This window comes from Mesocricetus auratus, unplaced genomic scaffold (genome assembly GCF_017639785.1).
Source record: "Mesocricetus auratus isolate SY011 unplaced genomic scaffold, BCM_Maur_2.0 Super-Scaffold_100013, whole genome shotgun sequence".
NCBI lineage: Eukaryota > Metazoa > Chordata > Mammalia > Rodentia > Cricetidae > Mesocricetus > Mesocricetus auratus.
This window is the reverse complement of record NW_024429196.1, coordinates 62,382,977-62,527,155: the sequence shown is the minus strand read 5'-3', so window position 1 is coordinate 62,527,155 and position 144,179 is coordinate 62,382,977. Positions and strand designations below refer to the sequence as shown.

Below are 144,179 nucleotides of genomic sequence, written 5' to 3'. Positions count from 1 at the left end.
TATGGTGTGTTTGGTGGCACTGATAGGATTATTAAGGTAGGTTGTTTGCAACTAGATTTTCTCTGTTTTGAGGATTGAAAGATAACATCGCTATATAGGCAGAGAATCATGGATTGCAGTGATAAAATAAAATGTAGTAACAGGTTAACCAGATACTGCTGAGGCCAACCATGGTCAGTGATTGTCTGTAAGGTAATTATAGGCATGGTCTGTATGGGAGTTGAGCAGGCCAGTGTACATTTATCTATGTGAAGTTTAGCTCTCTGTTGAGTCTTGCTTTCCAATCCAGACTTCACAGTATGACTTAGTCTGCCTTGGGCACCCTGATGATTTAGGAAGGTTTAGGAGTCAGTAAAAACATTAGTGTCTGACTGTTTGTGCTTGGCATCTCATTGGCAAACGATTGATGCTCTATAAACACATAGTGACCAGGTGATTCCTTGGCAGAGCATTTTTTTGGGGGTGGAAGAGGAGCCACCCTTCCAGTCTGCTGTGCTCTGTCTGGGCTAGGCTTTCTGGAGAAGCACGTCCTTGGGGGGTATCAGGCACTCTCTTCATCTTCTTCTACTGGGTTCAACAAAAAAACATTAAACTGCACTCAAGGTCTAAACAGATAATTCTCAAAAGAAGAAACTCAAATAGCTGAGACACACTTAAAGAAATGTTCAACATCTTCAATCATTGACATTTCTTCTCACACCAGTCAGATGGCAGCTCATGCTGGCAAAGATGCAGAGTAAGGGGAACACTCATTCATCGATGGTAGGAGTGAAAACTTGTACAGCCACTATGGAAATCAGTGTGACAGTTCCTCAGGAAGATGGGAGTCAATCTACCTCAAGATCCAGCTATACCACTCTTGAGCACATAGCAAAGGATGCTTCATCTTGCCACAGAGACATTTGCTCTGCCATGTTCATTGCTGTTCTATTACAATAGTCAGAAGTTGGAAACAACCTAGATGTCCCTCGATAGAGGAATGGATAAAGAAAATGTGGCACATTTATTTACACAATGGAATATTACACATTTGTTTAAAAAAGATGAAAGCAGGTAAATGTATGGAACTAGAAAAAAGATAATCCAGAGTGAGATAACCCAGACTCAGAAAGTCAAATATGGTATATATTCACATTTATGTGGATATTAGATGTTAAATCAACAGAAAAAAAAAGCTACAATTCATAGAATCACAGAGGTTAGGTCTAGAGTAAGGCACTAGAGGGGGCAAATCAATCTCCCTAGGAAAGGTAAGTAAAATAGATAGTTATGAATGGACACAGAGAGGGAACAACTGGAACAGGAAGATTAAGTGGGGAGGGGAAGGGAATATGGGGAAAGACAGCTAAGATTAAGGGCTATTTGACAGGTGTATGGAAACGTAATACAGTAGAAACATCCATATATATATATATGCATATATATATGTAGGCAATCTAAATGAAATCTCCAAAGCAATTGAGGAGACAGAGTCCCAACTGGCCATTTATTGTCACCAAATGAAATTTCCAGTACCAGGATGGGTTATACCTAATTGAGTTATTGGCAAAAGGGAATCCCCAAACAAAGCAGGCTGTTGCCAAGACTATAGGCTGCTCTCCACTATAGGTCCTACTGAAGACAACATTTATCCAAATCATTAAACACAGAAAGGTTGAGCTTGTGCCTACCTAAAACCTTCACCACTACAGGCTAGTGACAGCACTGACAGCTACTGATAGCACTCTGTATGCTACCAAGTGTGAAAAATAAACACCAGCCCAGCTATAGCCCCTCTGTCCTAGTTCAATGTTGGCACCAAGCTTATAGGAGTAACCAACCAGTATCTGATTTGACTTAACGCCCATTGCACAAGACAACACCCATTCCCAATGCTGCTTGGGTGACCAAAAACCTGACACTAGATAGTCCAGGGACCTAGGGCAAAACCAAATACTGCTGTTCTACTAAAAGAACATAGCAATAAAATGACTCCTAGTGACATTCTGCTACACTCATAGATCAATAATCTTGTTCAGCCATCATCAGAGAAGCTTCCTCCTGCAGCAGACGGGAACAAATACAAAAGCTCAAACCTAAACAATATGCAGAGATTGAGAGACCTTGGAACACTCAGCCTTAAAAAGGATGTCTTCATTAAACATGTTCCCTCAGGACTCAGGGAAGTCCAGTGGAAGATGAGGCAGAAAGAGTGGGAGAGCCAGAGGGGATGGAGGACATCAAGGAAACAGGGTCTTCTGAACACAGCAGGACTGAGCAGTGTAAACTCAGAGACTGAGGCAGCCGGCACAAGGCTTGCATGGCGGTTCAACAGACTGGGTCCTAGCGCTGAAAAAAGTGGACACATGCCCCCATTCCCAACCCAGAAACAGTCTCCAATTGATAATCACTTGTACATGAAATTTAGTGAGACTGTGAAAACAAACTATCTTAAGAGTAGGCCGCCTGCCCAGCAGTAGATGGCCAACAGAAAATTAATTCAGTGGCATCTTGAAGTTTCTTTGACTAACAATGTTATGTCAGGGATTTTTTTCTGTGTATGCATGTATGTATGTATGTATGTATGTATGTATGAATGTATGTAGAATATATATCATATATGTAATTTTGTCTTTTATTGCTTATTTACTTTGCCTTTTCTCTCTCTCTTTTTTTACCCTACAGTTTCTTTGCATGTATAGTACAGCTTCCAGTTTTGTCTCTCTATGGGATCCCTGCGTGTCCTAAGGGGTGGATCTCTGCATCTATGCCTGTTTCCATTGCCTTCTATTAGGCTCTTTTGCTTCTGTTTGTTTGGTCTGTTCTATTCTGATATTTGTTGTTTTGTGTTATCATATTATATTTTATTATTATCCCTTATAAGGCTGTTTGTTTTCTAATGAGAGACAGAAAGGGGATCTGGATAAAAGCAGAGGTGGAGAGGAATTGGGAGTGGGCAGAGGGAAGGACAACTGTAGTCAGGATAAATTATGTGAGGGAAAGACTCTGTTTTCAATAGAATAAAATAAAATCTTAAAGTGCACAGGAGTGTGTATCTAGGTTATATATAAATGCACCGTCACTTTGACACGAGCGACTTAAGTATTGAAGGACTGTGCTGATGTGCAGTGTCTACAGGACACATACAGTCATCTCCTCAGGCAAGAACGGACAACTGAATTTTACCATTAATATTCATGTATAGAACCCTCTTAGTAATCAGCCACAAGTAAAGGACTTATTGTGAAAAGCTATACATTCCCCCAGAGACTTAGTTTTGCTAATGAGATTGGGCACTGAAGGTCACACTCCTTCCTGGGGTAACACACCCCCACTAGATGGTTATTGAAGCATGCATGCATGCCTGTTTCCCTTGATCCAACTCGGACAACCCTGAAGGACCATGCCCTGGGAGCACCTGAGGCCAGGTGGTGACTTCATAGTTATCCCAACATCTCCCTCTGGGATTCTACATTTCAGTCTGTCTCCAGGAAAGCTAGTCTATAAAGCTTTGTCTTCACTTTTAAAATATATTTTAATCAAATATAATTTTGTCATGATTAAAATGAAATAAAGAGAAACCTTAGCCTGAGCTTAACAAAACCTAACATGTTCACACCAAGGCACCCTCAGCTTTACAAGGAACTAACGTTCAAGTAAGCAAGTTGTAAAATGGTTTTTATAAATTGAGCCTTAACATAAAAACTGAGCTTAGACAGTGTCCCTGGCTTGACCGCAAGGGACCAAGTGACTTATTAATCTCCATCATGGGTTCTTTCAACTTTTTACCATTTGGATTAAATGCCAACAGCCCATTGTCTGATTTGTTAAACATTGTTAAACCATGTTGCCAACTTTCCTGGAAAAGAACTGTTTTGTCAGCAATTCAAGCATGAATACTGGAATCTGAAAATGAAGAAAAAAAGCTGCAATATGCTCCTGGGATTTATCCCTCCAAAGGAAAATATTCCCAGTGTATACACGATCCTCCACAGCTTGCTGACCAGCCATCCACAGCCAGAGGTGTATTCACAACCAGATGTGTTCTATTTAGGGCTGGAATCATCTTGAATAATTGAGCTTTGGAAAAACTGACTTTGGATCAATATTTATCTGAGTCAATGGATTCTCAGCCACACCTACACCCAGGCTGAGAACTCTGGGAAACCATTAGAGCACTATGTAGATATTTAAGCATGTTGCAAAAAAGTGTGAACTCTGAGAAAACTTTATATGAAGAAACCATGACAGGAAAGAGGCTAACTTAGTTCGGGGACATTCCTAAGATATCCCCCAGTTATAGGTCTGCTGATTCAGCAGGGATGGTGAAACCAAAGAAAGATCCAGGTCTTAAAATGGAGTCCAGGAGAGATCTCGGAGAAAACTTTGTGGTCAAACTAATGAGTACTGGAAATTTTTTATGAAAATGGGACCTAGCAGTCACTTTTGAGAATTTTCTCAGGCTGAATAACAGAAAATGTTAGTTGAATAAGAGCAAATGGATAAGAAGCATGTCTGTGATGGAGACAGGAAGAACCAGGCAAGGGGCCTGGTCAGAGATAGGGAAATCCTTCAGGCCCTGAGTGCAAGCAAGCAGGCACTCTCTATGTGTCCATGTGCAGGAGGAAGGCAAGGAGAGAGCTGTATGATTTACCAGAAGCCCACAGCTCTTCTCTTCCTTACACGTGCTCTATACCAATCTCTTCACTAGTGTTAGCACTCTCTCTCTCTCTCTCTCTCTCTATATATATATATATATATATATATATATATATATATAGATTACTTCTAACTCTGTCCATAAATGTCAGGAGACAAAGGACACAGAATCTTGTGCATTGAATCACACTCTCTCATTTCCTTCAAACTGATATGTGGAAGCCCTACCCTCAAAACCTCAGAACATGACTATGTTTGGAGGTCTTTAGGGATATAGATAGGGCTATCATGCCACAGGGATGGATTCTAACACAATAGAGTTAGGAGGAAGTTTGCAGACACACGTACAGAGAGAAGGTCAAGTGAAGACATGGATAAATCAGCCATCTTCACGCCAATTATGTCTCAGAAGAAGCAAAGCCAATCAATACCTTCATCTGTGACTACTAACTTCTAAAACTAAAGAAATATGTTCCTATTATTTAAACCTCCTAGCCCACTATATTTTGGTATAAGAACTTGTGTCACAGTATCCCAGAATGGCTAACCATAAACCTGCCAGGTAAAATTGGAAGAGACTGTGTCTATCCCCCACCTCAGGACCTAGTTCCATGTCTAGCCTATGGTATACTAAGTGTTTGTGGACTAAGAGAATGTCCCAGGATGCACCTATTAACACTTCTCACATGACCTCACTCTGGTAGAGAGGCTCATTGGATAGCTATGAATTTCTCTGGGTTCCGAGATGCTGTAAATGTACAGCACTCATCTTCTATAGATGATTACAAGTCACCAAGAATAAGGGAGGTGGGAAAAAAGCACTTTGCATTGTTTTATTCATCCCCCAGCACAGCTGTATGAAGCAGGTTAACCCTTAATAGCTATCTCTTTTTAGTAATTGTGACATTGTGCTATGGGCTGCTTCCACCAAGAACATGTTTAGTAGTTCTAGCTCCCACAGGATTGCTTTCTTTCTGTCTTTTTTTGCTCTGGCATTGACCCTATTCCATTTCTCTCTTATTACATAGATCAGTGGTACTTGCATCATCAGGGTTCTCCAGAGGAGCTGAGATAATAGATCATGTGTAATTAGAAGAAAGGATTTATCGGGATCCTGAGAGCCAGGAGAATCCATAACTACTCAACCCTCAAATCTAGAAGCCACAGAGTAAGAGGGGGCAATGATACTGTCCCATTCCAAGACTGGAAGCCTGGAAGTATGTCCTCTGGAGAGTTGCTGGTGTGAATCCACCTGCAAAGGTTGAAGAAGCCGGAATGTGATCTCCAAGTCCACGATGGAAGCAAAATGTAATGTACCCACTCCAAAACAGCTGGGCATATATGATGCATCAATTTCTTCCTTCTAACTTTTGTTCCACATTGGTCCCCAGCCTATAGCACGATGGGCTGTATGGTGCTCACATTTAGTGTACTCTTCCTCACTCAATTTGCCAACCCTGGTGCCATTTGTCCCTAGATAGACCTTAACAGACACACCCAGAAGTGCATTCTTCACCAATTTCTCAGGGACTTCTCAATCCAGCCAATTGATGACCAAGATCAGATATCATAGTACGTGGATGAGCCATGGCTTATTGCTCAGCACATAAATGAACCCAAGACTATGGTACCAGTTTTCACAAAAAGAAAGAGTTTTCTTGTCTGTACACTGACTCAGAAATAGGATTGCTCACATCTGTCTCCAGATAAACCTATAGTGAAATCACTTCAGTATCCAGGTGAGTTGAAGTCACCTTATCAGCTCCCACATACATTATTCAGGTCCACCCTACAGCTATTGGTGCTGCTGCTGCTGCTTGCTTTCTTGCTTGGAATCTAGGTCTCCAAGCCCTGGACACTTGGACCCACTGGGTTCTAAAGGTCATTATAGATCAGCTCCCAGGCTTCTCTGCCTGAGTCCTGAATACCAATGTGCCCAAGGCAGCAGTTTCAAAGACACAGAAGTTGCCATTTTATGGCCGGATTTCAGTTGCCTCCTTCTATGTCTCAGAATCAAAGTCTTGGGGTCACACTTAAATCTCCCATATGCTTGAGTCCCTATATCAGTGCACCTCCTTCCCACATGATTCCCCCTACCCATTCATCTTTGGGTCCTCACCAGTCCAGCAAGGTCCTAACCTTTCCACCCCATTGGCTGATATATTCTAACCAGGAAGCCTTTCTGGGGGTCCTGGGTCAAGAAAAAAGGAGACCTGTCTTTGTCGTTTTATACCTGAAAGCCATGAATGAGAAGTCTACAGAAGAAGCAAGAGTGAAACTTGTAAAAAGCCATGTTAGCCTGTGGTCATTGCTATCGGCTCTTCCAAAGTCAGAAACCCTAGCTGCAGCTTCTATTATTAAAAGTGCAGTCAACCAGCCCTTTGTGCCTTCAGGTTCCACATCCTCAAACCCAATGAACCATAGATCAAATGCTCCCCTCCAAAAGCGCTGCGCCTCCAGGCCTTTACCTAGATGTGCAAGGCTTCCAGATACATCTCCAGAACCTACAAAAATAATTTACAATTATAATTGCACACACACAGACACATCATCTGTTATGATTCCCTAAATAACAGTTATAACAATGATTTGCATATCACTCATGTAATAGTAAGTAGTATAAATGGACATTATTTTAAATGCCATTTACAGAGGATGTATATGCAGGATCTAATCAAATGCTGTGCCATTTTCCATAAGAGACTTGAGCATCTATGGACTTGATATCCACAGGAATCTTGAACCCATCCCCCTGAAGATACTGAAGGACATATATATACACTACCAGATTCACCTTAGGTAGTTGGATAGGAGAAAGCAGCTTCTAGACCTGTGGATTGTGACCCCTTTGGAGTGGAGGGGGGTCAAATGATCCTTTTACAGGGGTCACATAAGGCCATCAGAAAACACAGACATTTACATTATGATTTATAATAGTAGCAAAATTACAGTTATGAAGTAGCAATGAAAATAATTTTATGGTTGGGGAATCACTACAACATGAGGAACTGTATTAAAGGGTCACAGCATTAGGAAACTTCTAGAACATACCAGAGTTCATATGCAAGCTGATCAAATGATCTTTGCTGCTGGTTTATTTTAGAAAGGATTGTTTTAAGACAGGCTGGGGGTGGGTGGTAGCATGTGCAGGCCAGAGGATATGGAGAGAAAACACTGTTCCCAGGGACACAAAGGAACAGCCAAGAACTATAATTCTAACCTTTACCCTCCATGGTTCAGTGGCTTGTGGGCTGGAAGAAAGAAAGTGACACCTGTGATTTAGTCCATATGCGACGTTTGACCTCCCCAGCTTCATGCTTCAACAGGCTCAGTGTGGGGCTGAGGCCAGCAGAGCTGTGCAGGAAGCACTGGGGTGCAGAGCTCTTCTGGGAGAAGAAGCAATCCGTATGTTCATCTCTGACGCTAATTACAAAAAGCCTAACCACTCCTTCAGGCTGTTTGGTGGTAGATTTTCTGCTTATGTTAATTTTTACAACCAATTAGTCTGTTTGGTTTGGTTAGTCATGGAAGGATGGTTTCCTGAACAACACTGGCACAAATCAAAACACCATTTGCTGCCCTGAGATTGTCGTGGAACACCATACCCAGGCCCAGTTCAGAGAAGCCTCTGTGACTGAGGGAGCCTGTAATGGACAGAGGCTGAATCCATCTCTAGACCCAGGGTTTTCATGATTGAAGTGGAAAGATAATGCAGAATGAACAGAGAACTTGTGGAAAGCAGCAATGGCTTCCTTGATAATTGTTATTAAGTCCATGTAGAGACAGGCTTGGTTTGTTCACCAGGACCCTAGACTTCTAGACTTAGTCCTGTACTCTGCCTCTGCCCCAACTCTACCCCAATGCAAATTGAATGCCCTGACCTAGGAAAGTCCCACCTTTGAATCCCAAGAACTAAGATATTGGAGAAACACCAAATGATGGCTTCAAGGTAGACTGGATTACAAAGAGTTGGGTACAGAACTCTTCAGATTGGGATCTGTTCAGTTTCCTTGTCTAATTTCTCTTCCAATTTAATTCATAAATTAAAATCTGTGACTTTAAGGTATGTCATTTTAAGCATAGTTAGCTATAAATGCTAACATATCATTTTTCTAATTACTCATTTTAACTAATTTTGTTAATACCCACATAAAATATGCGTTGAAGCCAATGGGACTCAGCCAATTGACTCTTTAGAGAAAAAAATTCATAGTTTGTAACATTTGCATATTTTCATGGCATCAGTGGCCATGTGCAACCACATGCCACTAAGAAGGGATTGGGAAAGACACACACAGTCAACATGGGTGGGCTTGTACACACCACTAGTAGGGTACAAACTAAGCAATGTCAAGATCAGTTGAAACTCGTGCTTGAATTCTTCATCTTTTGTTTTGTTTTGTTTTGTTTTGTTTTGTTTTGTTTGTTTGTTTGCTTGTTTCTATCCTCCCTATTTGGTTGTGGCAGAATCACTGGCAACGCACAGACAAAATTTGAAATTGAACTTTCACTGGTACAGAAAGTGAAGAGTTGAAATTCCTGGAAGCCAGGGTGGACTCAGCCAGGTTAAAGGAAAATGGGAAGACCCAGGCCTTTGCCTTCTCCCCATCACTGTGTATAGCTTCACATCACGATGGCCGGAGGAGTTTGTGCTGACGGCAGCCCATTCCCACCAAACCCTTATTGAGCTATCTACCAGGAACCAAGCTCAGCCCACAGTTCACGACAGGTATTCAATAAATGTTAATCAAATATGAATGCACTCGCTAATAGGGTCTGAGATGCCACCATTAAGACAATCTACGGTTTCTGTTCAGATCTAAGCAAACAGATCCAACAGACCATTGGCCCATTAAGTGGGAAAGGACAGTGGTGAGTGATGCCACAGAAAACAGGACAAGCACTGTCCTCCCCCGTGATGGGTGCTCTCCCACAGCTGGCGCCACAGGGTGAGATCAAGTTTGCCAACAGCAGAAGAGTTCCTGGAAGGCTGTATGTACTTTCTTCAGGCAATGTAACTCCAGTTATTAAAAGCTACACTCAGGAAACACCATCACCTGTCCTGACAAGTAGTGGTCCCTGAGTGCCCATTTAGCCTAGAAGGTGTGCAAAGGACCTATTATACTATACAATTCAGTCTGCCCTTCTCCTCCTCCTCCTCCTCCTCCTCCTCCTCCTCCTCCTCCTCCTCCTCCTCCTCCTCCTCCTCCTCCTTCTCCTTCTCCTTCCTCTTCTTTTTTCCGAGACAATGTTTCTCTGTATTGCTTTGGAGCCTGTCCTGGAACTCGCTCCTCGCTCTATAGACCAGGCTGGCCTCGAGCTCACAGAGATCCGCCTGCCTCTGCCTCCCGAGTGCTGGGATTAAAAGTGTGCATCACCAATGCCTAGTTAGTTTCTTCATTTTTAAAACAAAGACAGTATTGACTGTTCTGCTGCCTTGTGCCTATTATATTCTATACCACATATAAGGGCCAGAAACTTACCCTAGAACATGGGATTTCAGGAGTTGACAGAGGCAGTGATGACCACTGTATTTGCTGCTTCCACATTGCTTCATGCTGACTCCACGCTAGTCGGAGCACGTCTGGAAGTTCCATCAAAAGTACTGTCCTGCCTTCATTCCTCTGAAGGGGCTGGGCATCATTCTTGGTAGGAATCTAAGTATCTCTACCTTCTACCTTCAGGCACCAAGTAAAATCCCCCTTATCTGGTGGGATATACCGAAGGGCCACAGCTTCAGTATTCTTGTATTTCAGGCTGAGATGCGTAGAAGATGTCTACATCCTCATCTCTGGAACCTGTGAGTTTGTTATGTCACACAACCAAAGGGACTTTGTTCAGGTGACTCCGTCAAGACACTTTAGATTTTTGAAACTGCCCCAATGTAGCCCAGTGCTAACACTAGAGTCCTTACAAGACATGGGCAGAAAGGTCAGAACCAGAAAAGGGGATGTGCAAGACCTCTCCTACATCAGCCTTTAGAGCAGTGGTTCATAACTTTCCTGATGCTGTGACCCTTTCATACAGTTCCTCATGTTGTGGTGACCTCCAACCATAACATTATTTCATTGCTAACTCAAAACTGTAATTTTGCTACTGTTATGAATTGTAATATAGATATCTGATATGCAGGATGTCTGACATGTGACCACCAAAGGGATTGTGACTCACAGGTTGAGATCTGCTGTTCTAGAGGCACTAGCCTTGCTAACACCTGGGCTTTAGTGCATTGAAACCAGTTCTAGACATATGGTCTGCAGAACAAAAGGTTTTAAACCACTAAGTCATTTGTCACAGCGATAGGAAATGAGTACAAAAGCAAACAATGAAACCTGGGTTCTGGGTCCAGAAAGGGACCAATCCTCTTCTAAATTCCTTATATGACAAGGAAGAATATATTTTCCTTGGCCTTTGACTGTGTCACTTCTTCAGATGATGTTTTTCAGGGCAGGAAAGTAGCGAATATCAACAAGGCTTTAGATCTTCTAAGACCACCTGTAGCTTTGGTCAGTGGGCATACAAGGCAGAAGGCAGGAAAGGGGAGGTTATACACACAACACACTTGGAAGCTGCTGGTGCTCCTATCTCGGGAGAGGACTGTGAGCTCTTGATATTGTTTTGTTTGCAGAAAACCCCAGTGAAATCCCATAAGTAGAGCTAAGACGTTAAGTAGAGAGTTTTCCAAATATCAAAGAAAAATAAAAAAACAAAGACTTCGAATGTATTATGGGTAAATTGTCCAAGAAGAAATAAAAGCCACAGCTTAGGCTGCATGAAGAATCTATTCTATTCGTTTGTCTTGTTTTTTGAGGCAAGGTGTTGTTCCTATGCGGCCACAGCTGGTCTGGAACTTGCTATGTAGACTAGGCTGGCTTTGATCTCACAGAGATCCATCTTCCTCTGTCTCCCCACTTTAGGAGGAGTGTGAGAGCCCCTTTTGACCTCACTGGGAACACATCCCGAATCCCTCTGCTCTCTGCCAGCCTAGCCACCATGTTTGAACTATATTTGTTACTCCAGCATATCCTACTGTTCTGGAGCTGGCAGACAGAAGGGAAGAAAACTGAGAGGAGGCTACAGGGGGCAGGCCATCTGGATGACACCCTGAGTTTCCATTTGGTTTATGCTCTCTTACTTTGCAGCCGTCCCTCAGCTCCCTTTCTTTAAGTAAAATGCTTTTCAGAGAGACCAGTTAACAGGCTTATGGTGGGAGGCCTTTCAGAAGGGTGCATTGAGTGCCATTCATCATACTAGCTTGGAAAGCTTATATAGAGAGAACTAAGAGCAAGCTCAGAATGTGTATGTACAGATATAAATTCAAATATACAAGCATAAGGATATTTAAGATAAAATACAAAACCATCAGCTAACTGGTAATTTTGTGAGTGGGGCCAGAAACTGTCTAGGAGATTTAGACTTATGTTTCTATGCTTAGTCTTACATTTTTTAAGTGTAGTGTTAAGGATCCTTTTTCCTCTTTTGTAAATTGTCTCAGCTTATTTTTTTCTCCAAAATATTTCTAAAAAAAATAAAAAAGAAATCTGAGGCTGGGGCTACAGTTCAGTCAGTACAGTGATTGCCTAACATGAACACAGCCTTGGGTTCCATTCCAAGCACCATATAAACTAAATGTGATGGCGCACAATTATAATCCCAGTACTTGAGAGGTAGGAGCAAAAGTTCAGAGTCATTCTTTGCTATACAGAGATCAAGGCAAGTTTGGGCTATATGAAGACCTGTCTCAAAAAAAAAAAAAAAACAGCCAGTTGGAGGTGGCACACACCTTTAATTCCAGCACTTAGGAGGCAGAGAAAGGCAGATCTCTGTGAGTTTGAGGCCAGCCTGGTCTATAGAACAAATTTTAGGACAGTCTCCACAGTTACAGAGAAACCCTGTGTCAAAAAACAAACAAAAAATAAATAAGGAAAGAAAGAAAAGAAGAAATTAAACTTTCCTACTGACTTCTGGAAAATATTAGTAATAGATCATGAAGTAGAAAAAATCTGATTGTACCCCCAGATTTTGGTAATTTGACTTCTGTCTTCTAGTAAACCCTCTGCTGTATATCCAGGGCAGCCTGGCTTCTTTTCAATGTTCTTCTCTAGGACTGAAGTCTGTATGAACAAATCATTCTGTTACCTTGTTGAATATAGGTTCTTGTTTTTACATCAAAGGTGACTAGTCTCTCACAAACTTTCACCGAATGGTCCATGGCCCAGAACTCCTTGGACCAGGGGTGTAAAGTCATGAGTCAGCATTTCTGCATTAGCCAGTGTTCCATCACTGAAACAAAATGGCTAACGTTGTCAAATTGAAAAGCAGGAAGGATTAATTTTGACCCAGAGCTTCAAATCCACGATCATTTGGGCATGTCGCCTCTGTGCTGTAGAGAGGCCGTATGTGACTGCTAGGAGCAAGTGGTGGAGAAAGCTGCTCACCTGTGGTGGCTGGAAGGACAGTGAGAAGAAGAACAGGTGACCCAGGTCCAGCATCCTCTTCAAGGTCATTCACTAACAACCTAACACCCTTCTGTGACTCTCCACCCCATAAAGGTTCAAGTACCTTCCTACAGCACTATGGGCTGCAGACTCAGTCTTCAAAACATGGAAATTCTCCGGGACAGTGAAGATCCAAACTTAGCGCTGCCTGGGTAAGAACCAAACTCCACAATGATGTGAACTTCCCACCAGTAAGTCAGAAGTCTCTCAAAGCTATGTACAAGGTCACATGGTTAACTCTGACACCAGGAGGGTGCATGATCCCAGGGCCTCCAAGACTGCAGGTAACTCCACTCTGAGCCCCAAGAAGTGTTCCTTCAAGCAAAGACTATCTAGATTTCAATACCAAATTCCTGCTTCTTCAGATGCTTTTCCCCATATATGGAAAGGCTTCCCTGGGGATCTCCCCAGGGAGCTTACACAGGCTCTTGTTGTGGTCACTGCTGTTATCACTGACATTACAGAAATGGTTGTGATGCCAGTCAGTTGGAATGTTTGTCCCAAATGCCAGGATATTCGTGTCTTTACAATTACACTTCAACAAAACCTCTGGTATTCAAAAGCAGCACATGGATTTAAAAAAAACAAAAAACTAAATACTAGATCAGCCAGAGCCAGAGCCCAAGGGCACTTCCCACCCTGAACGGTACATGCCAAAACCAACCAAACCACTTGCTTGTGTTTTCCTGTTTGATTACTGGCATGCAAACAATACAAGCACCACAGTCCATGCTGCAGACTTGGTATCACCCTCAACCAAGACAAAGGATCAAAACAGGCTTTGTTCTGGGACTCTCTGTTCTGTGGCCAGGGAGTGCTTTTGTGGGTTTTGTACTTGCTGAACCTGTGAGTGCCTACGAGGTTCCCTTAAGTTCCCAGCAGACTTATTCCTGTAACCAACTCTCGAATAAGGACCTACCCCTCCACGATGCTTTCTCTGACATAGCTTCCTTGTGGTTCTAGCTTTTAAAAGGCATTGTTCACTGTCAGGCAGAGGACACAGGGGTAAGTCTTGACCTCCACATGGCTCTGGGTGTCCTACGAGTTTTTTAGGGCCAAGCAGAGAGGTTCTGTTTCACAGAATCAATTTGTAAGAGATTGAGGAAATAATCAGGTACAATTCCTCTGATTCTCAATTGAGAACCATGTAGCCAAGAAGAGTGAAATAATCGAGATTATTCATCCAGTTTCTAGCAGAGCCAGAGCCAAACTCCTGGCCTTCTGACTCTCCTAGACCATGGAGACAAGGGCTGAGAGGAACCCATACCCCATGCCATACAGAGAAAGTAGAATTTGAAAGTATCTCTCCAGGCTGGAGGTCTGTGGTTAAGAGCACTGCAGACGACACCAATTCAGTTCCTACCGTCCACACAGAGGCTTGCAACTGTCTGTACCCTGGTTCCATGAGATCTGAAGCCTTTATTTATGTGTATGAGTGTTTATCATGTGTGTATGTGTGTGTGTATATGTGCGTGCGTGTGTGTGCGCACACGTGTGCTTGTGTGTGGTGTCTACAGAACTAGAGTTATGAATGGTTGTCAGTCACCACGTGGATTCTGGAAAATTAACCCAGGTCCTCTACAAGCACAGCAAATGCTCTTGACCATTGAGCTATCCACAACTTTTGTTAAAGTATCACTTGAAGTCTGTTCTATCCACAGTGCATTGAATACCACCAAAACAGTAACTCTGAGAATGTGACCCAGCTAAACAGTCTCTCTACTAGTTACTTTTCTACTGCAGGGATAAAGCACTGTAACCAAGGCAACGTATAGGAGAAAACGTTTGTTTGGCCTGTGGTTCCAGAGGGGTAGCAGTCCATCACAGCAGGAAAGCATGGCAGCAGATAGCATTCAAGGTGGTTGGAGCAGAAGCTGAAGTTCACATTTTGAAATGCAAGCACAAAGTCAAGAGTCAAAACTGCGTGTCCCGCAAGGCATTAAATCCTAAAAGCCTGCCCCTGGTGGCAAGGCCACACCTCCTAAGTCCCAAACAACAAAACAAACTGTGGACCAAATGCCCAAACTATGGGAGATATTTCTCATTCAAATTACTACAGTATCTATTCAAATAATAATGGAATAGCAAGAAAACAACAACAGCAACCAAAAAACACCACATTGGATTCAAGAGGTGAACATTGCATCTAAGACCAGATGTGTGCTTGCATGATTCAGTATTTCCTTGGTCATGCTTTCCTAATCCATAACATAGTATTGGCAAGAGGTTCTTGCCTGCCTCACAGGACCATTGGGATGGTAACTGGGATAAGACTTTATTCCAACAGCTATTGTGTAAGTGAGTGTGCTGTCTACACACCTAGGGTTGCTTTCTGTTCACAGATGAACACAATGGTAACAAATGAATACAAATAGTACAGATGTGCCTGATCTTTCAAAAGAACACACATTGAACATACACATTCGCACTCACATTTTATCCTTAACGTAAATTTACAAACAAACGGATTCAGAATAGTGTTCACCTACAAAACCATTGTTTAAACCAACATCATTTTATAAATATGACATTTTACAAATGTACACACATATACAAAAGGCAGATTATGAGATTTATCAAAACCTCATACGTTTCCTATGTTAGCTGGTCAAAACTGATCTTGTGTTAAATAAATTTTCATTTACCTATATTAGCACTTTATAACCACGTGTAAGACTTCTATCCTAGGATAGAAGACTAAATACATATACCTTGGGTTTGAGCATGTGTTGAGCCACATTATTTGTTTATGTAATTGTCATGTGTGCACCAGTGGGGTTTTGCTGGGGAGCAGGCAATATGTGTCTGTTTCCTAGATAACTTGAATGAGCAGGAAATGAACAACTATGTCAGTCATGAAAGACTAGGTGGATGCTAAGGTCTAAAGCTGGTCTTTAACAAGCTCCACTGGTTTTCTTTCCAGGCCTCCTGATCAACTGTAAGTTCCTTTCTGCTGTCCTGTAGCATCTGCAGAATTCTCAATTTCCTGCACTTCTATATAGTACTAGAAGCTTTGTAGCTGATAGTGCCCGGATTGATACGTCCTAGCCATTCAGTCTGGATCTCTAAGAGTGCTTCTAATTGGGTCTCTCTGAAGTATTGTCTGTGCTATGGAGTCTCTCTAATCTAACAGGCATCTTTTGTCTTTTAGTGTTTGACTAAGGCAATAGGTGTTGATAATACTAGGTCTACACTTGCAACTCTCTTCCTTAGGGCTGTTTTTCTTTTTCTTCTCCAGGTCATCATAGCCAGGAGCAGTACAAGTTAGAAATGACAGAGGATTAACGCCTCCAGGAATAACTTCCCACCAGGCATAGACAAATGTTCTGGCTTCCTTGCTCTTCCCTGGGTTGACTATGAGATAACACTGCCTCCTAGGAGTAGCAGGAGGAATGAGCAGTGAACTAACTGCTTTCTCAGTACACTGGTGACTGCCTTCCTCATCTTCCTCAGTTTGCTCTCTACCCTACTGTTTGGTGTTTGCAAGGATCATCTTCAAAATTTGATTCTGAATCTCAAGGTGTGAGTCAGGAAAACTCCAAATACAACCACCTGAAGGAAACCCAAATAAATGTCAAGTGAACACCAGTAGATGAGCTGCCCCCAACTGTACCAGGTTTTTTTTTTCTTTTAGGCCACCAACTAGAACCCAAATCGTAACACATAGACTTATTATTAGTTATGAATGCTCGGCCTACCTTAGGCTTGTTTATGGCTACCTCTTTTAAATTAACCTGTTTCTTTTATCTACCTTTTGCCCCGGGGCTTTTACTTTTCCTTCCTTCTGTATGTCTTACTTTCACTGCTTCAATGTCTGCTGGAAGGCAGTCACCTGGCTTCCGGCCCCAGACGTCTCCCTTATTCTCTCCTCCACCTTCTCCTTCTCTCACCTTTCTTCTCTCCCCTCTCCCCACCTCTAGATTTCTCCTCCTGTTTATTCTCTCTACCTGCCAGCCCTACCTATCTTTCCTCCTGCCTAGCCATTGACCTTAGGCAGGCAAGGTGAAACAGATGCAACACATCTTTACATAATTTAAAAATGCAATGTAAACAAAAGCAACACACCTTCACACAGCTACATATTCTGCAGCATAAACAAACATATCTCTGCCTAATTAAAATAATATTCCACAAGATCCAACCATGCCAAGAGTGATCTTGTGTTTCTACAAAAACTTGGATTTATCACTAGCAGAGCTAATTATATATTTTGTGGTACTCAAAGCAAGATGAAAACTAATCAAAAGCAAAAAGAAATGATTGCTGAAGATGCCTTAGCATGAAGCACCTTCATTTCTTTTGCAACCTGTCAACTTGTCAAAGTATTTTTTGTATTAAATCAATTTGTTGACTTATATTATATCAGCATATATTAATTATATAGGATAATGGGTTTCACTGTGACATTTTCATACATGAATATAATGTATTTCAATCATATTTACCTCTGAATCTTTTACTTTGCTACTTAATGTCATTCTAAGGAAATTAAATCTAAAAATGTCTAGGATGAGTTTTACTACTGACCTTTATGATGTGAAATGTTTGTTTAAAAATGGAAATACAAGGTATTTAACATGTATGCAGTCACTGGAATTGTTCATAACTCATATCTTGTGCTTCCTGCATACACACACATATGCACAATAATAAACGCTAAGGGCTGAAGATAAACTGCACTCTTAGTTATTCAGCCTTGCCCTGTTAATATGTATCTTCAGATTGCCTAGGCCAGGGAAGTAAAATTAGGCAGAAATAATAAATGGGGTGACCAGTTGTTTGTGTTTATTAGGATGTCATGGTCTTTATTCTTCATCCAAGACAAGTTCTGGCATAAATGGAACAAGGTCCCACCTCACAAAGTCAATCTCCCTCCTCCCTCACTCAACTGAAGATATACTTCTATCGTATTTTCTTTCAGTAGAATTCTGTGCTCGTGGGACATCACAAATTCCAGATGTGAGCCAGCATCAAGGACCAGTAGATGCATTTCTTGTCATGACTCAGCTCACCTGTGGCCTATGTCTTAGCAGTTTTCAAGACAGACAAAACTATTAAAAGATTTCACGATGGCAACCACTGAGTATGAAACCAGACTGGGAACTCTTGCGAGTGAAGACCCTTGTTAATGTCACACACCAGTGACACTGGCTTTAACGAGAAAGAGAAGTCAGAGCACCTTGAACATCCTAAAGCAAGAATCATGATTCTACAAGGCATTCAATGTCTTGGTCCCTGGAACCCTGAAAGGGTGAACATCTTAAGCATGATAATTACAAAGGTATTATTGTTAAAAGTTATCATTCTAACCATTGGATCATAAAAGAACTCCTTAGAGTTCTTTCTTACATTCAAGCAGTCTGTCCCGACGATGATTATGATGTTGATAATGACAATGACAATAATGATGACAGTGCTGATGTTTTTTTTCAACGTGATACAAGCTAGGGTCACCAGGAAGAAGGAACTTCAGTTTAGGGAATGCTTCATTAGATTGTCCGGTAGGCAAATCTGGAGTGGTTGTGGTATTCTAGATAAATGATTCATGATGGGAGGGCCCAGATTACTGTGGGTGAAGCCACCACTGGAAAGGAGGTCCTGGGGCTCTATAAGAAAGATGCTGAGCCAGTCATGGGGGGCAAGGCAGTAAGCAGCATCCTCCCTGGTCTCTGTCTCTGTCTGCTTTCAGGCTCTTGCCCCGGATTCCCTGGATGATGGACCCTAACCTGTCAGCTGACGTTAACCCACCCCTTACCACATGTTAGCCATGGTGTTTTGTCATAATCAAGTTAAGACAAGGGGTATTTGGAGGTGGAGAATAAATTTAAAGGATATGCCTGGCCTTACCTCAGGTCTCCCCTGTCCTTACGGGTAACACTTTAAAACGTGAAAAGAAAAGAAAAGAATCATATTGCTTTAAAACATATTTGGGTAAGCAAAATTCCTTTTAGATGAATTCTGCTGCTATTTTTCTTTTACAAGCTGCTGGCTTTGAAGATATATTAGTAATTTTTATACCTGAACACACCTATGATCTCTCTGTTTCTGTCTTTCTGTCTCTGTCTATCTCTGTCTCTCTGTCTCTCTGTCTGTCTGTCTGTCTGTCTGTCTCTCTCTCTCTCTCTCTCTCACACACACACACACACACACACACACACTTGATGTCCTCTCATGCTAGTGGAAAACCCAGTGCCTCTCAGCCCGCAGCAGTCACCAGGGCTGCAGCTTGTAGAACTGGCTGGCTTCCACTGTGTGCCCTGCCCCTGCCTTGGCCTCTGTTTCACATGTTGCTGAACACCTGCTGGTTCCTGTGTCAGGAAAGTGCCCTAGGAAGAGCATTCTGCCTTTCCTGAACAAGACTTCCAGTGTGTGCGTGCGTGCGTGTGTGTATGTGTGTGTGTCTTCCTAGAAACCAGGGCTGCTTCCAGCCAGGCGCCACAGCAGGCCTTCCTGGGCAGGAGGTCATTTCAATAAGGATCATTGGAGCTTAGTATGCAGAGAAGAGAAGGTCATTCCCAGACAGGAAGTGGGAAAGACGCCCTGAATGAGCCTTGCTGGGCAAGCGACGCCAAGGGGACAGAGAATGTGGGCCAGTACCCTAGGAAGTTATTCATGAGCCTGCACTGTTTGATAAACAGGGAACCAAAGCCTTTGCTAAACAACTAAACTCACAATGTGCCAAATTCCAGAAACTCCACAAACAATGACTGGACATTCCTTGTCTCTTATTTGCTTATTTGTGCACTAAAACCTTTCAAAGAAAACAGAAGCCCAGCTCTGACTTGGGCTTCAGATTGGGAGTGAAGTATGTGACCGTGTCCTGCTCCAACAGCCTTCCTCCTTCAAGAGGGTATGTCTTCCCTCTGGGTATCAGCCCCTTCCCAGGAGCCCTCGGGACCAGATAAGGTCAGTGTGCACCGGTTTGAAGCCTGATTAGACTAGCAGGTCAAAGATGAGAGACTTCCATGGTTCATGTTACCAAGAGATGTAATTGGGTCGCATTAGGAGGGAGTCTCAAAACTTGTCACACAACTACCTGACTTGAATGAGATATTAAAATGTCTGAGGGCACATACTTCTTTTTAGAAATTTTATTTAAATTATGATATATATGTACATGCATAAAACAGGTAATGACGTATCTAATTACATAATAAATAACTTTTATTGTATACATAAATATCTGAGTATTAATATACAATACTGAGATGATGGATGTGTGTTTACACATGGGGATGGGACGAATATATATATATATATAAATGAATATATTTTCTTCATTTGCCGATGACTGGTAAGGCCAATTCTTCATGAGTATTACAGACCCCTCATTTGTTAATTTGTTAGCCTTCTCCCTGCTTCATTAAGGCTACGCTGGAAGCTTACATTGCAGTACTCCCACTGCCATCCTAAGTGCCCACTACACTCTGTGTTCCTGCTCTCGTTTTCAGTGCCACTCATCATTTTCAAGGCACTTGCGCTGTATTAGCTCATTATTGTGCATAATCTAAGGCACTGCCTCCCCCTTCTCCTCTGTGAGGTAAGTTTGTAACCCGATGGCTGATTGTAATCAGCAAGATGAGTTGCGGATTACGGAACATTTCGGGGCATTAGTGAGCTATACCTTTGGCTGTGTTTGTGACAGTGCTTCTAGCTGAGGACTCCATCTAAATGTGGGTGACAGTGTGCCATGGGCTGGGTGGGGTCCAGACTGAACAAACAGAAGAACCAAACTTGAACCATCTACAACAAAATATAGACAGGGGCCTCTTGTGTAAGCTCAGGGGCTTCCCCCTCAGACGTTTCTGAAGTAATTCTCTGAAAGAACCTAAGTCCATGATGCCAGCTGCAAAGACACCTCCATAGAGCCTGGCTGCCTTTTCTTGAGCACCTAAATTTCTCTCTGGCTATTCTTTTGTGGGCAGGAGTTCCCATCTCTCTAACCTCCTGATAATGCTTGCCACACACTGGTATGAAAAAGATTTCAATCACACTAGGATGGAGGAGAAAGAGATAAGGGCCCCAAGCCACACAGGTGGCCTAGAAAAAGCTAGAATGGATCGGTTTCACTCACACCTCCACGGGCTCCCATCGAAACCACTATGTTCTGGAGATCATCTAGGAGCACACGTGTTCAGATGTCACTCGCAACACACGGCTCCTCTTGTAGTTCCCTCCACAGACTGGGAGGGGGACAAAGAAGCCTTGGGTAGCCAGAGCTGCATTTGAGACACCTTTCATTTTGAAAATGAACTTTAAGCAGATGCAGGTGGCTGTGACAAGTGTTGATCTCACCCAACTCTGCCACGCGGAATATGACATCCTGGGTTGGAGTCTATAGCATCCTTTGTTTGGAAAGCTAACAGGCCAGCCCAAAGACCTTCCAAACAGACATAATGGCTTAATTATTACTTTAATCAGAAGGTCAATGCTTCTAAAGGGCAGCTTCCTTCCCCCACGGTTTTCCACACCCCCTGGCTTTATCCACAGCTGCCCCTTTCTTCCCATAGTTCATTGGCCTCTAGGTTACAAAAGGGAGAATGGCCAGCTGGATCTCCAACCTGCTCTGTGCCCTGTAAACAAGATGTACCCTGATTAACCGAGGTGCCTGCAGGAGCCAGTGAGGGAGAGGAAGCCCAACACAGATTCAGAGGCGGTTGACTCACAGGTTAACTACCCATTAAAGTGGAATCTAAAACAAGAAATAACCTTTCGCCAGCACGGTTTGTATTAGCTGCTTGTGCAAAGGAAGAGATACTGCACAAGATAAAACTGCTCACGGCTAATGGGTGGGTTGGACTGCCTTGATTGGCTCTTAGCAAGCTTGCCAAAATGTCAGGAGGACTTAGGGAGAACACCTGATTGAAAGAAGACACTTAAGTGTGCAGCGAATACCCCAGACCATGTCTTAGGGGCACACCCCCCTCCCATCCCTCCCGCAGTCTTCGTGTTGAAAAGGTCGGGTGGCTTATCCCAATGCAATTCCCCACTCCCATCTTGCCCCAGCAATACTGCGTCACACAATTAAATTAAAAGCAGTTCTTTGGATAGAAAAAAAAAGATGCCAGGTTTAAATGCCTCATTAGTAATGGGGCCTTTTCAGTGATCTGAGAGACAAAAACAGGGAAAGAAAAATCACTGTAGGTCAGAGAGTCAACCATGCTAAGCCCGGGTGAGTTTTACAAATTGCTCTAATTAGGATGCCCCCAAGAACCTGGGTGGCACTGGCTGCCCGCCTCTCTGCCCAACGACTTCTTCCCATTCCCCAAATGGACTTATGAGCTTCAGTTTTTCCAGCTCGACTCCCAGTTTTCCTGGGAGGTTTGGTTGGGTTTTCTCTGGAGACTGTTTCTGAGAGTCTGTCCCTGTTTCCCTAGCCCAATAGCCCCAGAAGCTAACTTCAGCCTCTACACAAGACAGCCATCTTGTTCTCACCGGAGCCTCCTGCTGACGTGGCATCCTTCCTCCTTTATACTCTTTCTGTATACCTATCTCGAAGAAGGGAGCACCTAAGAAACAAGAATCAGCTACAGAGTCCATCCTTCACAGCCCAGGCTACTTGTGTCGATCCTACTAGACACTCGCCTCTGAAAACAACAACAGTAAAACCCCAGATACAACACCAGGTATCACAGAAAACAAACTAGCTATCCCCCATATCAGTATCAGGTACCTGAGCCAGGCAGGAGGAAACTCCTAAGAGATGTATTTTTTTCCTTTGTTCTAGAACAAATAGTACTCATGAGTACTCAAGCTTGAGTTGGGGAAAAGGAGTGCACTAGGAGAGACAAAACAGGTAGTGTTATAGCTCTGTTTTCTTCCCTTCCCAGAGTTCTCAGGGTGTCCCTGTTCCCCACCCTGGGCCAGCCAGGTCAAGGGCAGGACTGGCAATCAAGCCGACTCCTGACTGGAATGCTCAATGGCGACTCCTGTTTTGTTCAGCTACAGGGTTCCCTAGGGGCTGGGCCAACATATTCCAAATGAAACCTCCCCAGTTGGTTCGAAGCCTCCATGTGACATTCTTTTGTCCTCCCTCACCCCTTCCAAGGCCCTAAAATCAGGTGGTGCCTTGCATTGTAAAATATGCACCATGGAAGGTTCTGAGAACGATAAATTGATTGCTTTTTAGCCTCAAAGGCAGAAAGGGATTCAAAACTATTATATTCTTCCAGGTAGCCGTTTACATTTGTGTGATAGGAAATTTCAAAGCCAGGCGAGCTCTGCAGGGAGCATGCAGAGAAAGGAAGGCAAGGAATGCTGCCTCCAGCTGTGGTGACAAAGATCAACAGACACACAAAGTGCCCATGCCAAGTCCTGCCCTCTCTTCTCTCTGTCTCTGTTCCCCTCCTGACTTGGACCCATCCCGGGGCGGGGCCAGGGCCGGGGCCATTGCTCTCTCCAGGAAATTCAGTGTCTTGCCCCAAATGCAAACCTTCATGGCCACCCCATGGAAAAGCACTTGCCTCGTCGATGTGGCCTGTCTCTTACCACGGATGGGGTAATGCTTCAAAGCCACTCACTATCTGCCACATTGAGAGCTTGCTGAGTTTACATAGATGCCCTTCCAACTACTCACAATGTTGGCTGTCCCTTGACCCTTTGCGGATCATTTGGCCAGTCCCTGCTTCAATACCAGAGGGCAACTTCTTGGTAGCCTTGTTACATGTCCCTCTCAGTTCACACTTGCCATCTTTATCAGCTGCTGGACTCTGACCCAGCTCTCCAGAGCTGGGCCTTTGTCTACATGTCTCCCTGAACACTGGCCAGACAGGGACAACCCAAGACTTCAGCAACTCAAGTCTGCGATACTGTTACCAGCCCATAGGACACCAGGAATGGCCAGGCACAGGAGGAACCTGAGATACTGTCAGAAGGAGAAAATGCAACAAAACAAAACAAAAACACCCAAACTATGAGCCCTCTAGTGGCAAAGACAGACATACTAAGGAAGAGTAGACTGCAATATTACAATATGTGTGATTAAAAGGGGAGACTTTGGCAGCACCATGAAGGAAGCCATGGTTTCTGTTGGGAGGGGAGAGGACAGAAGTATGGGCATGGTTTGTTTCCCTGGGCTCATATGGCTGGGATAATGAGAAGGAGATTCTTACCGAATGAACCAACACAAGAGTCCTTTGGGATATCTGTCTCCCTGGTCCATGGCTACTGGCTCAGAACCTTACCTCTTCTGCCCTGTTACAGATAGGGGCCATCTAGGAGCAATGATTCCCAAGCTATTGACAGAGTTTCTTTGGGCAACCAACTCACAAAAAATAAAATAAAACAAACAAACAAAATGGTTTAGTATATAGCTTAGGCTTGTCTCACTAGCACTTATAACTTAAATTAACCCATGTATACTAATCTACTTTTTTTCCTTGTGGCTTTTTTCCTCTCTTCCATCTTGCACCTCCTTTGGCATCTCTCCCTCACTTAGATTCATCGCCTCTTCCTCTCTTTCTCTTCCCGGAAGCCCTTTCAAACCTCTTCCTGCCTAGCTAATTGCCATTCAGCTCTTTATTAAATCAGTCAGAAGGCTCCTTGGCAAAGACACATCTTCACAGTGTACAAAAATTTATTCCACAACACCAGGCAGATTTGATATTCTGTGTCAAACAAGCATCAAGGAATAGGAAATAGTCTATGGGGGTGGATCCCCTGTGAGCAACTGTCATAGTTACACTGTGGATCCCATTTTAGCAGCCCCACTTCCAAGGGTGCAGCCTGGAGAGGAGGGCATCAAGGAGATTCACAGGACAGGAGTGGGATCCTACATGATAAATTAGTACTAGAATGCCAATGCCTGGCTATTGTTAAGGGGATTCTTGGCTTTGCTGAATGGGAATGTCTTGTTTTTGTTATATGTAATGAAGACACAGAAGTAATTACAGGATTTTAAAAGAATACGGAGATCTGAAAAGGAGAGCATGTATTAGGATGATTGCTGGAATGATGTGGGATGTCCTTTATGTATGCTGAGAATATGTGTTCTTTTATTGGTTGATGAATAAAGCTGTTTTGGCCTATGGTAGGGCAGAATATAGCTAGGTGGGAAATCCAAACAGAGATGGAGAGAAAGAAGGTGGAGTCAGGGAAACACTATGTAGTCGCTGAAGGAGTAAGATGTCAGAACATTACCTGTGAACCATGGACACAGGGTAATACACAGATTAATAAAAATGGGTTAATTTAATTGTGAGAACTAGCAGTAATATATTATTATTAAGCCTCTGAATATTTATTTGGGAACTGGCAGACAAGGGAGAACCCTTCATTTACACTAAAATAAAACAAAAGTAAAATGTATCAGCAGGGGTTAGAAACAGTAGAACCTTTCCACACTGTTGAGAATGAGTGTGGTTTAACTGTTGTGGAAAAGAGTCTAGCTACTGCTACCAGCTCACAGGATAGTCACTTACGGAATTCCCTGCCTCTCTTTGGTAACATAGCAAAACTGCTTCTATCTGGCTTCTAATACTCTAGTATATCTACCCCACATTGCTTTAGGCTAGATTCTCTAGTGAAACAGAATTAGATAGATATATATGTAGATAGATAGACAGACAGACAGACAGACATGTAGATAGATGATAGTTAAGTAGATGATAAAGTATAGATGATGTAGATATCAATATAATAAAAGGGACTGTTTGATTGGCTTACACCATAGGGACTAGATTATCTAACAATGGCCATCTGCATGCGGGAGAGGCAAAGAACCCAATAGCATTACAGCCCAGGAAGCTGGCTGGCTGGCTCACTAGTTCCAATCTAGCACTGAAAGCCTGGATGTTCCTAGAGAGTCTCCATTCGCCTTGAAAGGCTGAAGAAAATGGAGTGTGATGTGAGTAAGCTATGGCTCCAGCAGGGGTCTATGTACAGAAAAAAGTGAAGTCAGAGGTGAACACACTCATCTTCCCTTGAACTTCTTTCATCTGCCCGCAACCCTAGAAGCTGTTGCCCATATTGAGGGCAGGTCTTTCCCTCCCAGCCTCTGTTTCACAATCGGGCCTCAATAAATACTCCACATGCCACACAGGAATACATCATGTCCCGAGTATCTCTCAGTGACGTCAACTTGACAGCCATGACCAACCATTCATAGCTTCTAGCCATGAATCTCTTAGGGGTCACAATCCTGAACATGGCTGGAGCCAGCTTCAATGAAAGGGACAGTAGGGATGGATGTGCTCGAGGCCAGAGACTTAACAACTAAGACTATTTGATCCACTGTTAAAAATGTGCCTTCAAAATCAAAACAGGAAGAAATGAATGGCCGATCGGTGAACTTTGACAGCTGTTATTCCACAGTATGCTTGTATTTGGTGTATTCAATCCTTATTTGCTGATCATCCCTCAGTCATGCTTGCAGATGAACAGGAGAGTGATGTCAGCTATTGTGGTCATTTGTTGTGTAGATTGGCCTCACCTATGCTTATTTCTAAGAAAACAGCAAATAGCAGCTATGACAAGGAATGAAGGTCATGAAAGGTCACTGGAAAACAGTCATTTTGGAAAATGAAAAAAGCAAAGCCACAAAACTACATCCTTATAATATAAACTTCCAGGCCACGGAATCCTTAGGTTCTTGGGATTTTAGGGTGGGAGGGAGAAGAAGTAGAGCTGAGAAGTCTACAAAAAAGGGGAGGTAGAGAGACTGCAAACCAAACCAAACCGAACCCCATAATGTTATTGGGAGTTGACTTGATGCAAGAGAGACAGTACAGAATTTTCAAAACAAACTTATTATCAATACATTTTGCAGAACGCAGTTTGCCAACAATTCAGAATTATTGTGGCAAAGCAATTCACCCAAGTGCGACAGAATAAGGCTAGAGGGGAAGCGGAAGTGGGGTGAAACGGAACAGGAAAAGAGGGCTGGAGAGGGAGACATGGTGAGACGAGAGAAGGGAGGAAGGAGAAAGGAAAGGGAGGGAAGACGTCATGGGAATCCAGAAGAGCAGAGCCCGCGCCCCACTCCGGTGGAAGGACACTGCTGGCACCCCATTCCCACAGTGTGCAGCGCAAGCTTGAATGTCTCAGCCTCTGGCTTGCCCCCACCTCTTTGCTCGGCTAGTAACAGAGCATTCTTTTGATAATTTTTCCTTTTAGATAATACTCTCACTAAAAGGTCAGTCAGCTAAAAATACCCTGGCTCGGATTTTCCGTGTGCTTTTCTGCATGATTTCTCTGCTTTCAGTCTCGCCTCAGAGAAATGACTGAAGTATTTTCCACCCACAGGGAGTCATTTTCCAGGCAGCGGTGCCAAGGTTTGTCTTCTCAGTTTTCTTCCTCCATTTCATCCACTTTGCTCTCACCAGTCAGTGTCACGAGACACAAAAGAAAAACTTTATTGCACAAGAAAGTCAAAACATTCCTCTGGTTTTGAAGACCCAGCGAAAGCCAAGGCTCCTGTTAGCAATTCCCCTGCAGCAGCAAAGAGTATTGACTAATGCACTTTTGCATGCGCACAATTAAAACACTCTATCTTTGGAGTGGGGTCCCCAGTTGCAGTGAAGAAGTGAGGTTCCTCAAGGCACCATACTGCCTGCAGGTTGGCACGGCAGCATTCTGTCGACCATAGCAAGTACGTTGATGGCCACCCCCCAAAAGATACCTGGGATTCCTATTTGTGGACTCACTTATCTGGGCTAAGACAGAGGCTGCTCCTCACTGGAATCTTCTAAGATGCCCCTTCCTCTATTTCTTTGGAAGACATACATCTGCTCGTGGTCACATAACTTGCCTTGGTCAGATTTGCATTACCCTAACGAATCCCTGAGATAAATCACCTTCATGACAGGAAAGCTTTGTTTGGGCTCACCGTTTCAGTTTCAGAGGTTTCAGGCAGTGGTCTGTTGGCCCTGTTGCTTTGGGCCTGTGATGACACCTTGTGGCATGACGGGAGCCTATGGCAGAGGGGGCTGCTCACCTACTGGCAGTCAGGAAGCAGTGATAGCAAGAGACCTGGGTCTCGAATGCCCTGCACGGGTAAACTCAGTGACCTAACTTCCACCTAGCAGGCTACCTTAAAGTCCCAGTACCTCCAGTAGTACCATAGACAGGAGGCCAAACATTCAACATGTGGGCATGGGGCGGGGGACGCGGGGAAGACACCCCAGAAGAAACTTTATCACAGCCTAGAGCAACTTGCTTTCTATATTCTTGTAACAATTGCTCCACTTAACATGACTTGGAAATCACTTCCTGCTTAAGCAGGAAAGACTCCTATGCCAAGGAGGCCTGCACACACAGAGCCATTAAGCCCTGGAGGCTTATTGTTTCAGTAGCCCAGTCCTGCGTACCCAGGCATGAGGGAGTGCAGCAGCACATACTCTCAGAGACAAGGAATAGTAAAATGTCAAATTCCTTCCGTCTCCAAGTACAACCTGCCATTCTTTCCCAGCGGGAGCAGAGTCCCCTCTGCCTCTTTCCTCCCTTTCCTCCTCCCTCCTTCTCTACCTGCTTCTCTCACTCCCTTTTTTCTTTTGGCATTAACTTTTTAAAGTGTATTTGTTTGCACACCGGATTCTCCATGGCACATTCCTTTTGGTGTTACTGTTTATTATTTCCAGGCCTTGATCAGTCTTAGCTTTGTGAAAATAAGACAATGAACCTACTAGGTATCATTGTATTATCAAAATATCATCACACACACACACACACACACACACACACACACACACCAAACTTACTCTGATACCTGTTGAAGTAAGGAAGATCACTGCAGTAGAACTGTCACAACAGAGGGCAGATATTGGACTCAGTCCCAAACATATAAAGAATGGTGAATGGAAAACCACTGAAAGGAGACTTCAGAGCAGGGCATTCTTGCTGATCTGCCTTAACAGGCCCCTCTGCTAAGCCTGGGCTGGGAAAGGCCAAAGCTAAGAATAGTGAGTGAGAAGTTTCTTTTTGTAGCAGTCAGATACCATTATAGCAAACCACAGTTGGTCAAAACGCAGAGAACAACTGATCCATGGTGTGCCCAAGGGATACATCTATAACACTACTCCTGTACTCAAGACTCAGTAAACACAGCAGGAGAGGAGGTGGGGATGTTGTAAGCATCACAAGAACCAGGAAATCTACTATGAGATTGTGTCTCCTAGAAAATGACAGGGAAGCTACACCCATGGTACTTCAATAATATGACTGCCTAAATAAGATTGAACAAATACAACACTAATAGACACACCGCCACAGCCCCTACCCATAGACAAAGAACTCCAGGCAACTAAAAGATGCTAAGAGCAGGAGATGTAGTCTTCCCTAAAGAGGAACCTGCTAATTAGATGTCCAGTACCAAGCTGTCAGCCCTGAAATCATGTACATGTGTGCAACACTAAACAGACTCTGCACTTACACATTTAATGTATATGTAAGACCGTTTAAGAAGAGAAGGCCAGGGAGTGAGGGTCAAAGAAGGGAGGGGTGCCAGGATGAAGAGGTGAATGTATCACTGAGGTTCTGACCTTCTCCAGGGGAAGGGTCAACTTGGGAATCTCCAGGTCTTGAAAGGGAGCCCTTTCTCTGTTAGTGGGAAAGCAACTTTGTGCAGCCATTATGGAAGACAGCATTATGGGTCCTCAAGAAACTAGAAAGAGAATTATCATATAATCCAGCTATCCCATGGCAGGGAAGAAGATACCTAAGGAAATAAGAGTGGTACCTTATAATCTTTGCCCCTGTATTTCATGAATACTATCTGGGAAGAAGAGGAAGAGAAGAAGAAATCTGATGACATTTGCAGCAACATGGATGAACCTAGAGGACGTTATGTGAAGTGAAATAAACCACACATAGAAACGTTAACACAACATGATCTACTGATATGTATCTGTAGAAAGAACACTTAGATACACAGACAGAAGAGTGCTATAGGACTGGGGTGTGTGGCATAATGCTGGGAAGATGTTGGTGAAAGGATAAGGAATGCAATTATACAGGAGAGTAAGGCCAAGAAATCTACTGAGTGACCAGATGACAATTGGCAGTAATGTACTGAGCACTTGGGAAAAAGTAGATTTTAAATATTCCCATCACAAATAAATATGAAATATCACTTATGCTAGTTGGCATGATTTTACCATCGCATGATGTAAATATGAAAAAGCATCATGCTGTATAACTGAAATACACATCATTTCTACTTGCCATTTTTCTATGGAAATGATGGATGATTAAGGGACATATGGGTAGATATATGTGTGTGTGTGTATATGTGAATCTGAAAATAAGCTACACACGTGAGTCTTCTTTACCTCTGAACACACCAGAGTTTGCTTGAGAATAAGGTTACCCTTGTATTCAAGTGCGATATAGTTGTCAAGTTCAGACAATGACATGACTGACACTATAATCCACACTCTATAACATAGTCACAGGGCTGGGATGATGACTCAGTCAGTAAAGTGCTTGCCTTGCAAGCACAGGACCTGAAGTCAATCCCCACCCCCACATAAGTCAGGTGTGGTGGCATGTATGTGTGATCCCAGCACCAACCTTGTGTATGATGTGTATCTGTGTGCATGTATGATAGGAACAGAACAAGTAAAATAAGCATATCATAAACATATTGGTGGAAACATTAAGTGAGCAGCTTCAGCAAAACGGGGAAAGCTCAGCTATAGGCCTCAGATGCTATCTGGTAATACTCTTACCTTTTTTGGTTGGTGGAAACTAAGGTTTTATTAATACATTCCAAAAGTGGTTTTGTTTTTTTTATCTGTTAGTCAGAAGATGTTAGGTCAGTCCCAGGGTGTGGTGAGCAAGGAAAGACTATGTAGGGGCCTGAAGATAAGCCAAGATTATTGTAATTGGGATCTGGACCTACAACATTCCAACCTCTCCACAATCACTTAAGTTTTGATGAGTTACTCAGTCTTGTAGAAGGGTGGGTGGGAGATGCAGTGTCTTCCTGGGAACCTTTGTCACAGTATGCAGGCACGGGGGTGCCACAGAACATGTGTGAAGATCAGAGGACAAACTTGGGCCAGGCCTTACCTCTGTCTTGTTAATTGACATAAGGTCTGTATATGTCAGGCTAGCTGACCCAGGAGCTTCCGGGGACTCTCCTGTCTCCACCTCCCACCTCACTGGGGTGTAATCTACTCAAGTCTTCATCATACTTGCATAGCAAGAGATTTACTCACTGAGCCATCTCCCCAGGCCCTCACATTCAGTTTCATTTCCCTTTGTTCTGTGGCACTGGGAAAGATGTCCTATAGGGCAGGTGTCACTTTGCTCATCACTGTGACCTAACTGTCGATGGAAACGCCTAGGGGGAGAAAAGACTTACTTTGGCTTATAGTTTCAGAAGTTTCATTCCATTATCATGTGGTCCCATGAGCTGGGGCAGAGCATTCAGGCACAGAAGTGTATATAGGGGCTGTTCCTTGACTTTGGAGGCCAGGACAAAGGGAGGGTGACAGGAAGGAACTAGGGAGAATATGCCCCAAAGTCCCATCTCACTATTCTAGTGGCCTACTTCCAGTTGAGCTTCACCTCCTGTGCTGGTTTGAATAGGAATGGCCCCCACAGACTCATGTGTTTGAATGCTTGGCTCATAGGGAGTGACACTATTAGGGGGTGTGGCCTTTTTGAAGTAGGTGTGGCCTTGTTGGAGGAAGTACGTCACTGCAGGGATGGGTTTTGAGGTCTTACATGCTCAAGCTATGCCCAGTGTGACACACAGTCTCCTTCTGCTGCCTGTGGGTCAAGATATAGTACTCTCAGTTCCTTCTCCAGCACCAGGTCTGCCTGCACACTGTCATGTTTCCTGCCATGGTGATAATGGACTAAACTTCTGAAACTATAAACCAGCTTCAATTGAATGTTTTTTTTCTTTATAAGAGTTACCATGGTCATGGTGTCTCTTCACAACAATAAAAACCTAAGATACCTCCTATAGGGTTCACAGGCTCCCAAAATAACATCAGTGGGCAGGAACCAAGTGTACAACACTTCATGTTCACATAATAACATTTCTCTTCCTTTATGGGGTTCCTTGTTTCTCTTTTGAGACTTTATTCCAATTATCAATCTACCAATGCCTTCCTTTCCTTTCTTCCTATTCCTCTTTCCTCATGACTGAGGTACTTCCCCAGACACATCCTCATCTGCAGGAGGCCTTGATGTTAGGGTAGTTCCAGGAAAGGTGGCATGTAGGAAACCCAACAGACATGCTACAAGGAGTAATCAATCACATGAGAAACAAGGCAATGCCTTCCATCCACAAAGGCTTGTTTTCGGACACAGTGAGGATGAAGGCAACAGATCAGGGACATAAATATACCCTTGACCTGTAATAACAGCTTGCTCCATGTCTTACATTAAATTTTCATTTTATGAAAGCTTACTTGTATGCATTTGCAAGTTTTGGTTCCACACAGTATCCAAAGGAGAGCCAATGTAGAGAACTCCCACCATGCATTGCCTGCTCTATGGAACTATGTTTGAAAAGTAGAAAAAGAGAAACTACAAAAGCAAATTTTGTTTTGGAGTTCTAGGCTTGTCTTGACAGGCTGGGGTCAATTGGTTTCACCTCCTGTGATCCGATGTTTTGCAGAGCATATTAAGTTTCAGGAAGGCATTGTCTTGAGGCAGCCCAGGTGGCTGTCTGTTGATGGCAGCTAACCCTGATGCTGAAGAAGGAAGAAGGCAGGGCAAGGGCCTCATACCAACCCAAACAACACAGGTTAACATAAATCATGCAAGGCACACTCCAGTCTCGAACGGTTACTAAGAGATAGCATATTCCCACCCAAATATGACTGCCTCAAATGACACGTTCTACTGTGTAGTCATTCAGATGAACATTTTACAGTTACATAACAAAAGAAAGTCACACACCACTCATTTACTAGATACACCGAGGGAACATCAGGCAGGCAGTTTTCAACAAATCGAGGAAATCTCTGCTACCGGCTCCAGATGCTGGCTGAAGGCATGCTTAGCTGTTAGGTGGGTGGAGGCTAGTGCTCTGCAGAGTTGATACATTCCACAGGTTTAAAAGTTGAACCTGATAGTTAGAAAGCTGTTAGGTTAGATAAGGAGGTGGATGACAAATGCCTGTTAAGGGGACTGAAGACAACCCATGATACATTTAGCTCTTGGTCTGCAACATTCCAATTTTTCACAATCAGAGAAGTTTTAAAGTCATTCAGTCTGTAGAGTCTTCATCGTAGGCATGGTGTTGGGGTGGGGCACCTCAGTCTCTACAGGCCAGAAATAGAATGTGCGTGTTCTGTGGCACGCCATTCTCTCTTGTGGGTGATCAGTGCAGTGTGGGCTCAGGGACGCTGCCTAAGAGCAGATCAGACATGCCTACCAGTGTGGCTGGGAAACAGAACTGTCTTATGGTGCAGAATAAGATAGGACACACACACACACCACCCTATGGGAAGTTCAGTTCCAGAACATTTGCAACTGTGTTTCACTGCACTGTCACAGTTTCTTTTCCTTTTTAATATTTTATGTGCACATTTGTCTGAGTATACATATGTGTATCACATGTGTGAAGTGCCTGTGGCAGTCAGAAAAGGCATTGGATCCCTTGGAGTTACAGATGGTTTTGAGTCTCCCTGTGGGTGCTGGGAGCCAAATCCAGGTCCTCTGAGAACAGCCAGTGCTGTAACTGCTGAGTCATCTCTCCAGCTCCAAGTACCATAGTTTCCTTTTAAGGCTTGTACTGGTTCAGCCTTCCAATAAATAGCTGGAGTCGTGTAGTCAGACCTTTGCATTGGGGCCGCCGGCTCCCCAATAATGACTTATTATTAATTACGAAAGCTCAGCCAATAGCTCAGGCTTATTACTAACTAGTGCTTACAACTTCAATTTTTATCCATCTACTTTTTGTCTCGTGGCTTTATTTCCTTTACTCTGCATTGCTCATGCTGCTGCTTCTAGGCCTGGCTGGCCACCCCCCTTCTTCTTTCCAGGGTCCTGTGTGCCTGAAAATCCTGCCTAGCTATTGGCCAGTCAGCTTTTTATTAAACCAATCAGAGTGACACATTTAGGGTCCTGTGTGCCTGAAAATCCTGCCTAGCTATTGGCCAGTCAGCTTTTTATTAAACCAATCAGAGTGACACATCTTCACGGTGTACAAGAAGATCATTCCACAACAATGTAGCTTTTGAAAACCTTTCATGTCTGAAGCTCAAAGGCATGATGTAACATTCTCACGGTCACCCAGCACAGTGGATGGCAAAGGCAGAGTCAGACTGAGGGCTCCCACCCTACCTTTGATCTTCCCTATTATCAAGAAAGGAGACCCTGAAAAGGCTAAAGCAGACAACAGAATCCTCTGTGGTCTGGATGTCTGTCCAAAGTTTCTGTACTGAAAGTTTCACCTCCAAAATCATGTTAGCAGCATTGGCAGGACTTTGGGAAGTGATCAGTAAAAGCTAAGGCCACCAGAGTGAGGCCTCCTGTGGCATCACTAGCTTTAGGAGGAGAGGGGAGGGCTGGGTTGGTCCCTTGTCCTTGTCTCCGCTATGTGATACATTCCACCATGCTGATATCCAGCAAGACGACCCTCACTAGATGCCAGCACCATGTTTTGGGACTCCCAGGGCCCAGAACTGTCAGCCAAACAAACCTCTTCATTGCCAATAATTTGTTCTCAGGTCTTTTGTAGCAAACAGACTGAGACAGCAACCCATCCTTTACCTTATTTTAGATTGAGGTGCACTTTCTTTTTTTTATACAAAGTAGTTTGGACAAAATGGTATTGTTCTGCCAGCAACGTGAAGTCCAAACTCATTGTTCTGTTACTCTTGGCAGAACTGTCCTGGTCAAAGCAAGGATATTCTAAAGAGAGATATTTGTGCCCCTCCCTTTGGCTATCAGACTATAGAACAATGGTCTCTGAGGAATTGGAATTTCCCCAGGGATCTCTTTCTGGGAAAAGGAGAAGGGTGAAGCCCCTGAAATTGGTGCCAGCCGAAGGAGGGACCTGTTTCCCAGGAAGGGATTCTGCATCACTCTGACCTGTCTGATGGTCTTGCAGAATAGACCAGGAGTCCAGACCGGGTCAGTGATGAATAGGGCTACAACTAACCCTAACCCTCAGGTCAGCACTCCAAACTTAGGGCATCAGTGGACTACTTTGTCTTCCCAATGTGGAGACACTGAGTAAGTCTCCTTTCTCCGCTTGTCACTATTACTTGTTTCATTGTCCTATTGAGGACCAGTGGCCAAACTAGCTCTTAGGGGAACCAGGTTCCGGCCCTAAGGACTCTGGTAACATTGGCTCTTCTATCCAAACCTATTCACTTTTGAGTCGTACCCACATTGTCTCCCTGCAAGCCTCTCACTCACGCCTGACGCCATGCACACAGGCCCCATACTTGGATTCCTGCTGCTCCCGCATCCTGAGTGCTCACCTCTGCTATTTTCTCAGCTAAAGACCCCACATCTTCTTTTAGAAACCCATACTTCCAGGCCCGTCCTGGTGTCCAGTAGCCAGGAAAGCTACCCCTGTCCATCTAAGCCCTCAAGAGCCCCTCCCTTTCTGACATGCTATGATCTCTGGTTTGTACCTCTCATCTAGATGAACCTTGGATTTTCCGAGGGTCTCCACATTCACAGGCTACTGAGTTAGGACATGGATAACCAGGGCCAGGCAATGGAATTGTTTATTGAAATGCAAGTTAGGAAATTCCAGGCAAAGATATGCCAGGCATGACATCACAGGACTGGGAAGGTGTTAGTGTCTAGGAGCCTTGCAGAGAACTAAGATGCAGGTCAGCAAACACTGGAGGGTGAGGGAGGGCAGCACATAACGAGGGGGTCTGGATGAGACAGACAGACAGATGGCCAAAGCTCTGACTCAGGGTTAGGCTAGAGGCCCGGGCAGCTTTGAGATAGGGAAACCATGTCAAACTTTCAAAATATGTCCAGAATACTTTCAGAAAGCCATAGGGTGAGCTAGGGAGATTTCCCTCACTGCCGTTGGTGTTTTTCAGAGTATTTGTGGAATTAAACAAACCTGGAAAGGGTAGTAGCGATTTCCACCATCTTAAATATGCACATGTGAATTATGAATCTATAAGACAGGCATACAGAGGATAGCCATATCAAAAGAGATTTGAACAGATAATTCTGAGCAAAAGCCTCTCTCATCCTGTACCTCTGGAGCATGTTTAATCCTATTTACATTTAGTCTCATCCATGTTTAATTGTGGGTTAGGAGGGGAGAAGATGAAAAAATTTTAGAAATGGATCTTCATTTTGTCAAATCTTGCTGTTAGAAGCAAGCATATTTGGCAATTTTTGAACAAAAGAATGAGACCAGGCCAGATTAGGAGTAGCCAAGATAACCAAAGAATTCTTTGAGGTACACATTATAAAGTTGGGATCCTACCAAGTGGCTTTTTCAATTGGAACTTTAATTTGGTCTTCACATTTCATTCTTTTCCAAAACTTAAAACACTGAATGGCTATTGAAGACTAAATTAATTCTTAACTTATTTTCTTTGGGGTTGTTTAGATTTTCAATTATTGAAAAGCCCTGCTTTCACAATGGGACTTATCCCAAGGGTTTCTTTTGGTTCATTTTGGGGACAGTTCCTTTGAAAATGCCTTAATTCTCTTCTACATTGTGGAGAAGATCCCGCCCACCTCCATCCTCACAGAAATGGTGATTGAAGTCAGATGTTTACACACATTTGAAACACGGGTATTTTAACAGAGAGGATCCATGCAAAAGAAAGAACACTTCATCATGAAGTAAAAATTCTCTCAGCATTGGCTGTCAATCTATTATCTCTACAATAGAAGAGGTGACATAATGTTGAGCTAATCTTTATTTGGGGACACCACTGTCATCTGAATTTCAGCCCAAGCTTTTCATGGTTTCTCCATGACAGTCTCCGACACCGCAGATGATGCGATGTTGCTTGATTCCAACTGGGCTGACTGGCAAGCTCCTCACTTTCTCAGAACACCATGGAACCCACTGTTGACATTGCTCAGATCCTGTTCTTTGGATGCTTTTTAAACACAGCATCCCATGACTGTGACAACCAAAGGGCCCTTTAGTTTTGCTGTCTATGTTGAACCCAAAATAGCCACAAAGACCGGTTTTGACTTAGTGACTTTTTCTGATCCAGAGAACTGGTGCCGGGCACTGAATGAAGAATCAACAGTCTGGAATCCATGCTGGTTTTATTTATGAAGGAACACAGTCTGCTTAGTTGAGACCTTAATTAAACACAGGAACACTTGCATCAGTCTCTAGACATGGTACATACCTCTTATGATGAAGGAACGGGTTAACTGGCCCACACTCAGTACTAGCAAACAGAATCTGGCCTAAGTCTTAGTCAGGCCTTTCTGCTGTTAAGGTGAAGCTTTATGGCATGTAGAGGAGCTGGGCTCAGGCTATCCAGGAGTAACCTATGGTCATAAAATCCACTGACTCCAGACAAGGGCTGCTGTGGTCACTCCTGGTCAACCTTCAGAACTAACTGTCTAACCAGCTGCCGAGTCCACAAAAGAACTTGTTTAAATAAGTAAATGTATTCCAGGAAGAAAAGCAGAAAGGAAACACACATTTTGGGTTTATGCCAGGGGAAGAGTACTTTCCTAGTATGCACCAAGCCCTGGTTTGCAACCCTAACAAGATCAACAAACAAATTTCCTAAATGAACAACAAAACTGCTGTCCAAGTAAGACTAGACCATGATGATAAAATGGAATACATTAAAGGTGTGCTAGTAAAGGTTGGGAAATAAAGTAATTACAGTGACTGCTCTAGGGGGCTGGAGAGATGGCTCAGTGGTTAAGAGCACTGACTACTCTTGTAGAGGATCCAAGTTCAGTTCCCAGCACCCACATGGCAGCTCACACCTGTCTGTAACTTCAAGATCTGGCACGACCACACAGACATACATACAGCCAAAACACCAACGCAAAATTATTTTAAAAATCCAATGACTACTCTATCAATAAGAGAGGCTTTCATACTCTCTTTAAGAACGTTGAGTATATGCACACAACACATGCATGCGCGTGCACATTCATACACACACACAAACACACACACACACACACACGCACACACAGCATGTGCCCATGCATACATACTCAGAACTTATGATTTAGGTTTGAATTTTTCACACATTGAAAAAAACAAGTAACTCAAGTTGCACAAGTTTGAACTAAGAATGTGCAGACTAAAGCTTCAAACACACCATTAGTGTTGAGATAATGGTGAGGGGTATAGCATCAGTTAGGGTCAGTGTTGAGTTCAGGATGCTCGACTGGTTCCAGTCTAGGGATGTTTCGAGAATAATACACCTGTTCAGGTGATGTTGCATGAACAGTGTCAGCCTGAACTTTGTGAAGACAAGGCAAGTTCATCTACTTCTGTGTTGGTCAGGGAAGAGACTAGCAGACACATTAGGTCTAAAATGGAGTCTCATGGGCAGGAAGGTCAGAGCAGGAGGAGATCTCTCTCAGGAAGTATCCACAGCACTTTCAAGACAAGCCTCAAAACTGTCGCCACTCACTCCTGTACCTTCCCCACTTCCTTTTTGTGTTACTGTCTGGAGTCGTCACCCAGTGGCAGTCAACGTAAGGGGACAAGGAAGGAAAAGCAGGCTTAACTGTCCAGTCCTCTTGTCAGGGCGTCCTGACTTAGGGTTGAGAGCATCTTGTGCTTGTCCCCACAGAGCGCACCATGTAATGTAACATGTGCTTTTCAAGTCAGCCGCTTTGGACGGGAAAGCAAGCGCCAGCCCTGAGGGGGTCCGAGCTATAGCTATCTCTGTACAATAGTAAACAAAGCTATTAGCAACAGGATCTGAGGTGGCTGGTGACCTTGCACAGCTGACAGTCACGTCATGCCTGTCCTTCAGGGGACCTCACTGAAGTCACTGCTGTGGCTTCCCCAGCTTGGACATATTTGGTCTAGGGAATGCAAGGAATTTGCTGGCTGAGCAAGTTCACACATTCTGCTTTGTAACAGGCTCCTCTCCATCACTGCTTCTAAAAAAAGAAGAGAAAGAAGAAAATCCCCGGGCAGGCACACTGTTTCAGAGCAGCACCATGGTCAACCAGAGAGTTTCAGTCCAAGAGAAGTTTCTCAAAAAAGCACCATAACGCCAGGACACAGAGTCAGGCTTTGAAAGAGAACTATTGCAGTCCCTACCAACACCTGCAGCAAAGGCCTAGAATGACGTCTGTCTGTCCGGCAGACAGACGGCCAATGGGAGGAAGCAGAGCTAGAGGCTGAGCATTCACTCTATACAAGTTACTCCTGATTTATCGATGTTTAAACTGAGGCTCACAGAGACATGGCCATGCTGAATCAATGGGTGACACCGGGACTTGACAGGCAACTCTAAGGCTGCGCAGTGTTTGGAGTTTGTTCTTCTCCCTGGAAGATATTTAACTGTTACTAGTGTGCACTCTATTCACTTTGATAAAATATTATTAGGCATTAAGTAATGGAATTTGAGAAAAACGAATAAATGCCAGGCTAATGATAGTTAAAAATCAATCATACTAATACGACGAACAGGACTTCTTTGATTTGGAGATAACGTAACACTGTATCTAAATCATCCTTCAAAAGCAAAAATTGGTCAGTGATGGCATGTAGAAACCATGTCTTTTCTCATGTCTAATTTGCTCACTTATCTTTAGGAGGAAAAACAATTAGCTGTCTTAAGGGAATGAGCCCAAAAGTACTTACCAAATTAATCTGGACGGCTAAGTGAAAAAGAAAATAGAACCACGGCACCATCTAGTGGCTGAATGCAGCCTTGCACCTAAACCAACTAAAGCAATTCCATCTACAAACCTTCCCCAGAATTTCTGAGCCTGAAATATTCACAAAACTGGCCAAAGGTAGGTCTGGTTGCAACAAATAATGAAAACTTACAGACAGGTAGACAGTATTAAGATATATGAATGCATCTCAAGTGTTTCTGGAAGCAGACCCAACTTCTCTCTGAAAGATCCACAGGCACAATTTATGAATTAACAAAGGTTAGGCTTAAGAACACCAAGGACGTGAGTTCCCATCCAGTAAGTCTGAGAGCTCTTTTGTCCCATCTGAGCAGGACTTGTCCTCCACACAGCTTGGTGTAGGGCTTAAGTGTCTTATTTCTGGGTTGTTTGTTTTTGTCTTAGTTCTTGAAATAGGTATGAAATGTATTGCCTCCTCTCAATGCTCAGCAGATATAAAATATGTGAAGACAGCTACCTGTTTCAAAACCACTTCAAAACATTAAAAAGTCCAAGAAAAATAAAGCAAAGTAATAAACTTTTGGTGCACGTGTGCAAAATCTGTATTTTGTTTGAGATTTCTGTTTGGTTTAATTCATGTGGACAGGTATTTAGCACTTTTGCAATTTTTTATGGTGCAATGAGAATGTTTTCTGATACCATTAAAAAAGGAAACTCACTCCACCTTAGTATATATAAGAAATTAATAAACACGAAAAATGTGTTTACTTCCTTAACATTACACATAAGCTAGTTTTGTCCCAATAGAGTCAGTGACATTCATGGAAAATGACTGCCTATTTCCTTCTCAAGAAGATGGTGAGCCTGGCACCTCCCTCAGAAATCCCTTAAAAAACAAAACAAAACAAACAAACAAACAGATTCTGCCTGAACTGTGACAGTCCAAATGCTGCCAGTTCAATGCCTGTGCCGAGGTCAACACCAGGCACTTCGCTCTAACGCTCCATTTGTTCCCTTTGGGGACTGAACTCAGGTCATGAGACTTGGTGGACAGCACCTTTACTCACCGACCGAGCCATCTCAGTGGGGCGGCCCTACTTTGGAGAGAGTCTATACTGGCCAGGAGCTTAACAATTGGAACTGGCTAAGCAGCAAGGCCAGAGATCCCCCTGTCTCCTCTCTAGTACCTGGGTTATACGAGCATGCCATGGCATTTGCCTTTCACATGTGTGCTGGAGCCATGAGCACAGCCAGCATTATGACTGAACCATCACCCCAATCTCATGGCATAATTTACAACAGTGATCTTAGAAATAAATGCTTATACGGTCCAGGACTGGTTTAACACAGACTGGCTATTGGCAAATATAAGCTAGACCAAGTTTGTCTTTCAACTTTTTGCTTACCTTTTCAACACTTCATAGTCCACAGGTGAAACCGGGCCAGAAAAAGTCCACCAAAGATCAAAAGAGGCCACGCTATTGTGTTTGTCTATGGCATTTGTGACTTCTTATGAATTGGAGACAAGCATTGTAGCTCTGAGCTGTGTCACTGGCCTAGAGAATACACCAAGTCCACCGTGAGTGAGTGGAAAGGACAGAGGCTTTACAGTCGAGAGCCCAGCACTGTATAAAACTTTTGAAGACAGGTTTATTTACATATAAGTGCAGGAAATTGAATACAGAAACTTTATTAAAATACTGTATATTACAAATTTTAATCCAATAAATTCTGTGTAACAACACGGAAGTGCTGGGTTCCCGTTAGCAGATGTCCTGTGTGTTGTCAGCAGTTCACCCTGTATATTACAGAGAGGAGAGCCATGTGTGGAGCTCAGCAGTTGTCCTGGACCAGGCGCAGGAGGGTGTGAGCTGTGATCTTTCCTTTACAGCACTGACCTGAACTGCGCTCTTATTTTCACAGGCCAACTTTCAAGAATCAAAATAACTTGCATATGTTTATTGCTGCCCTTTGAAGAAAATGTGTGGTGAAAAATAATTCAAAATGAGGACCAGCATCTCTGAGGCTAACCCTATGCTTACTGCAATTAAAATACTTAAAATTCACTGCAAAATTTGTGTTCTACAGGGAGTTATGCTATATACACAATGAGATTTGTACATGACTTGGGAAATAAAAAAATCGCTCATATAAAATTAAAAATCAATAGTATACAATATTTACAGCTTGTTAGGTATTACATATAAACATAGTTTAAATAATCCTTCAAAATGAAACTGTTTTATGTAAACATGCAGTACACATATTCATACAGTGTAGTTTATAGTCTTAACAGAAGGGAAAGTTGTGTTCACATAATGCAAGTACTTCATCAAACGCACTCCTGTTTGAGTATCACCTTCCAATGTCTATTCTTCCTGTCTGTAAGCTTCACAGTACATTTAGTATTTTTATTGTAAAAATAAATCCCTGATGACAAACATATTCTTAAAGGTTACATAAAGCCTGTCTTTGTACTACAACGTTAAACTAACACTGTTCACACAGGAATCTCTAGTTTACCATAAAGTTCAACTTTAAAATCCCACATTTAATTTGCTTGACTGCATTTTTCCCCATTTCATACTTGCTTGGAAAAAAAAAACAGAAGAAAGGAAATGCCGCATGGTAAAGAATAGAGAAAGCGGTTGTCACCTGTCATAGTAGTGGCTGACTAATTTCTAGAGAACAAATGAAGTTAGCAGCTCGACTGGTCTCCGTGGCCCTCCTAGTTTCTGGAGTCTCCCTGAAGGCAGTGCGCACAAAGTCATTCCACTGGTGCCAACCCCAGCCCTCTTCCCTAAGTCCACTTTGCAAAAATGTCTTAACTTCCAAGGCACTGAGACATCATTGAGCTTCGTACTGTGGTTCAGCTAAATGATTCCTCAGTGGGCTGAGAGCTAGTAAATTTTAAAGTGAGTCTGCTGGATCAACTGTACTTGCTACTTAAGCAAAGTCATGATAGCATGTAACTTTAACGCTGCTCTCCTCCTGGGACATCTCAAGGCAGAGGCTAATACTGAGGGGTGGGACCACAGGTGAATGTCTGCCAGATTATATGGCTAAAATGAGAAACAGGGGAACTTCCTATTTGTCCATCTAAACAGGTAGAGCTCATGACTAAGGGTGTGTACTAGAGAGAAGAGTTAGGATGTTTCTATATTTCTCCATGGAAACCACATCCACCTAAGAAAAAACTGTACAAACAAAAGCCTCTGCTTTTCTTTCCAGGAGAAAAGCATTAAAACCATTCCATCCCAACCATATTCAGTAATGAATCGTAAACATTTTGATTTACAAAGAAGCCAAGCACAGTGGTACACACCTGTAATCCCAGTACCTGAGAGGCTGAGACAGGAGGGTCACAAGTTCAAAACTAGTCAGGGTTACACAGTGAGCAAGATCCTATCTCAAATACAGCAAACTCAAAATTCGAGCAAAACAAAGCATTTAATATCAGCAGTGTAATTACCAGTACACATCCAGGAGGAAAGGACTCTGGCTGTGGGGCTGAGATGATCACACATCAGGGCTCCTCTCTCTAGGTATTTATGCCATACTGTTTCCCAGTTTACATTACAGACCCGAGAATCCCCCAAGGCAAGAGCTGAGCCTATACACACTAGGTGTGGGTACAGAGTATCATCTAAAGGAAAACACTGTCCTGCCCTCCACCGTCCCCCACCCTGTGCAACCTTCAGCTACTTCCCTTCCAATGAGATAATCAATCATTGCATAAACATGGACCCTGAATATTCCCTCTAGGCCAGCACTTCAGCTTCTGTCAAGGAACTGTGTGCATCTAAATAATGACATCTGACATCTGCTTTGGAAAGGAGAGATTGTTAGAGAAACTGCTAAATGAATTAGTTACAAAACCAAGGAAACCATTACATAAGTTCAACACATGTGTCACACACATAGGTAAAGAATGTGTGAACCAATCTCCTAAATTAAGAAGTTATTTGGATCATAGCTCAGCTTGCTCTGAATGCTGTCACTTGCCTCACAAAGAGCTACCCAGTGCATCTCTTTGCTTACTGAAAACACTTCATATATTAAGCATCAATTCCTGCCAAACAAATCCTAGCTGTTCTCATACAGGTCAAATTCAGAAACCCACACCACACTGGATCACCTACAGGGAACAGAGATCCTCAAGGGAGACAGGCAAAAACACAAAATGCACCATGGTTTTAAGTGCATATGTTTGGTAGCGCCTACACTCCCTGAAGTGAGGTATTAGCGAACTCTATCTCACTGGTAGTTCATAGACTTATCTATGCTTGCATAACGCAGGGAACATTATCATATATGTTTTTGTACACTGACCTGTCTAACAACTCCTCTTTCAGCTTCCCTCTGTTTCAAATGGTACTATACATTTTAAAAACATTATACTGCAAAATCAAATATTGTCCTTTACATCTTGAACAGTGTCAAAAGGATGAGAAATTATGGATAATCAGGAGACTACTACAAGACTGTCACATCTAACCACTGAGAATATAACCTCTGATTTTAAAAAGAAACGGTAATTTACCTAGTTATACTCAACTTGTGTTACCATACTTCTCTGCAATCTAAGCCCATCCGAAAATTCCAGTAATTTTTCTATATTCTTCATGTCTTACAAACACAATAAATGGGGATGTTTACAAAGATTGTTTTGCGATGGTCTTAAACATGTTTTCAAATGGCAAGGGCAGTGTCTGTAAATAGTTCTAAAGTGCTCTCAGCATCTTGTCACTCCCTACATTATAAAATGGTCATAAGCTTAAGATAATGGTATTTTTTGAAGGTTAAATAGAAAATACATAATAAGCAAAACAATAGCCAACACCAACAGTGACAGGGCACAGATGCCCCAAAAGCTCAGTGTACTAGATGGCAGGTGACCGGGGGGGGAGCTAGGCCGAGGGCGACACTCAGCATATGGGAAAGGGTCATTGAATGTTCTGAGCTAGTCCAAAGATGTAAGCAGGAAACAGCCACATCCACTCTTCCTACATTACCAGAGGTGACAATGCCATAATTTACTCCTGTGTGCCCTGTCACCACCAATAACAAAGTACCCTTACAAAATGTATCTGTTGACTTTAAGAGTAAAGAGGAAGTGACAAAAGTAAGTTTTTTCCTTCTTAAAATATACAGAAAAAAAACGGATGAAGAAAGGTAAATTTTACAAAACAACATCTCTAATGGGTATTGCAAAAATTAACTTTAAAATTCTACTGCCTGTCTCTTGAGCTCTTCCTGTCAGATATGTTATGTAGTATGTATTACCCAGGAGGCATTAATCCAGTTTCAGGGTTAGACCTGAAACTCAGCATGGTTAAATGATGCTCAGATCAGCATGAGGGACGGCCACAGAGCCTGAATTCAAGCCTGCACCACTGGCCACAATCTAGTCCTTTCTCTCCTGGCTCAGAGGAAGACCTAAGACATTGAAATGCTCAATCCAGAGGATGAGACGAGAAAAGACAAGAAGTCACCAGAAGAAGGAAAGGATGGGTCTCAGGAAGCAACGAGGTACTAGGCCCATGATTTTTAGGGTTTGAAACTGTTTGGCCAGTTCCCGGTAGACTTGTGAGGGAATCCTACCACAGCCATCTTTGTACATAGGGGATATAGAAAGGGAACTCACCAACTGAGCTAGGTGGTGAATGCCAGCCGGGCATCTTACAGAGGTCCCTCTGTCTTCCACTGAAATGAAAGGTCCGGGAAGCATTGCTTTTCTGATCTTAAACCATCCAGTGAGCCTTCCTTCCTTTCATAGACAAAACCCTTAGAGCTTGGGAAAGGAGGAATTCTACACTGCAAACACTAAGAAAGTACTCTGGGTAAGACCTTAACACTGGATGATACACGTGAAGCTTTAAATTAACAATGGTGCTTTAAATGTAAATTAACACAGGCACCAGGTCCCCTGAGAAGCCAATGGAACTGTGCCAGGGCCCATGGCGCACCTCCTTCTCAGGGAAGGTACCAGGCTTCACTCGTAACTTCCATGAGGCGCTAAGGAGTTCTCATCTGTCATGAAGAAAAACCACTACTACACCATGGCTGAGTTTTCAGAGTGTGGAACCTGACTGTGTCAATGCGAGCTTTTGTCATGTTCCAAACAAGGGTCTCCAGCAAACAATCTTAAATACCCTCCAGTTAAAAGATAATTTAACTGAACAAATGTATCAACTTTTCCAGTAGAATAGAAAAATGTTCATCAAACAAAGCTTTCCAATTGAACTGTATTCATATATAGCTATCTATATATGTATGTATATAATGATATACTTGTGAGTATAATATATAATTAAACATTTGTCTCTATAAGAAACAGCTAACTTTCTGAAAACTTCACCTAATAAATAGCTATTTAGACAGTTTCATAAATCCATACTATTTAACTGCATTTCAAAATACCAAGAGTTATAGTTACACAAAATTCCAATGGAAATAACTGAAGAAATTAAAAATGTCCTTCAAATTAAAACTACACACACATACACACACAAACACAATTCTTAATGCAAATGAGTTTGATAATGAGATGACTGCAGGACAGTCTATAAAATGATAATTAACCCTCTCAGACTTTAATCCTACAGCAGAAACAGGAGCTCAAATCTCTTTGGTCCATTCATTCACATATTCAATGTATCAAGTTAATGTCTAGTTAATTTTATATTATAAACAATGGGCTCCATATTACCTCATGTGATAAATTTCTTATATCATAAAACAACCATGTTAAAATAAACACTTGCTCTGTCCATGAGACACTGTCTGTGTTAGCAATTCTCCTGCTGGCATACAAAGCTCTGAACTCCTGACAAGTCACTTGAGGGCAGAGCAGAAATCAGCCCAACAGGGAAGGAGAACCAGGACTGTCTGGAGAAGATGCCTAGGTTTCATTTTAGAAAACACAAAGAATATAAAGAATGTATGGGAGAAGTAGCAGGCTTGTATACAAAAAAAGAATCAGCCTCGAGGCTTGTTTCCCCACATCTCTAAGGGTGAAGACTTGCTTATTGGTTGATTCTGGGGGTTGTTTAGTTCCAAGCCACACCATACATTGGCTTATGTACTGGCAAAAGCAGTCCCTCCAAAAACTGTTGACATATTCTTCTTGCTAGAGAAAAAGGGGTATGGATAATAAAAGTCTTAAAACTAAATTAAGAAGCTTAGAGTGCTCTGTTATTTTTTAGTCACTTGTAAATTCAGTCTCTACACAGATCTTCCTTAGAGTTAGCACATTTGTAATCAGAACTGGTTACCGCCCCCCACCCCACACACAATACTCAGTTCAACCAGGGTCTGTACCTTTCTGACTTCTTGGACTCATGACAACTGTGTATTTCTCTAAGCCTCCTAAAAGTATTACAAAGTACATTTCTACCTGTAATGAATGTAATCAGAGACACTATTTGACTCAGGTATTAACTCAGAAACACACACTCAAATGACATCACTCAAATGAACCCCGCCTCTTGACACACTCAGACTGTCAATTTGTAGAATGATACATTGTGTCCCCCAGTCTTCACTTAGTGTAATCCTAACCCTGTCGCACACATAGGGTACTACAGTTACTGCTCTTCCTATGTAAGGTAGTTACTATTTTCTATAAATGAGGCATTTTTAAATCCCAGAGCCTAATTTAGGCCACTCTCTAAGCAGTTAGTATTCCGGAATCAAAGACTGCGGAGACATGTACACTGCACAACACAATCCCACTGCAATGTGAATTAGAGGGTTGTGTTCTGTAACATACGAGGCAAAAACTTTCTTAGAAGGGTTGAAGAATGCAACATGCATTTCAGACTTTTCTTACAAAATGTATAAGGAAAATTTTCAATGATATATTTATGACACGTGAGTGACAATGTGCTTGACCCATACAGGTCTGAATCCATATAAATAGAATACAATGTGTAAGGGAAACTATTCAAAGGGTGTAAGCTCCTGAAAAGTGTGCACCCTCCAAATCAACTTGAGTCCTTAGGACACTCAGCTACTCTTCCATGAAAAAGACTGTTGTTTTCCACATAAATTAAATAACAACACATAGACATATTAAAGCCTCAAGTCCCAGAAACCCTCAGCTTTAAAAACCACACACCTTCCTTCGTACTGAAAGCCTGGTATTCGGCATTTATATGGGAGTTAGCATTACAAGACAAAGTCTGACTGTTTCCTGAATCCATGTCAAGTATTTTCACAGCACTCACCTACGTCTCCACTTGCAAACTGTCACATGATCAATGTTAACAGAAAGAAAAGTTTGGCACATAGATCAATTTCTCAAAACGTCCCTGTAACTTAACAGAACACTGTTGAGAATGATGATTTCAACACCAATGTTAACCTGATTGGCAGCTAAACAAGGTGCTTTTTCTTGCAGCTTCACGGAGTGTCATGTGCACCTTGCCTGGAACGGAGGCACATAAGGTGCAATGCGGTAGTGCAATCTCTTGGACGCCAGAGGGCAGGCTTTCCACACGGCTCAAGGTCTTCCCTAGGTTTTGACTTGCTGGGTCCCTGCTTGTAAATTTCATTTCAGCTGGTTAACAACGCCATTTCTGGGGAAGCTGTACATCTATTTCATGAGTTAAGAAGACATTCCCTCAGAACCTCAAAGTGTCGCGAGGATCCTTGAAAAGGAGATGATAAGAGTCAGTACAGTCTGCCCCACGCCCCACACCAGGGCTTCCAGGGGGGCCATGTTCTTCCCAGCCACTCTGTAGATGCCTGCCACTGCTGCACCTGTGAGGGAAGCAGAGCACACAGTCACCCAGGGTACCAGCTGCCACACGGCTGCTGCAAAGGTCACCTTCCATTTACCACAGCAGAATACTTAACACATCCCCACTTTTCCATGTGCCTGGTTCAAAGTTACCTTTACCGCAGGACACAAAACCATAAAATCCAAGAATGGCTTTTTCAACTCAAAGTTAAAATACACAGTTTATGCTCTCTTTTAATGTGAAAACTGTTTTAACAATTGCCACTCGTCTTTTACTCCAGAATTAACTCTCATCCCCATAAATATAGGAAAGGACAGAATTAGGTGCGGTCCTGGAACTGCGCACTAATTCTAGCCAGTAGTCAGAACACAAACAAGCTTATCCTTGCCTCATAATACAACTAATGGTGTTGGAATAACTCGGCAGTCACCTGGAAGAAATAGACTGAAGTTCCTACCTCAAACCATCAGGAAGACTAAATAAGAAAATGCTAAAAATAATAACATATCATAAACTTTGAAACACAAGTGAAGGTCTTAGTATCCTATGAAAGGGGGGAGGGGAAGGAGGCAATCACAGTGGCTCACATCTTTAATCGCAGCTCTCATGAGCCAGAGGAAGATGGAGTCCCAGCCCAGCCAGGCCACACAGGTTACACAGAGACCCTTTCTCAAAAGTCAAACAAATGTGGTCTGGAGGCACGGCTCAGTGGTTAAGGGGCAGCATTCCCATGGCCCATGAGCCCACACTTTCTGTCTTTAACTGTTTCAACCTTCCTGACACACTTGGTCTCAGCAAGAGCTGTGCAGGTTTTACTCTACTTGTAATACTTGGATTAAACGGGGAGGGGTAAATACTCCCTGAAATTTGGTAGGGTGACCCGAATACCACATTTGGGTCTGGAGATGGGGCAGGTTCTTCAGCATTCAATGATTTAAAGGAGTCACTGCTCCACTAGTGCTTTCTATTTCTCCTCATGCAATTTGACATTTGACAAGTTTTATGTTTTTAACTTCTTTATTTTTTCCTACACTTGGGTTCTTTCTTCAGCTCCAGTCTGTATTTGACTGACTGAGCGCTTAGCTTGTCGGCCGTCTATAACTCTCCACAGCACCAGGCCCCTGTGAATTCTAACTAAGCAACATCGTAGGGTTTCCTCACAGCAGCACAATGAAATTGTGACTGACAGACACGCACACCACTTGTAAGATGGTGTTTGGGGTTTCAGCACAGCACGCAGCCCTCCCACTGAGGAAAACAGTTTACTCTCTGATGAAAGGGCAGGTGAGCTCCTTCAGTGAACATGGTCACATATCCTAACATTCCAGAGCTTCCCAAGAAAGCTAACAAAACCACACTCAGACAGTTCATGAACAGCTAACTTTGAATTACCTAGTACATACTACACCATACCACCTCCACGACACACACAAAACCAGAGGCCTAGGAAAGTGGACTTGCTGGGAGAATAGAAAACAGATGAAGACATCACTAGAGCTGAGAGATGAATCCCGGGACCTTGAGAATACAGCGAACAAGAAGGCGGTACCCATAGAATCATCAGCAACTGCTGAGTTACTTCAGTGGCTGCTGGGGTGAAAACTGACTTACCATGGAGGAGGGGGTCCCACCTAACGCTAAAGACAAAGGTCGACTTGGGCCAGGAATGAGTTATGGTCCGACTACCAGACACCTGTTTCTGTGAACAGTTTTCTTTGGAACAAGTAATGTCCATTCATTTTCCCACAGCTCTGCTTTGTGTTACAATGAATGGCAGGCTTGAGCAACCGAGCTCACCTTGAGCCTCTGAGTCTAAAACATTTACCATCTGTCCCTTTAAGAAGATGTTTACTGACTCCTCCTCTAGATGAGTTAAAGACCTCACTATAATAGGTAAAGCTATAAAATAAAGAATATATATCATAATGTCCTTTTTGAGACACAATTTCCTAAAGCACCAAATTATATACCATAAGTGTGGAAAAAAAGACCTGTAAGCTGATTACATTGCTAATTAGACATTGCTACTCAATAAACTCACTGGATGAAGGAACTGGTAAGAGCCTGGGAAAACGCATTCACAGAGTCCATGCCAGGCCAAATCCCTCAGCCTAAACATATAAGAAGCATCCAAAAAAAAAAAAAGCACAGGATTAAGTGATGTGCAGAGGGGGAAATTTGTGTATATCAAGTGAAGGAAGCGATGCTGAGACTATCAGTATACAGAGAAACGCAAACTAAACCCATAAAAACACGTTGCCCTACAACTTTAGATTTGCTAAAATATTTACAAAAGATTAGTCAGCTAAAACTGGTCACTATACATAAACAAACTAATTTTTGTTTTCTTTTTAAAACTTTATTTGTAATGGAGCATGGTAGTGCATGCCTTTAATCTCAGCACTCCAGGGACAGAGGCAGAGGCATGTTCAACAGAGAGAGTTCCACGATAGTTAGCCAGGGCTATGAAGAGAAACGCAGTCTCAAAACAGACAGACACAAAAGGCACTCTTTATGCACGTGGGGTAAGGGCAGGTTGTGTGTGACATGGAGAGGGGAGGGGAGGACGGGGTCCTTGCTATCACTCCACCGTATCCCCTTGAGCCCACTGACCTGAAGCTCATCCATTTGCCGCTGAGCTACCTAAGCATGAGTCCACAAACCCCTAACCTCCAAACCTTCCCCCAGCATCAGTGTCTGGGCTACAGGCTTGCAAGGCCATACTCAAGTAAGCAAGCAAACAGAAAAACCAACACCATATCACTTTGTCTTGGAAATAAAATCTAAGTAACAAACAGAATGGATATATGGTAATATGTAACCCATCAGCATCGTACTGATAAGGATATTTAGCACAGACACACATGTAGACAGAACACCCATACATATAAAATAAAAATGGAAAAGGTTTTAAAAATATAAAGAAAAGGAGAAGATACATAGCTGAATATTCTAGCTAGTTTTAATTCATGGTTGCCAGTCAAAAAGTTAGCAACAAAACATTTCTGTGTATTCTTGCTAACACAAGAACCAAATTTTTATCTGAAATTTGTGCCAGACTTATGTTTTCAAGGATATATAGCATTTCATTTATAGTTTTAAAAAATCATCCCAGCACTAGGATGGCAGAGGCAGGCGGATTAAGTCCAGCCTGGTCTACACGGTGAGTTTAAGAACAATCAGGAGTACACAAACAAACCCTGTCTCAAAAACAAACAAATAAGTAAATAAATATTAAAAAATAAATAAAACCACCAAAACCTACTAACTTATTATATTCTTGATGGAACTGAAGGTGGGTTATATGCACACACATATTAGACATAAGTAGAAGTAGACCCTTCACACCCTTCAAAATCTTACAATGACATCACAGACACAGGCATAATGTTTACAACATCTCACCAAACTGGCTGCCCCTTCCTGTCTCTAAATGTCAGTCACCACAGTGAACACTACACAGCCATCACCTAGCATGGACCCTGACATTAGTACTGACTCTACTTGTGCCTCTAAATTCCTCTTCCTTCCCCTTTACTCTCCCACATCCTTCTGTCCTTCCTTTTCCTTCTTCATGCCATCCACCCAGTCGACAGTGTCCTTTGAGAACTCACTGTCTAGGTAGTTTTTATTAGTGGGTATGGCAGGGAGAGCCTGCTCCCTCAGAGTTTTCTCCTGCTTCTTTTCACACAGTCCATATACAGTTAGAGAACACAATATCTAACTGAAGACCTTTCCCTTATCTACCCCCTTTTAAAAATACCTATCTGTGGCCTGGAGACTGCTCAGAGGTACACAAGACTGCTCTTGCACAAGACCTGGGTTCAGTTCCCAGCACCCTTGTGGCAGCTAACACCCATCTGAAACTCCAGCTCCAGAGGACTCAGTGCCCTTCTCCTGCCTCTGTGTGTACCGCATGCACACAGGGCACAGATGCACAGGCAGGCAAAACGCCAAAATGCATCTCTTAAAAAGGACATGAAATCTGCTTGTTTTCTATGGCCTGCAGGAAGAAACCCAGCTTCTGCCTAGCAACTGAAGGCCCTTTAGCGCTCATTCCAGTCTCTTCCAACAGCTCTCTTATGACCCTAGCAGCTGCCCCTGGGCCTGGGCCCTCATCTCAACCCTGATCTGTGACAAGGTGGACAAGAAACCACAGGATAAATCACACAATGCCCCCAAATAAGCCAGCCCAGAACACCAAACAGTCAAGAAGAGATTAAAAAGGGAGACAGACAGACAGGCAAATCACTATTTCCCACATGGGTTTCACTACTGTCTTGATGCCAGGAGACAGTTAGACACAGAGAGACCACTCCCCTTTTCAGTCAAGATATGCTAATCACTATGGAACAGGTGGAGGAAGGAGCCCTTGCCCTATAAAGATAAAGCTTTCCTCACACTGTGGCCAGAATCAACTTAAACAATCCCTTGTGGAGAGCCTGGAAAGAGATGCAGTGTGGCAGTGAGCTGCCCCAGGGTGCAGAAGACAGCCAGAAGTGGGTGCTGGGTAAGTGTATGCCTCAAAAGCAGGAAGTCGCCAGCTGTAAGTCACCTCTAAGACAGCAGCTGGGGTCCCCCAGGCTGCAACTGCTCAAGCAGCAGCTCCAGAAAGCAGAACTCTCTGAGGAGCAGGGCCAAGTTCAGTGTCAGGGAACGGCCAGGGGAGCAAACCAGGTGACATGTAAGAGAGACAGCTCAGCAGAAAACTTGTACATTTCCTGAGGCAGAGAAGTTTTGTCATAATATATGGTACAGGAAGAAATGCAATTATATAGTGTTGTCACAGGCAGATAGATGAGCCGTTCTTAAATGACAGCTGCCACTGTCATATTTTAGTCCCTCCCTCCCTCCTTAGTAAACAGTTGGTGTCTTTAAAGCAGAAACTAGTCTTTCTATAAAGCACTTTCCAACCAAACCACCACTATGGCCCTTGCCAGTGTCACTCCCATGAATTCCCACATAGTGAGGTGCAGCTGTCTGTCTGGTGAGTGAGTGAACTCCTCTTTGTGTTCCAGGCCCTGGACTGTAGAGCGCTGAGGAGTAGTGTACACGAAAGATAAGGCTTCTTTTACAATCAGGACAGTACTGACCAAATCAGTAATGACATAAAAAATGATGTCCTTGAACAGAACAAGTCAACTTACTAGTAATCATTGCTCCAGTTACAGAAGCCAGAAAGCCGATGCTGACAGCAATGATGGAGATGACTCTGCCCTGCCTGTGCCTCTGCAGCATCACAAACATCAGCACGCCTGCAGCACCGTGGACAAACAGAGAGGAGAAGAGAGCCCAGAGGAAGATCCAGTACCACATCTCTGAAAGGAAAGAACAGGGTTAGTCCTGCTGCAGAGACACAGGTTAGAGACTCAGCAGCAAACAGTGAGCAGCCAGGGCTGGGAGAAGCCTCAACCAGAGCCACATCTAAAAGGGCCTAGCCTGCTGTGGGACACACAGTGTCACCCAGCAAGTAAGTCAGTGATCATGGATGCTAATGCTTGATGAAGAAGAGTTCCTTCATGATCTCTGAAGGTGAAGGCCACACTGCCATTTCTTCTCCATTTCCCATTCACAATGCAATCCATCAGCTTGTCTCTCGTCACTGTAATAATCTTACCCTGGATTTTCACAATCCCTTATGCTTTCTTCAACACTCCCCCGCTTGCCTGTTCACCGCTGACTTCATATACCACGGGGACAGAGCACACCCTGCATTCATTTCCTTTCTTCCAGGCCCCTGCTGCCTCCCACGCCATTACACACTTCTCATAGACATGGATTCCCTGTACTTGCTAACTCCCTGGCCACGTTCAAGAGGCACACACAACAGAGACAGCAGTTGCTCCAGGTGGGGCCAATCCTTCCCTTTCCCTGGGAATTCTTGACTGGAATGCACTGACTCTCCTCCATCTTTGGGTAACTGAAATTAAACCTACTCCCTCCTCATTCAGTGCAAGCCACCATACCAAAAGAAAGAAAATAGACCCATCAAAGACAAGAGGCCACCAAGTATTTCAGTGACTTCTGAGGTCTCACATTACTATCCTTAAATAGGAGCTAACATCCCAGTTTCTCGTAATAAGATGGGTTTCATGTGAAGTAATTCAGAGAAGGCCTTTGGTACAGTGTGTCTTTACTACATCCCCATTATCTGCTGAAAGTATGTAATTTGTTCTTAGTTTCACAGTGAAGTCACAGTTAAGAGACTGAGTCTTAGAAGGGACTGTGAACTTTTGAACAGTGTTGTGGCTATTAAAAGACTGTAGGGATTTTTAAAGTTGCACTAAACACATTTTGTATCATGAGATGGCCATGAACCCAGGAAGGTCTATGGTAGAATGTAGTGGTTTGAAGGAGAATGTCCCCATTGGCTCATGTATTTGTACACTTTATCTCCAGTAGGTGGTGCTTTTTGAGATCTGGCACCTTTAGGAGGTGAACCTTTGTGGGATGAAGTATATCACTGATGGACTTCAAGACTTTAGTGTCACCTCCCTTCCTACCCTGTTCCCATTCTCTAGCTCTGCTTCCTGTGTGTGGAAGAAGTGAGATCAGCCAGCTTCCTGCTCCTGTCACCATGCCATGCCTTCCCTGCTGTGATGGGCACTATCTCCCTGGAACTGTAAGCCAAGGTAAATCTATCTTCCTTAAGTTGATTTTAGTCAGAATATTTTATCACAGGAACAGGAACATAACTAATACAATACTCTAAAGGATGAAGAATAGACTAGATGCTCAAAGAGACACTGGCACACTGACACAGCCAACCTCACGCCATCATATTCACCACAATTAGGAGACAAAAGCAACCCAAGTACAGAAACACATGAATGAACAGCATATCACATACACAGATCAAGGGAAATCAATCAGCTTTAAAAGGACAGGAAATTCTGCTACATGGGTCAACATGGATGAACCCTGAGGACATCTGTTGAGTGGACTGACCAGTCACAGAAATAAAAATACTGTATGATCTTAGTGCCATGATCAAGTTCACAGGAAATACAATGGTGGCTGCCAGGTAATGGGGAGGATGAAGATTGTGGGTTTAATGAATCCAGAGTTTCAGGGTTTGTTGGGAATATTCCTTTATTTTTGTCATAATTAACTCATACTCATTTTAAAACTTAGTGGGCTTCTCCACCCTCCTTTCTGCCCTGCTCAGAGTTTGAATTTTATAAGATGTCAAGGATCTAGAGGTCTGTGGCAAAACAAAATGAATTAGTAAACTGTACCCTTAAAAATAGTAAAGTTTATGCTACCTGAGTTGGCATAAAAGATACATTTGGTATTTGTTTCTGGCTCCTTGCACAGGGCTCCTGAAAATCTTGAAATAGCTGGAGAAAATGTATGTTAAATATACAACTTAGGTTTGACTTTTACTGATGGTACTGGTCACAAGAAAGTTGTCTTAATTTTCTAGCTCACCCACTTATTTCCAGGAAGGAGAGAGAGCAGGGAGGAGGGGTCAAGACTCACAAAACAAAACCTGAACTCCTAAGTCTGACCAACTTCCAGGTTGTCAGACATGTGCAAACACTGGATGATGTTACAAGACAGGAAAGTTCCACCACTCCATTCCCTATGTTTACAAAGTGAGTTCCTGGGTCAGAGGCAATTCTGTGTGTAATACCAGGAGGATAGATAAGGCATTCTCTAAGTCCATGGATAGTGGTCTTGGCAGAAGCATTATGTGCATGAAAGGAAAATTCATAACCAGGATAAATCCCTACTCCAGTAAGAACAAAGCACTCTTCCCACAGTGGAAGTTGCCCAATGGAGTCAACTACCATCAAGTTGCAGCTAGTCACCTCAGGGAATGGTGCCGTTTCTGGGACTAAGTGCTGGTGTCTACTGTTGGAAGATCTTCCACTTAGTAGCAGCTGTAGCCAAGTCAGCCTTGGTGAGTGAAGTCTATATGTTGAGCCCATCTCTGCCACCACAGCCACTTTGTTCACCAGTCCACTGGGCAATGGTAGGGATGGCTGGGGAAAGAGGCTGACTGTGCACAGAACTGGTTATCCTATCTACTTGATTACTCAATTCCTTTACTGCTAAAGTCACCTTTGGATGAGCATACATTGAACACACACCTCTTCACATTCTTCACCCATTGGATATATCAGTCCACATACTTCTTCCTCAGATGTCTTTCTCACCAATTTCCAATCTTGCTCTTTCCAAGTTCCTGACCATCCAACCAAACAATGGCCCATGAATCAGTGAACAGACATCTGGCTATTTCTCCTTCCAAACAAAATGTGAACATGTGTACTGCCTGAAATTTTGCCCACTGTGAAGATTTCCCTTTGCTGGTGTCTTTTAGAGAGGAGTTGTTCTAATGTTCCAGCTGCCCACTTCTGGTGATGTCTGCCTAATGTGCAGAACCATCAGTAAACCAGGTCCTAGGGTCTTCCTTCCTCAGTTCAGTCAACTTATCATAGAGCACACTCCATGAGGCTCTAGGTGCATGCTTGAGAACAAACAGCATTACAACAGGAGTAGAAACCATAGGCGTTTGGGCAACTTGCTTGTGCCTTTAGGATCTGCTTGGGTCCTAACACATATATACTTCCATTTGATAATGGACTGCTGCTGACTTAGTGGGTCAGATAACACCTAGCTCATGATGGGCAGCTCAGATAGCATGGCAACTTGGCAGCCCATTACAGTTTCCATTAAGGCCCAAAAGCAGGCCAAGAGCTGTCTCTCAAAGGGAGAATAGTTGTCTGCAGATGATGGTAGAGCCTTGCTCCAAAATCCCAACATTCTCTTCTGTGATTCACATATAGAGACCTGCCAAAGGTTCCAAACAGCATCCCTAGAGACCACTGACACCTCAAATACCATCAGGTCTGCTGGATCATATGGTCCAAGTGGTAGAGCAGCCTGCCCAGCAGCCTGGACCTGTTTCAAAACAAAGCTTTCTCTTGTTCTAGACACTATACAAAGCTAGCAGCTTTCCAAGGCATTTGGTATATGCGCCAGAGTAATACACCCAAAGGAAGTGTATATGCTGACCCTGAAGAAACACTTCCCAGATGATTTTAGCTCAATGATGCTTGTCTCTTGTTAGTCACAGCTAATATCTCAGCTCCAGCTAACCAACATCAACTATCCCAGTTAGGCAAAGGGTTTACTTCAATGGTTCTGGTATCTTGTTAATCATAGCTGTTTCTTCAGCCTTAGCCTAGCAGAACCACAAATTCCTAACTTGAAACATCAAATGACTCTGACAGTCATCAAGGGACTCTCAAACTTCCCTCTGAAACATCACAAGCCAGGACTCCATTGTCTACATTGCTGTCAACATTCTTATCTTCCAAGTTCCCACAAAACAGCTCACCAAGCTTTGAACACTAAATGGATTTTCCATCTTAAAGTTCTAAAGTCCTTACACAATCCTCACATGGTTAAGTTTGTTGCAGCAATACCCCACTCCTGGTACCAAATCTGTCTTAGTTAGGGTTATCCTTGTTGTGATGAAACACCATGACCAGAGCAACTTGGGGAGGAAAACGTGTATTTGGTTTACATTTCCAAAGCACTGTACATCATTGAAGGAAGTCAGGACAGAACCTGGAGGCAAGAGTTGCTGCAGAGGTTACAAAGGAGTGCTGCTTGCTGGATTACTCTTCTTGACTTGCTCAGCCTGCATTCTTACAGAACCCAGGATCACCAGCCCAGGGCTGGCCTCACCTACAATGGGATAAGCTCTTCCCCCATCTATCACTAATTAAGAAAATGCCCTGCAGGCTTGCCTGTAGCCTGATCTTAAGGTGGCATTTTTTTCAAATGAGGTCTCCTTCTCTGTGATCAATCTAGCTTGTGTCAAGCTGATATAAAACTAGCCAGCATTCCCCCTATACATATCCTTGACCTGGTCATCACTGAATTGTGTAAATATCTCTGAGTCCTGTGGGCCACTTAGCAAATCCCAAGTGGAGGACACAGAAATCCCTAATTCACCTCTGGTCAGAAGTAGTGATAAGGACAGGGGCCAGAAATCAGCTAGGCAATTTAGAGGCAAGTCCCCAAAGTGAAGAATTCTATTTTAGTCCTTGGTCACAAGAAAGTCCTGTTTTCTAATCTCCTCCTAATTGAGCATCCTGCCTGCAGGCTGTGCATGAGTGGGTGACCCAAACTCCAGTCCAGACATTCATCTCCTCTGGTGAACGGCCTTGGAGCTGGAACTCCAGGTTTTCTTGGTGAAAATAAGTTATATCCATTCCCCAATTTCAGCCTATCTCCTAAATGATTTTAGGCCACTGAGCACGGACTCCCTCATAATGGAATCTATTCTGACCCTGGGTAAAGATCTGTCTTTCTGATCTGTTCCAAAGGTTAGAATATTATATAGTGTTGTCACCTCCTTTAAGAGTTAATCCAGCTGGGGCTGTCAATCACCTGGCCAAGAGGCCACCCCTCAGGAAGATTCATTCACCCATGTAAAAGAGATAGACAGAAGTAGTAATTATCACCTTAATGGAACAATATACTTTTCTTTCCCGGAAGCCTCCCGTTCTTGGAGCAGCCACATGCAGCGCCACCAGCATGCAGCTACTCTGAATCACCTGCTCAGGGACAGCTTGCAAGTGCTCTTTCGGGAGGAGAGAAGAAGCCAGAGCTCCCTTTGGCATTCCTGGCCAGAGAATCAAAGACGACTTCTGCTTCCAGCCAAAGACGAGAGCGAACCTTCACTGCCAAGTAACTTACTCCTTTTCATCTCTTTCTTTCCTCCAGACACTGGCCAGTGCCTGGGCGGGCTTCCTTTGACACCTTGGGCTTCTTTCCTTTTCTTCTGATGACACACACCTTGCCCATTGTCATGGGCTTCTTGTCTGCCATGTGGCTGCTTCTAATCTCATACCTACCTCGAAAGGCCTGTCTCCCCCTCTTTTAATTCTCCATGTCTTCCTCCTGACAGCTGCTAAGTTTCCAGCTTGCCTGCCCTACTATTTTGTTTACAAAAAAACAAAAAGATCTCTAATGAAATTATCTTGGAGTTGCCTTCTGAGCTCGTTCTTAAATTTCTTATTCACAAGACACTACAAGCCTAAAGAGGAGACACTAATTTCCTGCATAACATGTGGCGTCTCAGGTGGGGCTTCCCAAAACATCCAGTATGGGGAAAATCCAGACTTCAAACTGGCCTCTGGAGTGAGCCAGTCATGTGGGGCAGACTTGTGGGATCCAGTGTTAACTCAGGTGGAATGTCAGAATTGAACTGAATTATATAACACCTAATGGATGCCTTGAAGAACTACTTGTTTCATTGGTCACAGAGTCTTCCCTGTGAGAGTAGAGGAAACAATTAATGGGTTGCAACTTATGTTTATTTTTAGCCATTATTTTAAGAGATAAGCAAGTTAAAATATGTGAAGCATGGGTATAAATTTTAAGTTATTTTTAAGTCAAGACAATAAATGACAAAAAAATTAAAAACAAAAAACCTGTCTTGAAAATGAAGAAATGTACAAAGGGCAGCATACGATATATCTGTGGCAATGGGGCTGACTCTTTACTGTGTCATTAAACACATGGACAGACCAGAGCAAGGACACACACAATTCTGGAGGAAGCTGAGAATGGTTGGCAGACTGAATCAGTATCAGTAACTCAACTTTGACCCACTGTGGGCTTCTAAGACATCCCATCAGGCCAGCTGGATAAAGAAAGGGTTAACCAGCTCTCCTACATAGTATTTCCTACCGCCACTGTGGAGTTGTGAGCATCTCAGGAAGAAAAGCTTAATCACGAGGAAAGGGGTGGAAATACAGAAAACAAAAGTGAGAACACAGACTTTCTCCTGCCACACACAAAATGGACTCAGAAAATTTGAAATCATTCCAAAGAAGAGACAGCTGATATATTTTATGACGCGTTTTAAAATACCACAATACTTCCCAACAATAAAGGCAGAGATACTGATAATTAAGAAAAAAATAGACAAAGCTTGTCTTTTAAAAGTTTTTCTCTTTCAGCCTTCAGGAAAATCGTGCTTTCATTCCATGGTCATACCAGAACAAACAGTTCTATTAAGAATACTAAGGTGTATCCAGCTCAGTAGATATCTGTATATTAAAGGATGTACTTTCTAAAAGTGAACCTAACAGAGTGAGAATGTAAGAAAGCAGGTTAGTGTCACTGGGAAGTGCCTTCCACATCCTACTCAGGGCAAGCACAAACACTCCAGTAACAGAAGTCAACAAACCCTCTATGCCCACCCACTTAGGAAGGCTGAATAGATTTGCTGCCCCCTAAATGCCTCTTCTATGTCCTTGGAATACACAAAGGAATAGTTCTTGACTATGGTTAACACATACCTAACCTAAAAGTGGGATTATTTGCCCACTGAATACATTACCTCTACATAATAAATGTACTTAACAGGGAAAGGGGGATTTCAAGCTCAATGTTTCATAAAGATGTATATTTATCTTTGGATATCAATATATTCAAATACAACCTCAAGAAGTCCAGAGAACCAGCCCAGGGTCATCTTGTCAAGCTAACTCTCTGAACAAACTACCCCAAAGCTAAGTTTATTTTCATGGTTCCTTTTTCACCTTCTCTTAATTATACTATACTATTTATCTTAGAAAACACTGACCTCTGTTGCTTATATTTAATTAGATTAGGTTGAGAGCTCCTGCCGTTGTTTTTAATCTTCTGACATTTCAACATGACTTTCTGGGCAACCAAGTTTGTCTGAAGACCCACTCTCCTGTGGCAATCGCAGGAATCCTATAATTGGCTCAAATGAAGAGAACTGAAGGCCCTTAATAACAGGTGTCCATAGCCCCAGGGAGAATGATGCCAAGAGGGGACTCTCAGCCTTTTCCTAACTTGTTGCTTCTACCAAACAATGTATGTCTAGAACACATTCAATTGGAAAAGTCATCTCTGAGTATTTATACTAAAACCATCATATTAGTTAACAAAAAACCTGCACTGATATGATATTCAGTATGATGGAATTGAAAGCACTACATCTCATTTAGTTACATTACATATTTGAGGCAAATGCAAGCCCAACGTATCATGACATCCTCCTGTGGCCCTGGGCCTGTCTTGCATGGCTCCAGGGATTTACCTGACTAGATCCAGGAAAGAAAGAGAGAGAAGACAAACACACAGACACAGAAAAGCAGGGACTGGGTAGGCCATTCTCTTTGATGGAGAAGCCACAGCACCCCAGAAGCTTAGCACGTTTATTATATACAGCTGAGCCAGGAGGCGGGGTTATCACACAAGGTTGAACAAGGTGACAGGGTTATTGCATACAGCTGAATAGGAAGGCAGGGTTAGCTAATCTCCAAAAATCCAACAGCTGGCTGACAGGCAGGATTCATAACACTGAAAGTCCCTATTCCCCTTCCTGAGCTTAACCAAACCAGGACTTGCTGATGTGAGCACTGGCCTGGACCACTATGCTGTATCAGAGGCAGCTGACAGCAATGTCTGCTATCTCAGAGACCAGGAAGTGTAGCTACCAAGCACTGGGAGAACTGGTAGGAATGGATGAACATAACTGTTTAAGCTACACAGCTAATGTGAACATGCAGAGAGCCCCCCCCGCCCCGCCCTGACTTCTGTCTGCCCATTTCTCACCAAGCTCCTCTACCTGGGCAATAAAGGAAGGTAGCTACATTAGGTGACATTGCTAGTGCTAAACAAAATATAAAACAAATAGCTAAAAAATACAATACACAAAGTAAGTAATTTGAAGTGCCTCATGCAAAAAATCACTATAACTCACTGGAAAGGACATGTCTTCTTCCAGAACAGCACCAACCTTCTTAGTCATTTGCCACAGACAGGGTTATCTGTAATTGTCATCTTAAACTAATTTCATCTGGATCATTGCAGTATGTTTGCTTACTTTTTGGTGAGATCTGTGAGAATTATAATTTGTTCCAGTTTCCAACCATAACTAGAAATAGCCTTGTTCCCATCTGTAATACCCCTCAGCCCTGGACACCAAGTCACTCATTCAGCTTCTACACTTCTGTACTTAATTGAAACAAACACGGTATATGATAAATTCATTTCTTGAGACATAGAAAACCCTGAGTAAAACACACCAAAAAAAGATAGACACTGGATGATTCTACTTGTTAGTAACTAACCAAAGGCTTGGTATTAGTTATCAGATAGATAAGATGGAGCACAGGTAACAGTATTTTAGTCTTCACTCAACAGTCTAAAATAGTTCTGAACATTTAGACTGAAAATGCAGTTTTTAAAAATTAGACTTTATTATATTTTTAATTCAAAGGAGATAAAATACTCTATTAAGCTAATAGCTGCTCCTGAGAATTACCAAAAATGCAACTTATTCCCTGGAGGTAAGATCTAATCAATTATTATAGTTCCTGGAGTAAGACCTAATCAATTATTATAGTTCCATCAAATTCTTCCAGTTGTCATAATTGCAACACAGATTGAAACCACTACAGTAGGTTACCACTACCTAAGAAATGTTTATTTAAATATTCTAGTACAAGAGTAATACCTATCATTAGAAACACACTGAATGTTTAGCTCTTAAAGAGAAAAATGGGACTGCAGAGATGGCTCAGCTGCTAAGAGTGCCTGCTATGCAAGCATGAGAACCCGAATTCAGATCCCAGCATGTACACGCCTTTAACCCTAGGGCAGAGAAGGGCAGACAGGAGGGCGGCCAAGACTTACTGGCTTCCAGACTAGCTGAGAAAATATAAGCCTCCAGTTCAGGGAGAAAGTCTGCCCTTAAAAAACAAACAAACAAACACACACACACACACACACACAGTGTAGAGATGAAAAATCTGACACCTACAAAAGACTAAATTTGGAGACTATTCATAATATTTAGCTATATATAAATAGTCCACGAAATATTTTTAAATAATCTGTGTTCAAATAAAGTGATCGAAGGTTTTTCTTTCATTCCAAAGAATTCAAACACACAGAAATTACTCCTACTACATTGCTAACAGCAGAAACTTCCAATATTGTAATGTATTGATAACACTATGGGATTCGATGTATTTATAATTTGGTTAAGGCCCTTAAATAAGGGCCATTAAATAAATACAGCCTATGAGCCATATCTGCTCCATGCTGTCTCTGAACAATCTCTGGCTAAAAATGATTTACATTTAAAGAAGACTGTTTTAAAACCCAAAGAGCAAAATTTCATAAAAAATTCTACATGAACACCAGAATATATGCTCAGACCATCTATGGGTGCTATCATGCTCCAATGGCAGACTGAATGGTTGTGACACAGATCAAATGGTTTACCAAGCCAATCATGGTTACTGAATCTACCACTTACAGAATACATGGATTTGTTTTAGAGCAGTGGTTCTCAAGTTGTGGGTGGCAACCCCTGAGGTAGAACCCTTTCACAGGGGTCACCTAAGACCATCAGAAAACACAGATATTTACATTGCAATTAACAGTAGCAAAATTACAGTTATGAAGTAACTACAACATAATTGTATGGTTGGGGATCACTACAACAAACTGTATTAAAGGGTCACAGCACTAGGAAGGTTGAGAACCACTGTTTTATAGGATTGTGGAGTTTTGTTGTTGGTAGAGTCACCTGGGGACTAAGCCTAGGGTCTGTGCCTTGTACATAACAATCACAAACTGGGCACTGGGATTTTTCTAATGTTTCTCAGATGATTTTCATGTACAGCCAAGCATGAGAAACCACAGCTCCAAGATACAATCACACAACTGTATGTGGTTGCAAAAACTCTGATTTGACCAAAGCCAAAAACTGTTGGGAGATGAGGTATGTTACAGCCAAAACAGGTAGGGACTGAAGTGTCACATATTCTAAAGAATGTGCACTTTACTGTGAAGGTTTGGGACAGCCAATTGAAAAGTCTTTTAAGTTTTAAATTGTGGACGATTTCATATGTGCATACAATGTATTAATTATAACATTCACTTCTATGGCCCTCTATCATCTCCCCCTTTCCCGCTGACTCTCTTCTTCCCAATTAGTCCCCTGTTCTCCTAACTCCTATTCTCCTGTGTCTTCCTCCACCTCCCTTTCTCTCTCTGTGTATGTGTGTGGGGGGGGAGTATATTCACAGTTTCTATGTGTTCATGATTATAATGGCCCTGTCATATCCTGTAAATACTGCAGACTTTAAATACAAAAGTTACATAACCAAATTGAATTTTTAAAAACATCACTCTGGTAGATACAGGAAACAGACTGGATCAGATGAGCAATTGTGAGATGATGTCAGAAATCCAAAGAAAGTTAAGGCTGGAACTTGGGTACTGGCCTTAAGGTTGGAAAGAACTTGAGAAATATTTAGGAGGACCACTGGTCCAGCCTGGATGAGGGGACAAGAGAAATGTGATATCTGGCCTCCCTGGTTTCTAGAAAGGATTAGTAGATAAGTAAGATACAGATTACATACATGGAAAGGCACGTTTTTTCTAGTTACAAAACTATCCAAAATGTGAGCAAGAGATGAGGAATAAAGAAAACTAAATGCAGGAAAATTTCAAGTAGACAAAGTAGATATTATCTAACCTACACCTTTATACAGCTTTGTTTTAGGTAATATATCACAGTTTCCTTAAATGTAGCATCTATTTGGTCAAACTTTAAAATCTATGTTTACTCAAACAGTAACTGTAAATCAGAATTTAGGCTACAGAAAGCTAAAAGCACTATCACAGATATATTACAAAATCAAAACTTCTTAGTTCATAAGGATCTTAGGCAACAAATTCAGTCAAAAGACACTGCTATCCCCATAGGTGGGCGCCACCTAGGAGAGAAAGAAGAAACCAGATCTGTGTGTTAACTGTCAGCCGAGTAAAATGACAGTGAGAAATAGGCATGTTGTTCTCTCCTGGGTGTCCCTAGAAAGACTGGGTGGGAAGCAGGAAGCTGGAAAAGCCACCTGGTGATATAGATGGTGTAGGCCAGATAGATGATCACAGTCTGCCTCTAGGGATTCTTTTACAGAAAGCAACCCCCTCAGCCAATGAGAGAGCAGCAAATCTTGTTACCCTCCAGGGATAAAAATATACTGCTGCTTCAGTATAGAGCAGGGAAGAACCAAGGATCCTACTCCAAGCAGGGGTCAGTTACTGCTGAAGGCACCAGAAGCTCCCACCCAAGACCAAGCACAGGCAAAAGCCAAGTTAGACCACCACAGTCTGGAAAGGCAGGAATGCTGAGAAGGTTCTACCCCAACTCTCCAGTGTACTGAGCACGAGCAGAATCTGCACAATGACTGTGGCACTGGGTCCCAAGCAATGCCTCAGCAGTGGGCAAGTGCATGGGGAGTCCTGCTGCAGGCAGGCATGCAGAGACAACCGAAAGCTGGTGATGGAGCACTGCCCGGAGGCCAGCCCTGCAGCACCAGGTCCCATCTCGGCACAAGGCAACAGCAGCAACCTCCAGAGAAGGCAAAGCATGTGGTGCATACAGCAAGGGCACCACAGCAACAGCAAGACTGAAACTCAGCTCAAGCCTTGAGTGGCGGGGATCACTGCTGCCCTTTGCCAGTGAAGATCATGTCCCTCATTCTATCTTGCATACAACAACAAAAACTGAGATACACCAAAAAAAAAAAAAAACCTCTTCTGAGAGATACAGCAATCAACAGAAACTGACCCAGATGGCACAGTCTGCAAATCCACCAGGCATTGAGTTTTAAGAGGTAGGTGGAAACTCTTAGAGTCAAAAGGAAACACTATAGCACAAGTTGAACAAAACGTATTAGATAGAAAAACTAAAACCCTCCATCAATGAGCTTGTCAGGAGACTGCAGACAGTACTTAAAGATATACCAAAGCAAATTATTACAACTAAAACAGAAGAGAAAAAAGATACAGTGGAAAACGAGGAAAATATCCAACAGCTTCAGAGCTCCTTCAAATAACTTATGTAATTGGGATCCCAGAAGAGAAAAGGAAAAATAGATCTTTTGAAGAGATAGTGACCAAAGACACCAAGCCACAAAGCCAAGATTTTCAAAATCCAAAGTCAGACAAACTGTATTCCCTCCACAGCAAAATCATCGACTCAGAAGCCAGTGTCGCCCACAGGAAAAGTGAAGGGAGGAAGGCAGGCAGGCAGATACCTACATCCAGCAAAAATGTCTTCAAAAGGCTAAGTCACAATGAAGATATTTTTCCTTTCTTCTGCTGCTTTTTGTTTTGTTTTATTTTCTGGAAGGAAAAATTAGGAAAATCACCTGCCAGCACTCCTATGTTAAAAATATGAAAGGAAGTTCTTTGGCCAATGGCACCATCATAGAGAAGAGCCACTGTCGTGAAGAAGAATTAACAGGTGAATGACCACAGACACAGTCTTTCTACCTATCACTCAAGATGAACTCCCGTCTCCACCCACCTGAACTGTTGTCCTTTAACATACAAGCCTACTTAGATCCTTAATAGTTTTCTGCTCTTGCTTCTTAGAAGACGACAAACACTAATTTTTAAAGTCAGTTTTGCCACCGTCAACAGCTGCTTAACATACTTAGCCTTTTAAAAGTTATAGCAATACTATTTATTACCCACTTAGACTAAATTACCCTCTTGCTTGCTAATTATACAATTTAAAAATTGTAAATTACAATATGTAGCATTGAACAGTAAAAGGGAATCTTTAGAAAAACAGGATTTTTATTTACAATAATCACAGTTTCACTTGCTTTAAAATGCTAAGGTTATTTAAAGTAACATAAAAGCTGATCTACATTAAAGCTATGGCAGTTTCTCTTTTTACTGATCACTGGTTCAGAAAAGCATATGTACTAATTATTTAAAAATGTGAATTATATGAAGGTAGAATAGATCAATTATGGAACACTTCAGTGCTATTATTTATATGCCCTCAAGCCACTTAATTTATAGATGTGATGCTTTAAAAAAAAGTAGTACAACTACCACATGATTTTTAAATCAGACACTGACCTAAAAACAATCTTAATAATGGATTACATTTTTCAGTCTCATCATATAGGGTTATTCATATTGAAAGCTAAAAATAAACTTTATAGCAATAGCATAACGTCAAATAAAACTCCACACATAACATGTTCCTCAAATTAAATCTAAGTATAAGATAACATACGTGAAATAAAACCACAACCAGAAGCCAGGTGATAGTGTCACACACTTTTAATCCCAGAACTCAGGAAGCAGAGGCAAGTGGATCTCCATGAGTTTGAGGGCAGCCTGATCTACAAAATGGAGTTCCAGGATGGCCAGAAAAACCTTGTCTCCAAGAACCAAACCAAACCAAACAAACAAACAAAATAAAAAACCACAACCAAAAACCTCATCAGGGAATGTGCAGCAGTCCCAGAGGTAGTTCCGTCACAGCGGTATGATAGCAGCAGAAATTTCAGAACTGGAAGGAAGCTGGAGACACCAAACTCAGGTTTCAAACCAAGGTACAGGGGACCAGCTTCACCTTCCTATAAACTATAAAGTAGTCATCAGACAGCAAAGATTTTCCTTGGTTCCAAATATTATCCTTCAAACAAGCATACTGAAAGTCTGAGGAAGGGCTGCTTGAAAATGATGTAACTCAAAAATTAATGACACATTTATATACAAATGAAAAGTTGTTTTCTAGATACCAATAGTAGTTTCTAAACTTTTCTTCACTCTTTAAAATTTCTGTCAGTTTTCCCTTAATATCAATAATAATATTAGTATTATTATCATCATTATCATCATTTTGTTTTGTCAGACAGGGTCTCTCTACATAGCCCTGGTTTGTCCTGGAATTCACTAAGTAGATGGAGCTGGCCTTGAACTCACAGAGGTCTTCCTGCTCTGATGGGATTAAAGGTGTGGTGGTACAGGGTAAGATGGACATGAAAGCTGACTCTGATGTTATAGGTAAAGAAAACATGGTCTGGGAGAAAGCGCTAGTCTAAAGTAGGACTGCTTGTGGGTGGAGAGGCGGCTCGGTGATAACAGCACTTGTTGCTCTTGCTGAGGACCCGGGTTCGCTTCCGGACACCAACAAGGTGGCTCACAACCATCGTAACTCTAGTTCCTAGAGATTTGATACTCTCTTCTGACCTCCCAACAGACACTGGACACAAGGACAAAAGCCAGATTCTAGACACAGATTCTTTTGTTTCCTTTGACTCTACATGTAGACATAAATCTAAAAGGACCACAGTTAGCTTGGTGTCAGGAAGACTCCTAACTTAAATTTTATGTACATATTTATAGACACTTTAAGTATTAATTCTGTATACTTTGGATTTAGTAAAACTATATGACTTAAAAAATTTAAATATAACCAAGTATAGTGGCTCACACCTCTAATCCCAGCACTCAGGAGGCAAAAGCAGAAGGATTTCTGTGAGTTTGAGGCCAGCCTGGTCTACAAAGTGAGTTCCAGGACAGCCAGAGCTACAGAGAAACTCTGTATTGAAAAGCCAAAAAAGAGGAGGAAAAAAATCTAAAAATACTACATATTAGTAAGGATCATTCTTTATGGCTAATAATCATATAAACAAAATATTTTAACATATGATGGTATTATCCTCGAATATTAAAAAGAAAGTCACTTTGGAGAGCCAGTTATTCTTTTCTTTGGAAGTCAGTTGTTCATGTGGGATTCTGTCTGCAGTCATCCTGCTACATACACCACATTAACTTCCATCACATGACAGCATAGCTACAAGCTCATCCCAAAAGTCTTAGTAGTTGTTATGTACACACTCCCATTTGCTGAGCACTTGATGACAAACACTCCAGAGCAGCTTTCAAACCCTTGAAGACCTCACATCTGTATAAGCAGCCCCAGGGGTTCCCATATGCAAGCAGGGTTAGTAGCAACTGCTTCAGCCTGAAGGTATGCATGGCAGAGGGATGAAAGAGTTTGAGGATGCGAACTAGTTTCCTATTACTGTTTGTTTCTGTTGTTGTTTTTAAATCCTTGCTGGACAACACATCCAAGGGAATCACCCTTCAGCATAATATGCCTGGAATACTCCATAAGCAGCTGTCCTTTCCTCACTCTTTTTCATCACACATACAGGTTCACTCTCCATCCTTTAGTTTTCTTCAAACTCCTATTCCTGGTCCTTCCCAAAGTCAACAAGCCATAAAGAAGCACTTCCGGAAGTGTCTGGTCCACCAGGACCATTTTATCTGTTTATCAGCATGTACCACAAAGGCCAGCATGGCCCTTGCAGTCAAGAGTCCAGATTAGCTCCTGGAAAGGGTTCACATGGCTACTCTGTGTACATGCCAAGCAGCCTTCTTTGTTGTGGCTCTCTGTTTCTCTGAGACTGCGTGCCCTTGCCCTCTGTGCTGCCACGTTGCTCCCTCTGAAGGCTTCTTCCCTTGCCTGCACCTATTCCAGTGTTAAAGCTAGTTTCTAGCAGGCTGCCAACTGTTCCAGCCCTTCCCACAATGGGCACGAGCTGGTGTGTGTCGCCAAAGGAATACAGCATGACCAGATAATTGCACTTTCAAGATTAGGTTAAATGAACTCCGTGGGTTCTGTTTTGGCCAACTCCTCTCCATCTTTTTGTGGGAAAGACAACTGTGAACAGTCCCATAGATCCCTCCTGCCACTGCTACATGAATGTGTTTGAGGAAGCTGTCTCTTTGGTCCCAGGACAGTCTGCAGAGAACGCAGACCCAGCTGAGATGTGGATGGGAGCACCTAAAACCAGCACTATTTCCAGAGACCTGAACTGTGAGATGTTCCTTGTTCTGAGCTAAGAAATTTGAAAGTAACTGTAACTCAGCATTAAAGTAGTTCAAATTTGCAAGTTAATACTCACTGCAAAAGACGTCTATGAAAGGGTCACCATGTGCAATTTACCTCTCTGCATATGACATGTTTGTGGACCGGCAATGATTTCTCAAGTCCTGACCCACATGGTCTATCAGCAAGGCCCATGTGCCTACCACATGGGGTATTATGAGAATCAACTAAAATACACGGACTGTTCTTAGAGCCATGTCCTGCTCACTAAAAAGGTTTAGGTAAATGTTATATCCTACAAAGTTTCTAACATGGGCACGTCCCTACCCTTAAAATGAAAATGCTAAACACAAATTGTTTTTTATAAGGATGATATGAGCCATTATGAAAATATGAGAAAAATCAATGTGCTCTCAAGTACATAGGACAGCTCCTCAATGGAAGGAGCAGCAACACAAACATGTCAGTAAGCTCAAACAAGTCAAGTCTCTATGGCCCCCACCTAGAAGGTATACTTCATCTTCTTTAAGTCCTACAGGAAGTACATATGTGCTCCTAAGTTACATTCTAGGTTTTATATTATATCACAGGCATTTAGCCTCAAGTACAATCTGGCCTTTCCTACTTCCGTAAAATTTAGGGAAAACTTCAAGCTGAGTCTACTTAGCTCAAGGTCACTAAACGAAATTGATAGCCTCTTTTGTTTTTCTCTTTCTTTCTTTCTTTTTTTGTTTGTTTTTTCAAGACAGGGTTTGTCTTTGTAGCCCCGGCTGTCCTAGAACTTGCTCTGGAGACCAGGCTGTCCTCTAACTCACAGAGATTACCTGCCTTTAACTCCTGAGCGCTGAGATTACAGGAGTTCACCACCAGTGCCCAGCTAAGATTAATAAACCTCTTAAATGTGTTGCTGTCACCACTGTGTAGTCTATGATTAACTATTATTGCTTAAGTAGGTCATTAAAATATATAATTAGCGTATCACACCTTACATAATCTTATACAGTAAGCAGTTAATAAATTACATAGTCACTAATTACAAGAAGACACGTGTGAAATGCTCTGTATAGTTCTGACACAGGAAAGTGTTGGCTGAGTAGCCATGTTTAAAATTTTTCCTCCCATAGCTATGTTCTGCCAGTGCTCAACTCTCAGGGCTTACCTGTCACACCTGACCATTTTTAATTCTGGCTCCCTTCCCTGGACCCAATTTCCTTCCCTTCCTTTCCAGTTTTGGGTTCCTAAAACAGTTACTCTGACCTGTCTTTATGATCAACTCACTGCCTTGGAAACTAACCAAAGCAAAGATAAATGAAATTATATAGTTAATTATTAAAGAGTCAAAAATCATAGCCTGTATACTGTTGAAATGAATCCTCAGTACTCCAGAGAACAGGGGCTTATGTACAGTTCCAAAATGACGGAGTGGAATGTGAGCCCAATGAGCAATACGCCTGACTTTTCAAAGCTTACAGCGCCTTCAGTCAAATACACAGGTGAACCGCTACAAAGCATAACCTGGCCTGCACTTACTGCTCTGTGCTGTACAAGAGTAAGAAATATCAATCAAGTGTTTAGAAAATAGATAACTGTGGGATCTGGCACGAATACCAAAAGGCAGAGTGTAGGAGCAGCGGGTTTCTGCCCACTCCCTGCCTTAGTAAAGGCATGGAACCTAATGGTGAACGCAGAGCTACACCACGGAAGCCACAGCTACCTGAAAACAACAACGAAGGTGCTGACTGCACCACCGGGATGAACTACTTCTCTCTTTTTGGCTGACAGCAAAACAGTTATCAATTACAAAACTCTAAATGGAAACTACAATAGTATGTGTGTGAATACTCTAAAAGTAAATATTCATAGACAGAGAGAGACCCCAAATTGCCAGTGGTTCAACTTACAAAATTTCAACTTTAAAATGTTGTAAGCCTATGCCCACACAACCACTCTGTTCTCCACTGTGTGTCTGATAAATGTGCTGGTTTTGGTAAGACAGATATAGTAAATTTACTTTTTACTAATAGTTTTTTTAATTACAGTAGGTTTATCAGACCAAAAGGATCAGCATGTATATATGTATATGTATAAATATATATGTATATATATTTACTACAGTAAAGACAAGGAGGGTACACTTGCCCCCACACATTCTGCTGTCAAGAGGAAGTGGACAAGCCTAAGACAGCATCTACTTTTCTCCCAGCATCCAGCATCCCTGACCCTACCCCACTATGTTTGGCCAGCAGTTTAAGGGCCTGCCTTTTCTAAAGTAAAGTTCTCTAAATCCTTAGTAACCGAATTGGGATCAGAATATAAATTGGGAGCCAAATCAGCTAAGAAAAACAAAATAAAGCAAAAAGATACAGCTAATTATGGGGAGGGGACCATCAAGTTACAAAGCTGAAAAGGTAGACACAGTATGGACTCCAACTTCAGACTGAGGGGCAGGGATTTAGAATACATTCATAGAAAAGGGTGCTTGTGAATGAAGAAAGGAAGAAAGCCATCCATCTCTCTAAAAAGCTAAAAAAAAAACCTATAACCTATTCAGAATTAAGCAAAGGAGAAATCTTAAACATTACAACTACAACAACTATGGATGGTGGTCATCTAGTGATAGACACAGGATTTGGGAATGGCTTGTTCTCAGAATCCTCATATGACTGTCTCCAAAAGAGGGAAACATTAAACAGATGACCAAACCTTAGAGGATTCCTAAGTCTGGGAATCCAATATGGGTCAGTAACTTTTTCAAAACAATAGTCACTCAGAATGTTAGAAAACATTGTTTTTTCAACAATATCTAGCATTTTCCAGCACCTTTTATTTACCGGACAAATCAGTAAATCATCATTTAAGATCTCAGTTTCTATGGTTTCGGCTACCTGCATCACCAACCATCCAAAAATACTAAATGGAAAATTCTAAGAACAAACAAGTCATACTTTAAAAATTGCTGGCCATTCAAACAGCATGATGCCATCCCATGGTGCCCTGCTCTATCTCACTAAGAATCAGCTCTATCAAGGGCATACAGGCCTATGTCCCATCTCTCTTACCTGGCTGACTGTTAGCTATTGGATGGGCTACATCAGTATTGCAATGCTTGTGTTCAAACAGCCCATTGTTTTACTTAATTGCATCAGAGTGCAACAGGAGTTATATACAATGGGGATAGTGTGTAGTTAAAACGTTTTCAGCTTTATTGTGTTATTGTTAAACATCTTATTGCACCTAACAGAAACACTGTATTATAAGGATGCATGTTAAGGACTAGATACTCTGTGGGTTCAGGCAGCCAGGGAGAAGGGAGGGATGGGGTGCATGAGGGCTGTGGATAGGGGGCATGTCTTGGAATGTATCAGGCCCAGCCACTGGAGATATGTTTACATATTCTCAGGCTGCGACAAGTATGTGCCAGGCTAATCTTAAGCATCAGATTTACTACCTGTCAGACCTGTCTGCCTTAAGTGGCTATGTGGGGCAGAAAGGACAGGCATGGAACTAAGAGTCAGGAGACGCTCAGGCCCTGCCTCTGCCATGACATGGCTCTCACCGTAGGCTGTAAGAGGGACAGAGTGGTGGTTCAGAAACCCTAAAACTCTCAGGTTAGGATGCTTCTAGTTCTTCTTGGTTTAAGTTTAATCCCAGCAAAGCAGTACATACATAAGACTGTTTTCCAAAGGTCAGACTCCTGCCTTTTAGCCAAAATCCTAAGAGTAAAATAACACCGACTGTGCTTACAAAGAACAGAAATGAAGAGCTTACTTCACTTTTATCTGTTATTTAATTAACACAAATTCCCAATACCCAGATTTCTATACTCCTTCAGTCATAATCCAAAACAGCCTGGTTTTATACTATGCTTCTTTTCATTATCTGTCCCATTTACAAGTCTGCTGTGATGCCAAATATGCCTTTTGAATTAACAGTACAGGTTACAATCATGTTAGCTACCAAGCAGAAGCTTGCTCTCTGCTTCAACATCTACATCTGCAAAGTGAAGATACACAATCTTTCAAAAGCTATTGAAAATGTCAAATAATGAACATGGAAGCCGGTACCTAGAACTAAACACAACTGCATTCAATATGAATTTGCCTGTCTTCCAAGTGTGTGAGATGACTGTCTACAAAAGCTGCCTAAGCACTTAAGGCCCGCCCTTTAATGGCACCTTTACTCCAAGAGACCTAGATGAACTACAAGGCAGCAGCATGTTTAAGTCCCACATTAGGTACTGTTTCATAGTCTCACTTCAATAAACACAGGTTCAGCACTTACAATGTGTCAGACTCTTGTACACTATTATGTGAGAATTTAGAAATGAGCAAGACAGAGGCCTTACTTTCAAAACACTCAGGCTAGAAGAGACAAAAACTATAAGGCAATTAAAACCAGAAGTAGGTACAGGGAGCAGAAGTAACAGGATGAAGCAAGAAATTCACACTGCATGATGGAGCAAAGAGGAAGAGGCTGAATAAAGAGCTATGTAGAGGGAAAGGGAAGGCATTCTGTAGCAGGTTTGCTCTGAAGCCCCATTCGCTCACTATAACTCAGGGCAGTTTAATTTCCCTGAATTGCTTTGTACATATACTCTGCAGAGCTACTAAGATTAGAAATTCTATACAGAGAGAGTAAAATCCATAGGAGACACTAATAAATGGTGGGTTTACTGTCTTGGAGCTGTGTGTGCTCCCTCGTTGGGAACGGACTAGACTGTACATGGCACAGCAGTAAGCACCTCTTGACCAAGCCTCAAGCTACATGCGGGACAGCTATGGTCCCCTGTATGTGCAGGACACCCAGAACCACAGACTGCCAGTTTCTATAAGCAATTATTAGGCTCACAACAGAGATAACCAAAGCTCTCCGGGATTGCTATCTGCTAACCAAATGATGGCTTGTGGAGCTGCAAAGCCACTGTAATGATGAGAACCTGAAATGTTTGAAAATATGGCTAAACATGGCCCACGGTCCACTACACTTACTCTACTCTAAGACTCCCCAGACTCACTTTCTGTAAAATACCTTAATGAGACAACCTAGTTATTAATACAGACGATATATATTCTTACTAAATCTTTATCATTGTTCGTTAATAAACAATTCATACTTTGGAACTATGGAACTGTGTTTAATGTCACAAGTGAGACAAAGGAGTCTCTCTTGAAATGATCTTTAGTGGATTTAACTTTTCAGACCCACAAACGTGCAACCAAGAAAAATCTGCTGGCTCCAGAGTTTCCTTTAATTGTGTAGTTTCCATCCATAAGGAAGTAAGTACCCTGAATAGTCCTGGTGGTACATATTCCACCACATTTTTCTTTTCAAACATGCGAGCCCTTTATCATGCCAGATTTTGCCAATAAACATACGTATACTGTATGCTATTAACGATATCACACTGATTTTGAAGTACTAATGTTCAATTGGAGTTAGGACATTTTAAAGAATTGAGGGGTTTTGGTGGGACTGATGGGAGGTTGTTTCAGAAAAGCAAATACCCCGGACTCAAATTGTTAATCCTATCGCTTTCCTGTCAATATTGCTCTCTAGAAACTATTTTAAAAACTCAGAACTCAGAGTATAAACATTTCCACATTAAGAAAACCAAGTTTCTTCATAAAGCAAACCTACAGATCCGATGAAAATACGTGTACTAATGCCTCACTCTAACAACCATAACTGATGTTATAATGTAGCTAAATTCAATTCCCAATCACCTTCATTACTGAATTCGCAAATGTCACAGATGCAGCAACTTGAGGGTAGAAGACACAGACAAAGGGAAATAGGAGAGAAGACAGACAACTGCTTTGACTGCCCTAGACCTTGGCCCAGCCCCTGACCCACTATAATCTACTTAGTCATCTCTCTCTCTAAAAAGAAAACGAGTGGTCCAAGCAAACAGATCACTGTGAGCAGGGAATGGAAGCCCTGCATTTGGTTTGAGATTTGTCAGCAAGAGCTACACCAGGAAAAAAAAAAAAAAGAAATAAAAACGATCGAAACTGCAAGAAGCAGTGTGTGTGTGTGTGTGTGTGTGTGTGTGTGTGTGTGTTTGTGTGTGCACGCGCGAGTGTGCGTGCGGGGCCGGGGTGGGGGGTTAATGACACAAACATGAACTGTGTGATCCAGTCTGGGCACTGGCGCGACTCGCGCGTGCTCCAGCGGCCGGCACCGGGCCGGGGGTGCGGACGCCCAGAACACGCGAGGAGTGGGTCCCCACCGCTCCCTCCGCCCCGCGCATTACCCGTGAGGTTCCTCAGCACCGTGCCATGGGCCCAGAGGCTCAGGACCTGCTGCACCGACAGGTTGATCATCGAGTGGTCGGCGCCCTCCGCCCTCATCGTCCCCGCGGGGCCGCAGCGGGGCGCTCCGGGGGGCGCCGCTCGGCGGGTGTCGCAGGCAGCGTCCTCCCCGCCGGGGAGACATCGAGGAGCGCGGGAGGGCGAGGCCTGGGCCGCGGGAGGCACCGCCGCTCCCGCTCAGGGCCCGCGTCGCGCCGCGGGGGCCCGCCACGCCACGAGGCTCAGGTCACGCCGTGAGGCCCGCGCGGACCGGCAGCCGGCAGGGGCAGGCCGGGGGACGAGGCTCATCGCGGGGACGCGCGACGAGGCTGCGGCGCCCGGCCGCGGCACCTGCCGCCCGCCTGCCGCTCGGCCTTAGGGTCGCCGACACTCGAGGAGCCGCCCCCTCCGCCCGCGACCGCCCCGGGAGCGCGCGTGCGCGTGCCCGCCCCTCTGCCCCGCCTCCCCCGGGTGAGCGGCCGCGCACGCGCACTGCCCTAGCTCCGCGTGCGCCGCCCGCAGCAGCCCCGAGCTCGGGTGGCTGTCGGCTCCCAGCGTCCGCCCGCAGTGGGGCGGAGGGAGCGCCTCCTACGTCACTGGCGCCACCGCCGGGACTCGCTGCTGATTGGGTGCTCCGAGGGAACGGCCGCCACGCCCCTCGCCCCCTCGGGACTGCGCGCCCCCGGAGACCCGAAGCCGGTGAGCTGGGCGAGCATGAGAGCACGGCGCTTGGAACTGGGAAGCTGACAGTTGTTTTTGAGATGGTGCTTCGGGACTCCAGATCCTTCCCTCTCGGTGAGGGCGTCTGCGAGCAACTTTTTGCAAAGGTGTAAATGACAATGTTCAGGTGTTTTTATTTGCCGGGTTTTCCGAGAGTGAGTCCGGTGACCTGGATACGTCTCGTCTCTTCCTTTGCTAAATCCACTAAAACAGAAATAAATCCTTGGTTCATTTCAACTAGCCTTCTTGCGGGCAGTTAAGAACTTGACCTCCCGTGGCTGCAGGATCTGAAACCACTTACTGACGCAAGGCCCGGCAGTTGTCCAAACCCTCCTGGCCAAGGTTGGTTCTAGCTCTTCTTCGTGATAGGATTCTTTTCATCTACAATCGCGAGTCTCTGTCATCACACAGGCCTGCCCAGCACTTAAACTAGATCAGCCCCTCTCCCTGTCCTTCAAATTAAAGGCCAGTCTCAGAAGCATCTTAAGTCCAATTATTCAGGATTCTTCCTTGAAGTTTGAAACCTTTTAATTTGAAAATTAAAAATGTAAGTGTTTGCAAAATGTGCTAGTAACCCCCCCCTCTCCCAACTCCATCTGTTTTTCAAACACTCTGCTGATAAAATTTATAAAGTGAAAAAACTCAACCAGGTAATTTGCCCAGATAATGAAGGGTCGTATTGAGCACTTTAAAATGGCAATAATGTATATGCAGGTAGATAAGTTATGTATATTTTTCTTTTGCTCCCACAATATAGAAAGAGGAAGTTTGGGGATCATTAATAGGAAATGAATTAAAACCCACTGTAATTTAGAGTTTTTCGACTGAATTAAATCTGTTACTTCAAAGATTATAGATTATCAGACAAAAATTAGGCTTTAACATCCTAATTCTTTGTATTTTATATAGAGAGAAACTGATTTTGAGGAATTAAGTTATTTGAAGGGGCTTCATTTCTAATCTTTTTCTTTTTTTCTTCCTTCCTTCTTTCCCTCCTCCCTCCCTTTCTTCCCTTTTCTTCCTGACAGCCATAGTATCCGTCCTAACTCACTAGTCCCTTCCTAGCATTAAAGCTCAGAATGGGAAGTTACCGAATGATGCTGCAAAGGGAATTGACATTATTAGGGAATATGAACACATCTAGTGATAGGCTTATAGCCAAGTCTCGGAGCATCTCATTAATCTCTCCTATCATAAGCTTTAAGCTATTAGGGTCTTTATACTTACACAGTATTATTTAAAATGCTATAGCACGAATTAAAAATACATATTGAAAACATTCTGAACCCAGGGCAATGCTTAGCATAAAATGCTCCAGAAATATTTGTTTAATGAATAATTGAGTGAACTTCATAGGAGAGTTTACATTTTTTCCTTTTCCATGTGATTAAAAAATTATATCCAAGCATTTATGTTAGGTAGTTGAGACACAATGAAATGTGAGACATTTCAGGCAATTTTACAAAACTTTGTTACCAGTCAGCTGACTGGACCCCTGCACTGTACTCCAATAGGAATTGTGGGTGAGCAAGGAGAAGCTCTTCAAGATCTGTTCCTTGGCAGTTTGTGTATGTCTAGGTATTTGACAGGACGGTGGCTGCTACTGCTGCTGCCAAGTCCACCTGTTGCAGGCCTGTGGCTCCGCCTCTTTTGTAACTGTCAATGCAGTTGGTCCCTTGGCTGCTTTTGCAGCTCAGCCCTCCGGCCTCTCAGTCCTGCTGGTTCTCCCACTATTGCCTCCCCTCGTGTTATTCTGCTGTTGTCATTCCGTTCTCCCTGGTGCTTTCTTCACGTTTCCAGCCCCAACTACCCTACTCCAAATAGGCAGATGTGTTCATTAGTGTTATTTATTATTTAATTTATTTATTTTCTTGTTAACTTGTTACAGCCTAGAGTCATCTGGGAAGAGGGAACCTTAATTAAGAAAATGCTTCTGCCTGATTGCCTGGGGTGTTTTCTTTATTAATGACTGATGTGGGCAGTACCATCCCTGGGCAGGTGGTCCTGAGTTATGTAAAAGAAAAGGCTGAGTGAGCTATGAGGAGCAAGTCAGCAAGTCCTCCATGGTCTCTACTTCAAGTTCCTGCCTCCAGGTTCCTATACTGAGTTCCTGCCCTGACTTGCCTTCCATGGTGGACTGTAAGATAAATTAACCCTTTCTTTCCCAGATTGCTTTTGGGGCATGGTGTTTTCACAGCAATAGGAAGCAAATTAGGACGGCAGGTAAAGACCTCTTTAAATAGGAAGCAAATTAGGACGGCAGGTAAAGACCTCTTTAGAGAAGCCAGAGGAGGTAGCACAGGGCACTGTCTCCTAGACAGCTTACAAAATGAACCAGAAAACCTGCTTAAATAGCCAAAGAAGAGGTGTTTGTAACAAACACAGAAAATCACTCATGCTAAAGGAGGTTTGTGGTTGCACCAACTACACGGTAGTCCTTTTGGTATTAGCAACAACCACCCTACCACTAGGCTGCCAGGAAAAAAAATGCTCTCTGGGTGGAAATAGTTGCAGGATAACTAGAGTTCATCAAAGACTATATAGCAAAAAGTACAGGGCAACCTGTTTGAAGTCCTTTTCCTCAGGGCATCCATGGAGTGTTCTAAATGGCTGGTGCAGGTAGACTGGCCAACTGCTTAACTGGCAGTCCTTTTGCTCCAGACTGACAGGGCAACATGGGAGAGTCAACACCTGCCAAGTGGTCTAATTAACCCATCCTCAACATCTTTGTTAGAAGAAAATGGGTACTGGAAAGAGAGCCCACAATAAGAAATGAGCACTAACAGGGTTTTTAGTGTGTTTGAACAGTACTTTAACACTATATAACACCCGCCCATTATCTCATGGAAAGGTAGGGTCCCCTCATCTGTCTCTCATGAGCAACTGTCTATACAAATGTAACCTGGGGAAGGTTATGTGAGTCTTTTAACTTTGTTGTGAGTCCTTGTGACTATCTTTTGAGTTCAGCCTATTTCCTTCCAAGGAAATACCTTCTAAAGGAAATACCGGTATAACATTTGAGGTTGGTTTTATGATTGTTTCTGATAATGTCTGTCACCATAGCTGATAAAACACTTCAGTTGAGTCTGTCTATTGCCTATTCACTCCAAACAATCTAAAAACCACACATTTCCACTTCTCATAACTGTTCTTCTCTGTCTCTGTCATAGCACAGTAGATTGTATATTTTGTCTACTCTTAAAGCTCAAGTGTCTGGATTCTAACCCCAATTTAACTGCATTAGCCAATGTGAGCATTTAATCACAATAGGCTATTAACCACTAAGCTTCAGTTTCATTATCTGAGTTTTAATATTTCATTATATATTTCATATGTTACTCACTGTAGAGAATATATATCTCATTATACTTCTGTTTCATTGCAGTACTTCTTGAGATTTTTTTGAGGACCAGGGTACTTAACATTTGGGTCCTTAAACACTCAGAATGGAATGTGGATCTGTAATCAAGAGTAGATGCAAGGTTTTACCCTGTCACATTTAAATATGAACTTTTTTGAAGACAGATGAAAATTGCTAACTCATAAATACTTCTTCTAAAGAACAAGCAAAAGGGCCTTGTAAAGGAGTCCTTTGATAGAAAAATATCTACTTATATTTTCCCATTTTGAAAATGATATGTTCATGTGGCTCAAAACTTTTACCATATGAAATGTGTACATTGAAAAGTGCCCTTCTGCCACTGCTCCCCAACTGCTCACTGATCCTCACCCTCATTCCTAGTGGGTTTTTTTGAGGGGGGGTTCTCTGTGGCTTTGGAGGCTGTCCTGGAACTAGCTCTTGTAGATCAGGCTGGTCTTGAACTCACAGAGATCCACCTGCCTCTGCCTTCCAAGTGCTGGGATTGAAGGTGTTTTTAGCCAGGTTAAATAACGTCCAACTGTAAAAGATGAGAAAAATAAGCATATTTAAACCTCACCTCTTTTTTGCCATTTCTTCCAGTTCTGTGAAAAGCATGGGTCTGACCTCAAATACATACACTAGAGCTGAAAACCTGAACCTCACTGTAGGCCATGCTGTGTATTGAATGTTTGTCTCTCTCCAAATTGATAGTTTCCCATATTTTAGGAGGTCATGACAGTGGAACCCTAGTGGATAGGACTGATAGCTTTGTTGGAAAAGATGAGGGTGATGGTGTCTCATCCATGTAAAATGCAACAAGGTTGCAAACCCAGGAAAGGACCCTCAACAAACATGGAGTCTGATGGCACCCTTATTGTGTCTTCCAGCCTCCAAAACTATGGGAAATAAATTATTTAAGCTACCAAAGACTATGGCATTTGTTTTTGCAAATACTCACGTAGCAGAGTAGCTGAGCCGTAAGGTGATGTCATGGGTCATTGTGAAGACTGCAGTCACAACCCACAAAAGACCATTCTGAGCTTGCTGTAGCCTGACTCAACCTCATTGACCGTTTGCTTTAAAAACAAAAAGTTGGGGGCCTATGAGCTGGCTTGGCAGCTAAACCACTTGCTGCTTTCTCAGAGAACCCAAGTCTGTTTCCCAACACCCACATCAGATGGCTTAAAATTGACCGAATCTGAAGTTGGGGGCGACGGGGGAGGGATCCAGCATCCTCTGACCTCCAAGGGCACCTGCACATATACTTTCAGTTAAATAAGTAATAAAATCTCCAAACAATAAGTCAGTATTCCTTCCACCAATGAAATATAGAAAATTAGCACCGAGAATTAAGGCTGTTGCTATGTAAACTTGACCATGTAGCTCTTAGGCATTTGGAGCAGGTGTGTGGGAGGAGTGAGAGAGTTTGGAGGTGTGAGCTAGAGAAGCCCTACCATGCTGCAAGCAATGCTTAATGGTCCTTCTGGTGGGAATTGGGAAGAAGGCCAGTAGATGGGGACAGTGGAGGCCCAGCTCACAGGGCTTCAGAGGTCAGCAAGGACTCCTCTATCAAGAACCAGCTCACAGGGCTTCAGAGGTCAGCAAGGACTCTATCGAGAACCAGCTCACAGGGCTTCAGAGGTCAGCAAGGACTCTATCGAGAACCAGGATAGATAGCATCGCTGTTGTACTCTGGCAGAGTGTCCTGAGAACTTGAGTGTGGCTGAAGTCAAAAGCAGTGAACTAATTTGTTTGGCAGAGTGCATTTCAAGACAGGATTGCATTCAGGCTATGCTATGGTTACTGTTAATTGCTCTTATCTAGGCCTACAGTAAAAGAAAGTAACAAGTAGAGCAAAAAGATATGAAAACTGCTGTTTGGCAGGGAAAGGAGTCTGGCAGGAAAGTTTCAAGTCACACCTGGGTGATGGGAAAGCGACTGTGATTGTTAAAGGGGTTAGTCCCATTACAGAGATACCTAACACAAGGAAAGGCCCCTGGGAGGAAGACGAATTTGTGAGAACTCAAATTCATTTTTAAGGAAGGAGCTTAGGTTGAAAATGTCACTGAAGAGACTCCTTGTTCAAAAACAATCACCTAGAAAAATGTTTCACCAAGTTCCATGCACAGAGGCAAACAAACTGTGGCTCGAGGGAGCCAGGCTGTATCTAGAGCTGACAACAGAGCGTGGCAGCATTGACCAGTTGATACAGTTTTTCAGGTGTGAAACATGCAAAAGTGAAATCGTCACAAAGGCTTATGCTGTGATTCCAGAAAGTTTCTAAAGCCCTGCAATGTATGGCAAGGTCAGATGCCAAGCAAGAAGTCCCCAAGAGGACACTGTGTGACACTGCAAAGGTAAAGACTGACTGTTAAGGGAGACTCTGTTAAGAAGGTGCAGGTGTCTACCAAGCAAAGTTCCAATCATGGGAGTGAAGATAGCCCCCAAGACAGGACATTACAGTATAAGTGGCGAAGCTGGAAAGTCAGGGCAGCCCACAACTACTAGAGCCAAATGATTCCATCAAGAGCCCTAGATACAGAACGTTTACATTTTCATAGGAAAACACTACCAACAGGCAACTCTGAGATGAGCATGTTGTAGCACAGCTAAAGAAATCCCTTGTCACAGGCTGAACAGGTGTGGCCACCTGACCTTAAGTTTTTAGCTCTATTGCTGTTAAGAGATGCAAAGGCCATGACAACTCTTATAAAGGAAAGCATTTAATTGGGGCTTCTTAGAGTTTCAGAGGTTAGTTCATTATCATCATGGTGGGAAGCACCATGGCATGCAGTACCTGAGAACTATATCCTGATCCACAGGTAGAGAAGCAGAGAGGGAGAGACACAGAAGGAAACTGGGTCTGGCATGAGTTTTTGTAACCTCGAAACCCACCCCTAGTGACACACTTCCTCCAAAAATTTCCACACATGCTCCAATAAAACCACACCTCCTAAATCTTCTAATCCTTTCAAACCAGCCACTCCCTAACATATAAGCCTAGGGGGGCCATTCTAATCCTTTCAGACCAATCACTCCCAAATATGTAACCCTGTGGGGGCCATTCTTATTCAAACTGCTACAAGATTTTACAAAGTGTGAGATAAATGAAAATATGCAAAATACCCATTTTCAGGAGTTAGTATGTATTTACATATGACATTTAAGTATTCAGTAAATGTATACTTACTAACATGTACATGTACATACCTATTTTCATAAATGCTGAAAGTATTATGTATAAAGCAGAAAAAGATGAACATCTGGCCTTTGTCTTTGGAAAGTAAAATATCAAAGCCTACCTTGTGACCAAAGCCTTGCAACCTGATCACAAGTTTGAGCTCCATAATCCACTTCCTAAGTATCTCTGTCTTTCCTAATTATGAAATGCATGGAAGGAAATGTTTTAAAACCCCATTAGCCAATATATATTGAGAAATTCACTGAGCTAGGCAGTGGTTGACTGTCATGTCTCAGTCAGCCAAAGGCTCTACGACCAACAACTTGCACAAGAATATGTAACTTCCTCCTCGAAACCAGAGAACATTTCAAATACTCAGAGTCTGATTTGCCAAGGGAACTTGGATTTCATGTTCAGCCTCCTTATATCTGTCCTGGATTTCCAAGTACAAATGAAGTACAATGTAATATTTCACTGTCAACTATGGTACTCAAAGTACAGTAGAAGGGTAATTAAGGACTCTAATTTACTCCAGGGTGAAGATAAAGCATGACCAGATTCTTGGGCTGCATTAGTCTTGTTGCTTACAGGACAGATTTCATGTTAAATGTTCTTTAGAAATTAAAAAATAATGAATGATTTCAATGTGGCTTAAAATGGTGGGAGTATTCTAAACAGACAATCTACTACTGAGCTACACTCTCCCATAGTTATTTATGTATTTATTTTTGGTTTTACGAGACAGGGTTTCTCTTGTATTGTTTTGGAGGCTGTTGGTCCAGCCTGGCCTCTAACTCACAGAGATCCGCCTGCCTCTGCCTCCCGTGTGCTGGGATTAAAGGCGTGCACCACCACCGCCCAGCCCATAGTTATTTTTTTAATGGTCCTCTTCTTGATTCCGGGAGCTGCTGTGACTGTTACTTTAAGGGAGAATGATTTTCAAAGTCTCTTTGTTCTTTTCTCATCTTTCTTCCTTTTTGGGCATGTGAACATGATATGAGCAGTTTGCTAAGCATTTTCAAATTGTTTTTTGTTCCTTTCTATTCTTAGCAAAACCTTGCAATGCTTTTGTACCGATGTCTAAAGTATGAGGAGAAAGTAGAGCCATGAGATTAGATGAGTCATTTGTTTCGAACTTGCTGAGTAGAACTCAATTAAAAATTCACCCCTGGACTTCTCCTCAGGGCTTCAGACAGGGTAGATAGAGCTGTTTACATGTCTGAGAGAGAATCATGAATAGTGTACTGTTTTGAAAAGGTATGTTGAAAGACAATCTTGTCTGTATCTAAGTCATTGAGAATTTAAGGCACAAAAGTTGATTTTTCACTTAAAATAAGATTCTCTTCTTTCCTGTGTGCATACCTATAATTGTCTTTGATAAAATTGCCATTTCCTGTAACAGTTATATTCAATGGTGCTAATATCTGTAATTTGAGGGTGAGTCTAGGGTTCTGAAATTCTGAAGTGTGGCATCACACCAATTAGGTGACCAACCTAGAAAATACTTCTTTTGATCTAAACTGACTCATGTCTTCATAGGTGAGGCATTTGTCCTCTCGATTTAAATATGCACTGATTATTTCACAAGTAAAACATTGTGACTTTTTATTTTTTGGTTTTTCGAGACAGGGTTTCTCTGTGGCTTTGGAGACTGTCCTGGAACTAGCTCTTGTAGGCCAGGCTGGTCTTGAACTCACAAAGATTCACCTGCCTCTGCCTCCCGAGTGCTGGGATTAAAGATGCGCGTCACCAACACCAGGCAATACTGTGACTTTATTGTCTCCATGGCAGACTTGGATCATTTTTTCCCTCTGTCCACAACCAGATCCATAAAGAATAACAACACACTGTCAACCCTTGCCTGAGCTCTAGTTCCAGAGCAGACACTGTCCTAAGCATTTCTCACCGTGATACTTCCCACTCTGAAGATAGTATCATCTTTATCTAAGAATGAGGTGACTGAATGCATTAGGGTCTGGGGACTGCCACCACAAAACGCCAGGAACTGGGGGCTCAAAAGAACAAAATTTCTTTTCTTGCAGTCCTAGATGTGCTGTTCCTTCTACAACGCTGGGTCAGGATCTGATCCATGCTTCCCCTTTGTTTCTGCTGTTTCCAGCAGCCCTAGGTGCTTCTTGTTTGGCAGCTATGTAACTCCCTCCTCTACTCCTGTCATTATAGGCACAGGTATCTTCCTTATGTGTCTCTTCACTTCTCACAAGGACACCAGTCACACTGCCCTACAGACCTACCTTTCTCTAGTATGAATTAATATTGACTCATTAGATCTGCAATACCCCCATTGCTAAATAAGATCACATGCTGAACTGATGGGAAAGATATGAATTAGGGGGATGGCAGATGGTCAACCTAGTAGATTATAATGGGTAAACCTCTGCAAATTAAGTTGACCTGTTTTAGTGGAACCAAGGTCCAGAGAGAGCGACTGTCAGAGCCCATACTCATAACAGCTTCATTACTCCACCCACATTTGCAAGTCCATCACCTCCTGTTCTTCCTCTCTTTGATTTCTAACCCAGGTCTTTAAATAAACTCTCCTAAACGTGATCATCATCCTCCACGTTGAGCTTCTATGGCTCCCCATCTACTAAGTTCTCTTAATTCTCTGACAACCCTTGAGTCTCATCTCCCAGGCTGCATGTTTCCCCCAACCCTGACTCAAGTTACCTGTCCAAGGCCTTCTCTTCACATTCCCTCTCCAAAGATCTTCCTTTCCTTGAATTCAGTGGAACCTTCTGTGCCGTTGGCTATTCATTCTGTATCAACGTGCATTTCCACCCTGTACTCTCCCCTAAGCCCCAATCCCACACATGCGGACTCCTTTTAGACAAGAAGTTCCATCATCTTCTCTAGATATCCATCCTTGGAAACCAGATGTATTCATCTCTTGAATGATCTCCCCTCTCACATCTGCACCATGTTGGTAAGGTCTTCACTGTGTGACAGATTGATCACTGTAGGAGGCCCCTGTTAGCTTACCTGGCTTCAGCCTCCTCCCATCCAGTGCATCTTGCATGACCTTGCCCCAGTTTCTACCCTGATGCTCCATGGTTCAGCAGTCCCTTCTGTATTTCCATCCACAGTCAAGTGCTTGCAATGTATCTTTGTCCATCATACTCACCTGCGCAGTTTCCCACAGTTTCTGGCACACACTAGAGTCTAGAAAGGTGGATCACTCCTCTGCAAAACAGATCATGTTCTCATCTCTATGCTTTGGCTCAGGTTTCGCGTTCAATGCTTTATTCTCTCAAATTTCCACCTTCAAGACCCACATCTAGAAATTTCTCTCCAACCATTTCAGCGTTCACTTACTTCAGAAGAGCCTAAAGAGTGATAGACGAGTTATCAGAAACACAGGGTGGTCCCTCTGTCTTAGTGTCCCTGTCATCATTGTCTCTGCTTATGTTTTTCTCCACCTCTCTATTCTCTGTCTCAGAACTTCTAAGTTCAACATTTACACCACTCTGAGCAGCCTTATTTTATATATTGCTTCTTCACACTTCCACATCTCATCTCTTTTTTCTATGCAATGCCGTAGCACTGACAACTAATGTTGTGTATTTATTAAGTCACTTTCGTTTAGTTTAATTAATAAAGATCCCCAACAGTTTGAGAATGAGATTTTGTATAGAATATATAGAAAACAAGTTTCTGACAACTAGATGTGTGCTAGCCCAAAGACATGGAGCTAAAAGGATCACGGACTGAAACCAACAAATCCGTAAAACAAATTTTTCTCTGTAATTTTTTATTACAGGGTAAAAAGTGTCAGTGAAAGAAAACCCTGGCCCTGAGACCAGAGCCATAGAAACATACCCTGCCCCAACCAGGAATTGAAATCAAACCAATCCCTGAGCACAAAACCCAGCTGATCACTGAGCATGAAAACCAACCAATCCCTAAGCACAAAATCCAACCAATCTCTGAGCTTGTCTTAAGCTCAAGAATTGAAATCCTATGATTCCCCACCCTGAAATTCTCCATCTTGGAAAGCTCTGCCCCTAAGAAACCCTATATAAGCCCTGTAGCTGTTCAGTTTGGGGTTGCCCTTTGTCCACCCACATAGAGGCAGCCCCTCTCCTGGATTCCTCCCTCCTATGAAGTCTCTCGAGTGAGGTTTGTGGTAGTGAATGTCTTACCATAGTGGAGGAGAGTAGAACAGAACTGCTACATTTCTGCTGGGAAGCTCCCTAAGCAGAGCAGAGCTGTAACATTCCTCTGGAGCAGAGTTGCTGCACTTGCATTAGGAAAACCTTTCCAAGGACTGTAACACTTTGTTGGGGAAACTGTCCCCCACAGGAACAGAGATGTAATTCTTCTGTTGGGATACCTTTCCCTACAGGACTGTAGGTAATCTTTGGCTTCAGACTGTGGGTATTACTGAAAATAAATGTTAGCACTGTGAGTGAATATTATCTCTTTGCCTCAATCACTAAAGTCATGTCACAGAACTGTCTGCTGAATTCAAGCCAAATGTTTGAAAACAGAATTCATTGACATTCAAGAGTGAAATTTTTAAGTACTTCATTTTTACAGTGTTAAATTTATTGACATTTGAAATAATAGTATGACCAACTAAACTCGATTTCCCTTTGTTTCAGTATAGATTGTTCCTTTAGACATAACATGATCATCCCATAGTCATCTCAGAGAAGAGATGACTTTGGCCCAGTTGCCATGGCAACCAAATAAACAGAACACTACAATGTCAGATAGTATATCAGTAATAGATATAATAGATCATTCTAGTAGGCTGAAGGGGTAGGGGAATAGTTCTCTTACCTGAGAGTCCAGTTTTGATGTCTTCTTTCCCCCTCAAACTCCTAGATGTAAATGACCTAGGGAGATGCCAGAGTAAATAGAAAGTGTCAGGTTAATTGAAAGTGGGATTCTATGATATAGCTTCCATTATATCATCATCCATGAAGAGGCAGAACTCTGTTTATGCAACTGTTTGGAGGAGTTACCAGTTACTGGAAGTAACCCTTTGCCCAAGTTCCTGTAAGTAAGCCAAATAAACTCTTTGGTTCACATATTGGACTGAATAAAATCTATTCCTTGGTCTATTGCTGGTGCTCTGTTTTGTATTAAAAGATGTTAATGCATGTCTCCTTAGGGAAAATTAGTGCAATACCTTTCTAGGAACAACATGATGGGATTAGAATTTTAAGAAAATAACAACCTGAAGGAATCATTAGATGTCAAATTCTAATCACTGTCTAACAACACACACTCTCTGGTCAGGAAGATACACATAAAGGTTTCACACTAAAGCAGCATTAGACCTGGGGTGATCTCTATATACAATCATTTGGTGAATGAGACAGTATCACTATAGATTTGTAGCCAAAATTGAACTTATATTGAGGGACTAGATAGGTGATGCTTTCCATATGTAAAGTCAAGGGTGTATAGAACATGAATGGGGTTGGTTGATTATTTATAGGAGAAATCATCTCATGAATTACTTTATTTTTGTATTATTTGGGTTTATTTGATAGCAAGTCAACTTTACAAAAGGGAAAAGAAGAGAAGCAGGAGGAGGGGAGAGAGAGGCAAGAAGGGAGGGAGGGAAAGAAATTAGAAATTGTTGTGAACGAGGATCTTCTCAGAACCCAAAAGCAGAAAGCCAGGGAAGTTCTAGAAGGAATTGAAACCAGGAGCCCATAGCTCACGGTCTTGAGGAAGTGACTCTGGTCTATCCTTGGTCTCCATTTTGCTTTCCTCCTGTTTTCTTTCTGAGGATATCTTTTCTCTGTTCTTCAGCCCACAGTATTGGGGTATAGTCTCAGACCACATGAAGAACAAACATCCCTGGTTGAGAGGAAAACCAACAAATTTAAGTCAGATCACGAGCACTTGAACAATCCTGTGGTCATGCAATGCTATATGTGCTCTAAGTATGGTCTGATCACTGTTTCTGTGCTGACTCCTGTAACAGGAAATTTAGATGCAATGTTGAAATGTTTGGCTTATGACCTTCCTTAAATTTCACTGTGGGTAAGGAAGTACTGAGCAGATAAGACAAACTCAAAGTCAACACAGACAACAAAAATATAACTGTTTCAAAATTACTTCCTTCAGGCATGATTGCTCAATAGATAAAGCATATTCTGAATGGGGAATTTCAATGGAGAAAGAGCTTATAAGCTTGACAGGTATCCTAGGAGCAGATATCTAATGAAGTGTGACTTGAACATAGCTTACAATGAAACTTTATGCCATTGAAAATGCAATAACAAAAATCAAGAAATATGTTGAAATGAAAGATAATACGCGAACAAAATAATTAAAACCTAATAATTCACAAAGAAAAAGATTATAAGTAACATGGTACTATGCTAAGAAATTCACAAATTTTATGGCATTGTACAGAAAGGTTTGGAAAACTACAAATGTCATTTTCAGGTAATTTCTAGGTTGTGTGGTGCTAAATAATTTTTATCTACTTCATGTGCTACCTTTAGAGTTATTAGTGAAAAACTTTTCTTTTATAATTTAAAACAATTGCTTTTGTTGAAAATAAATATCCCAACAACAAGAATATCACCATATTTTTAGAAACAATACTTTGATTAACTAATAATACACTACTAGTGTGTGAATAGAAAGCAATAGTGCATGGATTATCATATTAGATAAAAGTAGTATTGACAAACATTCAGATTCATTTTGTATAAACTTTTTCTACTTAAATATCAATAGTTTCAACACCTTTTGTTGGGAAGCTTTTCCTCTGCCTCTGTTGAAAAGCAATGAACTCTATATCTAGGCTATGATAACAATTGGTCCTTATGATGGTATAGCAATTTCATACTGAATATAACTTTAGTAAATGTTGCATTCAGTTAGTATAAACCCTCAGCTTTATTGTTTCTCAAATATGTGTGAATCCTTTTTATCCAGAAATTAGTATATATCTCAGGCTGTCTAGGGTTACCCAATTTCTCTCAGCAATTTTATAATTTCTAATGTCAAATCTTGTATGTGACTTTATTAATTAATTTACTAGTATTTGTTGCCTCCAAGTTGCCACTGTAAATGAAACATTTGTTTTTCCAATTGTCTTATGTTAGTGCATAAAATTATTAATTTTAGAATATTGTTAAGGCAGCTTATAGTTACATTTGATTAATTTCTCTTGTGCAGCAGTTTCTTTCCAAGACTGAAACATTCCATCCTATGGGGTAAGTTTTTAGAAAGATGGTTCTTAACTCAAAATTGCTTTAGGAAGTACCTGAAACTGACTTTATTCCCCAGACCCCTCCCTCTCAGAGTAAGCAGTACAGCCTGATGAGTTATTTGAAAATAATCCAGCCTGCAGTCCCTGAGACCAGACCAGTTCCTGGAGGAAGCAGAAACCAGCAGAGCTGTCCCAGAAGAGGTTTAGATCGATTGAATTACTGGGAAAGGTCATTCTCCATTCTGCTGAGCTGCTTGTAGGCTGTGCAGTGGGCTCCAGGGTTCCAGTTTTCTGTGTTGTCACCCATGCTAGGGTGGGCTTTGGCGACAAAGTTTGTCTTTGAGTTATTTCTGCTCCTGTAAGTAACTCCTTACCCATATTTATGTAAGTAACCCCAATAAAACTCATTGGTTCACCAAAGTGCATTTGGGTGGTATCCATACTTTGGTCATGTGTTACAGCTCTGAGGGGAAAAGGTTTCTCCAGTATATGTGCTTCAGCTCTGAAGGGAAAGGTATCCTGACAGATGAGGCCCAAAGAATCCACAAAGTCACACTGAACAATGAACTTCACACAAGAGATTTATTGGGAAAGAGACAAAAGGGTAGCCGCCTCTGCTTGGGCAAGAAACAGCCGAAAACTAACTGGAAGGCAGGCTTATAGGGTTTATTAGGGTTAAAGTTTTCCAGGGTGAGTATTTCCAGTGTGGGGATTGGTGGAATTTCAACTCCTGAGCTTTGAATGAGCCCAGGGATTAGTGTGTTTTCAAAATTCAGAAGTAAGCTTAGACTTTTTACCCTACAAGTTAGTCCTGGGATCCCTATCTGGAATAAGTAGGGGTGTGTGCTTGTGTGTGTGTGTGTGTATGTGTTGTGTCTCCCCAGAGAAATCTTGTCACCCAACAGTTTCACTAGTTGCTTAGTAGGTGCCTTACAGCTTTCATCATCAGCAAACATTGTGGTACTTGTTTCACATTGCCACTGTACTTGGCCATCTAGGGTTTCAATACACATCAAAAGAGGACGCCTTCCCCTCGGTCTACCTGAGAAGGCAACACAGCGATTTTTCAACACTACATATTATATTAACTGAAAGATGTGTGCAGATCTCCATTATCAGGTCAAGAATGTTCCATTAAATTTCTAGTTTAGTTAAATATGTTTTGTATATTTTTAGATTAAAAGTTTGTCTGTTTCCAAGTGTTTTTATATATCTATTGAGAATACCCTATAGTTTTGACTCTTTCTTTTGTCACTATAACAATTTACATTTATTGATTTCTGATTTTGAAGCCAGCTCTGCATTCTTGAGATAAACTCCACATTGCCGTGGTTTATCATTATTTTACTATATCTGTACACTTATATTTCCAGTATTTTGCATGTATGTTTATGAAAAGACTACAATGTAGCAATTTTTCTCTTTAAAAAAATCAATGGAAACATTTTGTTCAAAGTTGATTGTACAAAATCTCCTTTCTCATCCAAAATGGCAGCAGTAATTTCTATATTAGTCTCACAAAAGCATCAAAATTCCATTTTTTCTCCCAGAAAATTCTTAGAAATTCAGACAAGACAATAAATATGGTCATGAAACAAATATTCAAATCTGTAGTCAGGAGCCTTGGATTCTGATTCTGTTTTGCCTGTGAAGTATTAAGTGTTCAATTCACATCTTCTAGAAGCTTATGATAGTATATAGTGAACCTGATACCTGATACGGTGTAAACTGAACAAATGTAAAAGGTCTAGAAAGGTCAATTTTGGATCGCCTCCTATTCCCACTTTAATTTTTTCTTGTTGGTTGCTAATGAGATCTGTGTTCAAGTCAATTTTTGCTGTATGTTGGTAATTTTCTAATGTACCTATTACAGAATTTTCAGAGTATACTAAATATTTACTAATTGATGCTTAAACTTTGCTCTATAGAAATACTTTTAAATGTTTTATTCATGTGTGTACCTGTGTGTACCTGTGTGTGTGTGTGTGTGTGTGTGTGTGTGTGTGTGCGCACGCGCACGCGCAGGTGCCCAAAAAGGCTAGAAGAGGGCATTGGAAACTCTGGAGCTAGTGACAGGCATTTTGAGTTATCTAACATGGGTTCTGGAAACTAACCCAGGACCTCTGCTTACATCATCTGGAAGAACAAGTATTCTTAACCACTGGGTTATCTCTCCAACCCTATAGTAATACTTTATAAGATAGATTCCTCAAAGAACAGGTGATTTAATAATTACATGCATGGTATTATGTTTAAAATGAGTTGTTTGGTGGCACAGACCTGTAATCTCAATACCTGGGAGGCTGAGACAGAAAGAGCCTGAGTAAAAGGCTTGCTTGGGCTACAGAGTGAGTCTAAGGTCAGCCTGGACAACTAGGACAGACCCCATCTCAAAATGAGAAATAAAAAAAGGGTTGGTGACATTGATCAGTGGTCCAGTGCTTGCTTACTTCACTCGTGTAAGAACCAGGATTTAATTCACACACACACACCCAGAGAAAGAAAGAGTCTCACACACACAGAGAGAGAGAGAGAGAGAGAGAGAGAGAGTTAAAATATCCCCAAAGTGCTACCAATAGAAATTACACAGAAGCACAATATTGTCTTAATGGAGTCTTCTGAAAAGAGATGTCTTTAAAGAGTGAACATTCAAATACCAGAGATTTGTAATGACTCAGTGGAAGGTCCAAATATGCAATGACTAAGTGACCTACATGCATCTCACAGCTTTCCCTGAGAATATAGAACATTAGAAGAAATCTATTTCTAACCACTGCCTTAGATATATTCAGTGTTTCTGATGTGCTTTTCCTTATTGCGTATACGTCACTGAAAGCCCTGAATGCCATTTCTGAGATTTGAAAAGGAAAGCTGTGAGACTGGATGAAAGCATCTTAATATTAAGAGATACTGCAACAGAGGTCAACTCTGGTTAACATGGATTTTGGTATAAAGTATGAATATAAATTTAAAATGTGAGTGGATAGTTTTATATATGTGTGTACCATTAAATTAAAACCATATATATTTATTGTTGGTGTTTGGTTTTTGTTAGGATGGGGGCGTCTCACCACATAGCCCGGGCTTGCCTAGAATTTACTATGTAGCCCCGGCTATCCTCAAACTCTTGATTCTCCCCTTTCTGCCTCTCAAAGGCTAAATTTGCAATTGTGTACACCACCATGCCTAGAAAACATTTTACATTAAAATCTTTTATAAGCCAAGTTTAATATCATGATGTTAAGTTTTTCTCAATCATATTTTCAGGTGCTCTTATAATTCCATTGCTTGCTTTCTCAAACTTATCAGGACAGAATACACAGGATCTTCAGTAATGCACAGACCAAAAAACAAAACAAAAAGAAAACAAAAACAGAAACCATAAAACAAATACCAAAAACCCTTGAAACTAATGGGACTTGAGATGAAGAAGATGGAGGCTCTCTCTCTGTTTTTCTCTCTGAATTTCGACTTGATGCTCCCAGATGTCAGGATTAGATAATCTCTTCAGTGCTGTCACCATGGAGCCCATTGTCACGATGTTGTATGAACTGTCTTACAAGTGAAACCACAAAGATAAGAATGTAAGGTGAAGGGATGTTCTAAGAAAATGACCTGGGGTTCCTCAACCACAGGATTCAATAACAGGACAGATTCTGAATGTCCTTGCTGACACCCAAGGAAATCCCCAGACAGTTGCATTTCAGTGTAAAGCTTGGTTACTAACTCTGCGTCTTCCTCATACCAGTGTCTATAATACATATTTCTACCCCTTCATAGAATGCAATTCTGCAATCAAGCTGATGGCCACAGTAAAGACATAGGTCATGTGGAGATAGTTTTCCCCAAAGGCTCTGTTTAATATTTGGTTTATAATACTTAAATAAAATAATTTAATGCTCTGAAGATAATATAAGCATAACCAACCAAAATATTCATCTAGCATTAATGTCATCGCTTATATTATCTATGCAGGTACTTTTGTGTAAATATAGTAAAATAACTAACTAGGTACTTATAGAGAAAGGAATTTCACATCCCATAGTTCTGAAGGTTCAAAGACATGATGATGGCATCTATGCAGCTCTGGTGGCGGCCTGATGACACATGGTATCACAATGGTAGGAACGCATGTGGAAGAGAATGAAGGGGTGTTCTCAAGCCCTCTTAAAAACCCACTCTAAAAAGAAGTGAACCAGTCTCTCAAGGCCTGCCTTAATTAATGTGGAGGGTTATGTACTGTGATCTAAACCCCACTCCCCCAACAGCCCCACAGCAACCACACTGGGAACAACATTTACCTGAAGGATTGGGGTAAATCACATACAAACCAAAGCACTATCTATACACAAAGCCAGAGTTTGAGGGGCTCTGGCAAAATCACAAAACCACCCCACTTCCCTTCAATCCACGTGCCATTTTCTTATTTGCTCTAAAAGAAGACAAAATTATATTGTGGAGTTTGGAAATAATCATGGTTGCCAAAAAAGAGCAAACATCTTTAATTGCTCCAAAAGTAACAAATATTCCTGCAAAAGTCAACTAATTTCGACAGATAGAAATTTGTGGGGGAGGAAGAGCAGAGAGTGAGCTAATCTTGCACTCACGTCTCTCAAGGTCTTCTTGACCCTGACTTTCACTCTGGAAGCAAATCCAGTAAATGTCATCCAAGGCAACACATGGCAGCACTCTGTTTTTCAATCCTCTATTTTGACAGTGTGAAATTTCAGAATTCAATTGTCCACATCCCCTGGAGAAGGGAAAAAGCAGCGTCCCTTTCTCTGGTGTTGAGGTCCGTTGAAGAGCCTTCCAGCCCTGGGGACCACTCTCCTTGAACTGTGTTCACCCTATTCACCCTATCAGCAGCATAGGGGGAAAGCTGGGTCGGAACACAAACTGCTGTCAAGTCGTGGCCCTTAACCTTGTGGTATTGGGTCTAGTAGGTGTGGCTTGGGTCACGGGGTGCAGCCCTAGCAAATGAATTATTGTCTTTCTCACTATCGAGACACCACAAGATTGCAGACAGGAAGTGGAGCAGGCTAGAAACCTCAGAGCCCCTCCCAGTGCCTGACTTTTCTCTTGGTAGCATGTTACACACAGTGTTTCATATTGTCTTTGGATAGCACGGTAGTGAGATAGCCACCCCACCCGCACCTATAGCGTTGACCATGCCAGTTTGGGCGTGGTCACAGGTGCAGACGTGACAGGGAGTGAGTTTTAGGTCTGGGGCTCTCTCTTTCGTCTGGTTGGGTCACAGGGAGCACCCTGTGCTGATTCTTAGAGCGGGAACCTGCGTCGGTCATCTGCTTGTGTGTGTAACTTCTCCCCGAAATAAATTATATTTAACCTATATTTGAGCCTAGTCCTGTGACTCCAGGCCTCCGCATAGCACTGTTCCATCAATCCCTGAATACTTTATTTTCTTCTCACTTTTTTTCTTCAGTGTTTCATATTGTCTTTGGATAGCTTCAAGCTAACTCTTTTCCCATCTAAATATATGGCTAAAGTCATCATGTGATTTTCTTTTTTTTATTTAAATTAGAAACATGCATGCTTCAAATGTCAATCCCAGCTCCCTCCCTTCTCCCTCCCAGCCCCCCAGCCCCCCACCCCCAGACCAACATCTTGTGATTTTCTAATTTCAAATTCTCCTCACCTTTATATTCATTTGCCTTCATCGTCATCTTCTCCTCCTCCTCCTCCTTTCTTCTTCCTTTTCTTTTTAATTCTTTGCTGGTATTTAGTGCTGTGAAGAGACACCGTGACGTGACAACTTTTATAAAAAGAAATAATTTCATTGGACTTGCTTACAGGTTAGACCATTATCATCTCTGCAAGGAGCATGGCAGCATATAGGCAGACATCGTGCTAGAGAGGTAGCTGAGAATTCTACATCCAGATCCGCAGACAGGCAGTAGTAGTAAAAGAGTGACATTGGGGCTGGCCTTTGAAACACCAAAGCCCACCCCCAGTGACACTTTTTCTAACAAGGCCACACCTCCTAACTCTTAAGTAATGCTACTCCCTGATGACTATGTTATCAGATATGTAAGCCCATGTGGGCCATTCTTATTCAAACTATATTGACTATCCAGGGCCTTGTGCATGCTCAGTATGTATTCTGCCAGTGAGCTATATACCAAAGCCCTGCTTTTCCTTTCATAAATTTTCACTTGATTAAGGCAGGATAGAAAGACGAGAAAAATCATGGGGACCTGAGAAGGGAAAGGGGCCCCTTACCAATTCTTTTGCTATAAAGGCTGCCAGCTTGGAGGCAATGTTCCTTTCACACACACATACTTTGTTTTGAAGTAACAATGGCCCAGGTTTAGGGTCTGAATGTATATACCTTGTATAAGGCCTTTCCTTTCCTCAGACATTGCCTGAGAATCTCAAGCAAAACTCCTAACTTTGTTCACAGCAAAGGTCTCCCTGCATGCCTGTGAGCAAGCTTTTACCTCTTCAGTTCCAGCCTGCCTGTGCCCATTCAGGCTTCTTAGCAACTGTTTGAAGGCAGTAGATTCATATCCCACCCAAACTATTATAAAGCAAAATCAATAAGCACCAACACTCCCTCAGAGAAGCACATGTCCATGCTCTCGGGGTGTCTTGTCTTCCCTTCTGGGTGCCTCTCTTTTTCTTTTTCTTTCATTTTTATCTGTACAGGGTTGGATTTTGAAACAGGGTCTCATTATGTAGCTTTTGGCAGACCAAGCTGCCTCTGTAGACCAGGCTGGTCTCGAACTCATAGAGATCTATCTGCGTCTTTCTCCCAAGTGTTGGGATTAAAGGCATGTGCTACCACTGCCTGACGGCCTATCTTTTTCTTAATAATTGTGTTTAAACCTCTATTAAGATACCTTTATTAAGCTCTAACTCTGCATCGTAAGCTGGTTTGTCCTCTGAAATTCTTTTCTTCATTTAAAGGCATAAATCCTGGTTTGGCTCAAGCTGAGGTCCCAAAACACCCAAGCTAACTCTTAGATCTGCTGAAGGTGGTGAGGAACTAAGCCTCCTGCCTGCATCCACACAAATGTTGACAGATCTCTTTCATGATTTTGATTCCACTATATTTTTCTGTTTGTTCACCTATTGTAAGTTTTCCTGTGAATCCTCAAATTGGTTATAATAACACTTTATATCATTATATGCTAATGGGTGTGTCTTAATTAGGGTTTCTGTTGCCTTGAAGAGACACCATGACCACAACAACCCTTATAAAGGAAAATATTTAATTGGGTGGCATGCAGTTCAGAGGTTTAGTTCATTATCATCTTGGCTGGACATGGTGGCATTGAGGCAGACATGGTGCTGGAGAAGGAGCTGAGAGTGCTACATCTTGATCCACAGGCAACAGGAAGTGAACTGTGTCACTGGGTGTAGCTTGAGCATAGGAAACCTCAAAGCATGCCCCCACAGTGATACTCTTCTTCCAACAAGGCCACCTACTTCAGTGAGGTCACATTTCCTAATAGTTCCATTCCCTATGAGTTTATAGGAACCAATTACATCAAACTACCACATTCCAGTCTATAGCCCCCATATGCTTGTAACCATATTATAATGCAAAATGCATTTAGTCCAACTTCAAAGTCCCCATAGTCTATCACAGTCTCAACAGTGTTTTAAAGTCAAAGTCTCTCCTGAGGTTCATGCAGTCTCTTAACTGTAGTCTCCTATAAAATCAAAATCAAAAAACAAATCATAGTCTTCCATCACATAATGGATATATGCTACTATTCAAAAATTTAGGGAGGGGAGCATGATGAAAAATACTGGACCAAAGCAAGACTGACAACCATCTGGGCAAACTCCAACCTCTGCATCTCCATATCTGATGTCAAAACTCTCTTCAGATCTCCAATTCCCTTTGGCTTTCTTGACTGCAACATACTCGTTTCTCTCAGGCTGGTTCCATTGCCTGTTAGCAGTTTTCCCAGGCAGATATCTCATAGTTCTGGCATCTCTAACATCTTGGGTCTCCAAGGCAACCCAGGCTTCAACTTCACAGCTTCACACAATGGCGTCTCCAGCCTCCATTCAGGGACACCCTTGACATATCCCTGGCCTCGGCAACTTTACTTAGTTGTGGAGGAATATTTGATAGTTGTGGATAATATTTGTCCTTTGCTCGAACCATGTGGCTGAACCCGCTTGCTGAGGCTGGAACATGGCCCCCTCTTTTAATTACAACTTCACCAGCTTTCTGTTTTCAATGGTTTCCTTCTCTGCCTAAGATGGGCTGTCTTGAACCTGGATCCGTTGACCAGGCTGGCCTTGAACTCAAAGATCTTTCAATTACATCTTCACCAGCTTTCTGTTTTCAATGGTTTCCTTCTTTGCCTAAGCTTGGCTGTTCTGCAATTTGCTCTGTAAATTAGACTGGTCTCAAAGGCAGAGATCCATTAGCCTCTGCCTTCCAAGTGCTGGGATTAAAGGCATTTACCACCAGACCCAGCAGTTCTAAGCTGTTCTTTAGTTCCTTTTCACAAGTTAGAAAATAAGCTGGGTGGGATCTTATCCTGAGGTCACCACTCCCTTTAGTCTATTGTTTTATTTTTTAAGATTTATTTATTTATTATGTAGATTGTGTTCTGTCTGCATGTATGCCTGAAGGTCAGAAGAGGGTACCAGATCTTATCACAGATGGTTGTGAACCACCATGTGGTTGCTGGGAATTGAACTCAGGACCCCTGAAGAGCAGCCAATGCTGTTAACTGCTGAGCCATTTCTCCAGCTCCTTATTCCATTTCATAATCTGTTTAACCCCTTTCTCACAGGATTTAGCTCCCTTCCACTTCCTTCTCAAGTTGTACATTTTGTAATTTACCCTGCTCAGCTTGCTCCTTTTTACTATAAATCTTTATAAGTATAAATACTAGTAACCACATGACAGAGTCTATCCTAGTCTGTTTTGAAATTTCCTTTGCCAATGGCATTAGTTCAAAACTCTTCACTTTAACCTCAGACAGACTTCAGACAAGGGCAAGAAGCAGTCACATTATTTTACCAAAATATCACAAGAATGATCTCTAGGCTGTATATTACTATTCTTCCCTTCTGAAGTATCTTGAGCCAGGCCCCAGGTATTCATCAAATCATACTCAACACCACTGTCTTCTATGTCCCAACTAGTATGACCCATTAAGCAGCACTTAAAGCATTCAACTACTTTTCTACTCTATCCTCCCAAGGTTCATATTCCTTCAAGCAAAAGTATGGCCAGGCCTGTCATAGCAATAACCCAGTCTCTGAGGCCAACATCTGTCTCCTAATAGTGTCATTCCCTATGAGCTTTTGGGGGCCAATTATATTCAAACTACCACAGTGAACTTTTACATTTACCTTTTAAAATAAATTATGCTTAGTGACATCTTCCTGTTTCTCAGTAAGTCTAGAAATGTTGGATCATTTATATCATAGTGGGAATCCCCATTATTTTAAGGATTGGATTCTCTGCAGTCCCTCTGTTGGTTGTTTGTTGCTTTTACTTTTGTAGCAGTCTTGTGTATCACAGGTTGAGCTCAAGCTCAATATGCAGCAGAGGAGAATCCTGAACTTGCAGTCTTTCTGCCTCTACCTCCAAAGTTTTGGAACTGTGCCCTCTTACACAGTGCTGGGTGTCAACCTAGGGCTTCATGCATGTAGACCATCACGCAATGAACTGAGCTACATCCCTAGCCCTGTTTTTTGATTTCAAGCAAGCAATTAATTTGACTTCAGTTGGATCACCAGCTTTGTTTTTCCTGTAACGGAGCAGCTGAAAGCTCTGTTTAGTTCCTTTCGGCTTAGCTGGCCTGTCTGGTGTCTTCTCTGTGCACAGATAGTGATAGAATGAACCCAGTTTGGGCCAAGTTTATCTACAGAATACCTTGCCCATGTCATGGTCATGGCTTCTTTCTGTCCAATGTTGCTTTTTTTTCCCTTCTCCAGTTACCATGGTCTCCCAAATTCTGTTCCATAGCTGAGCCAGTAAGCTGGATTTCTTTTAGAATCTTACCCACTGTGACTAAGGCCCACCCGCAGACAAATATTTGTGTCTAACAGGAATTGCATTGCACCATTTCCTTCTTTCAAGTGTAAATGCATTTCCAGCTCCTTTCAAACCTCTCAGGGCCTTCAGATTCTTGCATTTTATATCTTGTGTTGAATTTTTTGTTGTCATCTGGCAGCAGGTTGACCTGCTGGAAGCTACTTCTCAATTACTGGGAGCTTATTTACAATAACATTTTATTTATCAAGAAGTTAGTATTTTATTAATTTTCCCACTAATTGGATGCAGTAGTTGCCTGGTATTTGTATTAAATGAAAAATCTGGCTCTACCTTACCTTTGTAATGTTAATTAATTAATTAATTATCTATTTTCCACTTGCTTCTGAACATATTCCCATATCATAAGCAATGGTTACACAAAAGTGGGTAAACCCTCTTTGACTTAGAGTTTAGCGATGTACTGTACAGTATAGCAATTGCCAGCATACACTGAGTGAATTATAGTTACAAGAATATACGTGTCCCATGTCATTATTGTTGTTACTTAAAGGCAAGTCAAACAGCTCTAGACATGACTTCAAAGCCACTGCAAAGTCAAATGTCAGTACATGAGGCCCCTCCCTCTTCCACTCCAAGGGAGCCAGTGGTTTCAAAGTAATATGTCTGTCAACAGACTTGATTACCTGCTACACTTAGACATCTGAAAATAATAAATCTCAGCTGTCAGAATATCAACCATGAACTTTAGAAACATTTTTCCCTAATAACTTTGGACAGGCAACCTGTATTTGCTTTTAAATAGCTTGTTAAAACTGAAGGTCTTAATATACAGTGGAAATGACTTAGTAACTCAGACTGTCCTCCACCCACCTATTCCAAAGACTAGTTGATCGGTGATAAAAAGAAACCCATGTCTCTGAAAACAGTCAAAGAACATAATGATTTATTAGCATTCCAATTTCAGTCTTCTGTTTCCTTTCATGTCTTGACAATTCATGTCATAACTCCCTTAGCTGGCAGATGTAATGAGCAGATCTTGAAAACTGACACACTCCCTTATTTAAAGCTATGAGCTATGTGTTCTGATGGAATTTTAATGACCACACATACATTTACTGATAAAACCTGGTTACATTCTAGATCAGGGGTGCTCAACAGATATATATTCTGTATATCAGATTTACATTACATAATTTGCATTATTATTCTTAACAGTAGAAGTAACAACGAAATAATTTTATGGTTGGGGTCACTACAATATGACCCGTATTAAAGCAGCATTAGGAAGGTTGATAACCACTATTTTAAATATTGCTTAACTCAGTCCCTTTCGCTAATGAATCAGATTTTAGTAAACATACTCTACAGAGAAATGATTGTAATCATTGTCTAATAACTGGATGTCAAAGGCGCAAGTGAAGATTAGCCTAGGCTGTCTTCAGAGGAGAGGTTAAATTTAGTGTGATATTAAAAGCAGACACAAATTTAAAGATCATTAGATTGAACACTTATGATTCAGGCAACTGAAGGCGTGTAATTTTTGCCTTAGAAGGTATCAAGAAAAATTGAGCTAGAACCAGTGATTTTGTTTTCCCAACCATGTAGTCCCGAAACTCAAAACTTCTTTTTATGAATCCTTGATATGTATGTTAACACATACACACACACACACACACACACACATACACACGATGATGAGAAAAAGTGAGGTTTCTCCCTGTTGAGAAAGAGATGCATATAGAAATGTGTGAAGTGACAATATACCTTGCAGTATTTGATTATAACATTTAAAATATTATTGTAAACTCCTGTTTTTGACAGTGGAGCATACTCTAATTTTTAAAATTCTCTAGACAACCAAAACTGTAGTTTCCAAGGTATAGCAAAAGTCCAGGTAACACTTTAACCCCTTCGAGAAGTAAGGTTTCAGCATATTCAAGAAGCCTGGGATTTCAAGAAAATTGGTCCCTTATAAGAATACCAGTGCTAGCATATTTGAGTTACAGCATGAGAATATGAAAAGCTGGATGCCATACAACCAGAACAGGAAGACATGTTATTCAAAGAGATAACAAAAATAATGAAAGACTATATTCAAGAAATATTGGAGTTTGGCTCAGTGATTGTCTGTGAATTTCTGCTTCTGCTTCCATCAGCTACTGGGTGAAGGCTCTAGGATGGCACTTAAGGTAGTCATTAATCTCATTCTAGGGGAAGGGCATTTAAGGTAACCTCTCCGCTATTGCTTAGATTCCTAGTTGGGGTCATCCTCGTGGATCCCAGGACATTTCCCTAGTGCCAGATTTCTCTTTAAATCTGCAATGGTTCCCTCTATTAAGGCATCTGTTTTTTTGTTCTCCTCTACTCTTCCCTCAACTCAATCTTCCTGATCCCTCATGTAGAGTGATGTACAAGCATGAGGAGCTCAGTTCAGAACTGAACATCCACCTACAAGCTATAAGACACACACACACACACACACACACACACACACACACACACCTGGAACTCAGCACTGAGTACAGACACAAGTGGATTCCAGGGGGCTTGCTGATCAGTCATTATAGACAAGGTAGCAAACTATGGGCTCAGTGAAAACAAAACTGCCTTAATAAATAAGGTAGATAATAACATAGGAAGATTCTAGAAATTAACCTCCGGCTTCCACACATTTATGCACATCTGAGTGAATTTGCATAAACATTTACACATGCATGAGTGTCTGAGACAGTACTCTCTCTCTTTTTCTCTCTGTCTCTCTCTGTGTCTCTGTCTATCTCTCTGTCTGTCTGTCTGTCTCTCTCTCTCTCTCTCACACACACACACACACATGTACATGCACAATACTCAAAGAAAGAACTCTCCATCAATAATTCTGAATCTTGTAAAAATGAAGCCAAAGAACTGTGAACAAAAGAAAATGGAAGAGTTAATAAATGGACCTTCACTGAAACAAAAGTTGAATAAGCACTTGAACAAAAGAATTATACCACCAGGAGCTTAGTAGTACATAAAGAAATGAAAATTTCAAATTGTAAAAAAAAATAAAGTAGATAAACTGGAAAAGAAACTTACATTTCTAGATGTTCAAAAAGGTCATCATATGATCAAAATTGATGTATGTTGTAGAATATTACTATTAGAATTATGAAATGGTAGTATAAAGAATGGGAAGTTGATTTGGGAGTATGTAGCAAGTTGTGAGATTCTATAAACACATATGAAGTAGTTTGAAGGCAAATTGTGAATAATTATATATGAATAAACTAGGGTACGCAATAAAAATTTAAAGTAGAGATACAAGAAATGAACACCGTTAGAGAGAAAATGGGATCATAAAGACTGAACAAATAACTCAAGAACCCATTAGCAGTCACACCAATAATTACATTAAATTACCACATTAAGGTGAAGAGACCATCAGATTTAGTTTACCAATACATCCATAAAATGTAAATGCAGCCATACCAATAATTATAATAACACACTGCATTCAATTTCAAGTATTGTCAGATTTATCTTCAAAATCCAGATATAAAATTTAAATCCAGCCATATCAATACTTATATTAACTTGCTGCATCAAAACAAAGAGATGATCAAATTGACATCTTGGGAGGAAAAACCAAAAAGTACTGGGTTGGGTAGACAGCATGAGCATGGTGGTTTTTCCAAAGCAAGTTTTGCGTGTTTTATTTCAAATGTAATAACCTCTACAGGAAATTTCCTTATATGTAGAAACATGACTATAGAATCTGTGCTGGTTGGAGATTGTGTGTTCCTGAAATAAAATAATAATAATAAGGTCTGACTACATACTATCTGTGTAAACAAAAGTAAATCTTCCATAAGAATAAAGGCAAAATGACAAAAGGGATAGAGGAGGACAATATGTAATGATAAAGGAGTAAATTAAAAAGCCATGTGTACGGAACAGAGATTCAACGTGCATGAAACAAAAACTATTAGAATTGAAAAAAGAAAAAAAGTAGCAATTATAGTTGGACTTGAACATTTCTATTCTAGTTTGGTGTCTGTTGTTGTGAGAAGTACCATGACCAAAAACAACTAGAGGAGGGAAGAGTGTATCACAGCTCACAGTTACAGTCCATCATCAAGGGAAGCAGAAGGAGTGGCTCTAGCAGGGACCTGGGAGCAGGATCTGAAGCAGAGACCATGGAGGAATGCTTCTTCCTGGCTTGCTCCCAGGCTCACCCTACTTATAGAACCCAGGCAGACCTGCCTATAGATGGTACTTCCCACAGTGGAGTGGGCCCTTCCCCCATCAAACAGCAATCAAGAAAATGCGCACAGATATGTCCACAGGCCAGTCTCAGGGAAGCCATTCTTCAATAGAAGCTTCCTCTTCTCAAATGTGTCAAGTTAACAATCAAGATTAGCTACCTCAGAACCTCTTTCCACAATCAAAGAAGCTGGCAGAAAATTAGAATATAGAAGACATGTATATTATTATTTTTTATTATCATTTTTTATTTTAATTTTAAATAGCTTGTTTTACATGTCAATCCCAGTTCCCTCTCCCTCCCCTCCTCCCGCACTCCCCTTACCCCCCACCCTCCCACCCTATTGCCAAATCCTTCCACATAGGGGATATCTAGAGTCTGTCATTTCACTCTGGGTAGGGTCCAGGCACTCCCCTAAGAGTCCAGGCTGAGAGAGCATCCCTCTTTGTGCTATAGGCACACGAAGACTGTTTGTATTCCAGGGATAGACACTGATCCACAGCTCAGGGCCCCATAGGTTGCCCAGGCCTTCTCGCTGGCACTCACATTTGGGGGGTCCAGATCAGTCCCATGCTGGCCTCCCCACTGTCGGTCTGGGGTCCAAGAGCTCTCCCCTGTTCAGATCAGCTGTCTCTGCTGGTTTTGCCAGCCCATTCTTTGCCAATTTGCTCATCACTCCTCTCTCTCTGTCACTGGGTTCCTTGGGTTCAGTTCAGTGATTAATTGTGTGTTTGCCTCTGCTTCATGTATATTATTAAACAACAGCTTTACCTCATAAACATTTACAAAGTACCTATCCAATGATAGTAGGACATGAAATGACTGTATGCTCACTAAATGGATCTCAGCAAATTTAAATAGAGTACAGTCACATAATGCATATTCTCTGGTTACAACAGGATTAAAATAGAAACCAATAGTCGAAAGGTATTTGGAAAAATCCTCAATGATTTGAAAATTGAATCATAGTTTAAAAAATAAGCAATATTTTAAGTGATCAAAATAAAAAGTGGAAAGTATTTTAAATTGAATTAAAATTTGAAAAAAACAGCATTAAATTCATTAGTTGAAGTGACCATCAGTGGTTGTGGCATATGGTTAATGTAGAGTGTTGAAGGAAATTTCTAGCCTCAAACAGCTTGAGAGAAAGAACTTCCTCATTTCAGTGACCTCGATTTTCACCTTTAAGTTTATCCATAGCCAAGTAAAAGAAAAGAAATAATAAATATAGAAACCAAAATAAATAAAACAGAAAAAACAGTAAATAAAATCAGTGTGCCCAAAGCTTGTTTTTTTTTTTTTTTAGAAAAACAAAGATGACAAACCTCTAACCACACCTAATAGGTTAAAAACATAATTAGCATTATGTCAGAGTTTTTAGCTAGGATAATATAGTAAGTCAAGTTGAAAAAGTTAAGTGGCATACACACTGAGAAGAAAGAAAACTTCTACTTGCAAGCAATAATTGTCTACATAGAAAATACCACAGAATCTATTCAAAATAATTCTCATTTTGGTTTAGCAATATCTCGAGATACTACTGGGGCAATTGTATTCTATTCACTACCAGTGAGAAACCAGAAAGTAGAGTTTTAAAACTAGTGTTATTTTTAACATTAGCAAATGACTAGTTAGTTAGCAATAAAATAAGCATAACATATCTGTGTCAGAAACTAAATGGTATTGATGTAATAGTGAAATAATTCCTAAGTATATGGGATTGGTTCCATTCATATCACTTTCGCTTGGAGAACCTGAGCAATTTCCTTAGTTACCTCACATTTTGTTTGCTCATCTGTGAAATGGGACAAATAATGACTTCAAAATGAAGCAACATGACTACCTAGGGTAGACTAACTGCTTAGTAAACATTAGCTCTTTTTACTTTTATTTAAATAACTGTTCCTAGAAGGTACAGAGAAAAATCACTGTTTTACTGGGTTGCACATTGTTTCCACAGGGTTGTTCTGAAACAAATTATGCATGTCATATTTTACCCACATGGCATCCCCAAAATGTGCCACTTGGTGATACTGCTTCGTTGAGCATAATTGACTACTGCTCCAGCTGCTGGCCCTTGCAATACTCTACCATCTTGATATTGAGGCCATATCTCTGCCAACTTTGCCAAGTCAATGATGGAGTAAAATGAGCTCATTGGTTCACCTGGCTATAGACGGCCCTTGCCATTGTTCTCTCTATCTGGAGGGAACAGAAGTAGACCCCACCCTCACCCCCAGGAAAATAGGCCTTTCCTCATTTCCATCTACATAGCACTGGCTAATGGAATGAACCCTACCTGTGTCCTCGGTCTATGAGGTCAGTGCTGTCATAGTGGGAATGGTCAAATGGGAACCGTCCTCCTATCAAGATAATAAACACAAAAGAGACATCAGTGGTCCTCGTTACAGCGCCTTTAATGGTCAGTCTCTCCTGCAAACCTGGATCCTGGAGAATCATAGATGACTCCAAGATCAGCCTGGTAGTATTCTTCAGTGTAGCTGTTGTGCCGGGGGTGAGATCGCAGTTATAGCACACTCACAAGGCCATGGGTGCATGATCTGTGGTCACTAGTAGGTGTGACCTTTTCTGTGGTGATCAGAAGAGATTGAGAACACTACCTTCAGGTGAAACAGACTATGGTGCCCATCTGTGGACTGTGCTAACTCAGCCACAGCAGTGAAGTGATCCAAACCATCTATACCCACAGACCGCCCCCTCACATCAATAGCCTCGTTTTCACAGGTCAGGTGAAACATGAGGTGGACAGAATGCAGGAGGCCTTGGTAAAAGCCGTAAAGTCAAGGGACCCGTGTCCAGCACAGTTCTCCAGGGACACAATGGTAGCACTGGTGTTGGGATAGTTCCTCTGAGCACAAGCTGATCATTGCATACTGAATGCACAATCTCAAAGAAGGCAGTACAGGGCCTGGCAGACGTCTCTGCATTCCAAGAGCAACTCCTAGCACTTCAAAGAAGGCTGCCCAGCTCACACAAAGATGACATGGCGTGCTGGCTGCCACCTTTTCGTGTGTCCAAAGTACAAACAGGCTCTGTGGGAGGGGCTGGCCATGAGGCAGGTGAGTTACCCTTTGGGCAGGGTGGGGGTGGGGAGATCAATGAGAGGCAACTGCAGTGCTCACCTGCAAGTCAGAACCAGCCCCACAAGACACAGCAAACCAAAGACTGCCCGTGGCCAAGCCTGATTCTCCTCACTCCTGTTCTCATTCACTAGGAAGGGACCTCAGAGTCAGCACAGAACTCACCCAGACACCAAATTCTCAACACAAAGGAGATGTATTTACCCTGGAGGGACAAGTGGGGTGGGGGTGGAGGCTGCCTCTGATCGGGCAAAGACAGCAGCAGGTGTTTCTGCTGGAGTGGGTTTTAAGGAGAAAAAGGGAAGTCTGTGCTGGATGAGTTGGTAAGTCCTGATTGGACATGTAAGCCGGTGTAATCAAATGATGAATTTTGATTTCCAGACCTTGGTGTTTTGAGAGCTGGACCTTGGTAATCTGGCTCAGGACAGAGTGAGGCATAAGGAAGTGGTCAAATATGGGAATGGGCCTCGGTGGTTAGCTAGCTTTAGAAATGTAATCTAATGGTTTAGCAAGGGAAGGGAAGGGGAGAGGACAAGACCTGCTGACACCATGTTTGCAATGTTTGGGCCCCTCACGGCTGTCATCTAACTCACCCTCATAACTCATGTTCTAGTTATTTCTTGAAGGGATCCCTGAAAAGCTGCCATATTCACCCCACAGAAACAATTCTTACTCTGCCAAGAAGCGTGTGTGTGTGTGTGTGTGTGTGTGTGTGTGTGTGTATTTGCACACCATTCCACCCAGTGCAGAACGATTTTCTCAGTTCATTAAAAACAGAACCAACAGGGCAAATAAGATGCTTGTTAATGAGACTGATGACCTGAGTTCTCTTCCCAACCTGAGTTTGACCCCCAGGACCCACATAGTGGAAGAAGAGAATCAATTTCTGTCCTCTGTTCTCCACATTCATGCTCTCTCTCTCCCTCAAAGAATTAAAATTAAAAATTAAGAAAAGAAAATCAATGATATTTTATGAATACTAGAACAAACTGCAAACTAGATTGAAAGTAGCCAGTGCTCTGTGGGTTTTTGTTTTTACTGGATAGAAGTAAAGTTTATCAGTCTTTGTCACACTAATAAACATTAACTTTGCAATCTTATCTGGGGACAGATTTACCTTCCTCCTCAAATAGCCCCCATAGAAATCCAAATTTAGTGGGCCCAACCTATTTTGATATTACAAGGCCATATGAAGAAGGTTTTTAATATTTTTGACCCCTATTCATTGAAATTCAAAATTGAGATGATAATAGTGGCCTCAGAATTTGAAAAGAATGAAATAAAATCACTGTAGTTGATCACATTTTTATGAGGATAGCCACTCAAATTCATGTGTCATACCACATCTCTTCTTCCTGTCTGACAAGACATTTCTAGGCTGCAGGATGAATTATGGTCCCTGTCTGTGAGCCTAGGAATGATGGGGAAGTCCTTCTGTGTATTTGTTGATAAATAAAACACTGTTGGCCAAAAGGGAAGCAAGATAGGTGGGACTAGGAGAAAAGGAGGATTCTGGGAAATATAGTCAAGAGTAGGGAGTTGCCATGTGATCCTGGGGAAGAGAGGACCAGTCAGGATGCCATCCTCAGAAAGATAAGTTCTTATCTTACTAGAAGTCATGAGTTAATACTTAAGACAGAACTAGCCAATGAGAAGCCCTGGACATTGGCCAACAGCACTGTAACTAAGAGTTTCTGTGTGTTATTTTGGGGGCTAAAGCGGCTACGGGACCCAGGCGGGAATCCTGCAACATGGGAGTAACTGCTTCTATCACTAGCACACAGTGGAAGTGACACTGGTAACTTCTTTTTTTATTTGTTTGCTTGTTAAAAGATTTATTTATTATGTATACAGTGTTCTGCCTGCATGTATGACTGCCCACCAGAAGAGGGCACCACATCTCATTACAGATGGTTACAAGCCACTATGTGGTTGCTTAGAATTGAACCCAGGGCCTCTGGAATAGCAGCCTTGTGAGATGCTGTTTTGAACTTTTCAGGGGGCTGGCCACCAAATTTCCAAATGAATCACACACATGGAGGCTTATTCTTTGTTCTGAATGTTCACCCTTAGCTTGGCTTGTTTCTAGCCCAGAACCTTTTTACCCTCTGGGCTTTTATCTTCCTTTTTCATACCTTACCTTCCTTCTTACTCCATGGCTGGCTCCTGACATCCTCCTCTCATTGTTCTCTCATTCCTCCTCTCTTTCTGGCTTCTCCTTCTGTTTATCCTCTCTGCTTGCCAGCCCCGCCTCTCCTTGCTCCTGCCTCATGATTGGCCATTCAGCTCTTCATTCAGGTGTTCTAGACAGGCAAAGAATCACAGCTTCACAGAGTTAAACATATGCAGCATAAACAAAAGTAAGACAACTTAAAATAATATTCTACCACAAGCAGCCAGCACTCTTAAGCTCAGAGCCAACTCTTCTGAGGTGGGTCATAAAAGGCAGCTCTGACTCTTCTTGGCTTTCTTTCTTTCTTGGTACACTTCCTTGGATGCCATGAGCCAACAAGGCAACCACCAGCATACAAGCATATAAGGCTAAACATGACCCCAGGAGCCAGCTGCCTACACTATATGAAAACCAAATCTCTAGATAGAACCAGTGCACTGGACCCAAGATGCCATGTCAGAGAGTAGGTGATTACTGCCAGTTCAACTCCTGTGTTTGGGAGTGATTGTTCCACAACAATAAACGCATAGCAAGGGTGTCATTGGCACCATGGTTAGCAAGTATAATAACTGCTTGGATTTTTGTGGGGGATAGTTAGTAGTTTGTTACTTCACTATCTAAAAGTTGGTGTGCTAAATTACTACTTGAAACTTGGTAAACAAATATTTAATTAGCATCTTTGCTATGTTTGTGGTCACCACCAGAGGGCAAACTGTGCAGCCACAGACAGACACCCATCCATGGACCATGAAAGTAAAGTTTTCAGAACCAAACACTAGAGGGAGCCAGCTCCTAATTTATCTTTGCCCTATTTGAAAAGGTGAACTTGACAACAGAAAAAAAAATCAAATTCAAGATGCTAGCACACACACAAAGATCATGTGGAGAAAACGTTCCCAGAGGCATTCTAAAACACCAGGAGCCTTATTATGGGTTTACAGACAGAAGACAGAGAAACCCTACCTTCCCCCCATTTTGAGTGCAGCAGAGCAGGTAGCATTCATTTCCTGGAAAAGGAGAAGGGATCTACAAACCTGTAATTCCCAGACAACGCTTCAACTAATGCATGTCTACGACAAACACATTTGTGCCATTATATATTAATAGCATTATACTATTAATAATATATTACCCTGCATCAGTCTGTATTATATTTGTGTATTATATATCATGTTAATACTGTTACTGAAAGGGTAACATTTGTGTCCCCACTTACCTGGCTCTTAATCTACATTTTTTTCTAGTTCTTTGTTTTGTATACACAGGGATTTAATGGTCCAGTGACTGTGAAAATGGGCTGCTATTCTGACTTCAGGAAATCTGGGGCCCAATTTGCTTACAATGAATTAATTGCAGGAACCAAACACGCTGTAACTCTCCTGTTTTCCTGACAGATGTAAAGCAGATTTTAGCTGTAATTGCGCAGGGTAACCCGAGAGGGTTGGCAACCTGTAGTTACAATGACAGCTTCTGTGGGACTCTGGATGAGTGCTGCGGTGGCTCTGAGTTGGATCAAGGAGAGTCGAGCTCCAACAAGCCAGTGATCTTGCGAATAAAGATGGTTTTGTAGTCAGCATCTCTGATTAGTGTTTCAGGAGACAAGGTTGGGACTTTACAACCCGGCAGGGTGTAAATCAAAGGGAGACAGAGTTTGAGGGCAGATTGAGCTCTGGTACTGGTTTTCATCTCCTTCCTTCCTTCCTCCCCCCTTTCAGAAGCCCTACAGCTTTGGACTCAGCCCCTGCCTTAGACCACCTACTGTCTCGCTCATGAACTATTAGTCATATAGATGAAGTGTTGATCATCCCAAAGTCTACCTGTCTTAGGCGGCATTAGCAAAAACCAAATGCAAACACAGAGTTAAGGTGAACCTCCCTAATGTGTGTTTGAGTGACAGTATTGATTTCCAAATTTAACATGGCATCCCCTCATCCATCCACACTCATGATTTGAATACATAGTGTATATAGCATCCTTTTCTGTGACACATTGGTAATACCAAAAGCTGTCTGCTGAGACATCGCCACAAATTTTGGACTGTGGGAGCCTCAGAATATCTCTAAGCCCTCCCAACTACATCTCAAAATGGCTATGAGTGTCACACTATGCTCCTGCAACATCCTGCTCCACGAACTGACTTGTGGGTATAAAGTGGAAGGGGTGATAAGCCCTCATACAACTTCGGGACTTGTTGACTAGGTCTCCAAAGCACTGACAAAGGCATTGGGATTCTCAGGTCGCTCAGATGTGCCATAGCACTTGACACATGTGACTGATCTTCTGTCCCCTGCTCCCTGCAGCTTGTCAGTACACGAACACTGAGGTAGAGAGGCATCCCTGTACCACTATCCCTAGATGGCTTCTATGGACTCATGTTCAAGGTTAGTTCTCAAGTCTGGGAGATGCTAATCAGCTAGACCCTTAGAAAAGAATGAAGAAAGACTGTGCCCTATGGCCTGAGTCTGCATGTTTGCCTGGGAATACTTTCACTCACTCCTTAGGCACCTAATACCCCACCCATAGTGAGCCAACATTCGAGTTTCTCCCTTCTCCTGGTTATACACGTTCTAATGGGCACACAGGAGCTAAGGTACCTGGCTTTCACAGGTAAAAGACTCAGTGATTACCCTATTTTTCAGTAAGTTAATATAACGGGGATTAAGCCTATATTTGAACTTCCAAATGGGTCATGCTTGAAAGGACTGGAGTCACTGGAAGAGTTATCCAGCTTGGTAGCCCATGGAGGCAGCCCACTGAGGTAGGCGAGAGTAGACAGAGCAGAAGCAATATCCAAGAGTCTGTACCTTTCTGGAGGTGCCGAGATGACTCAGTAAGTGCTTACTGACAAAGCATGGGGACCTGAGTTTGGTTCTCTAGCAGTGATATAAAAGCTGGAAATGTGGGCATGACATACACTGTTGGCAAGCAGTGCTCGCCAGCAGGACAGGAGAATTCTCGGGGCTTGATAGTCAGCTTGCCTAGGCAGTTTGCAAGATCTAAGTAAATCACTGAGGAACTCTGTCTCATAGAATAAGGTGGAGAGCAACACAGGAAGACAACTGATGCCAACCTTTGGTCTTGATATATGCATGCACAGGTATGTGCGTATGCACACATAATGCATACTCACGCGCGTACACACACACACACACACACACACACACACACACACAAAACCTGTGAAACTTTTTGCAACCATTCAGTATGTCTCATGTCCTTCTCTGCACTGCCAGCATTGGAGTGTCCTCAGAGACAGGGCAACTTGTTCTTTTCCACTCAGACTTCCATTCAGTGACACAAGCCATGCCTGTTCCTTGTGATTTTGCAAGGGCCTTGCAAAAATCATTCCCATTTTCATCCTAATGGAGGGGGTTCATGAAGTGATTCGAAAACTGACCACCTGGAAGCAGGCAGTTTACTAAGGAAGGGATTGCTGTCTTTTCCTTGCCTGACCCTGCTTCTCACTTCTTTCCCTCTCCATTTTAAGCCCTTCAAGCAGACTCTGTTTCACCGTGACCTGATAAATCGGGACATGCCTCTGTCACCTCATTAAGCCTACCCATGTGACCCTCTCAGAGTCTGATGGCGTGAGAGGACTAACTGCGGCAGAGGAGTGAACAGTTGGTACTTCTCCCTTGCTGCTTAGGACACCACAAGTTCTGGCAAGCAGGGGGAGAGGAAAGGCTGAACATGGCGGCATTTACTAGAAGAGTCTGTTCTCTGGTTGCAATTAGGAGGAGTTGCTGGGGAAAGTTAGCTGGACCACACGTGAATGCTGACCAAGTACTAAAGACGTGATATCAGACTCAAAGAATGAAAGTAGCTGCTTTTAAAAGTAGGAAACTTGCTTGTTGCATGTGCAGTTCTAGAAAGGACCATCCCTCCTCTTTATGGTTCGATACACCAGCAAAAGGAATTGAACGGAGGAAAGAGTGATACCCATGCCAGCATCTCTGGTCCCTTGCCCGTGATACTCGATGTGGTATAATCATCACCATCTGGAGAGAGGGTTTCTCCCTTGGAGGCCTAATCAGCAGTTGGAATTCCAGGCAGGATTCCTTGGTGAGGGCTACAAAGGAACTGATATCCCTCAGAGAATTCTGGAGTAGCCATTCTCTCTCCTCGTGCACTCTGTGCTGCTCTGGTCCCAGATTTACACTGTAATTGCTTTCAGTAATATCTATGATAACACAGTTCCATATAGAACACTTCCCCCTTCCCCGCTTTTCTCTGGCCAGTCTAAGGTTCGCACCAGTAGGGCTCAGATCATGGTAGTTCCTGTGCCAACCTTGGGTTGTGCAAGCAACTTAAAAGCCTCAACCCTGCAGATCTAGTGTGCCTCTCAGTTTCTGGGGAGTGAACAATGATTCCAAAAGCCAGTGTCTGTGCTGTGTTGTGAAATGTTCTTGTTATTATTTCCCCCGGGGTGGGCTATCCCAGAACTACCCATGGCAATAACTGCCGTCTTTTGAGTATTCTCACAGTAGGTCCTTTCCTACAATCTGTCCTATCAGCTTCATTTCTTTTTTTTTTTTTTTGAGGCAGATTCTCACTGTGCAGTCCAGGCTGGCCTCAAACTCATCATGCTGTGGAAGCTAGCCTTAGCTTTCATTCTTTCTGCTTCAGTCTCCTGAATGCCAAGTACAGCTGTGTATCACCTTATCACAAAACTATCCCCATCTTGTATTTTGGTTGTGAGCCCATCTACCCCCATCTTAAAGATGAAGACATGAGAACCCAAAGGAGGTGGTTATGTAACTTCCTCATTGGTGAACATTCTACGATCACACCCTACCACCTAGGAGCCAACATAAGGGGATCACAAGCAGGGCTTCAGCTAGCCCATTATGCATCAGCCCCCCCCTCCTGCCCATCAATCTTCTCTTTGGAAATGGGATTATTCCAGGTGTTGGGCTCTACAAACCAAGTTCACATTACCCGGGTGTCCATGAAGTGTTAAATGGAAGTTTTTGCTGAAACATTACACCCATCTTGGGACCCTTGACAGCTTAAGATGGTTCCCACCATAATCTCTCTGAGCACTGGAAGATGCTCCTAAATAAGAAAGGAATACTTTACACCACTTACTGAAGCCTTTATTGTCAGTCAGTCATACCTCCTGGGTAAGTTTAGGGCTAGTTCTTCACTGTACTATCCATTGCTTTTCTAAAAAAATAATAGCCATGCCTTGTGAAATGAAAATCAAATAATAGGCCATCAGTTGTCCTTGAAGAGTTTCCTATTAAAAATCACAATGAAGACTGGGCCTAAAAGTCAATTCCTCCAGTTGCTTTAATTAGCTTATTTATTATCATTCTATATATGTGGTGTTTGTGCACATATGTTTGGCACATGCTACAGTGTGTGTGTGTGTGTGTGTGTGTGTGTGTGTGTGTGTGTGTGTGTGTGTGGTTTGGTGTAGGTCAGAGGATAATTTTGTGAGGTGGTTTCTCTTCTTCTATATAAAGTCAGGTAGTCAGGGTTGTACAGCAAGCACCTTTACCTACTGAGACATCTAACAAACCTCAATCATGTTGTCTAAATTTTAGAGATGGATGATGAAGCTATTTTAACTTCTATCCATGTGTTTAGAAGGGCTGTATGTGCCCTTGGATGTTGTTAAAATGTAAGTTCCATGCTTTGTTTGTCAGAGTAAGGAAAATAGACAATGGCATAGGGACCTGTGGGGAGGCAGCCCTGTCAGTGGGGTCAGCATGGTGCCGCAGGAAAGCTTGGCCATGGTCAAGGGAGTGAGGAAGAAAGATAAATCAGGGAGATGCATAGATGTGAAATCGGGGCTTATTTGCCTCTAATTACCAATAACAAGTATAGTTGACTTTCCATTTCGCTTATCCGTGTCATTTCATACTCTGGTCTCATTGCAATTCTTCCTGGTTACACAACTATCCCAAGTGTGATGGGTGCACAAAACTAAGACATAGTGCAGGCAGTGTTCCACAGAGCATTGGCAAGCCAACGTTCATGCCCAGGCGCACCTATGCCATACTTCATTACAGTTAACCCACCTCCCCCATCCTTTTGGGGATACTTCCACAGAGGCTGAACGAGGGAACCTAGAAAAACAGGAGTGCCCAGTGGTTTTGATTTTTTTCCACTTGTTTCTTAGGCAGAGGGAACTTATACATGGCATGGCACATAGAGGTCGGGGGACAGCTTGTAGGAATCAGTCCTCTCCTTCCACCATGTGGGTTCTGAGGACCACGCACAATTCTTCAGTCTTGGTGGCAAGCACTGTTACCACCTAAGTTAGCTCGCTGGCCTCAGTCAATAGTTTTAAATACAGTTAAAAACATCTGGGAAATGAGAAGACTTAGTTTCAGCTGGAGTCAAGAAAAGAAAGGCAGACTCAGAGTTCAGAGCCCCAGGGATTTTAGCACTCCGAAGGCTAACAGTGAAAATAAGAGAGTGATGACTGTGGATATAAATTGTTTTTAGTTTCACTCCTGATGAGTTTGAGTGCACAGTCACATCTAGTGGCGTGGGTCAGTGCTAAGGCTTAGTTCAGGGGGTCCTTGTTCCTAGCTCAGAGACTTCGCTACCTGCTGCAACTCTGCCCTTGGCTTAAGTGGCATTCCAAAGGGACAGAGAAGAATGGTGGAGAGGCACAGCCCTGGAATCTAACCCATCATGTAGAAGGAATGGAACGTTTAGTTATTCTCTGACTCAATAGACTCTTGTAGAACCCTCTGACTCTTGTTCTACCTTATTCGTCCTGATGTTTAGGCTGTTGTAGATTCTTATTCCCACCCCTACTTTGCTCCTAACTGGGGAAAATGACTGGGTGTAGACATTCCAAAGTGATTTCAGCATGATATTTAAATATGCTAAACCAACTCAGACTAATGGGCCCAAATCTCACCAGAAGATCTCCTCTTCCCCTTAGTATTTGTGTCTCTGCCCTGGTGATCTCTTCTGGGATGGAGGCACATCCACAGGACAGCTGGGGATTTAGTGAGAAGAAGGGGGTGTGTTTAAGTATTTGCAATTGAAAGTTGTTTTAGATTTAGGGTCTGTTGTGCATCTTTTAGCTTTTGTTGGCACTAGGCCCTCGGGGCGCCAAGCTAATTTTCTCTCTCAATCTCTTGTTAGTTTCAGGTGACAAGCTTTCAAAAGCATGGCTCTGTTAGTGTTAGGGAGCCTCAGGACTCAGTCTTGCGGCCTTCCTGTCCCCAGGTATACTGTTGCTGTGGTCACATCCCAGGCTGTCCTAAATCTCCAGTTTCTTCTCTGAGTGGCTGTCTACCATTTGTTTTATTTAGAGATAAGACCATGCTTTTGCCTCTGGGTGAACCATGGTTACCTGATCTGTGTTTGTAGGGAGGCATCTTGGATATCCCAGGTGTCCCAGATGAAGGTTAAGATCCCTGAACAGTTTCTGCCTGTTTGGAAAGTATGACATTTTCCAATTCTATACGTGACATTCAAGTTTCTTCTACTGACCTCTACAGATTCCTGTCATTGACACGTTGTGTAGCTGTGACTTGGAATTTACATGCCAACATATGGCATGGGGATCATGGATGCAGCCTGCACATCTTACCCATGCTTGTTCTGCTTATGAGTTATCACAAACTAGAGCTCCGGTGGTCAGGCAAGTGGCCTTTACCCCGGCTATTAACAAATGGGGTGAGAACAAGAACTATCTCCCCAGACCCTTAAATCAACTTCTAAAACAGGGTTTAATTTACATTTTATTCCTTTGAACATTTTCAGTTAAACAGTAACCAATAGGTGATACATAAGTTAAATAATAGTAATCATTGAAAATTAGTTCCTGAAGTAATTAATTCTTAAACAAATGCTTCTTTTTAGAACTAAGAGCCAAGACTCCTTGACCTGATTTTTTTTTTATAATCAGGACACTAAGACATAAAAGCAGTCCCCACCTGACTCCAGGTCAGTATAAACTAAAGGAAGACACTTCCTCCCTGGATTTTATGAATCATGGGCCTTGAGAGACAGACAGGACAAGTTCTGGTTGCTTCTCTTTTCTGTCATCTAGTCCTCATTGGGAGAATTTTCTTGAATATATGACTCAGCTTTTGGGACTCTGGAAAGCGTTTGGGGAAAGAGCACAGAAATGATAAATAATTTGGAAAAGAGGATCAAAAAGAAAGCATTAGGGGGAATGGAAATGTTTAGTCTAGAGAAAGAGAGAATGAGTAGAGACATACTTTCCTAACAGTCATAAACAGGACAAGAACAATTCTTTTTTAACACAGGGTTAAGGGAGCCAGAACAAATAAATACAGACAGAATAGGATTTGATTCAATATATCTAATTCCTCCTCTCCCACCTTCTCCTCCTCCCTCTCCTTCCTCCTCCTCTTCCTCCCTGTACCACTCACATCCTCCACCTCTACATCCTCCTCCACCCTCTCCTTCTCTTCCTCCACATACTCCTCACCCCTCCTCCACCATCCCCTCCTCCTCACAGTGGCCAATAGCAGAAGATGCAGATCTAGTGTGGGAATCAGATCAGCCCCAAGACCTAGGCTGATCTCAACCTTCATCAGAGAAGTTTCTTTTCCTAGTGGGCAGCTGTCAACACAGAGAAGCACAATTGGTCAACATTCTGAGACTGGGAGCTCTGTTCTAAATGGGAAATCTTTGCCAACTTCTCACCCTGTGCCAAGGCTCAGGGAACACTGGAGGAGGCAGAAAGGATGCCAGAGCTGGAGGATGAGGAGAAGGGCTGGGAAGTGCTGTCTTCCGGATGTAACATGGCTATTGCTCTTCACTCAGAAACTGGAATAACAAGATCAAACCAGTCAAAAGTTCTGTACAGACAGGGGAGATGATTTCCAGGTCCCATCTGTCACTGAGGAGCTACTGGCAATGGTGGCTTCTGGGAAAGAGAATCAATCTTCTTGGAGGGTGTTGGCCACTGGTAGGTTTCTGATACTGCAGTGGATGGTCCCACATCCAGGTACATTTGGACACTGCTAGCTGGATTAAGTGAGTTATCCAAAAAAAAGAGAAAGAGAGAGGGGGGGGGGGAAGGAACGAAGGAAGGAAGGAAGGAAGGAAGGAAGGAAGGAAGGGGAAGGAAGATGAATTTGGGAGGGGAACATATTGAGAGGAATATGGAGAAATGTGAGGTCAATCATGGTGGATATGATCATATTTTATTGTGTACATATATGAAATTCTCAAGAGTAAAATGTATTTAAAAAATAATGTAGAGCTGAGGATCTAACTCAGTGGTAGAGAACCTGTCTAGCATGCATGAGGTTCCAGGTTTAATTCCTAACACCTCAAAACCAATAATAATGCAATGTTCAGGGACTCAGACACTTGTCCTGGTACAGTCCAGGTTAATCAGCAGTGTGCATCACTGAGAATGTAGATCAGTGCTGTTTGCATGGCAGCCAGGAATAGGTTTCATTGAGAATTTAAGGGCTTCAGATTGGCAGGCAGGTATGAAACATGTGGAGGGAGAGAAAGAATGGAGGACTTGGGGACAAAATGCCTTAGATGACTGCACATGTTTGAGGAAGTCCAGGCCAGTGAATAAGGAGGCAGACAAACGAATGGAAGAAACACAAGGGCATGGAGCCTTCTAGAACACAGACCTGCAGTGAATGATAGAAAGCATCTCAAGCAGCATTTTGGGGGAACTAGCCTGTGAGGTAGCTGAATGGGACAACATAGAACCCAACATATGTATCCCCTAAACCATACGCAACCATTCTGGTTTGCTTTTCCTTGGAGCCCTGATCTTCATGGGTGTGCAGTGAGAGACACAGCTCTGTCACAATGGAAGGTCTGGGTGATGAAAGGGGATGCTTCCTGGTGCAGTTCTAGGGGACCACCTCTCACAGAGATTCCAGAAGACACAGTAAGTTCCAGTGTTAAGAACACTCCTGTATTTTACAAGCCAAACATGCTTGTCTGTGTTGCTCCAGGAGACCTTCCTCACATAAACTATCCTAAAGCTTTCTAGCTAGTATTTAAATATTTATTCAACACTCACAAATTGCAAGGTATTCTCTTAAGTACGATGGCAACCACAGGCATCTAAAAAGCCTTTACCTTTCCATTTAATGCTGCTCTATTCAGTCAGGAAAATGCCACTGATGCAGCAGGAGCAGATATGGAAAGATGGTAAAAATATGGTAATATGAGTCACACCTCATTGCTGTGGAATGTTAGACAAAAGCGGGGAGGATGGGAAAATCTACAAAGCCATGGAAACTAAATATAAAGGCAATGATACTGCATCTTCAAATGTAAGTAGGACAGGAGAAACACAGAGTTTATGGCTTCAGGAAGATGCATATGCCTGTCCAGAAGTGGGGAGCTCAACGTTAGACAACAGAATCACCAGTCTCACAACATAAGTGAAATTTCTGTGTGGGGTAACACATACCTTTAGTCCCAGCATCCAGAAGGCAGAAGCAGGTGGATCTCTGTGAGTTCCAGGCCTGCCGGAGCTACACTCTGAGGCCCTGAGGTAAGTGTATGTTATATATGTACATATCTATATATTTTTACATTCAACAAAAGCAGACTCCTTTATACCCGCTTCCAGGTCTTTCTGAAGCAATGAAAGCTCAGGTTCCAAACGCCTGTTTAAATCTTCTATAATAGCAGACCTGACTCCTCATGAGGAAAGATCCTTGGAAATATCCTAGGCAACAGCTAAACATGGCTGTTGGGTAAACCGTTCTTTGCAAATAGGATGGAGGAGGACTCTGCACCTGGGTGGACACACAGATGGCACCATCTTCCCAGTATCATGACACGACATGATGGCTTATTCCTGAGAGCAGAGAGGTTGCTGCTGTATAAATTTATCGGGGTGACTCGGCACTACATGTAGGGGCACATGGATATATGAAAATCACATCAGGAAAGCTGTACCTGAGAACTCAGTGGGCACACCAGGCTTAGAAAAAGGTAAAACTTGGACTCCACAAGGAGGTGGACACCCAGTGTTGTGATGACAACGACCTGTCATTTTACCACCCAGTGTGTGCATTGAGGGACCAGCAGGTAGAGAACTTGACCATCCCAGGGGCTCTAGTTGAGCCTAGTCCCTGCTGCTGACATATCATTCCTTTGTCCGGGTCAAGTCTTGCCCTTTTGTTTCTGCAGCTGGACTCGGGGCTCTGCAGCTCCACTCACCCCTGTAACTCAGGAGGAGCCTGAACCCCACCAAAGTCTCCAGCCTGGGTAATCCTCCTTTGTCACACCCAACAGGGACTCTATTTGCACTTTTATCAGCCTGTCCTCTCAAGTCACTTGGAAACCCCTTGCCTCTTTAAGTCTCCCGAGCCATGCTGTAACCCACGTATATGCACAGATTTAGATAGGAGGGCTTTCTGTGTGAGGTGTATCTGGGAGTTAATATTAGTAAGAAGATTGAAATCAAAGAACGTGTGATTGCTTGGCCAGGGCAGTCAGAGAAAGGGTGAGTGTCTGTCAGATTGCTGCTGCTGGAGCTGAACCCCGTGAATTTATCGTTATTCCATGGATCCTGATAGGGTAAAAAGCCACACGCAGACCTCTTCAGACATAGTGCACCACAACCCTCATCCAGATTAGACTTTAGTTAATCATTCTCTAACCCTAGAGTCATTTGATTTGAGATCAATTACGTTCAAGCATTTCCCAAGGCAGATGGAATTCTGGGACAGAGGGAATGTGCTTCTTCCTTTGAGCTGGACTGAGCTTTGAGAACTTTTGCTGGCATTGATGCTGGTCTATTTAAGAGCAGCTACAGAAAATACACAGGAGAAGCAAACGAGTGATAAAGATCCTTATGTTGCCACTATTTCACAAATTGTCCAAAACAAGTTGCAGCATTTTTATTCAAACTTACACTTTTTTCTATTACTGGATACAGAAGACTGATCTTAATCTGTCAAGCTTGAACTTTGCCTATGTTCCTGGGTCCCTGTTTTCACTTAGGGAGTATAATCAGTCTGTAACTGAGCATTGGCCCCACTTCAATAACCACATACCTTCATGCCTGGGCAGGCTGGCTGGCCTCCTGAAGGCTCCCATCTCCGGAGAGAACAAAACACACAAACAAAGCAAAACCCTCCTTGCCCTCCCCACCCAGTCTGTTCTAGCCACTGCCTCAGTTCCCCTTTCTCCTTTCTAGCACAAAGTTGTTGTGGCCTGTGTTTAGTCCCTCACCTGCCATGATAGGGCTTCCCTCCCAGGAATCCTTCTAAGACATTCCCAGCCACATCTGAGAACTTCCGTGTCTGTCACGTTCAGTTAGAGCCACGTGTCAAAGAGTCCAGCAGATTGTCTGAGAAATGTGTCATTAGAGAATGCTATGGAAAATTTTGTTGTTGAGCATGCTCCCACAACAGGTGATTGGGGTCAAATCACTTGGCATGGCCCAGAGGTGCAATCAAGGGTCACAGTGAATAGAGGTAGATGAGGCTGCCACAGCGCCGTGTAGCAGATTTTATAAGTAGAAACACCTTCTAAATACGATTAAAAACTATGGTGTAAGCCAGGCAGTAGTGGTGCACACTTTTAATCCCAGCACTCAGGAAGCAGAGGAAGGTGGATCTCCATGAGTTCAAGGCTAGCGTGGTCTACAGAGCAAGTTCTAGGACAACCAGAGCTACAACAGAGAGACCCTATCTCGGAAAACCAAAAACCAAACAAACTACAGTGCTAGGGTGATGGTTCAATGTATAAAGTGCCTACTGGGCAAGCATGAGGATCTGAGTCCCCAGAATCTGTGTAAAAGCTAGGCATGGTGGTGTGTGCATCAAACCCCAGTGCTGGGGAGGGCAGGGACAGGTGGATCCCAGGGACTGCCCAGTCTGTTAGCCCAATCCATGAGCTCCAGATTCAATGAGAGAACCTGTCTTAAAGAATAATGTAGAGGGCCATCCAGGAAAACACCTGAAGTTGACCTGTGACCTCCATGCTCATGCATGTGCATGCACACACTCAAATGAACACATACATGTACCACACGCACACACATAAAGTACACAGTAGATAAAAAATCAGCAGCATAGTCTTTTATCACCATTAAGTGCTGAGTAGCGTGTGAGTGTGTGAGCTACGCTTTTATACAATTTGCAGCTCAGTGCATTCGCTTATATCAGTGTCACCACAATCATACGGGGAGTGTTTTGTGCATGCTGCCATCACAGCTGTGATTTCACGAGATGACTGGCATTTCTCAGTCCCGTCATAATCCATGGAGCCACCTTTGTCTGTGGACTGGCTCACTGCTCAGACTGTGATCTGCACACAGCAGACGTAGCTGTGTCCTCCCAAATCCTCGTCTCAGCTCCAGCTGAGTCCCGTTCTCGAAGTCCACCACTTCCTTCACTACAGAAGAGAGGTAATTAGTACACAAGTGACCTCTCCCCCCACATTCAACCCTGACTATTTTCCTGAGCATTTGTCTTGGGTTGACAAAGGTATACTATTCTTTCAACATCTCTATTTGGCTGTCTAAACAACACATTAGATACAAATCAACTTTCTCCTTTCTGCCAATGAGTTCCTCCCCTAATCGTCCGAAATTGAGATAACAACATGGAACTCTGTTTTCTAATCTACAGTGAACCTGGCGGAGCCATCTTGAAAATATGGCTCAATTCCATCTGGCTTGCCTCATCTCCACAATGATGGTGCCCACTTCTGGAACCACCAGCATCCCTTCCTTGGATGTCAGCAATGGCCTCCACATGTCTCCCTGCTTCTGTTCACCCTTCAGACCACTCCCACACAGCAGCCATAGAGATGTACCCCAGAGGTGCAAATATGGCATACTCATGCTTATGGCCATCCGGATGTTTCCTTCCCAAAGGCGCTATGGATAAACTTTCTAGCAATTGGCCAGACACCAGTTGAGTTGGTCTTTAGGGACCCCCATCTTTCCTTGTCCCTTTTCTTCCTTCAGTCCTATACCCTGGTCTTCTGCCCCTCCAACGTGTTATGCTGTTCAGTCCCTCTGGGTCCTTACACTTCCCTTGTGCCTTTGTCTCACTGCTTCCCTTTTCATTCATAAGGTTTTAATTCTGCTACTGCCAGTCCCTTAGGGCAGGCTTTCCAGATCGCACTTCAGAGAGGCCACCCTCTCACCTCCTGTTCCCAGTTAACTCCCTCCAAGCCCCCAAGTTACAGCTGTAGGCATCTTTTACTTTTCCATTTGTGGAGATCCAGCCCCCCAGCACACATGAGCTCCAGAAGAGAAGGGACTTGCTGGCTGTCTAAACACTCTGTCATCTACCCACAACAGACTCTGCCAACTTGATGAAGAAACACTTGGTGAATGGATCAGTCACTTCTAAGGATCATACAAGTCACTAGTTTTCCTTGATTTCTGGATGCTTTACTTCTGGATGAAGTGTCTAACTATTACAGGGAGGACCGGGTTTCAGTTTTAACTTAACAATAACTCAAAAGCAGAATCTGAAAGACTAGGCAGAGGTATGGGCTCTTAATTTTTAGCTTTTAAGAATGCTGTCCCTTAATGGTGGCGAACCATCAAAGATACAGTTAAGACAGCAATCGGACTTCCCCTGACATACATCTCCACCTTTTCTGTTTTTTCTGGTTGTGAGTTTTATCTGATCCGCACTTAGAATTTAGTCATAACCACGGGTGTTACTGCTTACATGCAATTTTCAATTGCTGAAATTCTAGAAATGCTATAAAGTTAACGTCTTTTTCTATTTCAAACACATCGATTCCAAGACTATGTCATGCTAACCTTATTCTCAAGAATTACTAAGTAAAGATGTTGATATAAAGTTCACTGCTACAAAGCCCTGGAGGATGAAATTGTATTATAAAACACTGAGGCAATGCCCTGAGCTCATAATCTAATTGGATGTCAAATCATCCTGTGGCATAGTATGTGATTAAAATGGTTTTGGTATCAGTCAAAGGGAAAATAAAACAAAAGATGCAACTAGCAGGTGTGTGACTTCAAACATACCAGTCAGAAGTCAGAAAGTCTAACTTGAGATCATGTCTACAGAGGCTGGCAAGGATACACAACACAGTTACTGTCTATAAAAAGGAAAATAACTACTCCTAAATATCTTAGGAAACAATAAGCGAATGCTGGGTACTGGTGATTCGTGTGGATAGTCCCAGCACTGAGGAAGCTGAGGCAGGAGGATAGCCATAAATTCAAAATAGCCTAGTCTATACATTGGGTTCCAGCCTAGCCTGGCTTATAAAGTAAGACCCCCCCCCACACACATACATCCACACCTGAGTGTAGACACACATGCACAAAAAAACACACAAAGCTAAATGCAAACATTGCCAATCAAAATAAATAATTCAATGTAAACATTGTTTTATTGGAGAAAAGAAGTAAAGGAGAAAAGGACAAGAGAAAGACAACTCGCTCATGTGCCTTGTCTATGTCTGGTGCACCAGTTTGATGAGCAGCATAATCAAGAAAACAATAGTATCAATGAATCGTTTATCTGAATTTTCATTCTTTGGACATGCTCGGCCACAAACAGCATGAGAGTATTGTAAGAGCAAGCCTAGTTCCGTGAGAGGCTCCAGGACCAGCAGGGAGGAGCAGAGGCAGCCAGCGGAGGGCCTGGAAGGACATTCTGCTGCAGAAGGGAGCTGGAGGAGGAAACTACCTGGGCCATTTGGAAGCCTGTGTCGCACTGGGGTTAGATAGCAAAGGTGCACCCGGGCTGGAAAGTCCAGATCCAGTGCTAGACTCGGGTGTAGAAACTGTGAAACCGTTTCTAAAGGAAAACAGAAGCCTGCAGTCCTGTCTCATTACCCACCAAGGCCTCAGAGCCACGACCTTTCCCCCAGTTCCGAAACCTCTCTGGAAAATTCATTTCATGCCTGTCTCCTGTAGTAAAAGCCTTGACTGAGCTGTTACAAAACAGGAGACTTGGCTCAGGGAATGGGAGACATCACTTGATACCCCAGTTCCAGCTGGCGTTCTCGGGATAGTGCCTCTGACCCCCGTCTTACCTGAAATCTTGGACCGTGGCCTTTCCCCAGCAGAGGGGACTTTTGATTGTTCCTGTGCCAGGTGACTGGGAAGCAGACACAGCACATGCGTCACTTTCTTTGACACTAAAAAAAATGTCTCTTAGGCTGAGGTGGGGCTGACGGTACCCTGACTCTGAGACTCTTCAGTCACCAGCTTCTGGATGTAGGGCATCTTGGGAGGATTGATTGATGTCTACCAAATCTCTCTGGAAACCTCCATTTGACTTCCTTCCTTTATAGGGCCAGACCTCTGTCAGTTACCAGGCCGCAGCTAACACTCATCGACTGAGGTGATAAAACGCCCCTGTCTCCTGGATGGTCGCTTTCCCTCTAAGGGCTGTGTTTACAGTTCTGAGTCAGCCCTTGTCCCTTTCATCACTTTCAAAACTTCCCCCTCTTGTTCTCAGAAAAGAATCCAGTTTCTTCCTCCAACAAGACGTTCTCATTTTCCTTAAGAGTTTATTGGGTAAGAACGGTGCTAAATCGACAAAATAGGCATCTTCTGGATGCACATAAAGAGGGTGGAGGCCAGTCCTCATTGTCAGCTTGACTGGGTTCAGATCACTAGGGCATTTCTGTCAGGACACTGCCAGAGAGACTTAAACTTCAGGAGAAGAGCCAGTGTGAACACGTGGGGCTCTGTCCCATAGGCTGGGGCCCTAACTGATTACAAAGGAGAAAGGGAGCTGTGTACTTGCTTTCCTCTCTCTCTGTTTCCAGAATGTGGGTACACTGTGACCAGCTACCTCACAGGTGTCCTGTCAGGCCTCCCCACACTGTGACCAGCTACCTCACAGGTGTCCTGTCAGGTCACCTCACACTGTGACCAGCTACCTCACAGGTGTTCTGTCAGGCCTCCCCACACTGTGACCAGCTACCTCATAGGTGTTCTGTCAGGTCACTCCACACTCTGACCAGCTACCTCACAGGTGTCTTGTCAGGTCACCCCACACTGTGACCAGCTACCTCACAGGTGTCCTGTCAGGCCTCCCCACACTGTGACCAGCTACCTCACAGGTGTCTTGTCAGGTCACCCCACACTGTGACCAGCTACCTCACAGGTGTCCTGTCAGGTCACTCCACACTGTGACCAGCTACCTCACAGGTGTCCTGTCAGGTCACTCCACACTGTGACCAGCTACCTCACAGGTGTCCTGTCAGGCCTCCCACACTGTGACCAGCTACCTCACAGGTGTCCTGTCAGGTCACCCCACACTGTGACCAGCTACCTCACAGGTGTCCTGTCAGGTCACTCCACACTGTGACCAGCTACCTCACAGGTGTCCTGTCAGGTCACTCCACACTGTGACCAGCTACCTCACAGGTGTCCTGTCAGGTCACTCCACACTGTGACCAGCTACCTCACAGGTGTTCTGTCAGGCCTCCCCACACTGTGACCAGCTACCTCACAGGTGTCCTGTCAGGTCACCCCACACTGTGACCAGCTACCTCACAGGTGTCCTGTCAGGTCACCCCACACTGTGACCAGCTACCTCACAGGTGTTCTGTCAGGCCTCCCCACACTGTGACCAGCTACCTCACAGGTGTCCTGTCAGGTCACCCCACACTGTGACCAGCTACCTCACAGGTGTCCTGTCAGGTCACCCCACACTGTGACCAGCTACCTCACAGGTGTCCTGTCAGGTCACCCCACACTCTGACCAGCTACCTCACAGGTGTTCTGTCAGGTCACCCCACACTGTGACCAGCTACCTCACAGGTGTCCTGTCAGGTCACCCCACACTGTGACCAGCTACCTCACAGGTGTCCTGTCAGGTCACCCCACACTGTGACCAGCTACCTCACAGGTGTTCTGTCAGGCCTCCCCACACTGTGACCAGCTACCTCATAGGTGTTCTGTCAGGTCACTCCACACTCTGACCAGCTACCTCACAGGCCTGCTGTCAGGCCTCCCCTACCATGGCTGGCTGTATCTTCAAACTGGGAAACCCTTTCTGCCCCAAATTGCTCTCATTAGGTATTTTGTGTCTTGGGGGGAATATAAGGAACCAGATACAGGGTCAAGGTGAAGCAAGCTTTACACGCAAATTCAGTGGCGATATGGACAGGGCAAAGTCGAGAGGAAGCATCGATTCCACTTAGGAAGCCTGAACCACGAAGAATATTCAAACATCTTGCTTTACAGGTGATAGGTAAGCAAGGTGATCCATATGGTTAGCTTCATTTAACCTTAGCCCCACCATGACATATGCAGACTTGAAAATGTTAAATTTTACTCATAGGTGGTATAACTATGATTTGTCAAGTAATATTAATGAATTTTTAAAGAGATCACTAGGGAGGAGCCTCCTAAATTATCTCCCGGGGACTCTGGAAATCATCTACATCTATGAATAGTGGTTTTGTTTTGTTTTTACCAGCTCTTGCTAAGTAGCCCCGGGTGGTTGGAACATGTGATCCTCCTGCTTGAGCACCTCATCTGGTCCTCTGGGACACATCCAACTGTGTCCGTAAATGTTCATAACACCTTTCATCCTGTCTCAGAAGAGAACCCTACCTTATTCTTGAGGAGTACACTTCATATGCCTTCTAAAAGTAAAACTTCCTCTTCCAAGGTTGAAAGTGAGGTGAAATAAAAAAAAAAGTGAAAAGTTTGAGAGAGATGGAAAAAATCTAGTCAGCTTCTTAACAGTCCCAAAACTTCATTCACTTTTGTGTACCTCAGTTTCTTTTCTTTTCTTAGTTTTTAAAATAGATGCCCCTTGATCACTGTGCTCTGTACCCTTCATACTTTGCCTTCTTTTGGGAACCAACTCCTTCCGGTTCTGCCTTGACTGTCCTTCCCATCCCCACAGCTGCTCTTTCATATCCCCTGCATCTAGAAGAAGAAGAAGAAGGAGGAGGAGGAGGAGGAGGAAGAGGAGGAGGAGGAGGAGGAGGAGGAAGAGGAAGAGTCTGTACCCCAGGCTCATCTATGCCCCGTGCTCCTTCAACTCAACGTCTACAAACTGGATGCTTCACCTCAGCCTTAGCTTAGATTACACAGGAAAAAATGGATATGGTCTTTATTTCCTCCCTCTTTAGCGTGCATCTTCTTCTGCAAAATTAACTCCAAACTCTCCACTCACCTTCACTTCTGCTTTACACAGTCAGACCCCTCCCTCCCTCCCCCTCTTTCCCTCCCTCCCTCCCCCTCCTTCCCGCCCTCCCTCCCTCTCTCCTGCTCTTGCTTTCTCCCTTTCTTCTCTTCATTTTCTTTCTTTCTTTCTTTTTTTTTCTTTGAGATAGGGTCTTCCTGCCCTCCACCACACAATCCTGCCTCAGCCTCCCGGTGCTGAGATTACAGGTATGAGCTGCCACAGCCGCCTCATTTGTCTGGCCCCTTAGACAACTTGCTGATGAGAGTTTTGTTTTCCATTTCTTATGATACCCCCTATGTCCGTCCATAAACTCTATTGTTTAGAACATCACTTCCTTGTTTAGAAATTGTTCATGGTTTTCCACTGACCCCACCGAAGCCCTCATTTCTTACATACCATGTGGCAGCTTGTAATTGCCCCCCAGTCTATGTTTCCCACCTCATTATCCCCGCACACCCACAGAGGTGACCACACACAATTCCTGAGCATGCTGGGAATGCTTACACTCCCAGGACCCTGTGCTTTTCATTCCAAGCACATTTCTTGAAATCCTGTCCATGCTCCAGGCCCATCTTAAAGGCCACCACCTCTGCAAAGGTCCCCAGACCTCACTGTGCCCCCCCTTAAGAAGTCAATCACTCTACTCTGTATTCTCAGACTGGAACCGATATCCTAAACCTGGTTGGATGGGCCAGGAAGTTCTGAGAAGACACTGATGCCCAGGCTGTCCCTCACACCCCTTATATCAGGACATTTGAAAATACTTTCTAAGTGCTGTGGTAAAGTGAAAACAGCCTAGCATTTCCTGTCTAAACCATTTTAAGTGCATGGTGCAGCAGCTTGAATGCACACATAACTAGGCATCCATGTCTAGAATTCTCTATCGTGTGAAACTAGACTGTACTCATGCATACCATCCCTCCCTCCTCAGCCCTGTCAGCTGGGGCTCTGCTTGTTTCCTCCCAGTCACCCTGCTGCTCCTCACAAGGTGGAATCATGCAGCCCTTGTCTTTTGGAGACTGGTCTATTTCATGCAGTGCAATGTCCTCAGGAGTCAGGAACGCTGAAACGCGTACTCCAAATTCCTTCCTTTACATGGCCGAATCATATCCCACTGTGTTTATATGCCACCATTTGTTTGTTCATCCATGTATGAACACGCACACACATTGCTTCTCCATGTTAGTTCTTATGAATACTGCGGCTGTGACTATGAATGAACAGATATCTCAACAGCTTGCTTCTTAGGGATATAAGCTGTACAACTTTCAGTGGTACGTGTAAATATGATCATGATTCATGGTAATCAAAACAGGGAAGGGTTTGTTTTTAATTCTTCTAGGCGTAGTAGATCCACAAGTGATTCCTGGATTACATGGTCATTCTGTGTTTAATTCTTTTTGAGGACCTGCCATAACATTTTCTACCATGAATGCACCACGTTAGAGTCCCAAACAGGAATTCTAGTTACTTTGTTTCTCCATTAACACTTCTTATTGATGTTTCTTTTTTAATAGTAATAGTTCCAGTGGGTACAAGAAGTTAGTAATTTTAAAATTCAGATCTGAGTCACAATATATTAAACAAACATATGAAGTATACAAGAATATCATTTACACAATTAATATTAACTAACAGAAATTGGTTTTGTTGTACTTAGAATTTGATAAGCTTAAATCATGATTCATCTTAATGTTTAACTTCATAGTGCTCCTTCTAATCAAATATTACAACTTGAAAATGTTTCATTTGTGTGTCTGTGTATACGTACACACACATGTGTGTGAGGATTCCCACAGAGGTCAACAGAGGGTATCAAACCCTCTAGAGCTGCAACTCCAGTTAGTTGTGAGCTGCTCACTCTGGTCCTCTGGGGAAGCAGCAGGCATTCTGACCACTGAGAAAGCTTTCTTGCCTTTTAACTGAATTTTAATGATCAAACAAGCATCCTGGATCTTGCCACCCATTTAAAATTCAGAATATTGTTGGTTAATATTGCACCTATTATTTATACTGGAGATAACTACATTTTAAATGTTTTTTGTTTATGGGTGGTTTTGGTCTTTTGTTTTTATTGTAAGCCAAGGAGGGTGACAGGTGCCTATTGTGTTTGTTATTTTTCTGTTGCCTTGGTAAAATAGCCAAATGAAAAGCAATGGGAGAAGAAATAACTTGCTTATTTTGGCTTAGAGTTCCAGGGGACAGAGTCTATCATGGTGGGGAAGGCATGGCATGATGGCAGGAGCAGGAAGCTGGTTGAGCACGCTTCATCCACATCTGGAAGCAGAGGAAGCAGGAAGAAGGGTGACACTATCAAACCTCAAAGCCTACCTTCAGTGACAAGCTTAACCCAGCAAGGCAGTACCTTCTCAAAGTTCCATAGCCTCCCGGAACAGTGCCATCAGCTGAGGACAAAGTGTCCAAAGATACAAGCCTATGGAGGACAATGAGGCTGAGGAAGAAGGATCAGAAGTGTGAGGCCACCCTGGCTAGTGAGTCCCTGTCTCAGAGGTACAGTTTTGATTTCATCTATCTACACATATGTAAATGTATGTAAATATAAACTTACCACAGACACCCTGGTGTCTTTCCAAAACTCCAAAAGCGATTCTCGTGGACACGCAGGAACAACCATCACAGAGACACTTTGTACTCAGCCTCTCTGGATGTGCTCTGTGGCCCTGACTGACTTCCTGTAGCATCCTGTCCCTCTGAGCTTCCTGTGCTGTGGGTGGCTCTCCAGTCTCTCATGCTCCTTTACCTCCATCTGTCCTCATCTTCCTCTGGGTTGTCACCCCTTCTCCTCAGCTCTTTACCCGAGCCTGAATTTTGGGTCTTTCATCTTCTGGCCTATCTCTTACACTTTGCCAGAGCATTTATTCCATAGTAAGAGTGAATGAATGGAGTTACAAAGCCTGGTTCATCAGTTATATAGGAAGAGGAACAAAACAAAATGAAAATATTTACTGCTGACATTTGGTATGTTGACTGGGAGGGCAGGGCTTGACTTGAGTGAAATTACATGGCAGTTTCTGTGTGTGTGAATATGTGTGTGAGTGCATCCATATAAATGTGTGTGTGTATGTATGTATGTATGTATGTATGTATGTATGTAGTGAGTGTTTTGAGTAACTCTGTATGTGTGTGTGTGTGTGTGTGTGTGTGTGTTCATGGTTGTGAGGATTTATTAGGCTGACTTACATGATCAGAGCTGAGGATTTCTATAATTCTGTTCTACAAGTTGAAGAGACAGGGAATAGGTAGCTACTGGGTCCAAGAAGCTAGAAGCCCAAGCAAGAGGGAGCAAAGATGTAAGCCCAGCTCAAAACAAACCTAAAATCCCAGAAGCCCTGGAGAGCTGCTGGGGTGAGGCCTCATCGCAAATCTGGAGCCCAAAATAGGGATGAAGGCAGGGACATGAGGAAGCTGAGATGATTTAACCCAAATGAGTATATTAATTAAAAAAAAAAACAAACCTAACCTTGTGTCTGCTGTCAACAGGCAACGGTAACAATGAAAATGCGCTCATCGAAGAGTCGATTCTGTGCATGCAAGTTCCCTCTCCCTCTTTTGTTCTACACAGCCTCTCGCTTATCACATGGTGCCCACATTTGAGGCAGGATTTCGCCTTCAGCTCACTGACCCACGTGCCAATCTTCTCTGGAAACAACCTTACAGATACACTCAGAATTGAACTTGACTAACTTTGTAGGCATCTCTCAACCCAGCTAGACTGACAACCAAGATCTGTCATCACACACAGTCACAGAAAGGCAGACTCAGTTCCTTTAACACGTAGACCATCAGGACGCATCATGCTGGGCGATGCTGGCTTTATCTTGAGTAAGCATCATCTGTTCCCCTCTGTTAGTTACATCAATGGTCACTAACTTTGCTGCAGTATGGATTAAATCTCACTGGTTTCAATGGGCTGAAGATAACCTGCGTGTGGCTATGAAGTGCTTTGTTGGGGTTAGCTCAGTTCTAGAACAAGGAATTGCCTTCTGGATCCACTCTGCTTACTCTGAGGTCTCTCCGTTCATGTCCCAGAAAAGCTGAGGGTCTTTGGAAGACCAAAGAAGATGATGGGAAAGGTGACCTGCTCCACCCCCACTTTGGTGGAACCACACAGGTACAGGAGACCCAAGCTGGAAATCCTGCCCAACTGTTGAGCTGTGACATTCAAATTTTCACTCTTTTGAGTCTGGTGAGGGACTGCCCATTTCTCCCAAATCCAAATGCCAATCTATAACCAACACTCAATGAAGGCTTGAGCTGAGATGAAATGCTTTTCAGGCCGCTGCCCTAGAATCCCAAGGCCAAGTTGGCTGAATAAACAAGGGTAGCCTGGTATTCAAAACTACAGAACTCCCTGAACTGTAATGAGTGGCTTTTGGAGGTTCAAATGGAAAATGCCATGACGGTTCGTTTTGTCTCGGGAAATCAAAGTGCCCCTTGTTTGAGAAATACTGGAACGAAGGTTTTTGCTATCACTAAAGTGGGCTGGAAATGACAGAGTTAATGAAGCTGCAATCTCGAAGCTCTAAACAAACTGGAGCTTTTGATTGTATTTCCACCTGCACACCTGATCCCTGGACTCATTCGGCCGTGTTTGCTCAGAACGTTGAGTGGCAGCAGAGCTCTTGGTGTCTCTCTCCCACACTGTGAGCAGATACGTCTACCGCCTCACCCACACAGCTGGCCTGTTCACTGCCTGACTCTAAAGGAACTCTAGCTTTTAAGAGCCTGCTTTCTTTTCTTTTCATTCTCAAATCCTGCTCTTAGTAAATCCCAAGCTCAAACAAATATGATGTCATCCTGAGGCACAGAGGGGCTGGTACACATGCCTTGTTAATAACAGTGGAAACAGGAGGCCATGAAAGTCAACATTTTACCATCTGAGACCTGTTCATAATTTGCTCCTTTGCTTAGAGAAACAAGTGTCATCAAGGTTATCCTTAAAACTTCCCAGTAGTGCATGGCCCAGTTGGAAAGAGGGGTGCAAACTCCGGATAGCATTTGAGGCTCTTCTGCCCTTTGGAACCACGTTAAAGTTGTTGTAAGATAAAATACACTGTCCACAGTTTCTTCACCCTCAGAAAGTCAGTGAATGTAGTAATTGCTTTCCTTCTTCCCTCCTTTCTTCCTTCCTCTTTCTTTCCTTCTTCCTTCCTTTCTTCCTTTCTCTCCCTCTCCCTTTCTCTCTCTCCCTTCCTTCCCTCATTCTTCCCTCCATCCCTCCCTTAATTCCCTTCTTCCTTTGTTTTGAAACAGGTTCTTACACTAGCTATGTAGCTTACAATGGTCTGAAACACTCAGTTCTCCTGATTCTCTAGTCCCTGGGCTGCCAGTACCAGCACACTATAGGTTTGTCACAAATATTCAACTTCAGACCCTATCCCAGACTCGCCAAATTCAAGGATGGGGAATACGGGAGGGACGGGTGCTTAGCATAGAATGAATTCCTTCCAGGTGACTCTAATTGTTGGGTCAAGTTTGAAGTACATTCAAGTTTATTAATTCACAGTGCAAAAGGCCACCTGGTATCTGAATATGTATCAGCCACATCCATGCTTACTGATGAGCTAGAGAAGCCAGGAGGCCTCTGAGGCACCTGAATTGTATTCTAGCATTTTTATCATGCCTCAGAAATGCAAAGACAAATAAATTGGCCTCTTGATTCAAAAGTCATAAAATCAGCTGTGTGTCACATAAAGTCATGCAAATAAACCTCTGCAGGTGATTTTGTTGTTGTTACTTATGATAAGAAACTCAATATACTAAGCTTTCTCCTTTTCAGTTACATATGAGAAACATTGTTATAAGCCAGGGAGTTATTTTTAGTCAAAGGACAGACATGAAACTACAGAACAACTTGTTTTCTTAAACGATGGAAACTTTCATTACATTTTCTCTGTACCTAGCCTACTCCTTAGTCTAAAGTAGATGTTTAATAAATATTTTCTCAAAGTGAGGCAAATGTATTTAGTGGCAAAGAAGGGAGAGAGTGAGAGTGATAGAGAAAACAGAAGGAAATATAAACATGTGATACAGAGAAAAGACTTTAAAAAGATAGAGACAGCCCCCCATGTCTGTAGGTCCAGCATCCATGGACTTATCCACGCACTAATAGAAAACCCTTGCACTTATTGAACATGTACAGACCTTTTTCTTGTCACCATTCCCTACCAAATACAGAATAACACCTATTTTCATATTACATACCACAAATCATCAAAAGATGATTTTAAGTATAAAGAAGGATTACAGAGGATCCACATTCTATGCCGTTTTAATAAGGTACCAGAGCCCCTGAGATGTGGTAAACCCTCAAGGGGTCCTAGAGTCAAACATTCATGGAGACTGAGGCTTGGCTATTCAGAGAGGAGACATCAGGTGCAGAGGGAAAAGAGACAAAAGATGATACTTTAAGAAACAAAGAACTAAATCAGTTTATAAATTATAGAAGACTCAAGACCTTCAGTTTTAATGACATAGCCACTAGGAAACAGACTATTTCCTCTTTCAATATTATCTATCAAAATCCTCGCCTCCAAATGCAGGCCAAGTGTCAAGGACTCGGAAGCGGACTCTTAGAGATGACTCTGCCTGTTCTGGTCTCATTATAAAACGTCTCCTGTGGGCTCGGATGTTTGAACACTTGTCTCCAGCGAGCGGTGCCATCGTGGAAGGGTGTGGAACTTTCAGGAGACGGAGCTTCTCCAACAGAATGCGCCTAGAAGTTTGATAGCACAGCCCTAACTTCCTGAACTCATTCACTTGCCACTGCAGACACAGCGAGACCCGCCACCTCGTTCTCCGCCACCATGTCTTCCTGACCAGGGCAGACCGTTTGCTCTCCTCAACTGTGAACCCTCTCTCCATGAAGTTGCTTCTTGTCAGACATCAGGTCCAGAGATGAGAAAAGGAACCTCCTTGGTTGGAAGAATTCTTTTTCTGGGATAGGCCTGTGTGGATCTGGTAAGTTGCTTGTGGGGCAGTGCATGTGAGGGAAGAGGCAAGTTCTTGGCCAAGAGAAGAGAGAAAAAGGGCAGTTTAGGTTTGCGGAGAGGATTTCTCAGAGTTGCAACTTACAACAGCTGCTCGTGGGTTTGGGAAACATGGCTCAGTGGAGCAAGGTAGGTGGGTTCTCACTGCGAACCACACTCCACTGTTCACCTCACAAGCAGTTAGCCTGGCTCATGCTTGGTTTCATGTCTAAAACTGGAACATACTCTAATACAATAAATATCATGTGTAGAAACTAAGAAGAGTGTTCCCCAGAACTTAAAATGCAAATGTTTTCTGGCTGCTGTTCTATGGCAGTTAACTGAAGATTCCATGAGCAGTTATACGTCGGAACAGTTTTACATCAGAACAATACGATCTGATGCAAAAGCTGGAAGGAGACTTCTCCCTACTCCTAAGGAGGCACCTGCTTGTTCAGGAGGAAACAAACTCAAACTCATAGAAAGAAACCTTGCAAGTGGGTCTTCAGAGGCATAAGAATGATTCATTTCTAGACAAGAGGTTTTTTTCCCCAATTAATACTTATATTCATAAATGCCTGACCCTACAATCAGTTTAGCTAGGATTGGACATTCATTCTATCATCTCAGATCATACTCAAGAGAAGAGCAGAGAAAAGCAATGCACAGTTCCATCTCTGTTCTCTGGACTGTATTGATGTTGTCTATTTGCAGATATGGTATTCAATCATGTGGATGACGAGATATTTGGTGCACAGATATGGAAACAGAATCCATCTTGCAGTCAGTCCTAGACTTTCCTTGGTTTCTTTGCATTTGACTCAACAACATCCTTTCACTATACATCCCACTCAGAAAACAAATTGAGACTTTACACTTCTTGCTTAAAGAAAAACATTACAAAGAATGCAAACTGACAAGTGAAAAAAAATCTCATGAAAAATGTGTACTTTATGTACCTGTGCACAAATGCAAGTAAATCCTATGGGCATTCATTCCTTCAGTCTCTCTGCAGAAACCCCGCCCCATCTTCCCTCTGGGCGTGGCTGACCTAAATTTAGATGCATCTCTCATTAGTCTCATTGGGAATTTCAATGGTTACAATCTCACTAACCATTGTCATGGTTAATCTTGATTGTTTACTTGACAGCATTTGGAATCATCTCTGTAGGCAGCACTTCTGGGTGTGTCTGTGGAGGTCTTTCCAGAGAACTCTGAGGAAGGAAGGAAGACCCATGCTGAATGTGGGCTGCACCATCCCATGGACTGGGGTGCTGAACAGAGTAAAAAGGACGGACCGGAGACATAGGTGGCTCAGAGGTTAGGTGCATATGTACTGCTCTTGTAGAGGATTCTAGTTGAGTTCCCAGCACCCATATCAGGCAGTTCATAACCTCTGTATGTCACCCCAACTCCAGGGTATCCAACAGCCTCTTCTGGACTCTACTATCAACTGACTCACATAGGCACACTCCCACTCACAGATACATACATATACACCCGTATACACCCAATTAAAAATAAAAATAAACCTTTTGTTAATGGATGAAGGAGAAAGCATGTACTAAGTATGGACATTAGGATTCACCTCTGCTTTCTGACTACGGTAACAATGTGACCAGCTGCCTCAGACTTCTACAACCACAGCTAGGGCCAGTCTTAAAGTCATCCATTCCTCTTTAAAAAAGAAAATGTAACACAAATTAATAAATGACCCAGAGTCTGATATTGGGGTTCAAACGTCAAGCTGAATACCAGAAAAACAAAGCAGCTGGCCAATACACTCTACCTTTACCTAAGGATGAATGGGCTGACCATACCTCCAAGAGCTCTCACCAAGCCCCAGACATCTTCTCAGTGTGTCTGGAGAATGAATGCCTCTCTGAGACATTGCTTATATCTTACATACTTCCATAATGTTGACATTAAAGGTGTGAGTTGTAATTCTCTTTTAGATTGATTCACTCTTGTGTAGATCTGGGTGGCCTTGGACTCACAGAGATCCATTTATCTCTTAATCCTGTGTCCCAGGATTAAAGGCGTGTACCACCACCTCTTACCTTCTGACTGCTGGGATTAAAGGTGTGTGCCTGGCTTCTAAGGCTTGTGGCTGTCTTTGCTTTCTGAATCCTTAGTCAAACTTTAATAAATCATAAATAATATATCACTATGTGTATGAAAGTACACTAATGAATGCTTGGTGACAATTGAAGGCCAGAAGAGGACATCAAATCCCCTGAAACCAGAGTTATAGGTGGATTGTGAAAAACCATGTGGGTGCTAGGAATTGAACTCTGGTCCTCTGCAAGAACAGGAAGTGCTCTTAACTGCTGAGCCATTTCCCCAGTCCCTCCTCCTTGGTCTTCTTGCCCAGAGGGGTTGAAGCCTCAAGCCAGAAATGGAAATGAACTCTTCTTTTCCTCTTTATGTTTCTTTTGTGGGATATTTTGTCACTCCCCAAGCACACTGTAAAATCAAAGAGTGTGGAACAATGGGGATGTGCCTTTCCCTGGACAGCAGTGATCATTCTTGAGTCACCTGAGTTCATAGAAATCTTAAACCAGCTCAGTTTCATGAAAACATGTTACCTAGGATTCCATATTCCTACTGTTCTGTTTGTAAAATATTGAACTTGTAACATTTTTTATTAAATGAGCTACTTTTCCATTTGAGGTAAACATGGTGTTGCTTTTATCAGGGTGTGTCATTTGGATTCTGGTATAACGTGTGTCTGTTGTACTTATGAATAGGCCTTGGCAGAATGTAGCAGACAAAGGAGACTCTCAGTTCCTAAGATCCTTTGTACACAAGGAAACTGAAGAAATGAATGTGTTTATGAACTAAATGACTTTCTGCAAACACATTCCTCCTCTCTGAGATCACACTCTCTTGGCAGGAAGACTGCTGCTGACTGAGTACCTCCAACCAGCCAAGCACGTGACAGACGTCATTTCTTCCCCTTTTTAAAACTAAGGCATGCAGATATTATTATTGTCCCTATTTTCAGGTGAAGAAACTAAAGATAAGAAGATAAAAAAAGACAATGATACCAGATCGCTCCTAGCTGAGGGGTTCAAATCAATGTCCAATGCAAAACCAAAAGAACTTTCTATTGTGTGGTGTGGCACTGTTCACTCACTTTGGAATCCTTACAGCTGAAGCTAATTTTGATCTTTCTGCCTCAGTACTGGGATTATAGGTAAGTACTACTATGACAGGCTTGTGTGAAACTGGGAATCAAACCCAAAACTTCATGTGTATTAGACAAGCACACTATCAGCTGAACTACATTCCCAGTCTATCAACTTGTAATTCCAATATATCTTCCCTCATGACTGATTGTCAAAAAAAAAAATAAACCACCCACCTACACACACACACACACACACACACACACACACACACACACACACACCTGTCTCTTTAAGTCCATAGAGTAATGTATAGAGCATAATGGTTGGAATGAGACTCCGTACCTCACCATTCAACTCGGTCTCCTTATAGCACTTTCTATTGAGTTTCACAGTTCAAGCTTCTATGCTAGGCCTGTGTACTGTAAGCAAGGTGCTCAGCCACTCAGACTCAGTTTCCCTTCCATAAAGCAACCATATGGAGTACAGAAAGCTCACAAATGGTGTCTGGAGGAAACTCACTCTGATTTATCAAATTAGCTTTGCCTGAGTCTGGAATCCAAAGGGAAGACAAGGAAGGTCTTTACATTACAACCTTGTCCTTTGAAACTCACATAAAATTTACTAAGATGTCTAGAGTAAAAAAAAGTGCCTGGACCATTTTAAACATGTGAATATTAACCCTAACTTGGATCAATGAGAATGGAACACTTGGGTAATATCGCTTGTGTGGGTGCCTTGACTGGAGCAGTTTGGGCTGCGAAAACTTTGTACTAAGGAGCAAGATTCTGCTCCATGCTCATAGATGCCTTCATCTGCTCAGCTATGGTGACAAGTATCATGGCTCAGCGGGGCTCCCTGCCTTAGAGCAAGTAGTCAGTGCTCCACATCATATCCAACTCATCAAAGAGCAGGGCAGAATTTATTCATAAAATAAAAATGATTCTTTGCCTGTTGTAATTAAAAGTGATAATTACTATATTCACCCAAATTTGTAACAACATTATTCATGATAGGAAAAAGATAAAAGCAACTGCCCTGTCCATCAAGAAAGGAGTCAATAAACAGGCTATGGTACACGTATTTGGAATAATATTTAGCTTTAAAAGGAGAGAAATTCCAGTATGTGGGAACCTTAGTATGTTATTGAAACACAAGCACAAATACTGGATGATTCCTCACAATAAGATAAGCATGGTTAGGCGAATTTACAGAAAGGTGACTTCAAGGTCAGGGAAGAGGGGAGATGGGTCACTATTTAATAGATGTGTAGAGTTTCAGTTTTTTCAGGAAACAATGTTGTGGGGATCAATTGCATAGCAATGCAAGAGTATTTACCACCATTGAGTTATACATTAAACATGCCTAAGATGGTAAAAGCTCATATGACACGTGTTTTCATCATAACTAAAATGAGTAAATAAACAAATAAATGAATATAGATGTCAACCAAATCAACTATGGCTACCAGGGTGGCCTCCGGTGACTTCTGCTGTTACTGTTCTACAAGGTCTGACAGAATTATCAATGACTTTCCTGCCAGTGGCTAATCCCAGCAGTGAGCCACAGCTGTGGTCTGTGCTCTTTGGTCTAAACACGAGTGTGGGCCTCCTACCTTTAGCCTTTGAGTCTTTCTTGGGAGACTTACAGTTATGAACCTTGAATTAAGGACTGTGTGTGCAGGACATGCTGGTGACCCGGGGAACCATTCCATATGGGAGATTGGACAGCAGTGCCACTGTTTTCCTTGCAGGACAGTTGTGTGAAATCTCATGGTTGTCAGAAGTGATGCTTTTGCCCCTGGCAACATCAATAGAGCCCTAAGTGATATCCCCAGGCTTATCCATGTCTTTTCCTGGCATATGCCTGTCACATCTGCAACTTATTTGGGCCATTTCTTTAGCAGGAAATGGTTGAGTCTCTTCATTAATAGGGCTTACTGAGATTACTGCTTTCAACCCTTCGGGTTAAAATTACTGTCTATTAATTCCCTTTAAAAGAGTGTTTGAATTTCACAAGTGTGTGGATTGAATATCCTTTGTTTGCCTTGAATTGGAGGAGAGAAGACAAACATCACATGCTCCAAAACAAATGAGCGCTGCCTTCAAGTCCAGCATATCAATTAACCAACACATGATTAGCCCCTAAATTGGTCTCCCATCCAAATACTAACCAGGCCTAACCCTGTTTAGCTTCCTAGATCAGAGGAGATTGTGTGCATTCAGGGTGATATGGCTGTAGACAGCCCTTAAATGGTAATGCAGTATTTGTTTTACTTTACCTAGACATTAACCTAAATTCCTTATTTTTCATTCCATGACTTCCTCCATACTTCACACACATGTACATGTTGAAGTGTGTGAATTAAGTGCATGTATTTGGCACATACATTACATGTTATATTGAAATGAAACTGGAAATAGCAGCAATGTGGGCACTGATGACAGAGTACAGATTTTGTCCCTGATAAGTATGGTCCTTCTATGTTACATTTTCTCTCCAAACACAGCTCTCAAACAGCTCATAATTGGCTGCACAGAAACCAAACTGCAAAGGGACAGCTCTCACGTTGAGTGTGTCATAAAAAGCCAAAGTCATCCTGAAGACCAAGTACTACCTATCAGTGGAATGGGGACAAGTGACTTCTGACCTCTGACATCACTGCCACTGGGGAGTTTGGGCCACAGCTGTGATTTCCATCAGCACTCACTGTCTTCCACAAAGGGCTAGGGGCAGCTCTTGCCTAAAGTGATGAAGTGGTGTTCAAAGGACTTTGAGATGAAAGGGCCTTTGGAATCCAAAGGCTCACTGTGGAAGTAGATCCTCTTTTATATGGTACTAGCAAATGACCTGCCCTTGGCCTTTTAAAGTGTTACTTCCAATCTGTCAAGAAACCGAAGAGGAGACACAGCAGGTGAGACCACCAGATGTGACAAAAACAAACTCTTTTAGAGCCTAAACTAGGAGTTATATCACTGACAAGAATGAATGAGTCTTCTCTGAGAGTTTTCTGACTGAACTGGAGAAACTGGAGAAGCCCTCGTTGGGAGCTTTTTGTAACAGGACAACAGAGATGAGAATGCTGCATTAAGCTTAGCATATAAAAGCTACCAACTGATAGAGAAGTTCTTCACCTGGGCTTCATGTAACCAACAGCAAGCTTAAGACAAGCCTGACGTGTGTGAGAATGGCAGGGGCGTGTGAGCGTCCCACAGTGCTTCCTGGCCCAGCGCTCTTGGAGCCCTTCTAGAGCTATGGACCACTCCTTACCCCTTAGCTCTCTTGCTCACTTGTCAATAACTATCTACATTTCTGTTTCTAACCACATGTCCCTGGTCCAATTCTTTATGGTGGGATGCAAGAACTTGCATACTTTGACAGGTTCTCTTGGAACCTTCCAGTCAGATGTCCTGGGACTCAGATCTGAATTTACTGCATATTTATGGGAATTTCAAACTTCTTGTGGGAAGGGGAAGTAGGAGCTTCAAATTAAGTTTCCTTTTTAAATTCCACCAAGAACAGGTGGTTTGTTCTACTCAATCAAGACTTCACAGGGCTGATTTCATGCATAGATAAAAGCAGTGATGGCTCCTTTCCCATGACAGAGTCTCAAACTCGTGATCCTCCTGTCCCAGCCTCTGAGTGCTGGAGTACCACTACACCTGGACCTGCTCCAGGGGCTTTCTCCACATACTGTATTAAGTTTGTGTTTGCAATTCGGTGTCTTTTGGATGGCTTGCCTATTCTTTATTTGCAAAACCAGAACTCTCCACCAGCAAGTGGAGTAACTTGCTGAAGTAGCATAAGTAGGAAGTGACAGAGGTAGGTTTGAGCTCAAGAATTCCAGGGTTCTGTTTTCATTTATGATCCCATAAGAAAAATAGCAAGCATTGTGCAGTGTGGAATCTCCAAGAAATCCCATTCACTAGACATACAAGCCCAGGAATTGTAGCCCCTCTTCTTACATGGATTTCAGTCCTTTCCAAGATTAACATTTGACCCTTCTGATCTGCATGGCTCTATTGGTCACCTACCCAGCAATGGGAAGTGAGAAACACAATAAGTCATAGTCCTCTTGTTCATCTCCCCTAGTGAAACACCTATTCCTCCACACACTTGTTAGGGTTGAACTGCTTATATAGCCGTGACTAACTGCCCAGTCTCCTCGGTAATAGAGCCCCCAAATCACTTCCATTTCATAATTACATACTGAAAAAGTAAAAAAAGAATTTAGCAGATGGTCATTGGTGTTCCTTCCTACCCTCTCTTGGATGTGTTCTACCTTCAGATCTTAGTTCAGGGCATTCTTTAAGAGGATGCACTATGTCAGAAATGCTAGTGCCACCGCACAGTCACAGTGACTGTGCCTACACATACAAGACCCTCAC

General features: G+C 42.7%; 1 protein-coding gene and 3 long non-coding RNA genes across 6 annotated transcripts; 1 reads left to right on the top strand and 3 right to left on the bottom strand.

Moving 5' to 3' along the window:
* Positions 1-47,967: 47,967 nt before the first annotated feature.
* Tmem170b (transmembrane protein 170B) lies at positions 47,968-76,911 on the bottom strand. 2 transcript variants are annotated; one of them, XM_005066361.4, is made up of 3 exons: positions 76,564-76,911; positions 53,731-53,901; positions 47,968-48,602 (listed from the first exon to the last, which is right to left on the bottom strand). In XM_005066361.4, exons 1-3 carry the CDS (start codon positions 76,658-76,660, stop codon positions 48,472-48,474), a joined length of 399 nt encoding a protein of 132 aa, XP_005066418.1. In that variant the 5' UTR covers positions 76,661-76,911; the 3' UTR covers positions 47,968-48,471. The 2 variants fall into 2 exon arrangements, with proteins under 2 accessions (XP_005066418.1, XP_040611821.1); XM_040755887.1 differs by lacking the exon at positions 53,731-53,901.
* Positions 76,912-77,655: 744 nt separating this feature from the next.
* Positions 77,656-96,814, bottom strand: LOC110340226. Its single transcript, XR_002382008.2, has 8 exons — positions 96,723-96,814; positions 89,559-89,697; positions 88,666-88,721; positions 88,023-88,263; positions 87,005-87,206; positions 81,640-81,757; positions 81,051-81,219; positions 77,656-77,844 (listed from the first exon to the last, which is right to left on the bottom strand). It is a non-coding gene; the product is annotated as an uncharacterized LOC110340226 (long non-coding RNA).
* Positions 96,815-120,730: 23,916 nt separating this feature from the next.
* Positions 120,731-143,118, top strand: LOC121143625. Of its 2 annotated transcripts, none has more exons than XR_005880888.1 (5): positions 120,731-121,054; positions 131,862-132,182; positions 133,255-136,652; positions 139,668-139,859; positions 142,301-143,118. It is a non-coding gene; the product is annotated as an uncharacterized LOC121143625 (long non-coding RNA). The 2 variants fall into 2 exon arrangements; XR_005880887.1 differs by having other exon boundaries at positions 133,173-136,652.
* Positions 123,582-126,894, bottom strand: LOC121143624. Its single transcript, XR_005880886.1, has 2 exons — positions 126,550-126,894; positions 123,582-123,912 (listed from the first exon to the last, which is right to left on the bottom strand). It is a non-coding gene; the product is annotated as an uncharacterized LOC121143624 (long non-coding RNA).
* Positions 143,119-144,179: the final 1,061 nt, after the last annotated feature.

Excerpts from the sequence above, each read along its gene's own strand:
- Tmem170b (XM_005066361.4), bottom strand. The coding sequence starts at position 76,660 with ATGAGGGCGGAGGGCGCCGACCACTCGATGATCAACCTGTCGGTGCAG. Across the intron at positions 53,902-76,563 it reads GGTGCTGAGGAACCTCACGG|AGATGTGGTACTGGATCTTC; the intron begins GTAATGCGCGGG and ends CTTTCCTTTCAG. Across the intron at positions 48,603-53,730 it reads AACTGGAGCAATGATTACTA|GTGCAGCAGTGGCAGGCATC; the intron begins GTAAGTTGACTT and ends CTTCCCTCACAG.